At 46.0% G+C, this 144,179-nt stretch overlaps 3 protein-coding genes across 3 annotated transcripts; all 3 read right to left on the bottom strand.

Moving 5' to 3' along the window:
• Positions 1–34,164: 34,164 nt before the first annotated feature.
• LOC141197749 (uncharacterized) lies at positions 34,165–126,810 on the bottom strand. Its single transcript, XM_073662835.1, has 10 exons — positions 126,642–126,810; positions 102,112–102,261; positions 101,803–101,982; positions 101,596–101,719; positions 101,415–101,512; positions 101,161–101,251; positions 87,203–88,429; positions 57,872–58,536; positions 48,115–48,119; positions 34,165–35,644 (listed from the first exon to the last, which is right to left on the bottom strand). Exons 2-10 carry the CDS (start codon positions 102,187–102,189, stop codon positions 34,612–34,614), a joined length of 3,501 nt encoding a protein of 1,166 aa, XP_073518936.1. The 5' UTR covers positions 102,190–102,261; positions 126,642–126,810; the 3' UTR covers positions 34,165–34,611.
• Positions 37,917–40,327, bottom strand: LOC141197681 (gastrula zinc finger protein XlCGF66.1-like). The gene is made up of 7 exons (XM_073662771.1): positions 40,220–40,327; positions 39,898–40,047; positions 39,589–39,768; positions 39,384–39,507; positions 39,203–39,300; positions 38,914–39,004; positions 37,917–37,939 (listed from the first exon to the last, which is right to left on the bottom strand). Exons 2-7 carry the CDS (start codon positions 39,973–39,975, stop codon positions 37,917–37,919), a joined length of 594 nt encoding a protein of 197 aa, XP_073518872.1. The 5' UTR covers positions 39,976–40,047; positions 40,220–40,327.
• Positions 61,592–68,258, bottom strand: LOC141197680 (gastrula zinc finger protein XlCGF66.1-like). Its single transcript, XM_073662769.1, has 5 exons — positions 68,129–68,258; positions 62,313–62,462; positions 62,004–62,183; positions 61,797–61,920; positions 61,592–61,713 (listed from the first exon to the last, which is right to left on the bottom strand). Exons 1-5 carry the CDS (start codon positions 68,144–68,146, stop codon positions 61,592–61,594), a joined length of 594 nt encoding a protein of 197 aa, XP_073518870.1. The 5' UTR covers positions 68,147–68,258.
• Positions 126,811–144,179: the final 17,369 nt, after the last annotated feature.

The following is a 144,179-nucleotide window of genomic DNA, read 5'->3' as shown; positions in this document are numbered from 1 at the left end:
AGAGATGTGCACACAGTCTCAGGACAATGGTATGGATGGGACAAACCTGAGCAGTGCGGTATACAAAGGGGAGGAGTCTGTATCTGATGGAAATCAGCAGTGACACAGAGATGTGCGCACAGTCTCAGGACAATGGTATGGATGGGACTAACCTGAGCAGTGCAGTATACAAAGGGGAGGAGTCTGTATCTGATGGAAATCAGCAGTGACACAGAGATGTGCACACAGTCTCAGGACAATGGTATGGATGGGACAAACCTGAGCAGTGCGGTATACAAAGGGGAGGAGTCTGTATCTGATGGAAATCAGCAGTGACACAGAGATGTGCACACAGTCTCAGGACAATGGTATGGATGGGACAAACCTGAGCAGTGCGGTATACAAAGGGGAGGAGTCTGTATCTGATGGAAATCAGCAGTGACACAGAGATGTGCGCACAGTCTCAGGACAATGGTATGGATGGGACAAACCTGAGCAGTGCGGTATACAAAGGGGAGGAGTCTGTATCTGATGGAAATCAGCAGTGACACAGAGATGTGCGCACAGTCTCAGGACAATGGTATGGATGGGGCTAACCTGAGCAGTGCATTAAACAAAGGGGAGGAGTCTGTATCTGATGGAAATCAGCAGTGACACAGAGATGTGCACACAGTCTCAGGACAATGGTATGGATGGGACAAACCTGAGCAGTGCGGTATACAAAGGGGAGGAGTCTGTATCTGATGGAAATCAGCAGTGACACAGAGATGTGCGCACAGTCTGAGGACAGTGGTATGGATGGGACTAACCTGAGCAGTGCAGTATACAAAGGGGAGGAGTCTGTATCTGATGGAAATCAGCAGTGACACAGAGATGTGCACACAGTCTCAGGACAATGGTATGGATGGGACTAACCTGAGCAGTGCAGTATACAAAGGGGAGGAGTCTGTATCTGATGGAAATCAGCAGTGACACAGAGATGTGCACACAGTCTCAGGACAATGGTATGGATGGGACTAACCTGAACAGTGCAGTATACAAAGGGGAGGAGTCTGTATCTGATGGAAATCAGCAGTGACACAGAGATGTGCGCACAGTCTCAGGACAATGGTATGGATGGGACTAACCTGAGCAGTGCAGTATACAAAGGGGAGGAGTCTGTATCTGATGGAAATCAGCAGCGACACAGAGATGTGCACACAGTCTCAGGACAATGGTATGGATGGGACTAACCTGAGCAGTGCGGTATACAAAGGGGAGGAGTCTGTATCTGATGGAAATCAGCAGTGACACAGAGATGTGCACACAGTCTCAGGACAATGGTATGGATGGAACTAACCTGAACAGTGTAGTATACAAAGGGGAGGAGTCTGTATCTGATGGAAATCAGCAGTGACACAGAGATGTGCGCACAGTCTCAGGACAATGGTATGGATGGGACTAACCTGAGCAGTGCGGTATACAAAGGGGAGGAGTCTGTATCTGATGGAAATCAGCAGTGACACAGAGATGTGCGCACAGTCTCAGGACAATGGTATGGATGGGGCTAACCTGAGCAGTGCAGTATACAAAGGGGAGGAGTCTGTATCTGATGGAAATCAGCAGTGACACAGAGATGTGCGCACAGTCTCAGGACAATGGTATGGATGGGACTAACCTGAGCAGTGCAGTATACAAAGGGGAGGAGTCTGTATCTGATGGAAATCAGCAGTGACACAGAGATGTGTGCACAGTCTCAGGACAATGGTATGGATGGGACTAACCTGAGCAGTGCATTATACAAAGGGGAGGAGTCTGTATCTGATGGAAATCAGCAGCGACACAGAGATGTGCGCACAGTCTCAGGACAATGGTATGGATGGGACTAACCTGAACAGTGCAGTATACAAAGGGGAGGAGTCTGTATCTGATGGAAATCAGCAGTGACACAGAGATGTGCACACAGTCTCAGGACAATGGTATGGATGGGACTAACCTGAGCAGTGCAGTATACAAAGGGGAGGAGTCTGTATCTGATGGAAATCAGCAGTGACACAGAGATGTGCGCACAGTCTCAGGACAATGGTATGGATGGGACTAACCTGAACAGTGCGGTATACAAAGGGGAGGAGTCTGTATCTGTTGGAAATCAGCAGTGACACAGAGATGTGCACAGTCTCAGGACAATGGTATGGATGGGACTAACCTGAGCAGTGCAGTATACAAAGGGGAGGAGTCTGTATCTGATGGAAATCAGCAGTGACACAGAGATGTGCGCACAGTCTCAGGACAATGGTATGGATGGGACTAACCTGAACAGTGCGGTATACAAAGGGGAGGAGTCTGTATCTGATGGAAATCAGCAGTGACACAGAGATGTGCGCACAGTCTCAGGACAATGGTATGGATGGGACTAACCTGAGCAGTGCAGTATACAAAGGGGAGGAGTCTGTATCTGATGGAAATCAGCAGTGACACAGAGATGTGCGCACAGTCTCAGGACAATGGTATGGATGGGACTAACCTGAACAGTGCGGTATACAAAGGGGAGGAGTCTGTATCTGATGGAAATCAGCAGTGACACAGAGATGTGTGCACAGTCTCAGGACAATGGTATGGATGGGACTAACCTGAGCAGTGCGGTATACAAAGGGGAGGAGTCTGTATCTGATGGAAATCAGCAGTGACACAGAGATGTGCGCACAGTCTCAGGACAATGGTATGGATGGGACTAACCTGAGCATTGCATTATTCAAAGGGGAGGAGTCTGTATCTGATGGAAATCAGCAGCGACACAGAGATGTGCGCACAGTCTCAGGACAATGGTATGGATGGGACTAACCTGAACAGTGCAGTATACAAAGGGGAGGAGTCTGTATCTGATGGAAATCAGCAGTGACACAGAGATGTGCACACAGTCTCAGGACAATGGTATGGATGGGACAAACCTGAGCAGTGCGGTATACAAAGGGGAGGAGTCTGTATCTGATGGAAATCAGCAGTGATACAGAGATGTGTGCACAGTCTCAGGACAATGGTATGGATGGGACTAACCTGAGCAGTGCGGTATACAAAGGGGAGGAGTCTGTATCTGATGGAAATCACCAGTGACACAGAGATGTGCGCACAGTCTCAGGACAATGGTATGGATGGGACTAACCTGAGCAGTGCAGTATACAAAGGGGAGGAGTCTATATCTGATGGAAATCAGCAGTGACACAGAGATGTGCACACAGTCTCAGGACAATGGTATGGATGGGACTAACCTGAGCAGTGCAGTATACAAAGGGGAGGAGTCTGTATCTGATGGAAATCAGCAGTGACACAGAGATGTGCACACAGTCTCAGGACAATGGTATGGATGGGACTAACCTGAGCAGTGCGGTATACAAAGGGGAGGAGTCTGTATCTGATGGAAATCAGCAGTGACACAGAGATGTGCACACAGTCTCAGGACAATGGTATGGATGGAACTAACCTGAACAGTGTAGTATACAAAGGGGAGGAGTCTGTATCTGATGGAAATCAGCAGTGACACAGAGATGTGCGCACAGTCTCAGGACAATGGTATGGATGGGACTAACCTGAGCAGTGCAGTATACAAAGGGGAGGAGTCTGTATCTGATGGAAATCAGCAGTGACACAGAGATGTGCGCACAGTCTCAGGACAATGGTATGGATGGGGCTAACCTGAGCAGTGCGGTATACAAAGGGGAGGAGTCTGTATCTGATGGAAATCAGCAGTGACACAGAGATGTGCGCACAGTTTCAGGACAATGGTATGGATGGGGCTAACCTGAGCAGTGCGGTGTACAAAGGGGAGGAGTCTGTATCTGATGGAAATCAGCAGTGACACAGAGATGTGCGCACAGTCTCAGGACAATGGTATGGATGGGACTAACCTGAGCAGTGCAGTATACAAAGGGGAGGAGTCTGTATCTGATGGAAATCAGCAGTGACACAGAGATGTGCACACAGTCTCAGGACAATGGTGTGGATGGGACTAACCTGAGCAGTGCAGTATACAAAGGGGAGGAGTCTGTATCTGATGGAAATCAGCAGTGACACAGAGATGTGCGCACAGTCTCAGGACAATGGTATGGATGGGACTTAGCTGAGCAGTGCGGTATACAAAGGGGAGGAGTCTGTATCTGATGGAAATCAGCAGTGACACAGAGATGTGCACACAGTCTCAGTACAATGGTATGGATGGGACTAACCTGAACACTGCGGTATACAAAGGGGAGGAGTCTGTGTCTGATGGAAATCAGCAGTGACACAGAGATGTGCGCACAGTCTCAGGACAATGGTATGGATGGGACTAACCTGAGCAGTGCGGTATACAAAGGGGAGGAGTCTGTATCTGATGGAAATCAGCAGTGACACAGAGATGTGCGCACAGTCTCAGGACAATGGTATGGATGGGACTAACCTGAACAGTGCAGTATACAAAGGGGAGGAGTCTGTATCTGATGGAAATCAGCAGTGACACAGAGATGTGCACACAGTCTCAGTACAATGGTATGGATGGGACTAACCTGAACAGTGCAGTATACAAAGGGGAGGAGTCTGTATCTGATGGAAATCAGCAGTGACACAGAGATGTGCGCACAGTCTCAGGACAATGGTATGGATTGGACTAACCTGAACAGTGCGGTATACAAAGGGGAGGAGTCTGTATCTGATGGAAATCAGCAGTGACACAGAGATGTGTGCACAGTCTCAGGACAATGGTATGGATGGGACTAACCTGAGCAGTGCGGTATACAAAGGGGAGGAGTCTGTATCTGATGGAAATTAGCAGTGACACAGAGATGTGCGCACAGTCTCAGGACAATGGTATGGATGGGGCTAACCTGAACAGTGCGGTATACAAAGGGGAGGAGTCTGTATCTGATGGAAATCAGCAGTGACACAGAGATGTGTGCACAGTCTCAGGACAATGGTATGGATGGGACTAACCTGAGCAGTGCAGTATACAAAGGGGAGGAGTCTGTATCTGATGGAAATCAGCAGTGACACAGAGATGTGCGCACAGTCTCAGGACAATGGTATGGATGGGGCTAACCTGAACAGTGCAGTATACAAAGGGGAGGAGTCTGTATCTGATGGAAATCAGCAGTGACACAGAGATGTGCACACAGTCTCAGGACAATGGTATGGATGGGACTAACCTGTGCAGTGCGGTATACAAAGGGGAGGAGTCTGTATCTGATGGAAATCAGCAGTGACACAGAGATGTGCGCACAGTCTCAGGACAATGGTATGGACGGGACTAACCTGAGCAGTGCAGTATACAAAGGGGAGGAGTCTGTATCTGATGGAAATCAGCAGTGACACAGAGATGTGCGCACAGTCTCAGGACAATGGTATGGATGGGACTAACCTGTGCAGTGCGGTATACAAAGGGGAGGAGTCTGTATCTGATGGAAATCAGCAGTGACACAGAGATGTGCGCACAGTCTCAGGACAATGGTATGGACGGGACTAACCTGAGCAGTGCAGTATACAAAGGGGAGGAGTCTGTATCTGATGGAAATCAGCAGTGACACAGAGATGTGCACACAGTCTCAGGACAATGGTATGGATGGGACTAACCTGAGCATTGCGGTATACAAAGGGGAGGAGTCTGTATCTGATGGAAATCAGCAGTGACACAGAGATGTGCACACAGTCTCAGGACAATGGTATGGATGGGGCTAACCTGAGCAGTGCAGTATACAAAGGGGAGGAGTCTGTATCTGATGGAAATCAGCAGTGACACAGAGATGTGCACACAGTCTCAGGACAATGGTATGGACGGGACTAACCTGTGCAGTGCGGTATACAAAGGGGAGGAGTCTGTATCTGATGGAAATCAGCAGTGACACAGAGATGTGCGCACAGTCTCAGGACAATGGTATGGATGGGACTAACCTGAGCAGTGCAGTATACAAAGGGGAGGAGTCTGTATCTGATGGAAATCAGCAGTGACACAGAGATGTGCGCACAGTCTCAGGACAATGGTATGGATGGGACTAACCTGAACAGTGCGGTATACAAAGGGGAGGAGTCTGTATCTGATGGAAATCAGCAGTGACACAGAGATGTGCGCACAGTCTCAGGACAATGGTATGGATGGGACTAACCTGAGCAGTGCGGTATACAAAGGGGAGGAGTCTGTATCTGATGGAAATCAGCAGTGACACAGAGATGTGCGCACAGTCTCAGGACAATGGTATGGATGGGACTAACCTGAACAGTGCGGTATACAAAGGGGAGGAGTCTGTATCTGATGGAAATCAGCAGTGACACAGAGATGTGTGCACAGTCTCAGGACAATGGTATGGATGGGACTAACCTGAGCAGTGCGGTATACAAAGGGGAGGAGTCTGTATCTGATGGAAATCAGCAGTGACACAGAGATGTGCGCACAGTCTCAGGACAATGGTATGGATGGGACTAACCTGAGCATTGCATTATACAAAGGGGAGGAGTCTGTATCTGATGGAAATCAGCAGCGACACAGAGATGTGCGCACAGTCTCAGGACAATGGTATGGATGGGACTAACCTGAGCAGTGCAGTATACAAAGGGGAGGAGTCTGTATCTGATGGAAATCAGCAGTGACACAGAGATGTGCGCACAGTTTCAGGACAATGGTATGGATGGGACTAACCTGAACAGTGCGGTATACAAAGGGGAGGAGTCTGTATCTGATGGAAATCAGCAGTGACACAGAGATGTGTGCACAGTCTCAGGACAATGGTATGGATGGGACTAACCTGAGCAGTGCGGTATACAAAGGGGAGGAGTCTGTATCTGATGGAAATCAGCAGTGACACAGAGATGTGCGCACAGTCTCAGGACAATGGTATGGATGGGACTAACCTGAGCATTGCATTATACAAAGGGGAGGAGTCTGTATCTGATGGAAATCAGCAGCGACACAGAGATGTGCGCACAGTCTCAGGACAATGGTATGGATGGGACTAACCTGAACAGTGCAGTATACAAAGGGGAGGAGTCTGTATCTGATGGAAATCAGCAGTGACACAGAGATGTGCACACAGTCTCAGGACAATGGTATGGATGGGACAAACCTGAGCAGTGCGGTATACAAAGGGGAGGAGTCTGTATCTGATGGAAATCAGCAGTGACACAGAGATGTGCGCACAGTCTCAGGACAATGGTATGGATGGGACTAACCTGAGCAGTGCAGTATACAAAGGGGAGGAGTCTGTATCTGATGGAAATCAGCAGTGACACAGAGATGTGCGCACAGTCTCAGGACAATGGTATGGATGGGACTAACCTGAGCAGTGCAGTATACAAAGGGGAGGAGTCTATATCTGATGGAAATCAGCAGTGACACAGAGATGTGCACACAGTCTCAGGACAATGGTATGGATGGGACTAACCTGAGCAGTGCGGTATACAAAGGGGAGGAGTCTGTATCTGATGGAAATCACCAGTGACACAGAGATGTGCGCACAGTCTCAGGACAATGGTATGGATGGGACTAACCTGAGCAGTGCAGTATACAAAGGGGAGGAGTCTATATCTGATGGAAATCAGCAGTGACACAGAGATGTGCACACAGTCTCAGGACAATGGTATGGATGGGACTAACCTGAGCAGTGCAGTATACAAAGGGGAGGAGTCTGTATCTGATGGAAATCAGCAGTGACACAGAGATGTGCACACAGTCTCAGGACAATGGTATGAATGGGACTAACCTGAGCAGTGCGGTATACAAAGGGGAGGAGTCTGTATCTGATGGAAATCAGCAGTGACACAGAGATGTGCACACAGTCTCAGGACAATGGTATGGATGGAACTAACCTGAACAGTGTAGTATACAAAGGGGAGGAGTCTGTATCTGATGGAAATCAGCAGTGACACAGAGATGTGCGCACAGTCTCAGGACAATGGTATGGATGGGACTAACCTGAGCAGTGCAGTATACAAAGGGGAGGAGTCTGTATCTGATGGAAATCAGCAGTGACACAGAGATGTGCGCACAGTCTCAGGACAATGGTATGGATGGGGCTAACCTGAGCAGTGCGGTATACAAAGGGGAGGAGTCTGTATCTGATGGAAATCAGCAGTGACACAGAGATGTGCACACAGTCTCAGGACAATGGTATGGACGGGACTAACCTGAGCAGTGCAGTATACAAAGGGGAGGAGTCTGTATCTGATGGAAATCAGCAGTGACACAGAGATGTGCACACAGTCTCAGGACAATGGTATGGATGGGACTAACCTGAGCAGTGCGGTATACAAAGGGGAGGAGTCTGTATCTGATGGAAATCAGCAGTGACACAGAGATGTGCGCACAGTCTCAGGACAATGGTATGGATGGGACTAACCTGAGCAGTGCAGTATACAAAGGGGAGGAGTCTGTATCTGATGGAAATCAGCAGTGACACAGATGTGCGCACAGTCTCAGGACAATGGTATGGATGGGGCTAACCTGAGCAGTGCAGTATACAAAGGGGAGGAGTCTGTATCTGATGGAAATCAGCAGTGACACAGAGATGTGCGCACAGTCTCAGGACAATGGTATGGATGGGACTAACCTGAGCAGTGCAGTATACAAAGGGGAGGAGTCTGTATCTGATGGAAATCAGCAGTGACACAGAGATGTGCGCACAGTCTCAGGACAGTGGTATGGATGGGACTAACCTGAGCAGTGCGGTATACAAAGGGGAGGAGTCTGTGTCTGATGGAAATCAGCAGTGACACAGAGATGTGCGCACAGTCTCAGGACAATGGTATGGATGGGACTAACCTGAGCAGTGCGGTATACAAAGGGGAGGAGTCTGTATCTGATGGAAATCAGCAGTGACACAGAGATGTGCACACAGTCTCAGTACAATGGTATGGATGGGACTAACCTGAACAGTGCGGTATACAAAGGGGAGGAGTCTGTGTCTGATGGAAATCAGCAGTGACACAGAGATGTGCGCACAGTCTCAGGACAATGGTATGGATGGGACTAACCTGAGCAGTGCGGTATACAAAGGGGAGGAGTCTGTATCTGATGGAAATCAGCAGTGACACAGAGATGTGCACACAGTCTCAGTACAATGGTATGGATGGGACTAACCTGAACAGTGCAGTATACAAAGGGGAGGAGTCTGTATCTGATGGAAATCAGCAGTGACACAGAGATGTGCGCACAGTCTCAGGACAATGGTATGGATGGGACTAACCTGAACAGTGCAGTATACAAAGGGGAGCAGTCTGTATCTGATGGAAATCAGCAGTGACACAGAGATGTGCACACAGTCTCAGGACAATGGTATGGATTGGACTGACCTGAACAGTGCGGTATACAAAGGGGAGGAGTCTGTATCTGATGGAAATCAGCAGTGACACAGAGATGTGCGCACAGTCTCAGGACAATGGTATGGATGGGGCTAACCTGAACAGTGCGGTATACAAAGGGGAGGAGTCTGTATCTGATGGAAATCAGCAGTGACACAGAGATGTGTGCACAGTCTCAGGACAATGGTATGGATGGGACTAACCTGAGCAGTGCAGTATACAAAGGGGAGGAGTCTGTATCTGATGGAAATCAGCAGTGACACAGAGATGTGCGCACAGTCTCAGGACAATGGTATGGATGGGGCTAACCTGAACAGTGCAGTATACAAAGGGGAGGAGTCTGTATCTGATGGAAATCAGCAGTGACACAGAGATGTGCGCACAGTCTCAGGACAATGGTATGGACGGGACTAACCTGAACAGTGCAGTATACAAAGGGGAGGAGTCTGTATCTGATGGAAATCAGCAGTGACACAGAGATGTGCACACAGTCTCAGGACAATGGTATGGATGGGGCTAACCTGAGCAGTGCAGTATACAAAGGGGAGGAGTCTGTATCTGATGGAAATCAGCAGTGACACAGAGATGTGCACACAGTCTCAGGACAATGGTATGGATGGGACTAACCTGAGCAGTGCGGTATACAAAGGGGAGGAGTCTGTATCTGATGGAAATCAGCAGTGACACAGAGATGTGCACACAGTCTCAGGACAATGGTATGGATGGGGCTAACCTGAGCAGTGCAGTATACAAAGGGGAGGAGTCTGTATCTGATGGAAATCAGCAGTGACACAGAGATGTGCACACAGTCTCAGGACAATGGTATGGATGGGACTAACCTGAGCAGTGCGGTATACAAAGGGGAGGAGTCTGTATCTGATGGAAATCAGCAGTGACACAGAGATGTGCGCACAGTCTCAGGACAATGGTATGGATGGGACTAACCTGAGCAGTGCGGTATACAAAGGGGAGGAGTCTGTATCTGATGGAAATCAGCAGTGACACAGAGATGTGCACACAGTCTCAGGACAATGGTATGGATGGGGCTAACCTGAGCAGTGCAGTATACAAAGGGGAGGAGTCTGTATCTGATGGAAATCAGCAGTGACACAGAGATGTGCACACAGTCTCAGGACAATGGTATGGATGGGACTAACCTGAGCAGTGCGGTATACAAAGGGGAGGAGTCTGTATCTGATGGAAATCAGCAGTGACACAGAGATGTGCGCACAGTCTCAGAACAATGGTATGGATGGGACTAACCTGAGCAGTGCAGTATACAAAGGGGAGGAGTCTGTATCTGATGGAAATCAGCAGTGACACAGAGATGTGCACACAGTCTCAGGACAATGGTATGGATGGACTAACCTGAGCAGTGCATTATACAAAGGGGAGGAGTCTGTATCTGATGGAAATCAGCAGTGACACAGGGATGTGCACACAGTCTTAGGACAATGGTATGGATGGGACTAACCTGAGCAGTGCAGTATACAAAGGGGAGGAGTCTGTATCTGATGGAAATCAGCAGTGACACAGAGATGTGCACACAGTCTCAGGACAATGGTATGGATGGGACTAACCTGAGCAGTGCAGTATACAAAGGGGAGGAGTCTGTATCTGATGGAAATCAGCAGTGACACAGAGATGTGCACACAGTCTCAGGACAATGGTATGGATGGGACTAACCTGAGCAGTGCAGTATACAAAGAGGAGGAGTCTGTATCTAATGGAAATCAGCAGTGACACAGAGATGTGCACACAGTCTCAGGACAATGGTATGGATGGGGCTAACCTGAGCAGTGCAGTATACAAAGGGGAGGAGTCTGTATCTGATGGAAATCAGCAGTGACACAGAGATGTGCGCACAGTCTCAGGACAATGGTATGGATGGGGCTAACCTGAGCAGTGCAGTATACAAAGGGGAGGAGTCTGTATCTGATGGAAATCAGCAGTGACACAGAGATGTGCGCACAGTCTCAGGACAATGGTATGGATGGGACTAACCTGAACAGAGCAGTATACAAAGGGGAGGAGTCTGTATCTGATGGAAATCAGCAGTGACACAGAGATGTGCACACAGTCTCAGGACAATGGTATGGATGGGGCTAACCTGAGCAGTGCAGTATACAAAGGGGAGGAGTCTGTATCTGATGGAAATCAGCAGTGACACAGAGATGTGCACACAGACTCAGGACAATGGTATGGATGGGGCTAACCTGAGCAGTGCGGTATACAAAGGGGAGGAGTCTGTATCTGATGGAAATCAGCAGTGACACAGAGATGTGCACACAGTCTCAGGACAATGGTATGGATGGGGCTAACCTGAGCAGTGCGGTATACAAAGGGGAGGAGTCTGTATCTGATGGAAATCAGCAGTGACACAGAGATGTGCACACAGTCTCAGGACAATGGTATGGATGGGGCTAACCTGAGCAGTGCAGTATACAAAGGGGAGGAGTCTGTATCTGATGGAAATCAGCAGTGACACAGAGATGTGCACACAGTCTCAGGACAATGGTATGGATGGGACTAACCTGTGCAGTGCAGTATACAAAGGGGAGGAGTCTGTATCTGATGGAAATCAGCAGTGACACAGAGATGTGCGCACAGTCTCAGGACAATGGTATGGATGGGACTAACCTGAGCAGTGCGGTATACAAAGGGGAGGAGTCTGTATCTGATGGAAATCAGCAGTGACACAGAGATGTGCACACAGTCTCAGGACAATGGTATGGATGAGACTAACCTGAACAGTGCACTATACAAAGGGGAGGAGTCTGTATCTGATGGAAATCAGCAGTGACACAGGGATGTGCACACAGTCTCAATACAATGGTGTGGATGGGACTAACCTGAGCAGTGCAGTATACAAAGGGGAGGAGTCTGTATCTGATGGAAATCAGCAGTGACACAGAGATGTGCGCACAGTCTCAGGACAATGGTATGGATGGGACTAACCTGAGCAGTGCGGTATACAAAGGGGAGGAGTCTGTATCTGATGGAAATCAGCAGTGACACAGAGATGTGCACACAGTCTCAGTACAATGGTATGGATGGGACTAACCTGAACACTGCGGTATACAAAGGGGAGGAGTCTGTGTCTGATGGAAATCAGCAGTGACACAGAGATGTGCGCACAGTCTCAGGACAATGGTATGGATGGGACTAACCTGAGCAGTGCGGTATACAAAGGGGAGGAGTCTGTATCTGATGGAAATCAGCAGTGACACAGAGATGTGCGCACAGTCTCAGGACAATGGTATGGATGGGACTAACCTGAACAGTGCAGTATACAAAGGGGAGGAGTCTGTATCTGATGGAAATCAGCAGTGACACAGAGATGTGCACACAGTCTCAGTACAATGGTATGGATGGGACTAACCTGAACAGTGCAGTATACAAAGGGGAGGAGTCTGTATCTGATGGAAATCAGCAGTGACACAGAGATGTGCGCACAGTCTCAGGACAATGGTATGGATTGGACTAACCTGAACAGTGCGGTATACAAAGGGGAGGAGTCTGTATCTGATGGAAATCAGCAGTGACACAGAGATGTGTGCACAGTCTCAGGACAATGGTATGGATGGGACTAACCTGAGCAGTGCGGTATACAAAGGGGAGGAGTCTGTATCTGATGGAAATTAGCAGTGACACAGAGATGTGCGCACAGTCTCAGGACAATGGTATGGATGGGGCTAACCTGAACAGTGCGGTATACAAAGGGGAGGAGTCTGTATCTGATGGAAATCAGCAGTGACACAGAGATGTGTGCACAGTCTCAGGACAATGGTATGGATGGGACTAACCTGAGCAGTGCAGTATACAAAGGGGAGGAGTCTGTATCTGATGGAAATCAGCAGTGACACAGAGATGTGCGCACAGTCTCAGGACAATGGTATGGATGGGGCTAACCTGAACAGTGCAGTATACAAAGGGGAGGAGTCTGTATCTGATGGAAATCAGCAGTGACACAGAGATGTGCACACAGTCTCAGGACAATGGTATGGATGGGACTAACCTGTGCAGTGCGGTATACAAAGGGGAGGAGTCTGTATCTGATGGAAATCAGCAGTGACACAGATGTGCGCACAGTCTCAGGACAATGGTATGGACGGGACTAACCTGAGCAGTGCAGTATACAAAGGGGAGGAGTCTGTATCTGATGGAAATCAGCAGTGACACAGAGATGTGCGCACAGTCTCAGGACAATGGTATGGATGGGACTAACCTGTGCAGTGCGGTATACAAAGGGGAGGAGTCTGTATCTGATGGAAATCAGCAGTGACACAGAGATGTGCGCACAGTCTCAGGACAATGGTATGGACGGGACTAACCTGAGCAGTGCAGTATACAAAGGGGAGGAGTCTGTATCTGATGGAAATCAGCAGTGACACAGAGATGTGCACACAGTCTCAGGACAATGGTATGGATGGGGCTAACCTGAGCAGTGCAGTATACAAAGGGGAGGAGTCTGTATCTGATGGAAATCAGCAGTGACACAGAGATGTGCGCACAGTCTCAGGACAATGGTATGGATGGGACTAACCTGAGCAGTGCGGTATACAAAGGGGAGGAGTCTGTATCTGATGGAAATCAGCAGTGACACAGAGATGTGCACACAGTCTCAGGACAATGGTATGGATGGGGCTAACCTGAGCAGTGCAGTATACAAAGGGGAGGAGTCTGTATCTGATGGAAATCAGCAGTGACACAGAGATGTGCACACAGTCTCAGGACAATGGTATGGATGGGACTAACCTGTGCAGTGCGGTATACAAAGGGGAGGAGTCTGTATCTGATGGAAATCAGCAGTGACACAGAGATGTGCGCACAGTCTCAGGACAATGGTATGGATGGGACTAACCTGAGCAGTGCAGTATACAAAGGGGAGGAGTCTGTATCTGATGGAAATCAGCAGTGACACAGAGATGTGCGCACAGTCTCAGGACAATCGTATGGATGGGACTAACCTGAACAGTGCGGTATACAAAGGGGAGGAGTCTGTATCTGATGGAAATCAGCAGTGACACAGAGATGTGCGCACAGTCTCAGGACAATGGTATGGATGGGACTAACCTGAGCAGTGCGGTATACAAAGGGGAGGAGTCTGTATCTGATGGAAATCAGCAGTGACACAGAGATGTGCGCACAGTCTCAGGACAATGGTATGGATGGGACTAACCTGAACAGTGCGGTATACAAAGGGGAGGAGTCTGTATCTGATGGAAATCAGCAGTGACACAGAGATGTGTGCACAGTCTCAGGACAATGGTATGGATGGGACTAACCTGAGCAGTGCGGTATACAAAGGGGAGGAGTCTGTATCTGATGGAAATCAGCAGTGACACAGAGATGTGCGCACAGTCTCAGGACAATGGTATGGATGGGACTAACCTGAGCATTGCATTATACAAAGGGGAGGAGTCTGTATCTGATGGAAATCAGCAGCGACACAGAGATGTGCGCACAGTCTCAGGACAATGGTATGGATGGGACTAACCTGAGCAGTGCAGTATACAAAGGGGAGGAGTCTGTATCTGATGGAAATCAGCAGTGACACAGAGATGTGCGCACAGTCTCAGGACAATGGTATGGATGGGACTAACCTGAACAGTGCGGTATACAAAGGGGAGGAGTCTGTATCTGATGGAAATCAGCAGTGACACAGAGATGTGTGCACAGTCTCAGGACAATGGTATGGATGGGACTAACCTGAGCAGTGCGGTATACAAAGGGGAGGAGTCTGTATCTGATGGAAATCAGCAGTGACACAGAGATGTGCGCACAGTCTCAGGACAATGGTATGGATGGGACTAACCTGAGCATTGCATTATACAAAGGGGAGGAGTCTGTATCTGATGCAAATCAGCAGCGACACAGAGATGTGCGCACAGTCTCAGGACAATGGTATGGATGGGACTAACCTGAACAGTGCAGTATACAAAGGGGAGGAGTCTGTATCTGATGGAAATCAGCAGTGACACAGAGATGTGCACACAGTCTCAGGACAATGGTATGGATGGGACTAACCTGAGCAGTGCAGTATACAAAGGGGAGGAGTCTGTATCTGATGGAAATCAGCAGTGACACAGAGATGTGCGCACAGTCTCAGGACAATGGTATGGATGGGACAAACCTGAGCAGTGCGGTATACAAAGGGGAGGAGTCTGTATCTGATGGAAATCAGCAGTGACACAGAGATGTGCGCACAGTCTCAGGACAATGGTATGGATGGGACTAACCTGAGCAGTGCAGTATACAAAGGGGAGGAGTCTGTATCTGATGGAAATCAGCAGTGACACAGAGATGTGCGCACAGTCTCAGGACAATGGTATGGATGGGACTAACCTGAGCAGTGCAGTATACAAAGGGGAGGAGTCTATATCTGATGGAAATCAGCAGTGACACAGAGATGTGCACACAGTCTCAGGACAATGGTATGGATGGGACTAACCTGAGCAGTGCGGTATACAAAGGGGAGGAGTCTGTATCTGATGGAAATCACCAGTGACACAGAGATGTGCGCACAGTCTCAGGACAATGGTATGGATGGGACTAACCTGAGCAGTGCAGTATACAAAGGGGAGGAGTCTATATCTGATGGAAATCAGCAGTGACACAGAGATGTGCACACAGTCTCAGGACAATGGTATGGATGGGACTAACCTGAGCAGTGCAGTATACAAAGGGGAGGAGTCTGTATCTGATGGAAATCAGCAGTGACACAGAGATGTGCACACAGTCTCAGGACAATGGTATGGATGGGACTAACCTGAGCAGTGCGGTATACAAAGGGGAGGAGTCTGTATCTGATGGAAATCAGCAGTGACACAGAGATGTGCACACAGTCTCAGGACAATGGTATGGATGGAACTAACCTGAACAGTGTAGTATACAAAGGGGAGGAGTCTGTATCTGATGGAAATCAGCAGTGACACAGAGATGTGCGCACAGTCTCAGGACAATGGTATGGATGGGACTAACCTGAGCAGTGCAGTATACAAAGGGGAGGAGTCTGTATCTGATGGAAATCAGCAGTGACACAGAGATGTGCGCACAGTCTCAGGACAATGGTATGGATGGGGCTAACCTGAGCAGTGCGGTATACAAAGGGGAGGAGTCTGTATCTGATGGAAATCAGCAGTGACACAGAGATGTGCACACAGTCTCAGGACAATGGTATGGACGGGACTAACCTGAGCAGTGCAGTATACAAAGGGGAGGAGTCTGTATCTGATGGAAATCAGCAGTGACACAGAGATGTGCACACAGTCTCAGGACAATGGTATGGATGGGACTAACCTGAGCAGTGCGGTATACAAAGGGGAGGAGTCTGTATCTGATGGAAATCAGCAGTGACACAGAGATGTGCGCACAGTCTCAGGACAATGGTATGGATGGGACTAACCTGAGCAGTGCAGTATACAAAGGGGAGGAGTCTGTATCTGATGGAAATCAGCAGTGACACAGATGTGCGCACAGTCTCAGGACAATGGTATGGATGGGGCTAACCTGAGCAGTGCAGTATACAAAGGGGAGGAGTCTGTATCTGATGGAAATCAGCAGTGACACAGAGATGTGCGCACAGTCTCAGGACAATGGTATGGATGGGACTAACCTGAGCAGTGCAGTATACAAAGGGGAGGAGTCTGTATCTGATGGAAATCAGCAGTGACACAGAGATGTGCGCACAGTCTCAGGACAGTGGTATGGATGGGACTAACCTGAGCAGTGCGGTATACAAAGGGGAGGAGTCTGTGTCTGATGGAAATCAGCAGTGACACAGAGATGTGCGCACAGTCTCAGGACAATGGTATGGATGGGACTAACCTGAGCAGTGCGGTATACAAAGGGGAGGAGTCTGTATCTGATGGAAATCAGCAGTGACACAGAGATGTGCACACAGTCTCAGTACAATGGTATGGATGGGACTAACCTGAACAGTGCGGTATACAAAGGGGAGGAGTCTGTGTCTGATGGAAATCAGCAGTGACACAGAGATGTGCGCACAGTCTCAGGACAATGGTATGGATGGGACTAACCTGAGCAGTGCGGTATACAAAGGGGAGGAGTCTGTATCTGATGGAAATCAGCAGTGACACAGAGATGTGCACACAGTCTCAGGACAATGGTATGGATGGGACTAACCTGAACAGTGCAGTATACAAAGGGGAGGAGTCTGTATCTGATGGAAATCAGCAGTGACACAGAGATGTGCGCACAGTCTCAGGACAATGGTATGGATTGGACTAACCTGAACAGTGCGGTATACAAAGGGGAGGAGTCTGTATCTGATGGAAATCAGCAGTGACACAGAGATGTGCGCACAGTCTCAGGACAATGGTATGGATGGGGCTAACCAGAACAGTGCGGTATACAAAGGGGAGGAGTCTGTATCTGATGGAAATCAGCAGTGACACAGAGATGTGTGCACAGTCTCAGGACAATGGTATGGATGGGACTAACCTGAGCAGTGCAGTATACAAAGGGGAGGAGTCTGTATCTGATGGAAATCAGCAGTGACACAGAGATGTGCGCACAGTCTCAGGACAATGGTATGGATGGGGCTAACCTGAACAGTGCAGTATACAAAGGGGAGGAGTCTGTATCTGATGGAAATCAGCAGTGACACAGAGATGTGCACACAGTCTCAGGACAATGGTATGGATGGGGCTAACCTGAGCAGTGCAGTATACAAAGGGGAGGAGTCTGTATCTGATGGAAATCAGCAGTGACACAGAGATGTGCACACAGTCTCAGGACAATGGTATGGATGGGACTAACCTGAGCAGTGCGGTATACAAAGGGGAGGAGTCTGTATCTGATGGAAATCAGCAGTGACACAGAGATGTGCGCACAGTCTCAGGACAATGGTATGGATGGGACTAACCTGAGCAGTGCAGTATACAAAGGGGAGGAGTCTGTATCTGATGGAAATCAGCAGTGACACAGAGATGTGCGCACAGTCTCAGGACAATGGTATGGATGGGGCTAACCTGAGCAGTGCAGTATACAAAGGGGAGGAGTCTGTATCTGATGGAAATCAGCAGTGACACAGAGATGTGCACACAGTCTCAGGACAATGGTATGGATGGGACTAACCTGAGCAGTGCGGTATACAAAGGGGAGGAGTCTGTATCTGATGGAAATCAGCAGTGACACAGAGATGTGCGCACAGTCTCAGGACAATGGTATGGATGGGACTAACCTGAGCAGTGCAGTATACAAAGGGGAGGAGTCTGTATCTGATGGAAATCAGCAGTGACACAGAGATGTGCACACAGTCTCAGGACAATGGTATGGATGGACTAACCTGAGCAGTGCATTATACAAAGGGGAGGAGTCTGTATCTGATGGAAATCAGCAGTGACACAGGGATGTGCACACAGTCTTAGGACAATGGTATGGATGGGACTAACCTGAGCAGTGCAGTATACAAAGGGGAGGAGTCTGTATCTGATGGAAATCAGCAGTGACACAGAGATGTGCACACAGTCTCAGGACAATGGTATGGATGGGACTAACCTGAGCAGTGCAGTATACAAAGGGGAGGAGTCTGTATCTGATGGAAATCAGCAGTGACACAGAGATGTGCACACAGTCTCAGGACAATGGTATGGATGGGACTAACCTGAGCAGTGCAGTATAAAAGAGGAGGAGTCTGTATCTAATGGAAATCAGCAGTGACACAGAGATGTGCACACAGTCTCAGGACAATGGTATGGATGGGGCTAACCTGAGCAGTGCAGTATACAAAGGGGAGGAGTCTGTATCTGATGGAAATCAGCAGTGACACAGAGATGTGCGCACAGTCTCAGGACAATGGTATGGATGGGACTAACCTGAGCAGTGCAGTATACAAAGGGGAGGAGTCTGTATCTGATGGAAATCAGCAGTGACACAGAGATGTGCACACAGTCTCAGGACAATGGTATGGATGGGGCTAACCTGAGCAGTGCAGTATACAAAGGGGAGGAGTCTGTATCTGATGGAAATCAGCAGTGACACAGAGATGTGCGCACAGTCTCAGGACAATGGTATGGATGGGACTAACCTGAACAGAGCAGTATACAAAGGGGAGGAGTCTGTATCTGATGGAAATCAGCAGTGACACAGAGATGTGCACACAGTCTCAGGACAATGGTATGGATGGGGCTAACCTGAGCAGTGCAGTATACAAAGGGGAGGAGTCTGTATCTGATGGAAATCAGCAGTGACACAGAGATGTGCACACAGTCTCAGGACAATGGTATGGATGGGGCTAACCTGAACAGTGCGGTATACAAAGGGGAGGAGTCTGTATCTGATGGAAATCAGCAGTGACACAGAGATGTGCACACAGTCTCAGGACAATGGTATGGATGGGGCTAACCTGAGCAGTGCGGTATACAAAGGGGAGGAGTCTGTATCTGATGGAAATCAGCAGTGACACAGAGATGTGCACACAGTCTCAGGACAATGGTATGGATGGGGCTAACCTGAGCAGTGCAGTATACAAAGGGGAGGAGTCTGTATCTGATGGAAATCAGCAGTGACACAGAGATGTGCACACAGTCTCAGGACAATGGTATGGATGGGGCTAACCTGAGCAGTGCGGTATACAAAGGGGAGGAGTCTGTATCTGATGGAAATCAGCAGTGACACAGAGATGTGCACACAGTCTCAGGACAATGGTATGGATGGGGCTAACCTGAGCAGTGCAGTATACAAAGGGGAGGAGTCTGTATCTGATGGAAATCAGCAGTGACACAGAGATGTGCACACAGTCTCAGGACAATGGTATGGATGGGACTAACCTGTGCAGTGCAGTATACAAAGGGGAGGAGTCTGTATCTGATGGAAATCAGCAGTGACACAGAGATGTGCGCACAGTCTCAGGACAATGGTATGGATGGGACTAACCTGAGCAGTGCGGTATACAAAGGGGAGGAGTCTGTATCTGATGGAAATCAGCAGTGACACAGAGATGTGCACACAGTCTCAGGACAATGGTATGGATGGGACTAACCTGAACAGTGCACTATACAAAGGGGAGGAGTCTGTATCTGATGGAAATCAGCAGTGACACAGGGATGTGCACACAGTCTCAATACAATGGTATGGATGGGACTAACCTGAGCAGTGCGGTATACAAAGGGGAGGAGTCTGTATCTGATAGAAATCAGCAGTGACACAGAGATGTGTGCACAGTCTCAGGACAATGGTATGGATGGGACTAACCTGAGCAGTGCGGTATACAAAGGGGAGGAGTCTGTATCTGATGGAAATCAGCAGTGACACAGAGATGTGCACACAGTCTCAGGACAATGGTATGGATGGGACTAACCTGAGCAGTGCAGTATACAAAGGGGAGGAGTCTGTATCTGATGGAAATCAGCAGTGACACAGAGATGTGCACACAGTCTCAGGACAATGGTATGGATGGGACTAACCTGAACAGTGCAGTATACAAAGGGGAGGAGTCTGTATCTGATGGAAATCAGCAGTGACACAGAGATGTGCGCACAGTCTCAGGACAATGGTATGGATGGGACTAACCTGAACAGTGCGGTATACAAAGGGGAGGAGTCTGTATCTGATGGAAATCAGCAGTGACACAGAGATGTGCGCACAGTCTCAGGACAATGGTATGGATGGGACTAACCTGAGCAGTGCAGTATACAAAGGGGAGGAGTCTGTATCTGATGGAAATCAGCAGTGACACAGAGATGTGCGCACAGTCTCAGGACAATGGTATGGATGGGACTAACCTGAGCAGTGCAGTATACAAAGGGGAGGAGTCTGTATCTGATGGAAATCAGCAGTGACACAGAGATGTGCACACAGTCTCAGGACAATGGTGTGGATGGGACTAACCTGAGCAGTGCAGTATACAAAGGGGAGGAGTCTGTATCTGATGGAAATCAGCAGTGACACAGAGATGTGCGCACAGTCTCAGGACAATGGTATGGATGGGACTAACCTGAGCAGTGCAGTATACAAAGGGGAGGAGTCTGTATCTGATGGAAATCCGCAGTGACACAGAGATGTGCGCACAGTCTCAGGACAATGGTATGGATGGGACTAACCTGAGCAGTGCGGTATACAAAGGGGAGGAGTCTGTATCTGATGGAAATCAGCAGTGACACAGAGATGTGCGCACAGTCTCAGGACAATGGTATGGATGGGACTAACCTGAACAGTGCGGTATACAAAGGGGAGGAGTCTGTATCTGATGGAAATCAGCAGTGACACAGAGATGTGCACACAGTCTCAGGACAATGGTATGGATGGGACTAACTTGAACAGTGCGGTATACAAAGGGGAGGAGTCTGTATCTGATGGAAATCAGCAGTGACACAGAGATGTGCGCACAGTCTCAGGACAATGGTATGGATGGGACAAACCTGAACAGTGCGGTATACAAAGGGGAGGAGTCTGTATCTGATGGAAATCAGCAGTGACACAGAGATGTGCGCACAGTCTCAGGACAATGGTATGGATGGGACTAACCTGAGCAGTGCGGTATACAAAGGGGAGGAGTCTGTATCTGATGGAAATCAGCAGTGACACAGAGATGTGCGCACAGTCTCAGGACAATGGTATGGATGGGGCTAACCTGAGCAGTGCAGTATACAAAGGGGAGGAGTCTGTATCTGATGGAAATCAGCAGTGACACAGAGATGTGCACACAGTCTCAGGACAATGGTATGGATGGGACTAACCTGAGCAGTGCAGTATACAAAGGGGAGGAGTCTGTATCTGATGGAAATCAGCAGTGACACAGAGATGTGCACACAGTCTCAGGACAATGGTATGGATGGGGCTAACCTGAACAGGGCAGTATACAAAGGGGAGGAGTCTGTATCTGATGGAAATCAGCAGTGACACAGAGATGTGCACACAGTCTCAGGACAATGCTATGGATGGGACTAACCTGAGCAGTGCAGTATACAAAGGGGAGGAGTCTGTATCTGATGGAAATCGGCAGTGACACAGAGATGTGCACACAGTCTCAGGACAATGGTATGGATGGGACTAACCTGAGCAGTGCAGTATACAAAGGGGAGGAGTCTGTATCTGATGGAAATCAGCAGTGACACAGAGATGTGCACACAGTCTCAGGACAATGGTATGGATGGGACTAACCTGAGCAGTGCGGTATACAAAGGGGAGGAGTCTGTGTCTGATGGAAATCAGCAGTGACACAGAGATGTGCACACAGTCTCAGGACAATGGTATGGATGGGACTAACCTGAGCAGTGCAGTATACAAAGGGGAGGAGTCTGTATCTGATGGAAATCAGCAGTGACACAGAGATGTGCACACAGCCTCAGGACAATGGTATGGATGGGACTAACCTGAACAGTGCGGTATACAAAGGGGAGGAGTCTGTATCTGATGGAAATCAGCAGTGACACAGAGATGTGCACACAGTCTCAGGACAATGGTGTGGATGGGACTAACCTGAGCAGTGCAGTATACAAAGGGGAGGAGTCTGTATCTGATGGAAATCAGCAGTGACACAGAGATGTGCACACAGCCTCAGGACAATGGTATGGATGGGACTAACCTGAACAGTGCGGTATACAAAGGGGAGGAGTCTGTATCTGATGGAAATCAGCAGTGACACAGAGATGTGCGCACAGTCTCAGGACAATGGTATGGATGGGACTAACCTGAACAGTGCGGTATACAAAGGGGAGGAGTCTGTATCTGATGGAAATCAGCAGTGACACAGAGATGTGCGCACAGTCTCAGGACAATGGTATGGATGGGACTAACCTGAGCAGTGCGGTATACAAAGGGGAGGAGTCTGTATCTGATGGAAATCAGCAGTGACACAGAGATGTGCGCACAGTCTCAGGACAATGGTATGGATGGGACTAACCTGAGCAGCGCGGTATACAAAGGGGAGGAGTCTGTATCTGATGGAAATCAGCAGTGACACAGAGATGTGCGCACAGTCTCAGGACAATGGTATGGATGGGGCTAACCTGAGCAGTGCGGTATACAAAGGGGAGGAGTCTGTATCTGATGGAAATCAGCAGTGACACAGAGATGTGCGCACAGTCTCAGGACAATGGTATGGATGGGGCTAACCTGAGCAGTGCAGTATACAAAGGGGAGGAGTCTGTATCTGATGGAAATCAGCAGTGACACAGAGATGTGCACACAGTCTCAGGACAATGGTATGGATGGGACTAACCTGAGCAGTGCAGTATACAAAGGGGAGGAGTCTGTATCTGATGGAAATCAGCAGTGACACAGAGATGTGCGCACAGTCTCAGGACAATGGTATGGATTGGACTAACCTGAACAGTGCGGTATACAAAGGGGAGGAGTCTGTATCTGATGGAAATCAGCAGTGACACAGAGATGTGCACACAGTCTCAGGACAATGGTATGGATGGGACTAACCTGAGCAGTGCATTATACAAAGGGGAGGAGTCTGTATCTGATGGAAATCAGCAGTGACACGCAGATGTGCGCACAGTCTCAGGACAATGGTATGGATGGGACTAACCTGAGCAGTGCAGTATACAAAGGGGAGGAGTCTGTATCTGATGGAAATCAGCAGTGACACAGAGATGTGCGCACAGTCTCAGGACAATGGTATGGATGGGACTCACCTGAGCAGTGCAGTATACAAAGGGGAGGAGTCTGTATCTGATGGAAATCAGCAGTGACACAGAGATGTGCACACAGTCTCAGGACAATGGTATGGATGGGACTAACCTGAGCAGTGCAGTATACAAAGGGGAGGAGTCTGTATCTGATGGAAATCAGCAGTGACACAGAGATGTGCACACAGTCTCAGGACAATGGTATGGATGGGACTAACCTGAGCAGTGCAGTATACAAAGGGGAGGAGTCTGTATCTGATGGAAATCAGCAGTGACATAGAGATGTGTGCACAGTCTCAGGACAATGGTATGGATGGGACTAACCTGAGCAGTGCAGTATACAAAGGGGAGGAGTCTGTATCTGATGGAAATCAGCAGTGACATAGAGATGTGCACACAGTTTCAGGACAATGGTATGGATGGGACTAACCTGAACAGTGCAGTATACAAAGGGGAGGAGTCTGTATCTGATGGAAATCAGCAGTGACACAGAGATGTGCACACAGTCTCAATACAATGGTGTGGATGGCACTAACCTGAGCAGTGCAGTATACAAAGGGGAGGAGTCTGTATCTGATGGAAATCAGCAGTGACATAGAGATGTGTGCACAGTCTCAGGACAATGGTATGGATGGGACTAACCTGAGCAGTGCAGTATACAAAGGGGAGGAGTCTGTATCTGATGGAAATCAGCAGTGACATAGAGATGTGCACACAGTTTCAGGACAATGGTATGGATGGGACTAACCTGAACAGTGCAGTATACAAAGGGGAGGAGTCTGTATCTGATGGAAATCAGCAGTGACACAGAGATGTGCGCACAGTCTCAGGACAATGGTATGGATGGGACTAACCTGAGCAGTGCGGTATACAAAGGGGAGGAGTCTGTATCTGATGGAAATCAGCAGTGACACAGAGATGTGCACACAGTCTCAGGACAATGGTATGGATGGGACTAACCTGAGCAGTGCGGTATACAAAGGGGAGGAGTCTGTATCTGATGGAAATCAGCAGTGACACAGAGATGTGCACACAGTCTCAGGACAATGGTATGGATGGGACTAACCTGAGCAGTGCGGTATTCAAAGGGGAGGAGTCTGTATCTGATGGAATTCAGCAGTGACACAGAGATGTGCGCACAGTCTCAGGACAGTGGTGTGGATGGGACTAACCTGAGCAGTGCGGTATACAAAGGGGAGGAGTCTGTATCTGATGGAAATCAGCAGTGACACAGAGATGTGCGCACAGTCTCAGGACAATGGTATGGATGGGGCTAACCTGAGCAGTGCGGTATACAAAGGGGAGGAGTCTGTATCTGATGGAAATCAGCAGTGACACACAGATGTGCGCACAGTCTCAGGACAATGGTATGGATGGGACTAACCTGAGCAGTGCGGTATACAAAGGGGAGGAGTCTGTATCTGATGGAAATCAGCAGTGACACAGAGATGTGCGCACAGTCTCAGGACAATGGTATGGATGGGACTAACCTGAGCAGTGCGGTATACAAAGGGGAGGAGTCTGTAGCGGATGGAAATCAGCAGTGACACAGAGATGTGCGCACAGTCTCAGGACAATGGTATGGATGGGACTAACCTGAGCAGTGCAGTATACAAAGGGGAGGAGTCTGTATCTGATGGAAATCAGCAGTGACACAGAGATGTGCGCACAGTCTCAGGACAATGGTATGGATGGGACTAACCTGAGCCGTGCAGTATACAAAGGGGAGGAGTCTGTATCTGATGGAAATCAGCAGTGACACAGAGATGTGCACACAGTCTCAGGACAATGGTATGGATGGGACTAACCTGAGCAGTGCAGTATACAAAGGGGAGGAGTCTGTATCTGATGGAAATCAGCAGTGACATAGAGATGTGTGCACAGTCTCAGGACAATGGTATGGATGGGACTAACCTGAGCAGTGCAGTATACAAAGGGGAGGAGTCTGTATCTGATGGAAATCAGCAGTGACATAGAGATGTGCACACAGTTTCAGGACAATGGTATGGATGGGACTAACCTGAACAGTGCAGTATACAAAGGGGAGGAGTCTGTATCTGATGGAAATCAGCAGTGACACAGAGATGTGCACACAGTCTCAATACAATGGTGTGGATGGCACTAACCTGAGCAGTGCAGTATACAAAGGGGAGGAGTCTGTATCTGATGGAAATCAGCAGTGACATAGAGATGTGTGCACAGTCTCAGGACAATGGTATGGATGGGACTAACCTGAGCAGTGCAGTATACAAAGGGGAGGAGTCTGTATCTGATGGAAATCAGCAGTGACATAGAGATGTGCACACAGTTTCAGGACAATGGTATGGATGGGACTAACCTGAACAGTGCAGTATACAAAGGGGAGGAGTCTGTATCTGATGGAAATCAGCAGTGACACAGAGATGTGCGCACAGTCTCAGGACAATGGTATGGATGGGACTAACCTGAGCAGTGCGGTATACAAAGGGGAGGAGTCTGTATCTGATGGAAATCAGCAGTGACACAGAGATGTGCACACAGTCTCAGGACAATGGTATGGATGGGACTAACCTGAGCAGTGCGGTATACAAAGGGGAGGAGTCTGTATCTGATGGAAATCAGCAGTGACACAGAGATGTGCACACAGTCTCAGGACAATGGTATGGATGGGACTAACCTGAGCAGTGCGGTATTCAAAGGGGAGGAGTCTGTATCTGATGGAAATCAGCAGTGACACAGAGATGTGCGCACAGTCTCAGGACAGTGGTGTGGATGGGACTAACCTGAGCAGTGCGGTATACAAAGGGGAGGAGTCTGTATCTGATGGAAATCAGCAGTGACACAGAGATGTGCGCACAGTCTCAGGACAATGGTATGGATGGGGCTAACCTGAGCAGTGCGGTATACAAAGGGGAGGAGTCTGTATCTGATGGAAATCAGCAGTGACACACAGATGTGCGCACAGTCTCAGGACAATGGTATGGATGGGACTAACCTGAGCAGTGCGGTATACAAAGGGGAGGAGTCTGTATCTGATGGAAATCAGCAGTGACACAGAGATGTGCGCACAGTCTCAGGACAATGGTATGGATGGGACTAACCTGAGCAGTGCGGTATACAAAGGGGAGGAGTCTGTAGCGGATGGAAATCAGCAGTGACACAGAGATGTGCGCACAGTCTCAGGACAATGGTATGGATGGGACTAACCTGAGCAGTGCAGTATACAAAGGGGAGGAGTCTGTATCTGATGGAAATCAGCAGTGACACAGAGATGTGCGCACAGTCTCAGGACAATGGTATGGATGGGACTAACCTGAGCCGTGCAGTATACAAAGGGGAGGAGTCTGTATCTGATGGAAATCAGCAGTGACACAGAGATGTGCACACAGTCTCAGGACAATGGTATGGATGGGACTAACCTGAGCAGTGCAGTATACAAAGGGGAGGAGTCTGTATCTGATGGAAATCAGCAGTGACATAGAGATGTGTGCACAGTCTCAGGACAATGGTATGGATGGGACTAACCTGAGCAGTGCAGTATACAAAGGGGAGGAGTCTGTATCTGATGGAAATCAGCAGTGACATAGAGATGTGCACACAGTTTCAGGACAATGGTATGGATGGGACTAACCTGAACAGTGCAGTATACAAAGGGGAGGAGTCTGTATCTGATGGAAATCAGCAGTGACACAGAGATGTGCACACAGTCTCAATACAATGGTGTGGATGGCACTAACCTGAGCAGTGCAGTATACAAAGGGGAGGAGTCTGTATCTGATGGAAATCAGCAGTGACATAGAGATGTGTGCACAGTCTCAGGACAATGGTATGGATGGGACTAACCTGAGCAGTGCAGTATACAAAGGGGAGGAGTCTGTATCTGATGGAAATCAGCAGTGACATAGAGATGTGCACACAGTTTCAGGACAATGGTATGGATGGGACTAACCTGAACAGTGCAGTATACAAAGGGGAGGAGTCTGTATCTGATGGAAATCAGCAGTGACACAGAGATGTGCGCACAGTCTCAGGACAATGGTATGGATGGGACTAACCTGAGCAGTGCGGTATACAAAGGGGAGGAGTCTGTATCTGATGGAAATCAGCAGTGACACAGAGATGTGCACACAGTCTCAGGACAATGGTATGGATGGGACTAACCTGAGCAGTGCGGTATACAAAGGGGAGGAGTCTGTATCTGATGGAAATCAGCAGTGACACAGAGATGTGCACACAGTCTCAGGACAATGGTATGGATGGGACTAACCTGAGCAGTGCGGTATTCAAAGGGGAGGAGTCTGTATCTGATGGAAATCAGCAGTGACACAGAGATGTGCGCACAGTCTCAGGACAGTGGTGTGGATGGGACTAACCTGAGCAGTGCGGTATACAAAGGGGAGGAGTCTGTATCTGATGGAAATCAGCAGTGACACAGAGATGTGCGCACAGTCTCAGGACAATGGTATGGATGGGGCTAACCTGAGCAGTGCGGTATACAAAGGGGAGGAGTCTGTATCTGATGGAAATCAGCAGTGACACACAGATGTGCGCACAGTCTCAGGACAATGGTATGGATGGGACTAACCTGAGCAGTGCGGTATACAAAGGGGAGGAGTCTGTATCTGATGGAAATCAGCAGTGACACAGAGATGTGCGCACAGTCTCAGGACAATGGTATGGATGGGACTAACCTGAGCAGTGCGGTATACAAAGGGGAGGAGTCTGTAGCGGATGGAAATCAGCAGTGACACAGAGATGTGCGCACAGTCTCAGGACAATGGTATGGATGGGACTAACCTGAGCAGTGCAGTATACAAAGGGGAGGAGTCTGTATCTGATGGAAATCAGCAGTGACACAGAGATGTGCGCACAGTCTCAGGACAATGGTATGGATGGGACTAACCTGAGCCGTGCAGTATACAAAGGGGAGGAGTCTGTATCTGATGGAAATCAGCAGTGACACAGAGATGTGCACACAGTCTCAGGACAATGGTATGGATGGGACTAACCTGAACAGTGCAGTATACAAAGGGGAGGAGTCTGTATCTGATGGAAATCAGCAGTGACACAGAGATGTGCACACAGTCTCAGGACAATGGTATGGATGGGACTAACCTGAGCAGTGCAGTATACAAAGGGGAGGAGTCTGTATCTGATGGAAATCAGCAGTGACACAGAGATGTGCGCACAGTCTCAGGACAATGGTATGGATGGGACTAACCTGAGCAGTGCGGTATACAAAGGGGAGGAGTCTGTATCTGATGGAAATCAGCAGTGACACACAGATGTGCACACAGTCTCAGGACAATGGTATGGATGGGACTAACCTGAACAGTGCAGTATACAAAGGGGAGGAGTCTGTATCTGATGGAAATCAGCAGTGACACAGAGATGTGCGCACAGTCTCAGGACAATGGTATGGATGGGGCTATCCTGAGCAGTGCAGTATACAAAGGGGAGGAGTCTGTATCTGATGGAAATCAGCAGTGACACAGAGATGTGCACACAGTCTCAGGACAATGGTATGGATGGGGCTAACCTGAGCAGTGCGGTATACAAAGGGGAGGAGTCTGTATCTGATGGAAATCAGCAGTGACACAGAGATGTGCGCACAGTCTCAGGACAATGGTATGGATGGGACTAACCTGAACAGTGCGGTATACAAAGGGGAGGAGTCTGTATCTGATGGAAATCAGCAGTGACACAGAGATGTGCGCACAGTCTCAGGACAATGGTATGGATGGGACTAACCTGAGCAGTGCGGTATACAAAGGGGAGGAGTCTATATCTGATGGAAATCAGCAGTGACACAGAGTTGTGCACACAGTCTCAGGACAATGGTATGGATGGGACTAACCTGAGCAGTGCGGTATACAAAGGGGAGGAGTCTGTATCTGATGGAAATCAGCAGTGACACAGAGATGTGCGCACAGTCTCAGGACAATGGTATGGATGGGACTAACCTGAGCAGTGCGGTATACAAAGGGGAGGAGTCTGTATCTGATGGAAATCAGCAGTGACACAGAGATGTGCGCACAGTCTCAGGACAATGGTATGGATGGGACTAACCTGAGCAGTGCGGTATACAAAGGGGAGGAGTCTGTATCTGATGGAAATCAGCAGTGACACAGAGATGTGCGCACAGTCTCAGGACAATGGTATGGATGGGACTAACCTGAGCAGTGCGGTATACAAAGGGGAGGAGTCTGTATCTGATGGAAATCAGCAGTGACACAGAGATGTGCGCACAGTCTCAGGACAATGGTATGGATGGGACTAACCTGAACAGTGCGGTAACAAAGGGGAGGAGTCTGTATCTGATGGAAATCAGCAGTGACACAGAGATGTGCGCACAGTCTCAGGACAATGGTATGGATGGGACTAACCTGAGCAGTGCAGTATACAAAGGGGAGGAGTCTGTATCAGATGGAAATCAGCAGCGACACAGAGATTGTTGTCACCATTAATTAAAGATGGAATATAGATTAAACATCAGTTCTTCTGTGTATGAGGAGAATATCTTGGGCTGTGTTGTTTTATTTGATTTGATGTGGTATGCACCGATTTTGACACTTGGACATGTGCTAATTACTATTTATTAATGTTTTATCATACAGATTGTCCACATAAAATCCATTAAATGAATTTAGAAGCCATTGAGATTTCTTGGCGTACAAAGTCCTTAGATCTATTTAAGCAGGAAGCCAATGGCGCCCCCCAGGATATCGTCTCCAATGATAGGGATCTGATACAACAATACAAAGCAGCACTACAGAAGAAAGTCAGAGGAGGGTGGAATAGGACCTCTTTGGAAAATGATATGGATCAAAAGATTATCCCAAGAGGATTATGAGTGCAGGATTTTTCCTCCTTTGAACTTGAGGACTTGGATTTGGTTCAAAGATGGAAATTGGCAGCTACCACCTGCTCATTGGAGTTTATCAAAATAATCGTGGACAAAAATACAGCCACACTTAAGAATATGGATAGAGAAACTGAGGAATTACAGAAGACACTAAAAAAGGATGTTCAACCTGACATCCTAGAAACACACCTGAAAACGATAGAAAAAGATGTGGATAAATGGGAGAACGACACTAGCCAAATTAAATATTACTAATACCAAAGAAATCTTAAGGATGATGAAAATGATTGTATCTTTAAGTGGCAAAATCCAAAAAGGAAATCATTACAGAATGCTACATTCAGCCATCAAGCCACTCCCAGCAATACCCCGGTGTCCGAAAGTAGCACTTCTAGTAGTGAGTCTGAGACCACTTAGGATCACTATCCATACACTAGAGCGGCAACAAGGGAACACAGAGATATCCTGAAATTTTCAACAAAAGAGACAACAAAAAGACTAAGGCTATGTGCACACGGTGCGTTTTTGGTGCATTTTCGTGACGTTTTTTCCTTGCGGAAATGGGCCAAAAATGCTAGGGACTCCGTGTGCCAGCAATGACAATCCTGAAGTGCTTTGCATATGATCAGGAATTTTCCTGTCAGGTTTGTCATTGCGTTTAAATCTGCAGCATGTCAATTCTTTGTGCGTTTCTGCAGTGTTTTTCACCCATTGGCTTCAATTGTGCCAGTCAAATCTGCAGGAGAAACGCTGGTATAAAAATATTTGCGGATTTGCTGCAAAGTTTTGCTGCATATTTGACTGACCCAATTATAGTCAATGAGTCAAAAATGCGGCAAAACGCACAAAGAATTGACAGCGGGTGACAGGTGTCAGTTGATGAGGGACTACTCCTCCCATCAGCCTACGGCCACTCCCTCTGACAATAGTAAGAGCAGATGCGGCTGATGGGAAGAGTAATCTCATCAGCCAGCGTCTGTGCTCATAGTGTAACATTTTTTTAAAAATAAATGTTGAAATAAATGAACACGTTATACTCACCTGTCCGCTCTAAGCCTATGTGACATGGCGATTCGATCACCCGGCAGCCGGTGATACACTGACAGGAGCGCGATCGCTCCCGGCAGTGTATAGCACTGAACTGCCGGGACTGAAGTTACTTGAGTTCATTAGCTAATGATCAGCTGATGAGCCCCAGTGACCTCATTTACAGCATCAGTGCTGTGTGGAAATTTTCTCACGCAGCACCAATGCAGTAAGGGAGGTGACCTAAGTTCATCAGCTGATCATCAGCTCATGAACTCAAGTAACCTCTGTCCTGGCAGCTAAGCGTTATACATTGACACAGGAGTGATTACATTCTTGTGTCAGTGTATACAGTGCTGTCCTCAAGAACAGTCACATCAGTAAGTGCTGATGTGACTGCTCTAGAGGTGACCCAGATCTTCGTGGGACACTCTGGATTATGTCATCACGTCAGACAGGTGAGGGATATGGTTGTTTTTTTTGTTTGTTTTTTTCTTACAGGTGACAATGGCTTCAGCGGATTAGGTGTTAGGTGAGTATTTTTCTTTATTTTATTTTTGTTACAGGAGACGAGGGCTTCAATGCAATGGGCGTTAGGTAAGTATTTTTTTTGTTAAACTAAGAATTATTAATAAAGAATTGTCTTGTTATTTCAAATAAAGGATTTTTTTCTGGCTGTGTCTTTATTTACAATATAACTATAGGATTAGCAATGGATAGGCGTCTTATAGATGCTGCTCCATTATTAACCCGTGTGTTTGATGTCACTGGACAATACAAAGGTGATAGACCGCTACAGGGCAAGTGGAAAGAGCAAGGTGCCAGAATAGGCTAATCTAATAGATGCGCCTTTTCTGAGGCAGCTGCGGGCTATTTTTAGGCCAATATCTATGGCCCCTTACCAGCCTGAGAATACCAGCCCCCAACTGTCTGCTTTAGTTTGGCTGGTTGTCAAAAATGGGGGGGACCCCATGACATTTTTTTTAATTATTTAGTTAAATAATTAAAATAAAAATGTCATGGGACCCCTCTATTCTTGATAACCAGCCTTGCTAAAGCTGACAGCTGGGTTGCAGCCCGAAGCTTTCAGTTTTGTCTGGCTGGTTATCAAAAATACAGGGGAACCCACGCCATTTTTTTATTTATAGCACAGGTGCCGGCAGATGAATACACCCATCAGCGGCACCCACTCTTGCTGTTAACAGTGACAGCAGGCGTGGGCTGGTGGGTGTAGTAATCCCATCTGCTGACCCCTGTGACAGGAGGTTAACATTTTACCTCTGGTCACAGCTGCGGGCTCACACTGTCATCTGACAGTGTGGGAACCGCAGCTCTCTGTCTGGTGGTATTAACCTTACCACTGATCAGAGGTAGTGTTTGCTGCATTGTCATGCACATGATAGCGTGGCAAACACTGGATGTTCGGGCCCCCCATGCATTAGGAGTAATGGCAGGGCTCACTCAGGTCTCATTGTTTGAGCTAATCCCCCTGCTTTTGTAAATAAACTAGCTGGTTTGCTATGCAGTAAGCATAGCAACAAACATCATTGTTCCCAAACACCAAGTCACTGTCCTTCTTGACCAGCCACAGAAATACACATACATTCACAAGTCAACACAAACACAGTAGTGTATTTCTCTTGGCTTCACAAATCTATACGTCTATAAGAAGCTGTTTTGTCACATTGCTCTCCCATCTTAAATCAGCCAGACAAGCTAGGATCCCAATCATCCTTCTCCACTTATTGGAGACAGTCCATCAGCATGTCTTTAAGCACAGCCATGAATGTAAGAGGTCTCACCTTCATGAGAACAAAATTTTGTATCATCCAGTTCCCTCAGAGCATATTCCGTGTCTTCCTTGAGAATAAACTCCTCACGTAATTAACGAGAACACACTTGTATTCATTGCGTCCAGACAAGCCTTCCTCAGCATTCCGTAGTTCCTGAATTAAATTCGATGAGTGTCAGTGGCCTGGTATTCAATCCGTTGAAGCTGGCACAGCTCCTGTAGTTGCCGTTTCTTGTTGCTGCTGTATATCCTCATGGTCCTCCTCCCAAGGCCGGGCTGGTGGGGTTGAACATGGGAGCATCCAAAACCCGCTGTGTATACTTGTGGTCTACTTATATGTCTCCCTGGCTTTGGAGCCCTTTGGACGGTGTGTGCTAACACCAGTACCCTTGCAGCTCCCCCAAATCTGCTGGGCTGAGTAGTATCCCACCATTGACACCAAAATATGAAGACCCGGAGTCTTCAGTGGGCAGAACACTACTCAGACAACACAGGGTGAGGGTAAAACAGTGTGGCAATACTTTATTGAACCACAAAAGAGGCAATAAACAGATAGAACAGTCCCAGCAAATACCCAAGATGCCGTTCCAGTGGTTTCGGTACGTGAGTTCCCGGGGCTCATTTGAGATTTTTAAGTTTTGTGAGCCCAATAAGCGCTAGAATCACTGTCCTCGCCTTCAGAAAAATCGAGCATCACAAGGAAATCTGAGAGCAGCCGCAGCCCTGGCTTCCTGTTGATGTTCAATATGTCCGAAGGCAGGGACAGGCAGGGGCACTGACTGGGCGCAGGGTTCATGTGATGTAACAACCCCAAGTCCCGACACCGCAGGAACAGTGCCGCCACGGGAGCTGAGTATGAATGTTTTTATTTTAACGAGTACAAACTTGAGGAATGACAAGGGGTTGTCCTAGTATTGGACAACCTCTTTAAGAAGATACAATTTTCGATTAAAAAATTTCCAACGTTCTGAACATGAAAAAGGCTTTTCCCCTGTGTGAATTCTCTAAAGTTTATTAAGAGTTGATTTTCAAGGAAAACATTTCCCACATTAAGAATATAAAAAAGGCATCTACCCTGTGTGACTTCTCTGGTGAGTAAGAAGAGATGATCTCTTCACAAAACATTTTCCACATTCTGAACATGAAAAAGGCTTCTCCCCTGTGTGGGTTCTATGGTGGATATTAAGATGAACTTTCTGATTAAAACATTTCCCACATTCTGAACATGAAAAAGGCTTCTCCCCTGTGTGGGTTCTTTGGTGTATAACAACATCTGATTTCCGGTAAAAATGTTTCCCACATTCTGAACATGAAAAAGGCTTCTCCCCTGTGTGGGTTCTCTGGTGTATAACAAAACTTGATATCTGTGTAAAACATTTTCTACATTCTGAACATGAAAAAGGTTTCTCCCCAGTGTGAATTCTCTGGTGCTTAACAAAATGTGATTTCTGGTTAAAACATTTCCCGCATTCTGAACATGAATAAGGCTTCTCCCCTGTGTGGGTTCTCTGGTGGCTATCAAGATAGGATTTCCTGGTAAAACATTTCCCACATTCTGAACATGAAAAAGGCTTCTCCCCTGTGTGGGTTCTCTGGTGTGTAACAAAACTTGATATCTGTGTAAAACATTTCCCACATTCTGAACATGAAAATGGCTTCTCCCCTGTGTGCGTCCTCTGGTGTATAACAAAACTTGATATCTGTGTAAAACATTTCCCACATTCTGAACATGAAAAAGGCTTCTCCCCAGTGTGAATTCTCTGGTGCTTAACAAAATGTGATTTCTGATTAAAACATTTCCCACATTCTGAACATGAAAAAGGCCTCTCCCCTTTGTGAATTCTCTGGTGACTAAGAAAAGATGATTTATTCACAAAACATCTTCCACATTCTGAACATGAAAAAGGCTTCTCTCCTGTGTGGGTTCTCTGGTGGGTATCAAGATAAGCTTTCCTGGTAAAACATTTCCCACATTCTGAACATGAAAAAGGTTTCTCCCCTGTGTGAGTTCTCTGATGTCTGATAAAAGTTGACATCTGTGTAAAACATTTTCTACATTCTGAACATGAAAAAGGCTTCTCCCCTGTGTGAGTTCTCTGATGTCTGATAAAACTTGATATCTGTGTAAAACGCTTCCCACATTCTGAACATGAATAAGGCTTCTCCCCTGTGTGAATTCTCTGGTGACTAACAAAATTTGATTTCTTGTTAAAACATTTCCCACACTTGGAACAAGAAAATCTATTCTCTGCAGTGTGAATTTTTTGATGTTTAGGAAAAGACTTCTGTAGGGGAAAACTATTTCCATATTCTGAACATGAAAATGGCTTCTTTGCTTTAGGAGCAATTTGTTTTTTAATGCTTATGTTGTGACTCTGACTTTCCTTAGTAGTCTGCAATGTATCAGAAGACAGGACCTGCTTCAAAGGATCAGATGACAGATCTTTGCTGTGAAGGGATGATGGTATATCTGGAGTAATGACATTAACTTCAATTGTATCCTGTGGGATCTCAAGATCATCTGATTTAAAAATTGAAGATGTCAGCTGTCCCTCTGATCTCCTGGTGCAGTCATCTGCCAAGAAGAAAATCAATTATTATTTTTCAATAAAAATATCCTTGAATTTTATATTTTTTAACATTTCTACTGTCTATAAAAATGGCAAGTTATTTAAAAAATATTGATTTATTCACCAAGACAATGACAGTTCACTGTTTAATAGAAAACCTCATAGGATGAACCAGTGGAACGTGGTGTTCAACTGTTTGTTCATTCTGCCTCCCAAATATGGAATAAAAAGCCACCAAGCAATGTTATATAGGCGAAAATAATACCAATAAAAACTTCTACTCATCTCACAAAAAAGAAGTCCCCACTCAGGTCCATCATCTGTCAGTGGAAAACCAGAGGTTTCCACATTATTAGTGGCTCAAAAGCTCTTGAAGAGCAACATGGCTTCCATAAACCAATCCAGCAATATCCGCTCTACCAAAGTCAGATCTCCCCCTCACTTCTGAGCCTTGCAGTGCGCCCAAACCACATTTAGCCTCCATGTATTTGGCATTACCATAGTGAGAAGAACCCACTTAATTGATGGTGTGTGTCTCCTGGAGCACAATCTGGGCACTATGTGTTGGGTAATAAAATGGCATATTTGTGATTTCCACTGTTTGCTAATTTCCGGGAAGTGCCTGAGGAGTCAAAATAATCACTACTCCTACAGATTAATTCACTGAGGGTTATAAAATGTATTCACTTTATGGGGATTTCCACTGCTCTGGTTTTCTGACATTTTGTCATATTAGGGCTTCTGCAAATGGTGGGTCCCATCTCCTCTGGGATCTGCTCCTGCGACGTCTGCTTCTCTCAGCAGGAGCCGCCTTATTCATCCTGCAGGCGGCGCTGGTGATGGAAGAGACGTCAGAACCAGAAGCTCTGGGCGGCGCAGGCTCTGTCCAGCCACTAAGATCAGGATTGCTGGGACCAGTAGTACCATCCAGTCTGACAGTATGGTGTGTGTGTGCTGTCCAGCTGGAGTAATCTGCTCCCTGCTTCAGCCAACTGGAAAGCACCGCACCCTACTAAAGCTGGAAGCATATTGCCGGAAGCTGCCAGATCCAGCCTTGTTCTCCTCTGGTTCAGTCCTCTGTGCTCAGCTCCCGGCTTGTGTATTTGTTTCCTGTTGTGACCTCGGCCCGTTTACTGACTACTCTCGTGTCTTCTGATTTTGTATTTTCTCTGTCCTCCTGGTTCTGACCCGGCTACCTGACTATTCTTCTTGTCATCTCACACCACAGAACAGCAGGTAACACCGTGGCCCAAGTCTAGGGGTCTCTGTGTAAGAACAGATCCATGTAGTGGGGTTAAAGGGTGATAAAGTAATCCATGGGATCTGGAAAATGGAGTAGATTGCGCCAAGCCTGTTTGTGGTAGCCATCTTTTGAGCTGCCAGGTGACCATGAACAGTGTCCCCAATACGCTGTGTCTGCAAACTATCCCAGCAAAATCTGCATTCAAATAGCTAAATATTTAACTGCTGTCGTCAAAACTGTGTCTATAGACAATAACACATCTACTGAAATGATCAAACTCAACAGTCTCCATCAGTAATAAATGAGTAACTAGTGGTGAAACCTCTCTGTGGTAATTGGAGTATGGGGCTCGGTGGCTCTTGACAATGTAAACTATCGTAAGGGACAATATTTTCTGTCAGATGAGTTTTAAAAAGAAATATTAGACGATCAAAGAGAACTTTTTATAATACTGCAGAGCTGAGGTGTCTTAAATTTGGACCTCAGGCATTGGGAAGAGGCATTTTTTTAAAGACTACCAAGGAGTTATAGATTCACATAAGTGAGGCCGATCCCACCACAATCAAACTATCATACAGAATGAAGCTGTAAAAAAAGACATAGAATAAAAAATGCTACATCCGCAACAACAAAGTATGTATGAGGTGAGAATTCCAACACACTCATTTATGGTGGACCATTGGAGCTACGGAGTCCTGAGCAGAAGAGTAGAGAAAGTATTAGCGCCCCCATTTCAGGAGAGATTGTGCAGTAATCTGAATTCCTTAGGATCGAAAACATAATGGAATTTATGACGTGGAGTGAATCCATGAAACCAGGGCTGGAGCCAACACATCTCCTGCAGGCGTGAATAAATGTATATTACAGCCATCAGCCACGCACAGCTTAGAGATATATCGTGGCACAGGTGAAATGTTTTCTGTATAGTTTGTCACAATCCTGTTTGAAGTTAGTTGGTTTTAAAAGAAATTGAAAACTCAGGATAAAGGGAAACTCTGTTGTTGTTGTACAGAAATTCACACTTGGCCTCACTGCACATTTAATGTTGTCGATCATAAAAGTGAAGTTTAGCCAGAAAGACTGGACCTGGTCTTGTAGGGACCATATGAGGACATTCAGCAGCACAGAAGGGAGAGAAGGTAGATTCATCCAATAAGATATCAGGGATCTAGGAAGCCAACACCATCATTACCCTCCGCTTTCTCTTACAGGCCCATCATTATATTTTTCTTCAAGGGATTTTCTCACTTGTCAGCACATTCTACGTACGCTGTCATTTGGCTTTGTAGTTTACAGATCTGGGCAGGTAAGGAGGTAAGGGTCAGCGTCTTCTAATCCCAGGGGGAAGGTGGATCCTCCAGATTGTAAATTCTATAGAAAAGGACTTTCAACGCCCAAAGTCATTTGAACATTTTCGGACGGAGGAGAATGTTGTGGTCTAGAGGCAAAATAGTGATCACACGATTGTGATACGGCCGGACTAAACCACCGATAAAGCAGCCACAGCCGGTGACTGAGAAGAATCTGTGACTTCTCTGTATTTAGTGGTCACTACTCACCTGGGTAGTCATATGTAGGAATCTCCTCTTTACACCGCTCATCACCCCTCACATATGTCTCTGTAGTATTAATATGGGTCAGATCTTCACCCTGAAACAAATATTGTAAAAGTCACAAACAGATGGAGAAGTCACATCTATGATCAGCTCTAATCCTGCCATCTCCACCGTTCTCATTACACAAGTATAAACCATATAATACTGGGGGATAAAACAAGACTGAACACAAGACCTTCACAGCCGTCTACACATCATAGGGGAGATCTCATGACACCTTCTCTCCATCTACCTGATGATTTTGAGGAACATTGGGATCTTCTTGTTTACAGTCATGTGGAAGAAGAGGATGGGGACATCTCTCTGGTGTTGTCCTCTTACTGGATAGATCTGGAGGAAACACATACAGGGACTGAATTCATTCTTTACATACAGATAATTATAGGCTGTGTGTATTTCGTCCTGTCTATTACCTGGTGATGTGAGGGGCTGAGGAACCTCCATCATGACGTCCTTGTGCAGATCTTTGTGTCCTTCTAAATACTCCCACTCCTCCATGGAGAAATAGACAGCGACATCCTGACACCTTATAGGAACCTGACACATACAATGATACCGTCATCCCCTGATCCTTCATAGCATTATTGTATAATGTCCCAGCATTCCCAGCAGTGTCACCTCTCCAGTCAGCAGCTCAATCATCTTGTAGGTGAGTTCTAGGATCTTCAGGTCATTGATGTCCTCATGTATCAGGGGGTGAGATGAAGGTCCTGTGATTGGGCTCAGGGGTCTTCTCCATCCCTCAGACACAGGGTCCTGACAGCGCTCACTAGAGGTCTTCTTCACTACTATGTAATCCTGGTTATGGAGAGACACATTAATAAATCTCACTACAGACATTTCCAGAGTCCTCACCTCTCCAGTTCTGTCCATCTGTTATTTCCATAGATAAGAATGATGTAATGTGACATCATCAGAATCTCTCACCTCTCCAGTAACCCGGAAGAGGATCTCTAGGGTGAGGTGCATTATCCTCTCCGCCATCTTGTCTCTGTCCATATCCATCCTTGATGGGTAAATTGGGAAAATTCTCTGATGTAGAAGATCTTCACTGAGAGGATCCGATATTGTAGAGACCTGAATGAGAAGATGAGACGATGTAACATCATAAATATCCTGTGTAATAATACAATTACTGGAGATAATAAGGGAAACATATGATATTTATTATTTTACAGTATTTAGTTTTTTTCCTCGACATCTACTTATAAAACCTTTATATTTTAGGCCACAGACACCAAGTAGTTACTTCTCCGCAGTCTGCAGCTGAAAAAGTTTCTCACAAGATGGTTGTTTGATGGTTTTACGAGATGGTTGGTTGTTCTCAGCCCCGACCCTTTCACAACTCCTGTCTCCTAGTTTAATCGCAAGAGAAACAAATAACGAGAACCTGGAGAAAGGGTAAATAGTTCAGGTGGAGGGGAGATGGCGGAGGGGCATTGCTGAACCGTGAAGCTTCCTGGACACTGAGGCCAAATCCATCGTACCGCAGGGTATAAAGAGGATATGTGGACGGTTATCACTACTATCTACATTACTGTGATAGTACTAGGAGAGGAATAATGGCGTTGTGTGAGGACTTCTCTGGGCTTCTGTCCTTCATCCTGCAGTCGTCTGAATGGATCTAATGTGGACGGGAACCAGCTAAGCCGCATTCTGTCCACAGCTGTTACCTCACTGTTCACACCACACAGAGACCCCAAAAGAGCCTCCGTGCTGAAGGGGTTAATGCCCCCTGCGCCCAGTAATGGGGGATCTCCACATACCTCCACCTGCAGAGCCGCCACCACATATATGGCTGTTCTGTGCGCACAGGACCTGTGATGAGGTCACAGGAGGGGAGGAGTCAGGGGTCACATGATCAGGGGCCTCAGTGGATGCACAGTGTGAACTGTGCGGCTCCTGTACAGTGATATCCAGAGTGAAGACGCTACATGGAGACGTCTCCGCAGTCAGTGACATTTCCGGCATTATTTGCCCCTCACTACTGGCACAATTACCCCGCGCCGCCTTTTCTACAGTTTTATGTGTGAATGTAATGTGGGATTTTCCTGCTTGGAGACAAATAGACGACACATGAGATGATTATCACCAGTTACCGGACGTCTACTATATGGCGGCATATGATTGTACTATCCACTTCATACCAGGAGTGTTTAACTCCTTCCAGGGAGGGCGGCCTTGATAGACTATGTTCAGAGTCCAAAACCTACAAAAGACAAAAATATATCTCATACCCTACCATCATTATATATAAATGTAAAGCAAAGTTGCATAATAAATATAGGGTACTTAGTGAACTAATTTTGATCAAAAAAAGTATACAAGCCGTCCCACCAGCGGCAAGGTGACCCTAAATTGGGACGGTACCTATACTGTCTATATTAAAAACCTTACTGTATATCAAAGTTGAAGTAATGCATATAAAAGGGTAGACAAATAGGACCGGGTCCCAACTCCAGACCACCTAGGCCCGTGGTAAGCTACATATATACTAATCAGCTCAACAAAGGGGATGCCACACCCTTAAATTGCACAGAATGCAAACAAGAGTCCGGCTAATGTTCATCCCGAAGAGTTAGACGAGTGTGCGATGTTTTTCTCTCCTGCATCTGACGCGCCCCTGGGCCTTCTGTGTCGTGCGGCATCGCGCGCACGGGGGCTTACCCGGAGCCGGATCAGATGGGGGTAGTAGTCTCGTGGCGGTGACCCGGTCCGTGCCCAGGGAGTCAAACTAAGTGGCGAGTCTATTAGCAGTAGATGTTGGATGACTACGCCACCCGTTGAATGCAGCTTTGGAGCTGCCGCTGCAGGGCAGACCGCTGAGGCCGGTGGAAGGATGGTGCAGCGGGGATGGTATAACCCCCAACGGGAGGGGTATGGCCTCAGGGCAGCAGGTGTAGATGATGGAGGTTGTGATGGTGCAGCAAGGAGAGTCAGAAACGTATGGTGCAGTTTCAGGGTTTTTACTCACAGATGGTACTTCAGTCACTTCGGCCGGGAGTGACCACCCGAGCCGTACTGCGTTCACCAGGTGCGGGACTCGGCTAACCCCCAGGCAGTTCCGGAGCATGGTCCTGAGCTCCCCTCTCTCTCTTTCTGCTGGCCGTCCCCACCAGGGATCCACCTTTGTCCGGCTCCCTCGGGCCTCTTGGTGGTTAAACCTTCTCTGGCTTTCCTGACCCTACTCGTGGTGTGCCTTCCTGGTGGATATGGTGAGGGTCGTGGCAAAACTTGACCACGACCTCCGGTTCCTGGCTGAGGATCATTAGCCTCCACCAGTTTGGGTTCCGGTACCCGTTTCCGCCAACCCTTCACCCGGTAACTTGTGGGATCTCAGGGTTCCCTCTGGCTCTGCGTCTCTGGGCCTTTCTTCCTCCTCACTCTCCACTGCAGGCTTGGCCCTGGAGCTGGGCCCAGCCGGAGCCACAGCTCCCTGTCAGCCCTCCTGGCTGAGCTCCTCTGCTCTGCTTCTCCTCAGACTGACTGACTGACTGACCCTGTCCTAAGATGGTGCCCACCATATATACTCCCTCTATGTGTGAGCCCAGGTGACTAGCACCCAATGGGCTCCTATCTCTATGCCCAGAGCCCCTCCCCTATCTGCCCCTACACTACTGGGATGTTCCACCCCCCCTCCCACTCCAGCCAGGGACAGACACTGTCGTACCTGCACATTCACCTAGTGGGAGTACCATTGATCTGTCCCCCGGAAATGGGATGAGTGTAGTGCATGCAGCTAGCTGAGCTCAGTCCCACACTCCATCCTTACCCGGGAGTGGAATACCACACCTCTGGCTCGAGGTGCACTACCCCTGTAGCAGCCGAGTCCTCGGGGTGCTACATTCCCCCCTGGTAAACCACAGCACGTCCTCGGGCTGTAAAAGAGCAAAACATACAAACATACAAAAAATTTTTAAAGTGCACTTACATATAAGATATATTAACTTTCACTCATCCCTTTATGGGAGGTACTTTTCTCTTTTAACGTTACAAGTATAAAACATTACGAACACACACATTTATAAAATATCATTAACTCTTTTAGCATAATAAAAACTTTTTCATAAGAAACATTCTTGATCCCTGGCCACCGTGCAACTTGTGACCAGGTAAAGTGCAACAGTCACTTGTAGAAAATCAGTTTTTCTTTAAAACCGGTAGGGGGCGCTTTAGAAAGCACAACTATATACAGGGTATGGCCGCTCTCAGTCCTCGGCCAGGTAAAGGGAAAGAACGACCGCTCTCAGTCCTCGGTCAGTGGGAATAGGGGAATGGCTGCTCACAGTCCTCAGCCTGTTTAAGGATAGGGGACGCAGGTAACAGTTCACACTTGTCCCAACGGGGAACTCACTTTACTCTAGCAGCATGACAAGTACCCTACGGGTAACTATGTACAGTTCCACTTTACCGTACTTCAGTAACGGCGTCCTCCTGCTCCTTCCTGAGGGTAATCTTCAAACCCGTCCGGGTCCTCTTGATTCTCCTCATACCGCAGCTCTTCCTCCGTCAACAGGTGTACATGAAGGGCGTACGGTCCTTTGGCACACTGGTGCCGGGTGAAAGTGACCTCGTCACCCAGGTAAAGGTCACGTCCGCTATGTCCCTCCGGCAGATGAGACTCGACATCCCTGCGGGTGACAAAGACGTCGCCGGGGGTTCGGTGATCCCGGATAAAGCCCCAACCGTGCTCCAGTTGGAACTTGATTACGGTCCCGGTGGCGCGGGGACCGTAGGCCGCACGGCGGTCTCGCCGGGTCCGGCTTTTCTGCTCCGCACTCTGAACTTGCAGCCGCTCCTCGCGGACCCGCCTCTCTCGCCGCTCCCTGTCGAAGACCTCCAGTTGTTGCCGGCAGCACTCCGCACGCTCGGCTGCGGCCGCCCGGGTCTCTTGGGTGAAGCCGATGAGGTTTTCTCCAGTGGGGTCCCATGCGAACTGCGCCTCCTCCAACGGGAGTGGGGTGATCTTGGCGGGTGCCGGAGCCGGGATCAGGGGCTCACACAGGGGCCCTTCCTTCCGGAGTCGGGGATGGTAGTACTCCGGTGGCCACTCAAAGGGCTGCCCATCCGGGCAAGCATGCTGGGCGAACAGGTCTTCACCCAAGGGCAGGACTTTGAGGGTTGAGGGCGCAGTGATGGCAGCGGCGCCCGGATTCACCAGGCCTTGTGACCAGGCCGGTGGCACCTTAAAGGTGAAGGGCACTGTGGAGACGGCGGCGCCCGGGGGTACTCGACCTTGCGACCAGGCCAGTGACTTGGTGGAGATAGAGGGCTCTGTTGGAACTGCGGCGCCCGGGGGTACTCGGCCCTGCGACCAGGCCGGTGGCGTCTCCTGCTTGGCCGCGCTCGAGGTTGAGGCGCATGACGTCACAGGGGGCTTGGCCGCGGCTCCTGCTTGAGGCCTAGTCTGGAGCGGTGGCGGTGCAGCAACGGGCACGGTCGGTGGGATTTCGGGCTCTGCGACGGGGAGCTGGGGCAGGCTTACGGTTGCTGGGCTTGGGGTAGTAACGTCCCCTTTACCTGCCTCCGTCTCTTCAGCTCCTTCCACGGCGTCGTCTCCGGCCTTCATCCCTTCCGCACCGGCTTCAGGGGCAGGCGTGCTCCTCGTTGCGGGTGGTGTCCTTTGCTGGCGGGTTCCAGCCTGCAGGGCCATCTCTCTGCTCCACTCAGCTAGTACTTCTCGCTGTACTCGGGCCATCTTCCGAGCCAGGCCCTCCAGCGCGGTCCGTGCATGCTCCCGATCTTTGGGGAGCTGTGCCAGAATCTCCACCAGGCCTTCTGGGGTGGCGGCCTGCAGCAGGCTCCTGACCACAGGGTCGGTGCTGCCTGACTCTCCCTCCATCTCCGGGTGCGAACTCTCCAGACTCCTCCAGGCTGCACCCATCCTCACTCTTTTGTTCTTGATCCGCCCACACTGAGGGTGGTCCCGGGGCAACTTGGTGATTGTCAGTTCCAGGGGCAGTCCCCCCACGCTGATGGACATCTCTATCATTGCAGTCTCTGCTGGTGGGGGCGGTCTTTGCTTTTGGCGCTCTTCTGGGACCAGGCCCACGATGGGAGGTAGTCTCTTGCCACCCTCTGGCACGCCCATAATGGCGTCCGCTCTGCCAGGGCGGGAAATCTTCTCAGATGGCGGGAACCGTCTCCCAATGGCGGGAAACTCTGTGGATGGCGGGAAAAGACTGCAGATGGCGGGCAAACGGCGGGAAACGATCCGAGATGGCGTCCGATGGCGGGGACCCTCCGGAACCGGCGGGAGACTTCTTCTTACGGTACAGATAAACTTTTCTTCAGGCACGCAGTACCCGGTGGTGGCGGGCACGTGATCCTGCCGACTACGCCAAAGTTGACGCGCCCCTGGGCCTTCTGTGTCGTGCGGCATCGCGCGCACGGGGGCTTACCCGGAGCCGGATCAGATGGGGGTAGTAGTCTCGTGGCGGTGACCCGGTCCGTGCCCAGGGAGTCAAACTAAGTGGCGAGTCTATTAGCAGTAGATGTTGGATGACTACGCCACCCGTTGAATGCAGCTTTGGAGCTGCCGCTGCAGGGCAGACCGCTGAGGCCGGTGGAAGGATGGTGCAGCGGGGATGGTATAACCCCCAACGGGAGGGGTATGGCCTCAGGGCAGCAGGTGTAGATGATGGAGGTTGTGATGGTGCAGCAAGGAGAGTCAGAAACGTATGGTGCAGTTTCAGGGTTTTTACTCACAGATGGTACTTCAGTCACTTCGGCCGGGAGTGACCACCCGAGCCGTACTGCGTTCACCAGGTGCGGGACTCGGCTAACCCCCAGGCAGTTCCGGAGCATGGTCCTGAGCTCCCCTCTCTCTCTTTCTGCTGGCCGTCCCCACCAGGGATCCACCTTTGTCCGGCTCCCTCGGGCCTCTTGGTGGTTAAACCTTCTCTGGCTTTCCTGACCCTACTCGTGGTGTGCCTTCCTGGTGGATATGGTGAGGGTCATGGCAAAACTTGACCACGACCTCCGGTTCCTGGCTGAGGATCATTAGCCTCCACCAGTTTGGGTTCCGGTACCCGTTTCCGCCAACCCTTCACCCGGTAACTTGTGGAATCTCAGGGTTCCCTCTGGCTCTGCGTCTCTGGGCCTTTCTTCCTCCTCACTCTCCACTGCAGGCTTGGCCCTGGAGCTGGGCCCAGCCGGAGCCACAGCTCCCTGTCAGCCCTCCTGGCTGAGCTCCTCTGCTCTGCTTCTCCTCAGACTGACTGACTGACTGACCCTGTCCTAAGATGGTGCCCACCATATATACTCCCTCTATGTGTGAGCCCAGGTGACTAGCACCCAATGGGCTCCTATCTCTATGCCCAGAGCCCCTCCCCTATCTGCCCCTACACTACTGGGATGTTCCACCCCCCCTCCCACTCCAGCCAGGGACAGACACTGTCGTACCTGCACATTCACCTAGTGGGAGTACCATTGATCTGTCCCCCGGAAATGGGATGAGTGTAGTGCATGCAGCTAGCTGAGCTCAGTCCCACACTCCATCCTTACCCGGGAGTGGAATACCACACCTCTGGCTCGAGGTGCACTACCCCTGTAGCAGCCGAGTCCTCGGGGTGCTACACATCCATATACAATACGTTATTAACATCGTCTTTTACTTACTATAATCCTCTATGTAACTTTAATCTGATTACAAAACTAAGAAAACAATCTTATATACAGATATCGATATATGATAGATAATAGATAGATGTCCTGCAGATATAAAATCTCACAACCCCCTATATATCATAAATCTGCAGCCTTTAGAGCCTTTCATGTGGAACTAAAGGGTGTTTAGCCTTGTTTAACCTAATAAATAATTTAAAAAACGGCATGGGGTCCCCCTATTTTTTGTAACCAGCAAAGGGAGAGCAGACAGCTGAGAGCTGATATTATCAGGTTGGGAAGGTCCCTGGAGATTGGGGCCATCCCCAGCCTAAAAATACCAGCCCTTAGCCATACCAGAAGTGGAGCAGCACCAGAAGTGGAGCAGCACATGAGATGCACCAAATATGGCTTTTTGCCTTTGCTCTTCCCAATTGCCCTGATGCGTTGACAATCAGTGTAATGCATCTTGGAGTTGATGACAGCTGTGATTTGTCAAAAATCACAGCTGGCATCAAGCCCTGGTATTAGTAATGCAGAGGTGTCCATCAGACAACCCCATTACTGACCCAGTAACCAAAAATAAAAACACAAAAAAATATTTAATTTGAATAAACACTCACCGACATTTTTCCTGGTTCACTAATTTATTAAAATCCTCCTCCTAATATGTAACACAGACTCAGCTTCACCAGCACACCGCCAGAACAAGTCCGACACAGAGAGGAACATCCTATGTAGCATAGTGGGACAGCGGTATCATGTAGATAGAATCTTTTAGTTTTTCTTCTGAGAACGGCAATAGATAATTTGTGGCAGAGTATGAATGCTTTTTGACAATCCTCCTCTGAAATTTAACTACCCAATTCCTTCTCCCAACCCCTGTAAAGGGTAGAAGGTCATTGCTGGTGTCCATTTGTGTTGTTTTGTGTATATAAGATAGAAGTTTAGTACAAGGACCTACTTGAGTGATTAAGGGTTCAATCGGAGTGAGTTCATCCTTTATACTAGTCAGAAATATGTGAGAATTTCTAAATGACCTGAGCTGGAAATAAGCCAAACAGGATAGACCCCTACCTGGTCAGGATAGACCCCTACCTGGTCAGGAGCCACCAAGTTTTGTAAAGGATGGAAAAGAGCCTGATCCCATAAGAACGTGTCTCAATCTAACCCCATCAAATTTGGCCCAGATTAGAAATGAGGCCACACCTGAAGCAGGTGGGAAATCTGGGTTGTCAAACAAGGGTGTTAATGGACCCAACCTATGTGATATAGATGATGAGATTAGGACTTGCTCCCATGTATGCAAAAAGTGAGTGTTATTAATAGTTTAGTTTCTCCATGTATTTTACCAATCCAAGGTTGAGATGGGAGTGTCCAGAGAGAGAGGTCCTCTTCCAGTTTCATCCACTGCTTATTTTCCATAGACCTAAATCAGTCCATTGTTCTCATAAGAATCGAAGATTGATGGGATTTTTTTTTAGATCTGGCAGATTAGTACCCCATTTTATTCTTTGGGACGACAAAATATTGTAACACACATTCTAAGCCTCGATGTTCCCCATGCAAACTTGCTGTTAGATGGGAGAAAAAGGTCTGAGGAACGCAGACAGGAACGGTCTGGAATATATAAAGAAGATTTGGTAAAATGCCAATTTTGATCACATTAAAACGACCAAACCAGGACAAGGGTTTTAAGTTCTAATTAATTTGATTTTGAATCGTTTGTTCAAGGATGGAGGATATAATTTAAATGATACAGATCATCCAAGTTCCCCAGAATTTGTATATCCAGGTACTTAATAGCATCTTTCTGCCACTTTAAGGGGAAGTTAGAAATTAGTTATTGTGTCGGTTCAGCGTTAAAAGTTATGTTTATGGCTTCTGATTTAGAGTAGTTGGCTTTAAAATTGCTTTCATGGCCGAATTCTTTTAAATCCTTTAGTATAGAAGAAATGAGATAATTGGATTTGAAACATAGAGCAACAAGTCGTCTGCATGTAGAGCTAGTTTATAGTGATGTGAGCCTATAGTAACTTCACTAATATCTGGATTTGTGTGTAATGCTACCGCTAAATGTTCCATCACCAATGTGTATAGCAGAGGTGATAAGGGACACCCTTGCTTTGTCTCTTTTTTAATAGAAAATGTGTCAGATAGAAGGCCGTTTACCCTATCGCTTTAGGGTCAGCGTATAAGGATCGAATTTTAGATAACAAGAAAGAGCCTAACCCAATTTGTGGTAGGGTGCTCTTCAAGAAAGTCCAATGCACTGTGTCGAACACTTTTTTAGCATTGACAGAAACAAGGCACATTGGGATCCCCTGTTTTTTTGCATGTGAAATCAACAACGTTTTCTCTGTATTATCACGAGCTTCTCTACCCTAACAAAGCCAACCTGATCGTTGCTAACAATTGAATGTATATAGTGGGAGAACCATGTTGTAATTATTTTAGAAAATATTTTGACGTCTATATTAATGAATGATATTGGATGAATATTAGGGCAGGTATTTGGTCCTTTTCCAGGCTTTGATAAAACCGTTACATGAGCCTTAAGTGATTGGGGCAAAAGGGGGAGTCTTCTGAGATATTATTGAACACTTTGCCTAAAAATTGTAATAACAGAGGTGCAAACATGTTATAAAATCTATTATTGAATCCATCTGGCCCAGGGCTCTTCCCGATAGGGAATGATTTAATGTCCTCTCCTATCTCTTGTTCAGTGAAAGTTTTGTCTAGTACCTCCTGCTCAGGGGTCTGTAAGGAAGGAACGGCAGTGTCCTTAATATATTTGTCAATTTTTGTTTCAAGAATATTAGGTGGCATGTCGTGGTATTGTCCATGAATACTATATAGTGAGCTATAACAGCAACGAAATGCTTTAGCTCTGTCAGTGGGGTTATGAATTTCTGGCCCGGGTGCCCCTTTTATGTTGGATACGTATGTCCATTAGACAAGTGGGTGTAACCTCCTTGCCAATGAGCGACCACATTTATCTTCGAATTCGTACGAGAACCTTCACATGTGATCTTGGCATTTTGTATACGTTTGATCTAGTAAAGACCTTCGCTCCTTTCTTTTTTTTCAATCAGATCATTTTTATTTAACAAAACAAAGAATCACCAACATTTCTTTTTTCTTATACAAACATTGTGATAAAAACAATAAAAAGAAAGAAAAACCAGTAAACAATACAAGAACCGGTTTACAATGATATAAATCCCAATATCGCTCTATAGTACAATATTTTGGAATAGTAATTTTACATTTGTACATAAATATCTGAAATATTCCTGACTGTTTATTTTTTCCCCTATTGAGACATCAAAAGAAAAAGCATATATCTAAGAAGGGGCAATTGTGTGGACGGAGACAATTATTATTTGCTGACACCTTGGGTATAAGGATATAAATTCCTGGTTTACTGTAAGGAAATGGACAAACGATCCAGTATAGTATTTCTGAGAAGGTTTTCTGAAGCAATATCTGGGGTAATTAACCATTGTTCCCATATGTGTATAGATTTCTTGAGAGCTTTCCTTTAATATAAGATCCACTTTCCAAGCATAGAGTGTTATTTATCCTGGATTTTAGTTCTGTTATCGTTGGGGGAGAATTTTCTATCCAATGTAGTGCCAACAACTTTCTGGCTTGGAATAATATTCCTGAGCTATCTACTGCCATATGGGAGTCTGGATCTACGTCCTCTCCCAGGAGTCCTAGGATACAGATTTTAGGTTCCAACTGAAGTTGTATCCCAAATACAGATAGTACAAGAGCGATCACCCCCTTCCAGTAGTCGCCAATATTTACACATTCCCACATCATATGTATCATATGTATCAGGTGGGCGTCATTTTGACCATATCTAGGACATGTGTCATTCGTTTGTATTTCAATTTTAAATAAAATACTTGGGGATCTATATACCCTATGAATCAGAAGAATTCGGGACAATCTTGTGACTCCGACAATGAAAATTTCGGTGTCAAATCCAGTATTTCCCCTATTGCTCCTCAGATAAGGGGCCCACATCCTCTTCTCATTTTGTCTTAACTATTAAAGAATATTTATCCAAATGTAGGGCCAGTAACAGCCTATAAATAAGGGATATTAGACCTTTTGTATCCAACGATGTAGTAATGGTATCTATTGGGTGATGTCAATCAGTATGGTGTTTATTCTAGTTGTGTACTATACTCATGACGTATCTGCAGATGTTGATAAAACACCCTATGCGGAAGGTTAAAATCTACCTTTATTTGTTCAAAGTTCTTGAATAATCCATCCCTCAAGAGTTGTGACACCAAACATATACCCATATCCTCCCACTTACTAACATCTTTTAGTTTCTGTAGCTCTGGTAAGTTAGAGTTGTGCCATAAAGGAGTATAGTCTGTGTACTTTCCAATCCCTAGACTATTTTTATCCCTATCCCACACCTTATATATTAACTTTAGTGTAGGACATTTTAAGTCATTTTCTCGAGGAGGCCCCATATCTAGTACTGAGAATGGAAGCTTTCACTTGGTTCCTTCCATAAGTAGGTGCCCTGAAATTACACAATATTTACAAATACCTCATCCATGAAACCACTTTAGCTCCATTCTAGTGTTAAGCAAATCTGCGTATACCTGGAGGGAAGCAGATCGTTTATGTTGTTTGTCAAGGAGATCAATCCACTCAAGCAAATGGGAGACTTTAGCTGCTTTCTCTTTTTAGCCTGGATCCATGTTTTATTATTATCCCTTTGAGGACGCATTTGAGTGCTTCCAATTGAAATGGTAAGGCGTTTTCATCATGCTCATATATTTGAAGGAGTCTATAGTCTCAAGAAGGTCTGAGACACAGTCAGTCTTTGAGCAGATTATCATTTAAGTTCCAACAGCTGAAGCCTTGGTGGAGTCAGGTATAGTCAGATTACAATATACAGGACCATGATCTGACCATATAGCAGTCCCTATCAGAGATATAGGCTGCCATGTAAGCAAGTGATGGCTAATTAAAGGGGATGTCCACTACTTTCACATTGATGCCCTATCTGTATCGCAGCACCCCCGCCGATCAGCTGTTATCGGTGCCGGCGGCCGCTGGCGGGAAGTCCTTATCTGCGGAGCTTGGCCGTCAAGTTGTAGTGGCCGGCGCTGGTTACTGCACATCCACCTCCCATTCAATTGAATGGGAGGTGGATGTACAGTACCCCGCGGTGGCTACTACAGATGGATTGCCAAGCGCCGCAGGTAAGCACTTCCGGCCGACGCCGGCACACATAACAACTGATTGGTGGGGGTGCCGTGTACAGGACCCCGGCCGATCATACATTGATGCCCTACCCTGTGGAGAGGACATCAATGTGAAAGTAGTAGGCAACTTCTTTAAGGAAAAGTCTCTACGGCTGTGCATATTGTGTAAAGAAGAATAAGGCTGTGTTCACACGATGCGTATTTCATGCGTTTCCGCGGCGTTTTTGCAGTTGCGTAAACGCCGCGGAAACGCATGAAAAACGCATGGTAGAAGGGCAGCAATGTTCCCCAATGGAAATCCGCATGTGCTGTGCCCATGATGCGGATTTTTCCGCAGCGTTAACGCTGCGGTCAAAAATCCGCAGCATGTCAATTAATTTTGCGGAAACGCGGCGATTTCGCCGCCATTGACTTGCATTAGAACGCGCCAATTCCGCAAGACAGCATTTGTACTTGCGTAATTGGTGCGTTCTAATGTGCGGATGGTACCCGGGTGTGGAGGAGAGGAGAGTCTCATCCACACCCAGGTACCATTAAAAAAGCTGTAAAAAGAAGAATAAAATAAAAAATATATATATACTTACCATCTGTCGGCCCGCGCAGCGCTCCCGCTTGGTTCCCGGCACTTGCAGTGAGTTGTAGGACCTGCGGTGACGTCAGAGTCATGTGACGGGTCACGTGACGCTGACGTCGGCAGGTCTTTCAATTCAAAGTTGCCGGCAGCCGGGAGAACGGAGTGAGCAGGACAGCGCGGGCCATCGGAGGTAAGTATATACACTCTCTCGGTTCACACTGTATAAATCCATGCTGTTTGCATGGATTTATATAGTGTGACCTAGTTGTCAAGCACTTTTCAGGTGATGCTAACATCGCCTGGAAAGCGCTTGTCAATCTGCATGCGGAAACGCATGTGAATCTGCATGTGGATCCGCATGTATTCTGCAGGAAAAACGCATGCACAATCTGCATGCGTTTTTTCTGCCAGGGAGATGCAGAAATGATGCAGAAATTTTCTGCTTCATTTCTGCATCGTGTGCACATACCCAAATACATATAATCCTTTAAGTCTGGATGTAGTATACTTCATACATCGACCAGTTGGAGAGAACGGAGCACATTTAGCAAAGCTTTTTATTGTGATTTAGATTGGTGACTCCAGCCCAAGAAAGCGTCTAAAGAAGGATCCAAGAAAAAATTAGTCACCTCCAATGATGATAAGGTCCTCCGCAAAATGTTGTAGTTTGTTTAAGTAATGACGACATGTCTTAATTAGGTCACAATTAGGCAGCTAGAAGTTTGCCAAAGTCAAAATTTTGGAATAGATCGAAATCTTAACAAACACATACAGTACCCTCCGTGTCAGACAGTGTTTCTACAATAGTACGCGGCAGTGATCTGTGGCGGCCTATACTCAGCACCTTAGACTTCAAAACTGCATTTGTACTGTGACGCCAAAATGAATAATATCTGTTAGTAAACTGAAGTGTATGATCGCATCTAAAGTGGTGCTCTTGAAGAAAAAGAAAATGTACGTGCTGTTTATGCCTATGATAAAACACTTGAGCTCTTTTCTCTGGAACATTAAGTCCTCTGACATTTAATAAATAAGTTTTGCGTTGTGCCATATTATATGAAAAGAAGTGGTGGTGGTGGGGGAAACAAGGATAGAAAGATTAAGAGCAAGGAGGAAGTATAGACGGTAGATAGTAACGTCTACCTCTCAGTGTCTAAGAAGTATAGATAATGAATATATCAAAACAGTAGGAAATTGCAAAACAAGCAGATCCCAATGCAAGTCCCTAACTGGGGGATGTCTTTACAGGCGTAAGTCAAACTTTCAGTCCTAGGATTCCTATTAGGTGGAACCATGGAATATATAGCGAGTAAAGTAATACAGCCTGATATTACAGTAGTATCATGTGAACTCAACTTATATGCCGGTCTAAGATCTTATATGAACTTAGACATTCTATATAGTGGAAGAGTGGCACCTAATGCTCTATTTAGATATATCTAATTATATGCTTAAAGAAATAACTAAGCATCTGCAAACTGTCTCTCATCAGGGAAGACAAGATTCATTTCAGGAGCTCATATGATTGGCAGGTTCCTTTCCCGTCTGGCTGCATCACCATCAAGTTCCTGATCCATTGAACGCCTTCTGTGACGTGCTGGACCTCTCTGTGGCAATGGTGGAGCAGGTGGCCAGTCAGATATATGGAATGTCCAGGGCATCACAGAAAGGTCTCGTCACTTTGATCTTTCAAAGTATTCAATGTTCCATTTTTTTGGACCTGTAGCTGGAAAGGGTACTACAGGAGTATATCAGGCCATTTTACAATAGAGCATCAAGTAGTGGTTTCAATACCCTTCTTTTAGCAAGTGTCATTCAGGATAGGTCTATGAGCAATTGTATACGTTTTCCATTGAAATCACCAGGATCCAACTCCTCTGCTTTCATCACAATGGCCTCTTTTACATTGAAAAAGATGTAAATGACAGATCTGAGCCATGATTGCCTAATATGGTGCACCCTGTCGATCTTCAGCTCCTTATCAATAGGGTCACCAAGGACATTATTGAATAATATCCATAATGTTGGCATGATCGCTTGTGCATTGATGCTTTCAGGTACACCCTTTATCCAGATATTATTGTGATTTTCTTGATCATCAACCATATTAAACAGATGGTTTATTTACTGGCTGTGAAGATCCAGTGTTATCTGAGCATTATGATGGCCTCTAACTTGGACGACATTATCCTCTAATCTCTGTACCTTGTCAGTAAGCTGTGACAGGACAGAAGTGAGGGGACGTATTTCAGTATTGTATGTAGTCTCCAGCCTCTGAATATATTGCTCCATATCTTCTTTAGTAGGGATAGACGTAATCTGACATACAAATAAGTTATGTTGTTCCCCATATCAGAATAACCTGTGGCTGGGGGGTAAATGTCCCTGTGAAGCAAGCGCTGCTCAGCATGGGGGCTTTGGTGAGAGTACAGGGAGATTTGTGGAGATGTTTTCTTGTGAAGTCTACATTAAGGGTATGTGCACACGATGCAGAAATGCTCAGGATTTTTTCCTGAGCGTTTCTGCATCTCTCTGGCAGGAAAAAACGCATGCGGATTGTACATGCAGTTTCCTGCCAGGGACATGCGGAAATGAAGCGGTCTTCACTTTCATTTCCGCATGCGGGTTGACAAGCGCTTCCCAAGCGATTTTAGCATCACTTGGAAAGTGCTTGTCAACTTCACACTATATAAATCCATGCAACCGGCATGGATTTATATAGTGTGTGATGTCAAAAAATAAAAAATAAATCTATACGTTACCATCTGATGGCCCCCGGTGTCCTGCTTCATCGGTCCCGGCTGCCGGCAGTGAAGACTGTAGGACCTTCCGACGTCAGCGTCACGTGACCCGTCACATGACTCTGACGTCAGCGAAGGTCCTTCATTCAACCGCGAAGTGCGCGGGAAGCCGGCAGGACGCAGCGCGGGCCGTCAGAAGGTGAGAATATATATATTTTTTATTTTCTTCTTTTTTTTTTTAATGGTACCTGGGTCTGGATGAGAGTCCTCTCATCCACACCCGGGTACCATCCGCACATTAGACCGCATGAAAAGCGCATCAACATATACAGTGATGCGGATTCCATGCGGTCTAATGCAAGTCAATGGCGGCAAAAGAGCAGCGTTTCCGCAAAATTAATTGACATGCTGCGGATTTTTGAGCAACGAGCCCAATATAAGTCTATGGGAAACTCGAGCATTTTTCTGGCAGTTCCCCCTGCGGTCTGCAGAAGGTAAAAAATTGCCAAAATTGATGGGAACAGTGCTCAATGAAACATGTCAGGCAGGCAGGCAGAATATATAGGCAGACAGGCAGGCAGGGTATATAGGAGGGTGCATGAAAAACATAGCAGGGCACTCGGAACACACTAGCGCCCTCCAATTTTCACGCACCCTTCTCTTTAAAAAAGCCGGCAATTCAGCAGCTGCATACAGTTATAACATCGGTACCTGACAATTTAGAACAGAAAGAATAGAGCATCACACATAGATTAGATAGAAAGAAACATGTCAGTCATATATATATAATGAGTACAGTGATAGTGTTGGTTACTGTACTTGTCATTTAGTTTTAAAATAAAGGATTTATAAAAAAAAATTAGCGTGGGGTCCCCCGTAATTCTAGTCTCTAGCGGAGGTTAAGCAGATGACTGGGGCAGATGTTTGAAGCCTGGAAAGGGGGTAATACCCACGGAGCTTCCCAGGCTACTAATATCAGCCCCCAGCTGAATACCTAGCCTTTACTGGCTATTAAAATGGGGGACCCCCCAAAAAAATGACATGGGGTCCCCCTATTTTAATAGCTAGCAAAGGCTAGGCAGACAGCTGGGGGCTGATATTAATAGCCCAGGAAGGGTGCCATAAATATTGGCCCCCTCCCAGGCTAGAAACACCAGCCCTCAGCCGCCCCAGAAATGGCGCATCCATAGGATGATGTCATTTGCTGGCACCGCATGTGCAGGAGAATTCTCCCACGCTGTCAGTGACGTGCATGAGGTGAGCCGAGTTCATTGGACATGAACTCAGCTCATCTGGATGCCGTCGCAGCGAGACACTGTGGAGCGCAAGCATGCCTCCGCTCTGCAGTGTCTCTGAAGGATGACAAGCTGGATAGCAGCGTTCGGCTGCGATCCAGCCTGTCATGTGAATGTAGCAGAGCTGGAGCCGTCGTGGGAACCATGGAAAGGTAAGGATGAGGTTGGTTTATTATTTTACTTTTATTGCAGGAGACATGGGATTCAGCTGGAATGTGTGCGATGGTAAGTAGAGTTTAATTTAGAATATTAAAGTATTGTGTGTTTATTTCAATTAAAAGATTTTATTCTGGGTGTTGGTGTTTTTATTTTACATTTGCCTTACATTTGCCTTATAGACGCCTCCCCATTACTAACCTGGGCTTGATGTCAGCTAACATTATAAGCTGACATCAACCCCAGCCCTATTACCCCACTGCCACCACTACAGGGCAGTGGGAAGAGCGAGGCTAAGTGCCAGAATTGGCACATCCTATGGATGCGCCATTTCTGGGGCGGCTGAGGGCTGGTGTTTCTAGGCTGGGAGGGGGCCAATATTTATGGCACCGTTCCTGGGCTATTAATATCAGCCCCAGCTGTCTGCCTAGCCTTTGCTAACTATTAAAATAGGGGGACCCCACGTCATTTTTTTTTCGGTCCCCCATTTTAATAGCCAGTAAAGGCTAAGTATTCAGCTGGGAGCTGATATTAGTAGCCTGGGAAGCTCCGTGGGTATTACCCCCTTCCCAGGCTTCAAACATCTGCCCCAGCCATCTGCTTAACCTCCGCTAGAGACTAGAATTACGGGGGACCCCACAACAATTTTTTTTTTATAAATCCTTTATTTTAAAACTAAATGACAAATACAGTAACCAACACTGTCACTGTACTTCATATATATGTGACTGACATGTTTCTATCTATCTAATCAATGAGTGATGCTTTATTCTTTCTGTTCTAAATTGTCGGGTACCGATATCTGCCGCTGATGAATTGCCGGCTTTTCATGTTTCACTGTGAGCACTGTTCCTATCGATTTGGGCAATCACTGTAATGCCCAAACCAACATGGCTGCGGCATTACAGTTAGTGGCAGGCATTCCCTGCATGTTGTTTGGCACTCTAAATAGCGCCAAACATGCAGGACGGGGACCCGAGCATCCGTCCGAGCATCGTGCAAGTACTCGGCGAGCTCCGAGCATCTCGTTACTGAGATGCTCGGGCGAGTACCGAGCAGTGGAAAGCATGCTCGCTCATCACTACTTCTCACTTGTGTGAGTACTTTGGTGACGAAGAAGTGAGAATTTGTTCACAAAACATTTTCCACATTCTGAACAGGAAAAAGGCTTCAACCCTGTGTGAGTTCTCTGGTGCTTAACCAGATCTGATTTCTGATTAAAACATTTTCCACATTCTGAACAGGAAAAGGTTTCTTCCCTGTGTGAGTTCTCTGGTGATTGACCAAATTTGATTTCTGGTTAAAACATTTCCCACATTTTGAACATGAAAAAGGCTTCTCCCCTGTGTGGATTCTCTGGTGGCCATCAAGAATCGCTTTACGGGTAAAACATTTCCCACATTCTGAACAAAAAAAAGGCTTCTCCCCTGTGTGGGTTCTCTGGTGTATAACAACATCTGATTTACGGGTAAAACATTTCCCACATTCTGAACAAGAAAAAGGCTTCAACCCTGTGTGAGCTCTCTGGTGCTTAACCAGATCTGATTTCTGGTTAAAACATTTTCCACATTCTGAACAGGAAAAAGGCTTCTCCCCTGTGTGAGTTCTCTGGTGATTGACCAAATTTGATTTCTGGTTAAAACATTTCCCACATTTTGAACAGGAAAAAGGCTTCTCCCCTGTGTGGGTTCTCTGATGGCTATCAAGAATCGCTTTACGGGTAAAACATTTCCCACATTCTGAACAAGAAAAAGGCTTCTCCCTTGTGTGAGTTCTCTGGTGATTGACCAAAACTGATGTCTGGTTAAAACATTTCCCACATTCAGAACAGGAAAAAGGCTTCTCCCCTGTGTGAGTTCTCTGGTGATTGATCAAAACTGATGTCTGGTTAAAACATTTCCCACATTCAGAACAGGAAAAAGGCTTCTCCCCTGTGTGAATTCTCTGATGTCTGATAAAACTTGATTTAAATGTAAAACATTTTCCACATTTTGAACAAGAAAATGGCTTCTCGCCTGTGTGGGTTGTCTGGTGGTTATCAAGATGCACTTTCTGTTGAAAACATTTCCCACATTCTGAGCATGGAAAAGGCTTCTCCCCTGAGTGAGTTCTCTGGTGTGCGATAAAACCTGATTTCTCTGTAAAGCATCTTCCACATTCTGAACAAGAAAATGGCTTCTCCCCTGTGTGACTTCTCTGGTGATTAACAAGATTTGATTTCTGGTTAAAACATTTCCCACACTTGAAACAAAAAAATCTATTCTCTGATGTGTGAACGTTTTGATGTTTAAGAAAAGACTTTTCGAGGGGAAAACCATTTCCATATTCTGAATGTGAAAATGGCTTCTTTGAATTAGGAGTAGTTTGTTTTTTAATGCTTATTTTGTGACTATGATTTTCCTTAGTAGTCTGCAATGTATCAGAAGACAGGACGTGTTTCAAAGGATCAGATGACAGATCTTTGCTGTGAAGGGATGACGGTATATCTGGAGTAATGGCATTCACTTCAATTGTATTCTGTGGGATCTCAAGATCATTAGATTTAGAAATTGAAGATGTCAGCTGTCCCTTTGATCTCCTGGTACAGTCATCTGCCAAGAAGAAAATCAATTATTATTTTTGAATAAAATATCCTCGAATTATATATTTTTTAACATTTCTACTCAAAATGTAAAAATAGCAATTTATGTAAAATATTGAATTATTCACCAACAAAATGACCGTTCACAGTCTAATAGAAAACCTCATAGGATGAACCAGTGGAGCATGGTGTCCAACTGATTGTTCATTCTCCCTCCCAAATATGGAATAAAAAGCCACCAATGTTATGTAGGCAAAACTAATACCAATAAAAACTTCTACTCATCTCACAAAAAACAAGTCCCCACTCAGGTCCATCATCTGTCAGTGGAAAAACAGAGGTTTCCACATTATTAGTGGCTGAAAGGCTCTTGAAAGGTAACATGGCTTCCATAAACCAATCCAGCAGTATCCACTCTCCCAAAGTCAAATCTCCCCTTCGCTTCTGAGCCTTGCAGTGCGCCCAAACCACATTTAGCAGCCATGTATTTGGCATTTCTATAGTGAGAAGAACCCATTTAATTTACGGTGTGGGTCTCCTGGAGCACAATCTGGGCACTATGTGTTGGGTAATAAAATGGCATATTTGTAATTTTCACTTTGCGCGGTGCAGGCGCTGTCCTGACACTAAGATAAGGGTGCCTGGGACCTGTAGTACCATCCAGTCTGGCAGTATGGGTGTGTGTGCTGTCCAGCTGGAGTAATCTGCTCCCTGCTTCAGCCATTTGGAAAGCACCGCACCCTACTAAAGCTGGAAGCATATTGCCGGAAGCTGCCAGATACAGCCTTGTTCTCCTCTGGGTCAGTCCTCTGTGCTCAGCTCCCGGCTTGTGTATTTGTTTCTGTTGTTACCTCGGCCGTTTACTGACTACTCTTGTGTCTTCTGATTTTGTATTTTCTCTGCCCTCCTGGTTCTGACCCGGCTACCTGACTATCTCACTCCACAGAACAGCAGGTAACACCGTGGCCCAAGCCTAGGGGTCTCTGTGTAAGTCCAGATCCATTAGGAGGGGTTAAAGGGTAATGGGCAAAACTGTGACTATAGATAATAACACCGACTGAAATGATCAAGCTGAACAGTATTCTTCCATAAAAAAAAAAACTTCAGTCTGTAACTACCAGGTAGTTACAGACTCACATAATTTAGGCAGGACGATCCCACCACAAATGAACGATCATACAGAATGAACATGTAAATAAAATACAAGAATAAAAATATATGTTTCATCCCAAACACCAACGTATGTACAACACTAAACCGGAGTTGTACTCATTTGTGGTGGACCAGTGGAGCTATGATGAGTGCTGACCAGAAGAATAGAGAAAGTATTAGCGCCCCCATTTCAGGAGAGATTGTGCAGTAATCTGAATTCCTTAGGATGAAAACATAATGGAATTTATGATGTGGAGTGAATCCATGAAACCAGGGCTGGAGCCAACACATCTCCTGCAGGCGTGAATAAATGTATATTACAGCCATCAGCCACGCACAGCTTAGAGATATATCATGGCTCAGGTGTAATGTTTTTTGTTTAGTTTATCACAATCCTGTTTGAAGTTAGTCGGTTTTTAAGAGAAATTGAAAAGTCAGAAAAAAAGGAGACTGTTCTTATTGTACAGAAATTAACACTTGGCCCTCACTGCACATTGAATATTGTCGATCCTAAATGCAAAATTTGGCCAGAAAGACTGGACCTGGTCTTGTAGGGACCATATGAGCACATTCAGCAGCACAGAAGTGACAGAAGGTAGATTAATCCAATAAGATAGCAGAGTCCTAGGAAGCCAACAGCATCATTACCCTCCGCTTTCTCTAAGACGTCCAATAATATTTTTCTTCAAGTAATTTTCTACTTTTTTCTAACTTGTCAGCACATTCTACGTACGCTGTCATTTAGCTTTGTAATTTACAGATATGGGCAAGTAAGAGTCAGCAGGTAAGAGACTAATCCCAGGGGGTAGGTGGATCCTCCAGGTTTTAAAGGTCTCTAGAAAAGGGTTTTCAATGTCCAAATTCATTTGAACAGTTTTGGGTGGAGAATGTTGTGGTCTAGAGGCAAAAGATTGTGATACAGCCGGACTACACTACCGAAAAAACAGCCACAGCCGGTGACAGAGAAAAATCTGTGACTTCTCTGTATTTAGTGGTTACTACTCACCTGGGTAGTCATATGTAGGAATCTCCTCTTTACACCGCTCATCACCCCTTACATATGTCTCTGTAGTATTAATATGGGTCAGATCTTCACCCTGAAACAAATATTGTGAAAGTCACAGACAGATGGAGAAGTCCCATCTATGATCAAATCTAATCCAGCCATCTCCACCGTTCTCATTACACAAATAGAAAACATATAATACTGGTGGATAAAACAAGACTGAACACAAGACCTTCACAGCCATCTACACATCATAGGGGAGATCTCATGACACCTTATCTCCATGTACCTGATGATCCTGAGGAACATTGGGATCTTCTTGTTTACAGTCCTGTGGAAGAAGAGGACGGGGACATCTCTCTGGTGTTGTCCTCTTACTGGATATATCTGGAGGAAACACATACAGGGACTGAATTCATTCTTTATATACAGATAATTATAGGCCGTGTGTATTTAGTCCTGTCTATTACCTGGTGATGTGAGGGGCTGGGGAACCTCCATCATGACGTCCTTGTACAGATCTTTGTGTCCTTCTAAATACTCCCACTCCTCCATGGAGAAATAGACGGCGACATCCTGACACCTTATAGGAACCTAACACATACAATGATACAGTCATCCCCCTGATCCCTTCATAGCGATACTGTTTAATGTCCCAGCATTCCCAGCAGTGTCACCTCTCCAGTCAGCAGCTCAATCATCTTGTAGGTGAGTTCTAGGATCTTCCAGTCATTGATGTCTTCATGCATCAGGGAAAGAGGTGGAGGCCCTGTGATTGGGCTCAGGGGTCTTCTCCATCCCTCAGACACAGGGTCCTGACAGCGCTCACTAGAGGTCTCCTTCACTACTGTGTAATCCTGGTTATGGAGAGACATATTAATAAATCTCCCTCCAGACATTTCCAGAGTCCTCACCTCTCCAGTTCTGTCCATCTGTTATTCCCATAGATAAGAATGATGTAATGTGACGTCATCAGAATCTCTCACCTCTCCAGTAAGCCGGAAGAGGATCTCTAGGGTGAGGTGTAATATCCTCTCCGCCATCTTGTCTCTGTCCATATCCATCTTTGATGGATCAATAAGGAAAATTCTCTTGTATTGAAGATCTTCACTGAGAGAATATGATATTGTAGAGATCTGAATGAGAAGATGATGAGCCAATGTAACATAATAAAAATCCTGTGTAATAATACAATTACTGGAGATAATAAGGGAAAAAATATGAGATTTATTATTTTGCAGTGCTTAGTTTTATTCTTTACATCTAGTAATAAAATCTACATATTTTAGACCACAGACAACAAGTAGTTTCTTCCTCAGAGTCTGCAGCTGAATATGTTTTCTCATAGACTCATCTTTGGTGACGCTAATTCTTGTCTCATTTACCGACACTGGAATCGGCATTGGTAATACTGCAGGAGATATTCATTACACGTGACATGAGAAATAACTACTTCATGAGGAGGACGACTTCTTCATCTTCTACTATGGCTCTAGAAACATATTTGGCCAGAGAGTGACTGACTACATCACCACCGGCCGTCTATATAAATGTTTCCCGTCTTCCCCGGACTGTAATCTTCTATCACGTTAGATCTCATGTCTGATTAAGACACAGATGTTTGAGGCTTTTATAAAAGCTTTTTTGTTTGCACAAACACCGCAGACAGTTCTTATTTGATACCAAGGTCTCCATGTGCAGTGTTTTATGGGGTTTATTTCTGGCATTAGGCTTTCCAATAGTACAAGAAAAAAGCAGATATTAAAATGTTTCAAAAGAAAATTGGCACCAACAATTCTGGTAAAAAGAAGCCATACAAAAAGCGTAAGACACATTGCTATTTTTTAACACTTTAATTTGTTTAAAAAACAAACAAACAACTTTTAGGCACCAGAACATAGATGTTCACCGCAGAGATGGCACAGGTTCGGCTGCAACAAAATCCTGGCAGTTTAACCACTTGCTGCTGACAAAAGCAAATATGGCATCTAAGAAGGTGTGACAGAGTCCGGCTCAGTGCCCCTCCTCCCCCAAGTACTTGATATTATGTGGCTGCCTAGTTACTACGATACTTAAATGACTAATAATGGTGTCTGGGCCTGCAATGTATGAAAGTCTATTAGGCCGGAGTCAGCACCCAATAAGTTACATTTTAACGCCCACATACCCAGACTAAAGTTGCATGAAAGCACTGATTTCGGGGGGCTTGGTCGACTATATGAAGTATTTTGGGGCCGATCGACAGATGATGTCAGGGCAGAGAAGGATCTGGTATCCTGAATTTCAGAAACGAATCCTTTTGTTCTTCCTGTAGATAATCCTGGCGACTCGCTCATCCAGACCACAGGGAAGCTGGAATATTTGTGTGTATGGGGGAGTCGGGAGAGATAACCGTCTGCCAAATGACTGATCAGTCAACAATTATCTCATGTGTATGGGGCCGTTAGTATTATACTGACAGGCAGTGATGATGCACTGTTCTTCTGTACGGAGGTGTATCAACTGAGCAATCAGAGGCTTGTAAGTTGTGTGATCGCACGAAGGAGAGTTGTTTAAAAAAAGATTTAAAGTGAAAAAATATCACAGATTTTGCAACAAGAAATATCTGTCACTATACGGAGACCAGACTCACTGCACAATGTTAGTTAAGTCACGTCCATAACAACTTTCTTATACTCAGTTATCCTATACACATCATATACACTGTGACGTAGATAGAAATCACAGATCCAACAGCAATAGCTGAAATTGAGCCCCTCGAAAAAATATACACTGCTCAAAAACATAAAGGGAACACTTAAACAAGAGAATATAACTCCAAGTAAATCAGACTTCTGTGAAATCAAACTGTCCACTTAGGAAGCAACACTGATTGACAATCAATTTCACATGCTGTTGTGCAAATGGAATAGACAATAGATGGAAATTATTGGCAATTATAAGGACACCCTCAATAAAGGAGTGGTTCTGGAGGTGGGGACCACAGACCACATCTCAGTACCAATGCTTTCTGGCTGATGTTTTGGTCACTTTTGAATGTTGGTTGTGCTTTCACACTCGTGGTAGCATGAGACGGACTCTACAACCCACAGAAGTTGCTCAGGTAGTGCAGCTCATCCGGGATGGCACATCAATGCGAGGTGTGGCAAGAAGGTTTGCTGTGTCTGTCAGCGTAGTGTCCAAAGGCTGGAGGCGCTACCAGGAGACAGGCCAGTACACCAGGAGACATGGAGGGGGCCGTAGGAGGGCAACAACCCAGCAGCAGGACCGCTACCTCTGCCTTTGTTCAAGGAGGAACAGGAGGAGCACTGCCAGAGCCCTGCAAAATGACCTCCAGCAGGCCACAAATGTGCATGTGTCCGCACAAACGGTTAGAAACCGACTCCATGAGGGTGGTATGAGGGCCCGACGTCCACAGATGGGGGTTGTGCTCACAGCCCAACACCATGCAAGACGCTTTGCATTTGCCACAGAACACCAGGATTGGCAAAGTCGCCACTCGCGCCCTGTGCTCTTCACAGATGAAAGCAGGTTCACTGAGCACATGTGACAGACGTGACAGAGTCTGGAGACGCCGTGGAGAGCGATCTGCTGCCTGCAACATCCTTCAGCATGACCCGTTTGGCAGTGGGTCAGTAACGGTGTGGGGTGGCATTTCTTTGGAGGGCCGCACAGCCCTCCATGTGCTCGCCAGAGGTAGCCCGACTGCCATTAGGTACCGAAATGAGATCCTCAGACCCCTTGTGAGACCTGATGCTGGTGCGGTTGGCCCTGGGTTCCTCCTAATGCAGGACAATGCCAGACCTCATGTGGCTGGAGTGTGTCAGCAGTTGCTGCAAGATGAAGGCATTGAAGCTATGGACTGGCCCGCCCGTTCCCCAGACCTGAATCCGATTGAGCACATCTGGGACATCATGTCTCGCTCCATCCACAAACGTCACGTTGCACCACAGACTGTCCAGGAGATGGCGGATGCTTTAGTCCAGGTCTGGGAGGTGATCCCACAGGAGACCATCCGCAACCTCATCAGGAACATGCCCAGGCGTTGTAGGGAGGCCATACAGGCACGTGGAGGCCACACACAATACTGAGCCTCATTTTGACTTGTTTTAAGGACATTACATCAAAGTTGGATCAGCCTGTAGTGTGTTTTTTTAGTGAGTCACCCCCAAAATTAAAGTGGAAAAACACACTACAGGCTGATCAAACTTTGATGTAAAGTCCTTAAAACAAGTCAAAATGAGGATCAGCATTGTGTGTTGCCTCCCCGTGCCTGTATGAACTCCCTAGAACGCCTGGGCATGCTCCTGATGAGGTTGCGGATGGTGTCCTGTGGGATATATATCAATCAATATATATATAATTTTCCTCCCCATCCACGATAGATAAGAGTCTCTCCACTGCTTAATGAGATTTACTGTGGAGTCAAGCAGAGGGGGAAAGTTCAATTTAAATAAATCTCCCTTCTGCCTATCTTCACCCCAAGGTATGTGATATGGGTCTTAGGCCAAGTGAATGGGTATAAGTTTTCCAGTTTTGCTAGGGAGTGTGTGGGGACATGAAAGTCCAGAGCTTCCGATTTGGAGAGGTTTATTTTGAAATTAGAGAGACTGCCATATTGCTCCACCAGCGCCATCAAGGCAGGGAGACCCTTTAGAGGATTGGTTAAGAGGACCAGAAGGTCATCAGCAAAAGCTGCTGTTTTAAAATGTGAGTTGTGTATTCTGATGCCCTCTATCCCCTGATTTTCTTGTATTGAGATCAATAAAGGTTCCATTGCCAAGACAAACAACAGTGGAGACAACGGGCAGCCTTGTCTGGTCCCATTGCGTATGGTGAATGTGTTTGACAAGGAATCGTTGATTTTGATGCGTGCAGTCGGGTTATGATACATAGCCATAATGGCAGTAACCAGTGCAGGTGGTAAGCTGAAGCGTAGAAGTGTCTCCTCCAAGTAGATCCAGTTCATCGTGTGGAAGGCTTTCTCAGCATCTGTACCCAGTAGTACCAAAGGGATCTTGTGGGCTTTGGCATATTGAAGAAGGTGCAAAATTTTGTGAGTATTGTCCTTTCCCTCTCTCCTGTCCACAAATCCAGTTTGATTCAATGAATTAAGATTTGGCAAGAACTCGGCAATTCTACGTGCAAACATACTGGCCAGCAGTTTCAGGTCAACATTCAATAGGGATATAGGTCAGTAGCTGCCACATAGGGTCGGGTCCTTGCCATCTTTATGTATTAATGATATTTTGGCTTCGAGCATTTCTTGTGGAAAGGGTTGACCCTCTAATGTTTCATTAAAAATCTTCAGAAGATGGGGCAAGAGGAGAGGGGCGAAAGTTTTGTAGTATTGCGCAGAGAACCCATCTGGACCAGGGGCTTTGCCTTTCGGGCACCTCGACAGGGTGGACTGAAGTTCCTCTAGTGTGAAGGGTTTAGATAGTTTGTTTTGTTTAGATGTTGTTAATACAGGGAGATTCAGTGTTCGCAGAAAGTGAGCAGTATCTGACTTTCTCTGTATCTCATGAGCTTCTGTGTCATTTGGGCGAAGATTATATAGCTGTGAATAGTATTCCAGAAAGGCCGTCTCAATGTGAGTGGGGTTCTGTGCTGTAACACCGCTGGAGTTCACAATGGAGTGGATGTGGGTGCGGGCTTGTCTTTTGCGGAGCCGGGATAAAATAAATTTGGAGGCCTTATCTCCATGTACAAACGTCCTGTTTTTCCACAACGCATACATTTTCACCGAACTGACATTAAGAATATCTTTCAATTTTTGTCTCTTACTAGTGATGGTGGCCAAAGTTATATTGTCATTGGTTTTTTTGTGGTTCAGCTCCAGCTATGCTATATCGTCGTATAAGTTTTGGACTTCTTGATGTCTCCTTTTGTTATAATAAGATGCAATGGAGATAAGTTCGCCTCTTAGCACAGTTGTATGTGCTTCCCAAAGGGTCTGGGGGGAGGTCCCCTCTATTTCGTTTTGTTGGAAGTATTGGTGAAGTTTATTACTCAGTCGCGCCTGGATAGCAGGTAAGCCCAGTAGTGCTTCATTTATCTGCCAAGATCTGGGACCTGAGCGCATTCCGGCTGTAATTATTGAAAGTAATACAGTGGCGTGGTCTGAATAAACGTTCGGGGTTATATTTGAAGTAGAAAGTCTAGGCAGGAGCGATCTTGGTACAAAAATGTAATCTATACGGTGGTAGGATTTATGAGGATTGGAATAGAAAGTGTAATCTCGTACGGAGGGATTTAAGTATCTCCATGAGTCAATTAGCTGCATAGAATTAAGAGTGGTACGCAGTCTCACTAGATCTCTAGAAGAGATGGCGCTTTTTTGTTTGGAAGTGTCCAGCATAGGTTCCAGAGCAATGTTGAGGTCTCCTCCAATCAAGAGAACACCCTCTCTAAAGCTCTCTATCTTTTTTAGAATCGATATTAACCATTTAACCAATTTTTTGTTGGGTGTGTACAGGCTACATAGGGTTACCAATGACCCACTGAGTAACCCCTTAACACATATGTAGCGCCCTTGAGGATCTACGAGGGATTCTCTGAACTGGAATGGGACTCCCCGCAGCATAGCAATGGAGACTCCTCTCGAGCCAGATTGAGTTGATGTGGCATGGTACCATGTGTCATAGAGTGAACGCTCAAAGTTTGGCAATCTGTTGGGTTTAAAATGGGTCTCTTGGATGAATAGCACATCCGCGTTTTGTTTTTTAAGTCTATGCAGTGTTGGGTGTCTGGAGCTCGGCGAGTTTAGACCATGGGCGTTTAAGGATGCAAAAGTAATTACCTTATCGGCGTCTGTCATGGTGGTATAGGTCTTTCTCAGGTGGCGCTTCCCGTGGAAAGAAGCTATTTGTGCCTATAGGGATTAGGAGATGGAAGGGAATAGGAAGAGGGGAAGGAGGGGAGGAAAGACTAGAGATCAAAGAGAAATGGAAAAAGGTAAGTATTAGTTTAGTTGATTGAAAACAATATATAACAATTCCAGATTCAAATTCAAACCACATATATAATGATTGGCATTAGTAGCCAGTTTAGGGGAGCATGCCCAACTTACAAATTTATATTCAACGAAAACATCCTTGTAGAGCATGGCATAACAAGAGTTACGTGGAGTAACAAATAGCGAGGCCAAGACCTGAAGGGGGGAATGGTATGATGAGTCAAACCACATACTTAGGAATTCAAAAAAGGGGAGAGGTCGAAGCCTGTTTCCGAATTCCTTGACCGAGACCAACAGAGTCCAGGAGAAAGAAACAAAACAGTTTACTCTTTCTCAATTGTCCCGAAAAGGACCGACGAAGAGATGGGACAGCAGCGAGTGTCAAAACCGCTCAGGTGATATCATCAGGCCTTTTAGGAGTCGGAGATTTAGCTGACTTTCTCCTCGCGCGTTGTGTTTTCGGGGTCGCTTGTTGCCAAGGGATTGGGCTCGGAAAGGGTTGAATCAGCGTCGCAGAATGAAATGTCTCCAGATCACGGTAGGATGCAAGAGCTATGTCAAGGGTTTTGCAGGCAGCTTTAACATCGGCAGATGATCTGGCGACGATCTTCATGTCTCTTGCTGTCACGTGGACTCCGAAGGGGAATAACCAACGGAAACGGTGACCCCTCTGCAGTATAGCATCCGTGAAAGGTTTCAACAACCTTCGTTTTTTCAAAGTGATAGTCGACAGATCTTGAAAGAGCTGGATCCGTGTGTCTTCATAGGAGATCTCCTGTTGTTCCCTTGCTCTGCGGAGGATCAGATCTTTAACTCGGTAATCCAAAAAGCGACATAATACATTTTGGGGTGCCTCTCCTTGGGGCGGTTTGGGTCAGAGGGCCCTATGGACCCGGATTAGTTCGATTTCTCGGGGGTCATCATCAGCAAGTATGCCCCTGAAGATCTCTACTGCAGCTTTGCCCAGAGCTTCAAATGCCACAGATTCGGGAAGGCCTTTAATTCTAATATTGCTGCGTCGCTCCTGATTCTCGTGATCTTCCAGGGTATTATGGATCAGATGTAGTTGTCGTTCATGAGCATTTAAGTTGTCAAGCAGCGCATTGGCTTGTTGTGAGAGTGCAGTTTGGGATTGTTCAAGCGTCTCCATCCTGTGGCCCTGTTGGGTAAGGTCATTTTTTATCTCTGCCAATTCTCGACTAATTGGTTCAAGGGTTTTAGCCAATATTCGCTTTATGAAAGAGCGAGTAACCGTGGAATCCTTATCTGAGCATTCTCCATCCGAGTCACTTTCCACCTCAGAGTCAGAATTGTCTATGTTTGTCATAACTAAGAACTTGGCGGTCTTTGTTGATTCTGTTGTAGTGCCCTGTTTCCTTAAGAATTGGTCAACATCAGCTTGGGTGACGGATTTCACAGCTTTAGATGCATTTTTAGGGGGCTTAACACTGGACTTCCCCATAGTGTTACTGGAAAGCTCTGTAGAGGAGAATATTGTCAAGTTATGGTGCGATGGCTCCACCTGCTGGCTTAGGGGTGTTTAATACGACATATCTTATCAGGCAGTGTTATATGGTCAGAATCCGAATATATTACTGGTAGATCCTACTGGTGGGAGTTGTAGTACACCAGAAATAGAGAATAAAAAGCTGTACAATCCACTAGGGTGAGAGATTATATTAGTGTGCAATAAAGCTCTATGCACAGCCTCTCTATTGCCTCTAAGATGCACAAGACATCAGTCCCAGGACATAGCTTGCAGGCTCAATTGGGGCTAGAACAGTGGGCTGGTGATAGAATATCAGTGGGTGTCCAGGTGACACTGGGGCCTGCTGTATTGTTTTATATATAAAAGTAGTAGCCTCAGCCTCTGTGTCCTTAATTATTCTTCAGCCCTGCTCAGATTTGGCCAGAGTCTGTAGTGCTAATTTTAATAGAAGAGCTGCAGCCTCAGTCGCAGGAGTCTCCACTTCTCCCCAGCACTGCTTAAGTCCCACGCCCCCAGTCTGGTTCCCTTTGCTCTGGCGACGGGGCTGAAGGGAATCTCAGGCCTCCGTGATCTCCGGAGCTCTCACCGCTCTTCAATGGCGTCGCCCCTCCCGTCTCTCCGTCACTCCCGCCGAGCAAGCCGCGCGATCAGCCGGTTGTTGGAGCCGGAGGCAGATGCGGATGTGTCGTCCAGGCCGCGCTCCTCTCAGGGAGCAAGACTGCGTGCACGCCAGGTCAAGATGGCGAGGGGCGGTGGGGGGGGGTCACAATGCAAACCCACCTGGGGCGAGCGGTAAGGCTTCTGCAGCTTTCTTTGTCGGGCTCCTCGGGTCCCAGAAGCTGTGGGCAGCAGGCAACAAAGGTCTAGGGGGTGGATGGCATCTTTGCGAGGCCAGATGTGGCCGCGGCTTGCCAATCGGTGGAAATTATTCGATCGGGTGAGTCACAGCCTGTGATCGTGGGGATTTTGTCATGTGACCCAGCCGTGTCATGTGATTGCGAGACTCCGCGCTGCAGGAAATTACATGTTTTGAAAGAGTGGGAATACATATAAGGTGGACAAAATGGAATGAGTCTGATGAGAGCACTATTATGGGATAATGTATTTGAAAAAGCACTGGGTTTTATATAGAAAAACCCTGGAATTATAGCAACCAAAATATAAAAGAGATATAAGCCCGCCCAGGAAGTGACATAGGACTCCCTGGAAAGGAGGGAAAGTAAACCTATTTACATACAGGAAGTGAGTGTGTGGGATTATCTCCCCATACATTTTTTGGAACAATAGTGGTGGCAGCACTCTGCACCACTGTAATGAACACTCACCATTGTGAGGCTCATTGAATTTTTTGTTTTACTCACTTTGACACTTTATTGGCACAGAATCACCTTCTCTCTTTGCATTATTTGTGCCTTCCCCAAAATTCTAAACATACTCCTCTGATGAACTCTCTGTAAGAAAAAAGAAATGTGTCGGGAGGGATTTTTGTGGGATATGTTAGAAGGTGCACTTGGGTACTGCCCTTGTTAGGGCGTGAGCTAACACCACGGGCACGACGGGACAGCATCAGTCCTCAGAAAAAGATCAACTGAGACAGATAGAAAATCCCGGATGGAGTCTACATGCAAAATGGGTGAGATCCACACATTTTCTTTCTATATTGCACAATAGCATTTTAGATTATGATTAATGTTATTTAACAGTCAGGACTGGATATATTCATCAGGAGACTGTATCCTGTAAATATCTGTAACAAGTCTTTTTGTGTCCCGAGTTTAAAAGGGATTATGTTGAGTCAGTAATGACTATATAGGATATAAAGTTTTATAAGTAAAGGTTATGTTTTAAGAGAATCCTCTCTGCTGTGAGATGTCCTTTTGTTTAGGAATTGAAGGACAGGTCCCAATAAAATGTCCCTTTTTCCCACAAAAAAAAGAAGGTGGTCTCACCCATCTATCCCGAAGGCATCTATCAAGAAGTATGGCCAATGACATGGTAGCCTCCAAGGACTGAGGGGTTTCATATACTGCCAAGGCATCTTTCAATCTTTCAGTAAGACCTTCACAAAATTGGCTTCTAAGGGCTGAGTCATTCCATTTAGAATCCGTTGCCCATCTACGGAATTCAGAACTAAACATCTCCACTGACCGATTGCCCTGCTAAAGGCGACGTAGCCTAGACTCAGCAAAGGCGACTCAGTCAGGGTCATCACAGATGAGGGCCAGGGCCCCAAAAAAAACCTCCACAGACTGGAGACAAACCGAAACCTGCGGTAAAGAAAAAGCCCAGGATCGTGGACCTGCAACAGTGAGATCACAATTCCTACTCGTTGCTCCTCACTTCCGGAGGAGTAAGGACGAAGTATAAAATACAGTTTCCAGGCCTCCTTGAATACAAAAAAACTTGTCCCTACCTCTTGAAAACCTGTCCAAGAGGGCAACCTTGGGTTCAGGCTGGACAGGCCTACCTGAAGAGACCCCCACATTAGCGACCTGTAGCCGCTGATGCTGTTGCTGAACCTCACAACGGAGGTCATTCACCTCCAGAGACAGACCGTGCAGCCACTCTGTGAGCTCTGCAACAGAACCCATACTAAGGAGAAAGGAAAAAAACCCACACACGAAAAAAAACAACACACAATTAAACCCAAATGTCAGTTGTTATTTTTTGTCTCTAAATGTGCACAGCCAGTGATAATATCACGCAAGGTGAGGGAAAGACTAAATACAACACGAAGGGATTAGGGGAAGGGGGGAGTGGAGACCTCCTAGACTGATCTGACATCACCCTGTCTCCCCTACTGTCCCTATATTGGTTGTTCGCCAATCGCCGCACAGGAATCTACCCCTGTATTTACCTAGCGCTTGGCCCTGGCTAGGGAATGGGGGGGGGGGGTGAGCACTAGTCAGTCCCCACTAAACACTAAAGACAACAAGGTAGACAGATATGGGGGAAAATAACTTGGCTTGAGCCGACTTCAGAGAGATAACACACATGTCCTCTTTGCTCCAGAGAGGAAGTAAGCAGACTGCACCTGCTCCAAGCTTTCACAAGGAAACATGTGAATATCACCGGCGCCTCCCTATTGCAGACTGAAAGTATTTAAACACCCAGGCCAGGGTGTTAATTAGCAAGAGGGAGGTAGCCGCTGGGTCCTAGAGTGAGACAGATCTAAGAAGGTGTATGTAATGCTAAATTAATATATCTCCTGCAACCACCTGCAGGGTGACTGTCACATCTGACACACCCATGACACCATCCCAGCCTTGTGCAGGTCTACAATTTTGTCCCTGATGTCCTTACACAGCTCTTTGGACTTGGCCATGGTGGAGAGGTTGGAGTGTGATTGATTGAGTGTGTGGACAGATGTCTTCTATACATGTAACAAGATGCAATTAATACAGACAATGAGTGCAGAGTAGGAGGGCTTCCTAAAGAAAAACTAACAGGTCTGTGAGAGGCAGAATTCTTGCGGGTTGGTAGGTGATCAATTACTTATTTCATGCAATAAAATGTCATTTAATTGACGCTGAGAAGGTGTTTGACCAACTCAATTGGTCGTTTGTCTTCTCGATGTTAAATAGGTTTGGGTTTCTGGGTCCAATTATTCACTTCATTAGAGCCCTTTATACAATACCCTCAGCCAAGGTGTCTGTTAATGGAACCATGTCTGATGAATTGTCTGTTTGTTAGGAAATCCCTGCATGTGTCACAGCTGTCTAACAACCCTGACACATGCAGCCTCAGCGGCACTAACATAGATGCCGAGCACCCGAGCGTGCTCACCGAAGGGTTAACAATACACGCTCGCTCATCACTAATGAGAACAATACGTAATGGGGTCTCCACATACCTCCACCTGCAGAGCCGCCACCACATATATGGCTGCTCTGTGCGCACAGGAGCTGTGATGAGGTCACAGGAGGGGAGGAGTCAGGGGTCACATGATCAGGGGCCTCAGTGGATGCAGGACTCTGCTGTGCTGGTTGTCATGGTGCTGGATGAGCTGACGTTTATGTGTGGGGTCAGGAGGGGTTTACAGTGTGGATGTAGCAGAGCCGCGTGTGTACGAGGTGTACGGAGCAGAGCCGCGTGTGTACGAGGTGTACGGAGCAGAGCCGCGTGTGTACGAGGTGTACGGAGCAGAGCTGCGTGTGTGCGAGGTGTACAGAGCAGAGCCGCGTGTGTACGAGGTGTACGGAGCAGAGCCGCGTGTGTACGAGGCGTACGGAGCGGAGCCGAGCGTGTAGGAGGCGTACGGAGCGGAGCCGCGTGTGTACGAGGTGTATGGAGCAGAGCCGCGTGTGTACGAGGTGTACGGAGCAGAGCCGCGTGTGTACGAGGTGTACGGAGCAGAGCCGCGTGTGTACGAGGTGTACGGAGCAGAGCCGCGTGTGTACGAGGTGTACGGAGCTGAGCCGCGTGTGTACGAGGTGTACGGAGCCGAGCCGCGTGTGTACGAGGTGTACGGAGCGGAGCCGCGTGTGTACGAGGTGTACGGGGCAGAGCCGCGTGTGTACGAGGTGTACGGAGCGGAGCCGCGTGTGTACGAGGTGTACGGAGCAGAGCCGCGTGTGTATGAGGCGTACGGAGCGGAGCCGTGCGTGTACAGAGCGGAGCCGCGCGTGTACGAGGTGTACAGAGCGGAGCCACGTGTACGAGGTGTACGGAGCGGAGCCGTGTGTGTACGAGGTGTACGGAGCGGAGCCGTGTGTGTACGAGGTGTACGGAGCGGAGCCGCGTGTACGAGGTGTACGGAGCGGAGCCGTGTGTGTACGAGGTGTATGGAGCGGAGCCGCGTGTGTACGAGGTGTACGGAGCGGAGCCGCGTATGTACGAGGTGTACGGAGCGGAGCCGCGTGTGTACGAGGCGTACGGAGCGGAGCCACGTATGTACGAGGTGTACGGAGCGGAGCCGCGTGTGTACGAGGCGTACGGAGCAGAGCCGCGTGTGTACGAGGTGTACGAAGCAGAGCCGGGTGTGTGCGAGGTGTACAGAGCAGAGCCGTGTGTGTACGGAGCGGAGCCGCACGTGTACGAGGTGTACGGAGCGGAGCCGTGTGTGTACGAGGTGTACAGAGCGGAGCCGCGTGTGTATGAAGCGGAGCCGTGTGTGTACGAGCTGTAGGGAGCAAAGCCGTGTGTGTCTGAGGCGTACGGAGCAGAGCCGTGTGTGTACGAGGTGTACGCAGCGGAGCCGTGTGTGTACGAGGTGTACGGAGCAGAGCCGCGCGTGTACGAGGTGTACGGAGCAGAGCAGCGCGTGTACGAGGTGTACGGAGCAGAGCCGCGCGTGTACGAGGTGTACGGAGCAGAGCCGGGTGTGTACGAGGTGTACGGAGCGGAGCCGTGCGTGTATGGAGCGAAGCCGTGTGTGTACGAGGTGTACGGAGCGGAGCCATGTGTGTACGAGGTGTACGGAGCAGAATGCCTTCAAGTGGTGTTATAAGTGAAGTTAAATGGGAAAGGTTTATAGAGAATAATAGTGGTTGGTTGAAAGATCACGGTTTGGAGGGCACCGCCAAGAATTAGTTGATAGTTTCAAAGGATGTGCTGATTGGTGGTTGCAAAGAAGTTAAGACAGGCAATAAGTATTGTTATCATGTGTATGACCCCCAAACAATTCAGCCGACTACCACTCTGAGTAGTCTTGTTGCCAGAGCTACTCCTCAGGTGCCTCCTTCGTTCAATGGACCTGTAGGATGGACATGTTGGAACTGTGGACAACAGAAACCAGACTGTAGAGACACTTGCTTTGCCTGTGGTGCTCCTCGACATAAGACAGCAAAAGGTGAATACCCGACAAATATTGGACGTACTGTCCACATGTACCCACTGTACACCCAGACCCGTGTCATAAAAACAGATTCCCCACAGCGTGGACTAGACGCTTCCTCCACCACTGCTGCAAAAATTACTACCCTGGATCAGACAGGACATACAGGAGACGATGTAGGGCGAGACCTCGACATCTTTTGAGACACTGAAACTGGTGTGGGATAGGGGTGACACAAGGGAGGTTAGGGTGACTGAATACCGTACATGGAGCCCAGGGGTCCAGCTTTCCATGCTAAAACAGCTCACAAACCCTGAAAAGAGTCTGGCAGCATTTGTCAGATCCCTACAGGAGATACGAGTGACCTATAACTGTACCTGGAGAGATTTAGAAGCTTTGACTAAAGCAAAGGCTGGAGATGTGAGAGGGACACATCATGTAAAGTAACAGTATGTGACTGCCAACACCCGAACACTATGCTACATCGAGCATGATCTGACCAGAGAAAGTGGGGAAGACTTTTGAGAACGAATGAAGAAGGGGGCGGATTTAAAGGTTTTGCCACCGGATGCTATTGGGGCTTTTGAAAAATTGAAAGAGTGTTTTATGTCTGCTCCTGTTCTAATCCAACCCCATCTCCAAGAACTATTCATTCTGGAGGTGGATGATTCGGAGGTCGGGGCTGTTTTATCTCAGGTGTTGCCAAACTCTGACTAATTTGCGGCCATGTGCTTTTTTCTCGAGAACATTTTCGTATGCTGTTGGGAATTGTGAGTTACTCTCTGTTAAATTAGCCTTTAAGGAATGGAGACATTTTCTCGAGGGGGCAGTTCATAAAGTCACTGTGGTCACTGACCAGAAGAATTTAACATTTATTGATCGTATATTCAGCTAAACAGCTAACTCCTAGACAGGCCAGAGGGTCCTTATTTTTCACTAGATTCAACTTCTCTATCACTTTTAGGCCAGGATCTAAGAATGTGAAGGCTGACATACTATATCGCAGTTTTAGTTCAGTTTCTCTTTCATCCTCCATTATTCCTAAGGATATTGTGGTTTCTGCTGTATCCTCGGATTTGGAAGCTGAGATCCTTAAAGTCCAATCGTTGGCTCCTTCCACCACTTCTGGGTCCAAATTATTTGTAGCTGTGTACCTAATATTGGATCTGTTTCAGGAGTTGCATTATTGCATCTTGAGTGGTCATCCTGAGGTCACAGCTATGTGGAATGCTATTACTAGGTTTTTTGGTGGCTATTTATGAATAATGATCTTGAAGATTTTGTATCCGCCTGTGAAGTTTGTGCACACGCTAAAGTCTATCATAATCGGCCGGCCGGGAAATTGGCTCCATTGCCAATTCCAGAAAGACAGTGGACTCATCTGTCCTTGAATTTCATCACGGATTTGCCTCTTTCTGGTGGGAACATGGTTATTTGGATGGTGGTTGGCTGATTCAGTAAACAGGCTCATTTTGTTCCCTTGTCAGGGTTACCTAATGCCGAGACACTCAGGTTGTTTGGCATGTTGTGAGATTGCATGGAATTGCTCCTAACATATTGTCTGATAGTAGAGTGCAATTTGTTTCCAAATTCTGGAGAGCTTTTTGTAAAAAACTGGAGATTGACTTGTCATTTTCCTGTGCCTACCACCCTGAAACCGGTCAGACAGAAAGGACAAGTCAATCTTTGGAACAAACTTTAAGGTGTTTTGTTGCGGCTCAGCAGGAGGACTGGTCTTCATTCTTACTTCTTACTGAGTTCGCCTCTAAGGCCACGTGCACATGTTGAGTACTTGGTGAGTTTTTTACCTCGGTATTTGTAAGCCAAGCCAAGGAGTGGAACAGTCAGAAGAAAAGTATAATAGAAACACGTGCACTACTTCAGAATTTTTCACCCACTCCTGACTTTCTTATGGGGCTTTCTTTTATCCAGAAAAAAATTATTTTACTTTCCTAGAAAAAACATATAATCAGATTCATGGTACAGTGATGGGCTCATAAGTAGCACCAACTTAAGCTAATTTATTTATGGGGATTTTTGAGAATATTTTTAATTATACTAATTTTAATAATAATATTTTCTATAAACGCTATATCAATGACCTGTTCATCATCTGGGATAACTCTAGTACTGATGTACATAACTTTATTACCTGGATCAATTCCAGCAGTTTGGGTCTAAAATGGCAAATGGTTCCTAGAGGCGCTCCCGTTGGAGGGCGAGTTCCCAAATCACTGGTAAAAGTTCAGATGTTTCGTGCGATCAGGGGTTGAGTGAAACACAATAGGTTAAAACTTGTGGATTTATTTGGAGTAAATCATAAAAATCACTCATGTATGATTTCTCACGCTAGTGATCTCTGATGACCGGGGGAATTATTTTTCCCACCATAGCCTCCATTATATCTCACCTCCTCTACACGAGCATCTCTCTGCTGTTAATCATCCTCTAGTAGCCGGGGTTCCTGTACTCCACTGACTTGTGCGTCCCATCAATTGTCATTTTACAAATATACACTGCTCAAAAACATAAAGGGAACACTTAAACAACAGAATATAACTCACAGCCCAACACCGTGCAGGACGCTTGGCATTTGCCACAGAACACCAGAATTGGCAAAGTCGCCACTGGCGCCCTGTGCTCGTCACAGATGAAAGCAGGTTCACACTGAGCACATGTGACAGACGTGACAGAGTCTGGAGACGCCGTGGAGAGCGATATGCTGCCTGCAACATCCTTCAGCATGACCGGTTTGGCAGTTGGTCAGTAATGGTGTGGGGTGGCTTTTCTTTGAAGGGCCGCACAGCCCTCCATGTAGTTCCTGCAAGATGGAGGCATTGAAGCTATGGACTGGCCCGCCAGTTCACCAAACCTGAATCCGATTGAGCACATCTGGGACATCATGTCTCACTCCATCCACCAACGTCACGTTGCACCACAGACTGTCCAGGAGTTGGCGGATGCTTTAGTCCAGGTCTGGGAGGAGATCCCACAGGAGACCATCCGCAATCTCATCAGTAGTATGCTCAGGCGTTGTAGGGAGGTCATACAGGCACGTGGAGGCCACACACAATACTCAGCCTCATTTTGACTTGTTTTAAGGACATTACATCAAAGTTGGATCAGCCTGTAGTGTGTTTTTCCACTTTAATTTTGGGGGTGACTCCAAATCCAGGCCTCCATTGGTTAATAAATTTGATTTCCATTGATGATTTTTGTGTGATTTTGTTGTCAGCACATTCCACTTTGTACAGAACAAAGTATTCAATGAGAATATTTCATTCATTCAGATCTAGGATGTGCTATTTGAGTGTTCCCTTTATTTTTTTGAGCAGTGTATTTATACTGAACTAATGGTACAGAACATACAGCTAGGAGTGTTACCACATGCTTTTGTGTGTGAATATCCTAGTTCGTCGCTTCTCCATAGACTATATTTATTTATACTATGATTATAGGCGCGTTCTCTCCAGTTTTTCATGTGTATTCATATATACCTAATTTATAACTATAATTATCATGCTCATTATATAAATACATTTCTATATGTTCTTTTATTGTTTTTTGTACGAATAGAAATTCCAAACACTTGCGTGGCTTCACATGACCATTCATATATCTCCTCATTGTCAAAGAAAGCTCCAAGACAAGTTCAATTCCATTTATTTTATTTTTATTATATATTTCTTTCTTCACTTCATTAGTTGTTTGTCTCATATTTACTACCATCTGTAACAATGTGTTTTGTCATCATTTTTACAATATTATATAAACATGTAAATGGCAACTCTTGACCTGCAGGATAAATGTGACGTCGTGGTCATATGATCTTGTTGGCCCCATTTTTAGCGCCTTTATTTGACGTCTTGTCTATATATTCCTGCTTCTGCTGATTGTGACTATATCGTGGTTTGTCCTGATGAAAAAGTTGTAAAACGTTGAAACGCGTTGACGAATAAACCGCTCACATTGGATTCTACATCTCTTCACTTTTCTTCAACGGCAGAGCAGATTAACCCCTTTGTTTCCAGTTTTTATCTTCTGAATCTCGTGGGTCTGCAGCAGCCTTCAGCTCTATCAGTGGTTGTGTGCACACAACAAACCAGGTGAGCTCCGCTGCGCATGTTCTCTCTACAATTTTAACCAGATAAGACCCTATTTGCGATTTTTATCCTTTCCAGTTTTCTTCACTTCACTATATTGATCCCATATTTAAATCTATTTATCTCAGACGTTTTACTAATTACTGTCACAAGAGGTTCAATTACTATTACAAACAATAAGGGAGACAGGGGGCCCCTTGTCTTGTACCTCTGTGAAATAAAAATTGATTAGACAGCCATTAGCTCTTATTTTGGCCTTTGGCATCGAATAAAGCAATTGCAACCATTTTATAAATTTGTCACCAAAGCCCATCTGCTGTAACATAGACCACAAATATTGTCATTCTACACTGTCAAAGGCCTTAGCGGCGTCCAAAGACAGGATCACTCAATGACCAATATTATCAGCCCTAGCTTGCATATTAAATAAAGCTTTCGGAGATTGATCGTGGTGGACTTAATGGACATAAACCCAGACTAATCTGGGTGTATTATTGAGATTACTTTTGAAAGTCTGTTAGCAAGAAGTTTGACGTCTACTGTTAAAAGTGAGATGGGTCTATAGGATGCCAGCAAGCTGGGGTCTTTGCCTTGTTTAGGCAACACAATAATTATGGCTTTCCTGCATGGACGTGGGCAATGATCCTCCTCCAAAACAGGAATTGTATACCTCCAATAACACTGGTAGTAATTCTTCCTTATATCTTTCATATACTTCCACTGGAAGACCGTCCATTCCCGGTGCTTTATCGTTGGCTATTGATCTCAGTGCCCATTCTAGTTCTTGTACATCAAGCAGTTCATCTAATAAATTCCGAGAGTTTAAGGAAAGGACCGGGAGCTCAGTTTTATCTAGGAAGGTCTGGGTCTGTTCTTCTGAGGGTTGAACCTGAGAAGTATACAGCTTTGCATAGTATTCCTCCAACACTTTCAGTATGTCCACTGTGGACTGTACCACATTATCCTCCTAGTCTGCAGACTGTATATAAAGGCGGAGTCCCTCTGGGCAGCAGCTATCACAGATAAGTGACCTGTTTTATCCCCCTCTTCACAATATTGCATCTTGGGAAACATCTTCTTCCTTCCTGCAGCTGCAATGTTCCCTGATTCAGCAGGTCCTGAGCTGCTTTCAGCCTGTTTTGCGCAGCCGGCGTTGGATCTGTAATCATCGCACTCTCTGCATCTCCCAATTCCTGAAACATGGATCCTGCTGCTTAGTTCGGGATTTAGCTGCTGAAATTTATTTAATAAAAATACCTCTAAAGGTTCACCTTCATGGCTTCCCATACATATAAAGATAGAAGTTGTATTTTTATTAATCACAAGATACTCCTTTAGTTTTCCATCAATTTTCTCAAGGTCTATAACTTGCAACCAAAAGGGGTTTAATTTCCCTGTGGGTCTGTACTGCATTGGGAGATTAAGCTTAGGGAGACACAGAGGAGAATGATGGGATAGGACTCTGGGCAGGAGCTGATGTCAGATATAAGACCCTGCATCAGTTCATTTCCAAGAGACAAATCCATTCTCCACAAAGAGGAGAACGTGGATGAGAAGCAGGAGTATTGGTATACATTAGGAGGACGGGCTCTCCAAAGAGCAATTATGACTGTCTCCTTAAGTAAGTGACCAAAAGGGGTACAATTGCTTTCTACCCTCTTAGCTTCATGCCTCCCTCTATCCCATTGAGAGTCCAGTATATTATTAAAGTCCCCTATTATAATATAGGGGGGTTTGCGAGAAGCCGGAAATAATAGTGAGAATTTTATGTATGATTATCCTGGAATATAGTGGTGGTATGTAGATAGAGATTATTAATAGAGATTTAGTAAGTAACTTACAGAACAAACATATCTAGTGACATATCTAGTAGAGTGCGTGGAGTGATAGTCGGCTGTAACCACTTCTTGTTTAGCAGATGAAGTTTCTCAGAGGTAAGATGTGTTTTTTGCAGACAAATCAGAGCAGGTTTTGCTGTTTAAAGATACTGAAAGATTGCCGTTTTTAACACTAGAAGAAAGACCCCTCACATTCTAACTAATTCATTTCACCAACCCCGCCATATTTAATGTAGTACATATGTTGTTTCCAATATCCTATTAGCAGAGCATTTACGTTTTACATAGCTAGTGTCAACAATATAAAACATACCCAAAAAAAAAAAAAAAAAAAGAGACCCCCCACCCCCATAAAACCCCAACCCCAAAAGGCAGATATAAAACACCTTTTTTCCAGGTGAGAGACTGGGCAAAGTATTTCCATAGCGGTCTCTTTTAAAGTAGAAAAAATGGTGGCTCGGTCACTTTTGAACGTATGGGAGAATCCCGCCTAGAATGTAAGGCTCCTCGGGGATAATTCAACCCCAATTAGGCATAAAAACTGCGATATAATCATAATAGAACCTGAGGAAAAAAACATTTGTAAAGAACTGTCCAACAAGCAGCAACACACTTCTTCCCATATACTCACGAATCATCGTGTTTTTAAAGAATTAGGGTTTGTACCAAAGGATCTTCAACTTGTAGCATCCCAAATTTGATCCCGGTGTATTTGCCTCTCATTCAAATCCAGCTAGCGAAGGACTTCTTTTGAATCTTGAAAAAAAGTGTGCAGTACCTCCGGCTACCACCCTTAACTTGGCAGGGTATATCATTGAATATAGAACGTGCAGATCTCTCAGATGTTTTTGATATCAAGGAATCTGCCTCTTTGTTTCGGCCCTTCTATAGAATAATCTGGAAAGATCTAGATTTTGGATCTATTAATCGTTAGAGCTGGGTGATCCCTTGCCTGCCGCAGGATAATATATTTGTCCCGGTAGTGTACAATTTTAGCCAGCACAAGTCTTGGTGGAAGCCCAGGAGGAAGAGGACGGGTCGGTATGACTCGCCCCCTGGGCCGTGGGGTACCCGGAACCGGGCCTTCTGGTGTACGGTGCTGATGGGGGTAGTAGTGGCAACCCGATCCCGTGGCTCAGGGTGGTCAGACCAAATTGTGGCAGTCTATTTATCAGTGTTTTGAATGTCCGACTACGCCACCCGTGGATTGCAGTCAGAGATAACCGCCGCTGCAAGGCAGACCGCTGAGGCTGGTGTTGGTGTGCAGCACAGGGGTGCTTCCCCACGGGAAGAGTGTAGCCTCAGGGCAGTATAGGTGGATGCTGGGGGTGATGGTGCAGGCGCAGCAAAGATCACACTAAGTCCAATGGAGCAGTCCAGGGTTTTTACTCACAGTTGTTATCCATGTCACTTCTGTCAGCAATGACTGCCCAAGCCGTGCTGCGTCCACCAGGTGAGGAGCTGGGTCAACCCCCAGGCAATTCAGGAGTATGGCACAGGACCCCCATCTGTCCTTTCTCTGGCCTCTCGTGCCCCACCAGTGACCAAACTTCTGTCCAACTACCGTGGACCGTGTCGGGTAAGCGTTAGCCTCCGCTTCCCGCTATCCTATATGGTGCCTTTCTAGCAGGTTTGGCGGGGGGTCGCACCAATAAATGATCACGATCTCCGGTTCTTGGCTGAGGGATGATTTACCTCCACCAACTTGGGAATCCGGTACCCTTCCACAGCCTGACCCTTCACCCGATATAACGCGGGTTTGCAACGGTTGCTGTCCGTTCTGCTCTCTTAGGGTCCCTTCTGCTCTCTTAGGGTCCCTTCTGCCTTCTTGTTTCTGGAGCCTTTCTACTCCTCTGTCTCTTCTCCTCTCTGGCCCCGGCCTTCTCTCTAGGCCTGCTTCGTGGAGCTGAGCTCAGGCTGAGCCGACTCGACTTCTTATTTCCTGACTAAGATGGCTCCCACCTTTTATCTGCTTCTCTGTGTCTGAGCTCAGGTGACCTGCACCCAATGAGCTCCTTACTATGCTCCAGAAACCGTCCCCTTCTGCTCCTACATCACTGGGTTCTCTCCCCCCTCCCCACTCCAGCCAGGGACATGGTCAGTTGTGCCTGCATAAATGGGAGCACCGTCGAGCTGTCCCCCGGAAATGGGGTGAGTGTGTGTATGCAGCTAACTGAGCCCTGGTCCACACTCCATCCTTACCTGGGAGTGGAATATCACACCTCTGGTTGAGGGGCAATACCCCTGTAGCAACCGAACCCTCGGGGTGCTACAGGTACACTATGAACTCATTCTACAGCCTATAGGGGTGGGTTAAGGTTTCAAGCCCTATTATTAATTTCAGCAAGTTGTCAAAGAATTCAGTAGGAGAAGAGCCTTCTAGTTTTTTAGGCACACCAATAAGTGGTATATTACTGAGCCTGGATCTATTTCAAGGTCATCTGTTTTCGCCAGAAGTGCTGATATTTGCTGTGCTGCAAAGCTGCTCTCATTGCTTCTATAGGCAATCTGATCTTCAATGGCGCTGACGCTGCCCCTGCTCTATTTTCTGCAGTTTGTGTTGTATACCTGCTATCTCATCTTTAAAGCGCACTTGTCAGCAGGATTGTGCTTAGTAAACCACATACACTGTCAGGTGGGTGCCGTTATACTGAGTACAGTTGATGAAATCCGTCCAGCGGTTCTTTTATAATCTTTACTTTCATTTCTGACATAATGATATGCATGTGCTCTCATTACCTATTAATGTATGCCTATCTCTGCCTTGTGACAGGTCACTGTACTTTCAGTGATCTGCCTACTATTTTACGTACTGACTGTGCAAATTGTCTCTTCAGAGAGGAAGAGGACCAGAACTCGAGTGCCACCTGCAGGAAGTAGCAATTCTAAAAGTCAATAGTGACCCTTTAACGAGCCTTATCACATAACTTAGGATATAAGCCAGAACCAAAAACTCAATTTGCAGACAGTACCCGAAAACATTTTGCTAGAGGAAAAATAAATTTTCCTGCAGCAATATGGCCCCCGCTCTTCCGCAGTAGCATTTCTCGGTTGCCGAGAGATGCTACTGCGCATGTGCGGTGCCATATTGCTGCACCCAAATTATTTTTCCAAAAGCAAAATGGCGCCCTGGCATGCACAGTAGCATTTCTTGGCAAACAAGAGATGCTACTGCGCATGCGCTGGCCGCCGCGGCCATTTTGGGGAATGTAAATTTCACTTTGTGACACAAATTACACAGTCAGTATGTAAAATAGTAGGCAGGTCACTGAAAGCACAGTGACCTGTCACAAGGCAGAGATAGGCATACATGAATACATAATGAGAGCACATGCATATCATTATGTCATAAATGAAAGTAAAGATTATAAAAAAAAAATGCTGGATGGATTTAATTAACAAAGGTATCATTTTACTTACTATAACAGCGCCCACCTTACAGTGTATGTGGTTTACTAAGCACAATCCTGTTGACAGGTGCGCTTTAAGACCACCAAAATGTACATTCAAAGTAGATTGTAAATCCTCTCCATGTACCTCTGCCATGAAAACATCTTTTAAAGTAGGTTCCTCAGGTACCTGTATGTCCCAATGGCACAAATTAGACCGTGGGGCAGCGAGTACTCTGTCACATGCAGTTTTCGACCCTCCATCAATCTGGATCCCTCTCCCATCTCCCCCTCATCCAACTTCTCTGCTCTGGAGGCCATGCACAGGTGCGGGGTAGCTGCTATAAGGTCACTGTCATCTGCTGAGACCTGTATTTGTGTGCGGGCAAATTGCTCCAGCCTGGCCACCACTTCCCTCCTCCATCTGTCTCCAGCATGTCAAGCGTGGTGTCATTTTGGAGCTGAAAGCCTGCTTCTCCCGCTGTCTTTCTGTGGCTTTTCCTGGTTATTTTGTTTTTCCCTGGAGCAAAGTTATCCGGTAGATAGATAGCTATTTTCAGGATGATCGTCGGGTCCTATATTTGATAAATAGCTAGATGCTCGACAGGAGCTTCTCCATCTGCTTGTTCTCACATGCCGTTAAGGTGGTTGCCCACCTACTTAGTCTTCATGGCGGATACACAAAAGTATTGCTGCTTTCTGTGTAAGTGGGATAGTCGCGCAAAAAATATCACTACAATAAAAGAGACCGGCCTCTCTGACATTCACTTCAGCAAGGGAGTAAAACTGTCCTGCATCCAGAAGTTGTTGATCCACCTAGGTAATGGTGGTAACAAAATCTTATTAAGTTGGGCCTGTTGAAGCACTTTCTAAAGGCAATGGATAAAAATGTAAAAGCATTCATGCATCTCATCGATAAATTTCCAATTTTAAGTGAAGCAAAGATAAAAGGAGTCGTCTTTATTGGACCTCAGATTCGTAAGCTTCTTCAAGATGAGGAGTTTCTTCATTTGTTGTAGGACAAGGAGGAGAAGTGAACGACGAGCACAGTGAGAGATTTAACCAAGATATTGTGGCTATGGAGAAAAGATATCAAGGAAAAATGAATGCATCAATCCTTGCAGATTACTGCTGCACAATTGTAAGAGATGATCCGATGCAGGAGTACAAGAAACAAGCAAAAAAGAGCTGTCATTGAATGAGGACTAATTTTTGTAGAGCAATTTCTGCAACTGTTTATAATTCGCAATAGTGTTTAGACATGTTTTAGTTATCCAAATTGTTGCTAAGTTTCCTCTAAATAAATATCAGAAAACTGTCATAAAATATTCAGCATCTGTATATTTACAAAAAATAATATTTCAAAGTACTGATAGTTTTATGCATTAATAATATATAACGCATAAAAGTAAAAATAAATAAGCAGCAACAAAAGGAAAACTCTTTGATATAGAAACAAGAGACAACTAAAATTTTTTATCATGCAATTTGAATTCAGGAAGTGAAAATCATTAAGAAAGGGCTCATTTCATAACTGAACCTGACAATTTTGAAAATATGTAAAACAGTGTTACATGATCTCAAAGGTCTTTAAGCTAGTCAGGTGGAAGGTTCTTCAGCTGCTCACTAAGGATGTGCAGCCTCTGTGCAAGTCCCGGTACCTTACTTTCCTGCTCTGCACCAATCAGTTAGATAACTGTGGGGCCGGACGAGAGAGCAGTTCTCTCACTGATCAGAAAGGACATTGTCTCATTGTTCTCAGTCATAGGAAGCTACCTCCAGTCTATAGGACGCACTCATTTATTAGCAAGTTTTTTTCTTGCTAAAAGTGTGTCTTTCCAAGTAAAACTTTTTCCACATTAAGAATATAAAAAAGGCTTCTCTCCTGTGTGACTTCTCTGATGTCTATCAAGATGCGCTTTCTGGTTAAAACATTTCCCACATACTGAACATGAAAAAGGCTTCTCCCCTGTGTGAATTCTCTGATGTTTGATAAGACTTGACTTCTCTGTAAAACATTTCCCACATTCTGAACATGAAAAAGGCTTATCCCCTGTGTGAGTTCTCTGGTGACTAAAAAGATTTGATGTAGTCGCAAAACATTTCCCACATTCTGAACATGAGAAAGGTTTCTCTCCTGTGTGAGTTCTTTGATGTGTAACAAGAATTGATTTCTGGTTAAAAGATTTCCCACATTCTGAACAGGATAAAGGCATTTTCCCTGTGTGAGTTCTCTGGTGTATAACAAGTCTCCACTTCCGGCTAAAACATTTTTCACATTCTGAACATGAAAAAGGCTTCTCCCCTTTGTGAGTTCTCTGATGTATAACAAGAGTTGATTTCTGTGTAAAACATTTTCCACATTCTGAACAGGAAAAAGGCTTTTCGCCTGTGTGAGTTCGCTGGTGCTTAACCACATCTGATTTCTGGTTAAAACATTTCCCACATTCTGAACATGAAAAAGGCTTTTCCCCCGTGTGAGTTCTCTGGTGCTTAACAAAATTTGATCTCTGGTTAAAACATTTCCCACATTCTGAACATGAAAAAGGCATCTTCCCTGTGTGAGTTCTCTGGTGTAGAACAAGACTCCATTTCCAGTTAAAACATTTCGCACATTTTGAACATGAAAAAGGCTTCTCCCCTGTGTGAGTTCCCTGGTGACTAACAAGATTTGATTTCTGGTTAAAACATTTCCCACATTCTGAACATGAAAAAAGCTTCTCCCCTGTGTGAGTTCTTTGGTGTGTAACAAGTCTCCATTTCCGGTTAAAACATTTCCCACATTCTGAACATGAAAAAGGCTTCTCCCCTGTGTGAGTTCTCTGGTGTATAACAAGTCTCCATTTCCGGTTAAAACATTTCCCACATTCTGAACATGAAAAAGGCTTCTCCCCTGTGTGAGTTCTCTGATGTATAACAAGATGTGATTTCTGTGTAAAACATTTTCCACATTCTGAACAGGAAAAAGGCTTTTCCCCTGTGTGAGTTCTCTGGTGCTTAACAAAATTTGATTTCTGGTTAAAACATTTCCCACATTCTGAACATGAAAAAGGCATCTTCCCTGTGTGAGTTCTCTGGTGTAGAACAAGACTCCATTTCCAGTTAAAACATTTCGCACATTTTGAACATGAAAAAGGCTTCTCCCCTGTGTGAGTTCTCTGGTGACTAACAAGATTTGATTTCTGGTTAAAACATTTCCTACACTTGAAACAAGAAAACATTTTCTCTGCTGTGTGAATTTTTTGATGTTTAAGAAAAGATTTTTCGAGGAGAAAGCTATTTCCATATTCTGATAGTGAAAATGGCTTCTTAGCTTTAGGAGTAGTTCGTTTTTTAATGCTTATTTTGTGACTTTGATTTTCCTTAGTAGTCTGTAATGAATCAAAAGTTAGGACCTGTTTCAAAGGATGAGACAGATCTTTGCTGTGAAGGGATGATGGTATATCTGGAGTAATGGGATTCACTTCAATTATATCCTGTGGGATATCAAGATCATCTGATTTGAAAATTGAGGATGTCAGCTGTCCCTCTGATCTCCTGGCACAGTCATCTGCTAAGTAAAAAAAATATATTATTTTTGAATAAAATATTCTTGAAATTTATATTTTTGAACATTTTTACTTAAAGTATCGGTAGAAATGGCAAGTTATATAAAAATAATGAATATTCACCAAGACAATGACAGTGCACAGTCTAATAGAAAACCTCATAGCATGAACCAGTAGAGCGTGGTTTTCAACTGTTTGTTCATTCTGCCTCCCAAATATGGAATAAAAATCCAAACAATGATATGTAGACAAAAATGATACCAATAAAACCTTCTATTCATCTCACAAAAAGCAAGCCCTCACTCAGGTCCATCATCTTTCAATGGAAAAACAAAGGTTTCCACATCATTAGTGGCTCTTAGGCTCTTGAAAAGCAACATGGCTTCCATGAACCAACCCAGAAAAATCTGCTCTTCCAAAGTCAAATAAGCTCCTTACTTAACCCAAACAGAAAGCACCACACCCTACTAAATCTCAAAGCATATTACCGGAAGCTCTTAGATACAGCCTTGTTCTCCTCTGGTTCAGTCCTCTGTACTCAGCTTTTGGCTTGTGTATTTTGTTTTTTCTTGTGATCCCAGACCGTTTACCGACTACTCTTGTGTCTTCTGATTTTGTATCTTCTCTACCCTCCTGGTTCTGACTCAGCTACCTGACAATTCTTCTTGTCATCAAACTCCACAGAACAGCAGGCAACACCGTAGTCCAAGCCTAGGGGCCTCGGTGTAAGTCCTGATCCAAGTAGAGGGATTAAAGGATGATGGGCAAAACTTTGACTATAGGTGTCAGGAATATTATAAAATATTAATATCAGGAAAATGTCCCTCCATCTGCGTGACACACATGTTCAACCCCCTCCCTTATTCCCTTTCCGCTCAGCACAAAAGCCCCAATTAATGCACGACTGATAAATAGTTATTCACACACGGCCAGGGAAGAAGTGTGAAAACTTCGTTAGGAAGCAGGCCTCTTGTCCCTGAAAGACTCAGGAGGTACTTAAAATGCAGATTTCCCTAATTTGTGTGTAACTGTGAAGGGTCTTCCCCGAGCTTCAAAAGGGAATTTGCTGACTCACTGACTCCGATATTAGTTATGAAATAATATGAGTTCCATAGGTCCGACAATAATGAGACCCAAATGGGTAGTGACCAAAACAGCCCCAGAATATGCAGGTATTTTTCCACGGCTGTAATCACAATCAGGGAGCTGCAGCGCAAAAACACCCGAATAGTAGACTGCAGCTCTGGGATACGGGATATCAAAAGAAAGATAAAATCATGAGGGAAAATATGGCGTATGTTGCGAGCTTCTGCGATTAACGGGTGATGAGTTATCGCAAAAGTCAGCATTTCTAATAAAAATCTACAGGCTGAAGACCGGCCCACATGATGTCACCGCAAGGGGCGTGTGGCCAGGTCTCTCCTTAGGTATAAAGTAATCTAGGGGGAAGACAGAAGCACTCATTGCTGGGGGGAATACGAATTATACGCAAAGGGTCCTGTTCAATAACAGCAATCTGGAGAACCCCCCCTCCCACTATACTGAATCGTCTCCGTGATCGTGTAGTGTAAGTAATTTTCACTCTTTATCTTGTTTTATTTTATGTATCTGCTTATGTATTTTAATGCCCCCTTTGTAACATCCTTATGTATATATTTTTCCTAAACACTGCCTCCCTTTTGGATCAAATATAAAATTTAATAGTTCTGTTTCTTTTGTTCTGTAATCGTTCTCCTCCCCGAAGCCATAAACGCTACCGGGTTGGTTCCTGACCCGATACAAGTCCATTGACACCGGGCTGTATCAAACCAGAACTGGTGGCAGCATACCATCTGGGGGATTTGAGGAAGGCTGGCAGTGACGGTCGGAGGTGTGGATATATATTACTGGCGCAGCCAGCGAAATATATATATACCGCCCTCACTGCAGAGGGCTTCAAATACCCAGTGGGCTACAGGACAGCTTCTCCGGCGACCACTCGCTCTAGGTGCAGTACCTTGACTGACCTGAGAGGCGAGGGGGCGCCAGAGAGTTGTGCCTGTATTGTGGCGTCACGGATTGGTGACGTGTAAGGGATAACACCCCACAGTGTCTTCCCCCGCTGGTGGCGGCTTCCTGGCACTACTTACTCTAGGTGCAGTACCTTGACTGACCTGAGAGGTAAGAGGGCGCCAGAGAGCGGCACCCACCGGCCGGCAAGTTTTCCTGACAATAGGCAATAACACATCTATTGAAAAAAAAAAAAGAGTAACTAGTGGTGAAACCTCTCTCGGGTAATTGGAGTATGTGTCTCACTAATTACTTATCGGTAATGTGATTTTCCTGAGCCCATGACAGCCCCACAACGAGAGAGGGAATCCACCCTTCAAGGACAGGAAACCTACAGAATAAAAGGGCGGCATGTCTCCACCATCTCAGTTGTTTACAGAGTATGAGAGGACACTACTTAATAGTTATATACCCCATGATTTTTCCTCCTACACACCGCGTGAATCAAACACCACGAAGGAAATGAAGTGATCATCCTCTACCAGTGACGAAAGGGAATATAAGGATGCTGTCATAGGCTCAGGAAAAACAAATTACCAGTAAGTAATTTAGTGTTATCCTATCACCCATGACAGCACCACAACGAGAGATTTACAGAGAAACTTTAACGTTAGGGTGGGACCACAGCCTGTAGAACCCTTTTCCTAAAGGAAAGGACAGCAGAAGATTCCAGATCAAGCCTATAGTGTCTTTAGAAGGTGCAAGGTGAAGACTGAATCACAACCTTACATATTGCTTGATGGGGACATCCGGTGCACAATTTCCTGATTTCTTTGGAAATTGGAAGCCATCTTGGGAAGATAGGCTGGTTCCAGAACCAGCCTATATTCTAGGATCTGTATAAATAGAGGATTAACCGACAAAAGCTTGAATGTCACTAACTTACCATGCTCAAGTCAGAGCCACCGGGATAATAGTCTTTAATGTGAAGACCTTGAATCCATGTGTTCAAGCGAAGGCTTGTTAGAGCCGTAAGCACCGGATTCAGATCCCAGAGTGCCATCTTTGGACTGGAAATGGGCCTAGATCCAAAGCTCACTTTCAAATTCCATACTTCATTGAAGGTTGGACACGGTTTCAGCTGTATACAGCTCAAAATGTCCACTTTTAATTCTCTTCCCCTTTATATGAGGTGCTGTTAAAGATAAAAGGTGAAACTTCGCCATCCGAACTGATTAGACAGTGTCATTAGAGATCTTGGCCGAGTTCCTCTATACTGGTTTATGTAAGCTAAAGCTCCTCTGTTGTATGACAAGATCTTTACATGGTGACGATGTATAGATGAATGGAGCTTTCTTATATACTGCCTAAAGCTTCTTTAGGTTAGAGGAACCGGATCTTTAGAGGCAACACACGGGTATATACCTGTGACCATGCTACATATGGAATGTAGGAGATTAGAGTTATTAACAGCAATATTGCCTTGTTTAGAGTTGTGGTCAGACTGCTTATTAATTTTGACATTTAGCAGGACTCCTTATTCTCCCTTGGGAGACCACAACTCTGGCTCACTGCCCAGTGAGTTCTGCAGCACTCAATGGATCTGCCCATAATCCCAAAATAGTTGAGGTAACCTATTGCCAATGCCTCTTCCTTCAATATGAGAGTTGTCCTAACTACTATAAGTCTCGATAAAGCCTTAAGGCTCATTGACATCTGAAGGGAAGGACACAAACTGAAAGCCTAAATCCTCATTTTATGCCAGGATCCTCAGGAAATTTGATGTTTCATGTGAATTGGAACCTGATTGTATACCTTCTTTAACTGCTAGACTACTATATAGCAATCTGGCACTACAGATTTAATAGCAGATCTTATAGAGCCAATTTCAAATGATCTAACTCTCAAGAATCTGTACAGCCCTTTCCGGTTGTAGTAAACCCAGGTAGAGCTGGGTTAAATAATAGCTTTACAGGTCTTGATTAGGGCGCCTGAAGAGCTAAGCACCAGAGCAGGCTAGGCATTCATCTTAGTCAGACTGCTGAAAAGCAGAGCAGACTATATGTGTCTTGGAACTAAACAGAGATACAGGCCAGGCTCCACCTGAGCGGAGTATGCAAGCATCAGTGGTTGCCCTGGATAAATGCTGTTTTGTTTGATCAAGCTGGGCTAGCTGAGCTGTATATGAGTAGTCAGGGTCTGTCCTATTTAGTCAGCGCTTGTACAAGGCCAGAAATATTATATTTATGACTTCCGTGCAACCTGTAAGGGTATGTGCACACGATGCAGAAATGCTCAGGATTTTTTCCTGAGCGTTTCTGCATCTCTCTGGCAGGAAAAAACGCATGCGGATTGTACATGCGGTTTCCTGCCAGGGACATGCGGAAATGAAGCGGTCTTCACTTTCATTTCCGCATGCGGGTTGACAAGCGCTTCCCAAGCGATTTTAGCATCACTTGGAAAGTGCTTGTCAACTTCACACTATATAAATCCATGCAACCGGCATGGATTTATATAGTGTGTGATGTCAAAAAATGACGTCAGCGAAGGTCCTTCATTCAACCACGAAGTGCGCGGGAAGCCGGCAGGACGCAGCGCGGGCCGTCAGAAGGTGAGAATATATATATTTTTTATTTTATTCTTTTTTTTTAATGGTACCTGGGTCTGGATGAGAGTCCTCTCCTCCACACCTGGGTACCATCCGCACATTAGACCGCATGAAAAGCGCATCAACATATACAGTGATGCGGATTCCATGCGGTCTAATGCAAGTCAATGGCGGCAAAAGAGCAGCGTTTCCGCAAAATTAATTGACATGCTGCGGATTTTTGACCGCAGCGTTTACGCTGCGGAAAAATCCGCATCATGAGCACAGCACATGCGGATTTCCATTGGGGAACATTGCTGCCCTTCTACCATGCGTTTTTCATGCGTTTCCGCGGCGTTTACGCAACTGCAAAAACGCCGCGGAAACGCATGAAAAACGCATCGTGTGAACTCAGCCTAAAAGAAATAAAACTGCACTTGTTTGGACCAAACCCAGAATGGCTGTATGAGCACTATGCGATGCCTCCTACCTTTGAGAGTGAAACCCTACAAGGTTTATTATTGACCTGCAAAACTAAGGAAGCGCTCTTATTGTCACCTGCCTTTCCCAAGACATCATCCAACCAGCATTCCACTGAGTCAGCTGAGCATCAGCCAGGAATACTGCCACCCTCTGTCTCAAATAGAGGCTAGAATATTTTTCCCCTTGAATTCTATAAGCTTGCCATGCACAGTTAACAGTGGCTGAACTTGGTTTTGTCAGACATAAACTTAGTTGTGCAACCAGTACCTTTACAATGAGGGACTATGAGCTATGAGGCAACGAGGCACTACAAGGCACAGGGGCACTATGAAGCACCGTGAGGTACTAACAGGCACTGTGAAGCGCTATGAGGCACTATGAGGTACTAACAGGTGCTATGAGGCACTATGAATGCACTATTAGGCACCATGAGGCACTATGATGTGTCTTGAGGCACTATTATATGCTATGAGGCACTATATGTTATGATATGCTATGCGGCGCTATGATATGCCATGAGGCGCTATGAAGAGCCATGAGGCGCTATGAAAAGCCATGAGGCGCTATGAATAGCCATGAGGCACTATAAAGCACTATGAAGTGCCATGAGGCACTATGAAGAGCCATGAAACACTATGATACACTATGCTATGATGTGCCACGAGGCACTATGAAGCACTATGAGGCGCTATGCAGCACTATGATGCGCTATGAGGCACTGTGAAGCGCAAATGAAGTGCTATGCTATGATGTGCCATGAGGCACTATGATGTGCTATGAAGCGCTATGCGGCATTGTGAAGTGCTATGAGACACTATGAAGCGCTATTAGGCGCTCAGATTTTCATTAAAAGAGTAATCCATCTGAATGAAGGATAAACCTTTACTTTGGGTGATAATTCTCAATTGTCAGACTAGCCCCACCCGAAGGAGCCAACTGATGAGACGCAGCTGGACAACAGACCTTCACAGAAACCATGTCCTGTATTAACACAATGTGCCGTCCTATGGATGGAGTAAACAGACTGGAGGACAACAGTCCAAACCTCTGAGTGTTACTTTAACATTTACTGAGCAAATTGATCCTCATTTTTGTGGTAAACTCTGAAGCCCGATCATGAGACTCTGTGCAGCCCAGACATGTCGCTAACTTTAGCCTAGAGGTCCAGCTTCCGTCCTGAAGTCAAATTTAAGCACCAGATGAGGTCTTACAGAGCGCACACTCACCCATTTTTGAGTTTTGCGCTAACTTCCTTAAGCCTTTCCTAGTAACCATAACAAAGAAAGGGCCCCATAAACAAGGTGAACATTCACGAAGATCACTCACCGCCAGCTGTACAAAATTCGGAGGCTGGACCAAGTCACAAGACTGTTCCTTTCTGGAGGCTCAAGCGACTGCCCGCTGCTGTTCCACACTCATACTGCGGTCAGACCCCATTTCAAATGGGGGACGAGCTACAGCTCAGGGACACCTCCTCCGCTCCTCTGGCAAGCTAGTCATCAGGGCACAGCTTTCTAGCGCGCCCTGCATATGTGCAGCTTGGTACAAGACGGTAGCCGGAAACATGCTAGAAGACATTGGTCTCCGCTACTTCTTTTTCCTTTTTACCAGTGTGCGTCTTAGGGCGCGATTTCCTGGGTAGTGTACTGCGCCTGCGCAAACGGGATGCGTGGCCGCCAGGCCATCAAAGCTAATGGTGCGGCTGCTGCTCACGCCCGTCTGACAGAACAGGCCCCCTTGGACCCACCGCGGCGCTTCCATTTCCCTGATGCAGGCCACAGCAGAGACTGTGCCCTGTTACAAACCGACTGGCCCAGGTGTGGGAATAATCCTCTCTTCTTTCTTCTGCCGTCATTTTAACAAAATTCCCCCTCAAGGACAGGGAACCAACTGAGGTGGTGGAGAGGCGCCACCCTTTTATTCTGTAGGTTTCCTGTTCTTGAAGGGCAGATCCCCTCTCTTGTTGTGGTGCTGTCATGGGTGATAGGAAAATAAAAAAAAAAACACGTTATATCCCCAACAAGAATGTATGTTTTGGGGGAGAACTCTAACACTAAACCAGAGTTGCACTCATTTATGGTGGACCGTTGGAGCTACTATGAGTCCTGACCAGAAGAGTAAAGAAAGTATTAGTGCTTCCCATTTCAGGAGAGATTGTATCTGAATTCCTTAGGATCGATAATATAATATAATTTATGACGTGGATTGAATCCATGAATTCAGGGCTAGAGCAATTCCAATACATCTCCTGCAGGCGTGAATAAATGTACAGTACGGACCAAAAGTTTGGACACACCTTCTCATTTAAAGATTTTTCTGTATTTTCATGACTATGAAAATTGTACATTCACACTGAAGGCATCAAAACTATGAAATAACACATGTGGAATTATCTACTTAACAAAAAAGTGTGAAACAACTGAAAATATGTCTTATATTCTAGGTTCTTCAAAGTAGCCACCTTTTGCTTTGATGACTGCTTTGCACACTCTTGGCATTCTCTTGATGAGCTTCAAGAGGTAGTCACCGGAAATGGTTTTCACTTCACAGGTGTGCCCTGTCAGGTTTAATAAGTGGGATTTCTTGCCTTATAAATGGGGTTGGGACCATCAGTTGTGTTGTGCAGAAGTCAGGTGGATACACAGCTGATAGTCCTACTGAATAGACTGTTAGAATTTGTATTATGGCAAGAAAAAAGCAGCTAAGTAAAGAAAAACGAGTGGCCATCATTACTTTAAGAAATGAAGGTAAGTCAGTGCGAAAAATTGGGAAAACTTTGAAAGTGTCCCCAAGTGCAGTTGCAAACACCATCAAGCGCTACAAAGAAACTGGCTCACATGAGGACCGCTCCAGGAAAGGAAGACCAAGAGTCACCTCTGCTTCTGAGGATAAGTTTATCCAAGTCACCAGCCTCAGAAATCGCAGGTTAACAGCAGCTCAGATTAGAGACCAGGTCAATGCCACACAGAGTTCTAGCAGCAGACACATTTCTACAACAACTGTTAAGAGGAGACTTTGTGCAGCAGGCCTTCATGGTAAAATAGCTGCTAGGAAACCACTGCTAAGGACAGGCAACGAGCAGAAGAGACTTGTTTGAGCTAAAGAACGCAAGGAATGGACATTAGACCAGTGGAAATCTGTGCTTTGGTCTGATGAGTCCAAATTTGAGATCTTTGGTTCCAACCACCGTGTCTTTGTGCAGCGCAGAAAAGGTGAACGGATGGACTCTACATGCTTGGTTCCCACCTTGAAGCATGGAGGAGGAGGTGTGATGGTGTGGGGGTGCTTTGCTGGTGACACTGTTGGGGATTTATTCAAAATTGAAAGCATACTGAACCAGCATGGCTACCACAGCATCTTGCAGCGGCATGCTATTCCATCCCGTTTGCGTTTAGTTGGACCATCATTTATTTTTCAACAGGACAATGACCCCAAACACACCTCCAGGCTGTGTAAGGGCTTTTTGGCCAAGAAGGAGAGTGATGGGGTGCTACACCAGATGACCTGGCCTCCACAGTCACCAGACCTGAACCCAATCGAGATGGTTTGGGATGAGCTGGAACGCAGAGTGAAGGCAAAAGGGCCGACAAGCTCATCAAGAGAATGCCAAGAGTGTGCAAAGCAGTCATCAAAGCAAAAGGTGGCTACTTTGAAGAACCTAGAATATAAGACATATTTTCAGTTGTTTCACACTTTTTTGTTAAGTATATAATTCCACATGTGTTAATTCATAGTTTTGATGCCTTCAGTGTGAATGTACAATTTTCATAGTCATGAAAATATAGAAAAATCTTTAAATGAGAAGGTGTGTCCAAACTTTTGGTCTGTACTGTATATTACAGCCATCAGCCAGGCACAGCTTAGAGATATATCATGGCACAGGTGTAATGTTTTTTGTATACTTTATCACGATTCTGTTTGAAGTTATTTGGTTTAACCCTTAACAACAGCTTTAACACATTTTTACGGCAGAAGTTAAGGGTACTTATGACTCAGTGCCGCTCTTTCACTGCACTGAGACATAAGTTTATAGCGGTGCAGGTCTACGACAGCTGACATCCTGTAGTATCAGCCCCGGCCAGTTTAGATGCCGATTAACCCTTTAAATACCGCTGTCAATCGTGACAGCGATATTTAAGTGGTTACAAGGGGGTCGCAAGATCCCCTTAGTAACCATCGGACCCCCGCGATGTGAATCATTGGTCTCGATGGTTACCAGGGTACCCTGAGATTATGTGATGATCCCAGCGTACGGTGGCCTGTGAGATCCAGCAGTAAGCGGGATCTCACAGGTGCAGTCAATGACTCACTGATAGGTCTCATACACAGCAGTACAGGAGTACTGCAGTGTATGAGACCAGTGATCAAAGTAAAAATTACACATGTCCCACAGTGGGACTTAGTGAAAAAGTAAAAAAAAAGTGAAATAAAATATGTAAAAAAAAAAAACACAAAAAAATGCACACAAATCACTAAAATCCATTTCGCCACTCAAAATGCAGCGTTTGCAATTAAACAAAAAACGTACACATAATTGGTATCGCCACATCCGGAACGACCCGCTCTATAAAACGGTCACGTTATTTATTCCATTTGGCGAACACCGTCAAAAAGGCACACCAGGGGCTCTCCAAACGCAAAATGACTTATGCTCTCGATTACAGCCATTTTTGCATTCAAAAAGTCAAACAGTGCTCCTTCCCTTCCGAACCCTGCTGTGCGCCCAAACCGTAGTTTTACCCCACATATGGGGTATCAGCATACTCAAGGGTCCATTTTCTCCTGGTACCCTCGTGAAAATAAAAAAATTGGAGCTAAAAGTAAATTTTTGTAGGAAAAAAATTTGATTCATTTTCACGGCTCTACGTTATAAACTTCTGTGAAGCACCTGGCGGTTCAAGGTGCTCACCCCACATATAGATAGATTCTTTGAGGGGTCTAGTTTCCAAAAGGAGGTCACTTGTGGTTTGTGGGGTGTTTCCAGTGTTTAGGCACATCAGGGACTCTCCAAACGGAACATGGCGTCCGCTCTCGATTCCAGCCAATTTTGCACCAAAGAAAATTGTACGCCTTACCTTCTGAGCTCTGAAGTGCACCCAAACAGTAGTTTTCCCCACATATGGAGTATCGGCATGCTTAGGATAAATTGCACAACAAATTTTGTGGTCCATTTTTTCTTGTTACCCTTGTGAAAATAAAAAAATTGCGTCCGAAGTAAGCATTTTATCAAGAAAAGTTAAATGTTCATTTTTTCCTTCCACATTGCTTCAGTTCCTGTGAAGCATGTGAAGGGTTAATAAACTTCTTGTATGTGGTTTTGAGCACCTTGAGGGGTGCAGTTTTTAGAATGGTGTCACTTTTGGGTATTTCCTTTCATATAGACCCCTCAAAGTGACTTCAAATGTGATGTGGTCCCTAAAAAATGGTTTTGTAAATTTTGGTGGAAAAATTAGAACTTGGTTAACTTTTAACCCTTATAGCTCCCTAACAGAAAAAAAGATTTAGCTTCAAAAATCGAGCTGATGTAAATTAGACATGTGGAAAATGTTATTTATTAACTATTTTGTGATTTTAACTCTCCGATTTAAGGGCACAAGGATTCAAAGCTTGAAAATTGCTACATTTTCAAAATTTTGGACAAATGTTGTCGGTCATAATAGCGAGGTTTGGTCATAAAGACTGGACCTGGTCTTGCAGGGACCATATGAGCAGATTTATCTAAACTGTGTGCAGAATTATTAGGCAAGTTGTATTTTAGAGGATTATTTTTATTATTGATCAACAACTATGTTCTCAATCAACCCAAAAGACTCATAAATATCCAAGCTTAATATTTTTGGAAGTTGGAGTGGTTTTTTTTTTTAGATTTGGCTATTTTAGGAGGATATCTGTTTGTGCAGGTAACTATTACTGTACAGAATTATTAGGCAACTTAATAAAAACCAAATATAATCCCATCTCACTTGTTTATTTTCACCAGGTAAACCAATATCAGTGCACAAAATTTAGAAATAAACATTTCTGACATGCAAAAACAAAAATAATTAGTGATGAATATAGCCACCTTTCTTTATGATGACACTCAGCAGCCTCCATCCATAGATTCTGTCAGTTACTTGATCTGTTTTCGATCAACATTGCGTGCAGCAGCCACCACAGCCTCCCAGACACTGTTCCGAGAGGTGTACTGTTTTCCCTCGATGTAGATCTCACATTTTATGATGGACCACAGGTTCTCTATGGGGTTCAGATCAGGTGAACAAGGGGGCCATGTCATTATTTTTTCTTCTTTTAGACCTTTACTGGCCAGCCACGCTGTGGAGTAGTTGGATGCATGTGATGGAGCATTGTCCTGCATGAAAATCATCTTTTTCTTTAACGATATCGACTTCTTCCTGTTCCACTGCTTGAAGAAGTGGTCTTCCAGAAACTGGCAGTAGGTCTGGGAGTTGAGCTTCACTCCATCCTCAACCCGAAAAGGTCCCACAAGTTCATCTTTGATCATACCAGCCTATACCAGTACCCCACCTCCACCTTGCTGGCGTCTGAGTCGGAGTGGAGCTCTCTGCCCTTTACTGATCACGCCTCTGACCCATCCATCTGGCCCATCAAGAGTCACTCTCATTTCATCAGTCCATAAAACCTTTGAAAAATCAGTCTTAAGATATTTCTTGGCCCATTCTTGACGTTTTATTTTATGTTTCTTGTTCAAAGGTGGTCGTTTTTCAGCCTTCCTTTCCTCGGCCATGTCCCTGAGTATCGCACACCTTGTGCTTTTTGATACTCCAGTAACGTTGCAGCTCTGAAATATGGCAAAACTTGTGGCGAATGGCATCTTGGCAGCTTCACGCTTGATTTTCCTCAATTCATGGGCAGTTATTTTGCACCTTTTTTTTTTTGCTTCTTGTGACCCTGTTGGCTATTTGCCATGAAACTTTGATTGTTCTGTGATCACGCTTCAAAAGTTTGGAAATTTCAAGACTGCTGCATCCCTCTGCAAGACATCTCACAGTTTTGGACTTTTCAGAGCCAATCAAATCTCTCTTCTGACCCATTTTGCCAAAGGAAAGGAAGTTGCCTAATAATTAAGCACACCTTATATAGGGTGTTGATGTCATTAGTCAACACCCCTCCTCATTACAGAGATGCACATCACCAGATTTACTTAATTGGTAGTTGGCTCTCAAGCCTATGCAGCTTGGAGTAGGACAACATGTATAAAAAGTATCATGTGAGCAAAGTACGCATTTGCCTAATAATTCTGCACACAGTGTAATAAGTTATCAGGGTTCTAGGAAGCCAACAGCATCATTACCCTCCGCTTTCTCTTACAGTCCCATCATAATATTTTTCTGTGAGTGATTTTCTAACTTGTCAGCACTTTCTACGTACACTGCCTTTTGGCTTTGTAGTTTACAGATCTGGACAGGTAACGGTCAGCATCATCTAATCCCAGGGGGTAGGTGGATCTTCCAAGTTGCAAGTTCTATAGAAAAGGGGTTTCAATGCCCAAAGTCATTTAAAAAGTTTTTCGTGGAGGAGAATGTTTTGGTCTAGATACAAAATGGTGATCACACGTTTGTGACATGGCCGGACTACATGATTGGTAAACCAGCCACAGCCGGTGACTGAGAAGAATCTGTGACTTCTCTGCATTTAGTGGTTACTACTCACCTGGGTAGTCATATGTAGGAATCTCCTTTTTACACCGCTCATCACCTCTCACATATGTCCCTGTAGTATTAATATGGGTCAGATCTTCACCCTGAAACAAATATTTATATAAATATAATCCTGCCATCTCCACCGTTCTCGTTACACAAGTATAAAACATATAATACTGGTGGATAAAACAAGACTGAGCACAAGACCTTCACAGCCGTCTACACATCATAGGGGAGATCTCATGACACCTTCTCTCCATCTACCTGATGATCCTCAGGAACATTGGGATCTTCTTGTTTACAGTCCTGAGGAAGAAGAGGACGGGGACATCTCTCTGGTGTTGTCATCTTACTGGATAGATCTGGAGGAAACACATACAGGGATTGAATTCACTCTTTACATACAGATAATTATAGGCTGTGTGTATTTAGTCCTGTCTATTACCTGGTGATGTGAGGGGCTGGGGAACCTCCACCATGATGTCCTTGTACAGATCTATGTGTCTTTCTAAATACTTCCACTCCTCCATGGAGAAATAGACGGCGACATCCTGACATCTTATAGGAACCTGACACATACAATGATACCGTCACCCCCCCGATCCCTCCATAGCATTACTGTATAATGTCCCAGCATTCCCAGCAGTGTCACCTCTCCAGTCAGCAGCTCAATCATCTTGTAGGTGAGTTCTAGGATCTTCTGGTTATTGATGTCCTCATGTATCAGGGGGTGAGATGGAGGTCCTGTGATTGGGCTCAGGGGTCTTCCCCATCCCTCAGACACAGGGTCCTGACAGCGCTCACTAGAGGTCTTCTTCACTACTGTGTAATCCTGGTTATGGAGAGACACATTAATAAATCTCACTACAGACATTTCCAGAGTCCTCACCTCTCCAGTTCTGTCCATCTGTTATTCCCATAGATAAGAATGATGTAATGTGACATCATCAGAATCTCTCACCTCTCCAGTAAGACGGAAGAGGATCTCTAGGGTGAGGTGTAATATTTTCTCAGCCATCTTGTCTCTGTTCATATCCATGTTTGATGGGTAAATCAGGAAAATTCTCTTATGTAGAAGATATTCACTGAGAGGATCTGATATTGTAGAGACCTGAATGAGAAGATGATGAGCCAATGTAAAGTCATAAAAATCCTGTGTAATAATACAATTACTGGAGAAAATAAAGGGAAACATTTGAGATTTTTTTTTTTACAGTATTTAGTTTTCTTCTTTACATCTAGTAATAAAAACTATATATTTTAGGCCACAGACAACAAGCAGTTTCTTCCTCGGAGTCGGCAGCTGAATACCTTTCTCAAAGACTCATCTTCCTTATTGCTAATTCTCTTCTCATTTACCGAATTAGCATTAGTAATACTGCAGGAGATATTCATTACACGACATGAGAAATAACTACTTCATGATGAGGACGACATATTCATCTTCTACTAAGGCTCTATAAACGTATTTGGCCAGAGTCCGTCACTGACTACATCACCTCCGGCCGTCTATATGTTTCTTGTCTTCCCCGGACTGTAATCTTCTATCTCGTTAGATCTCAGGTCTGATTCACACTCAGAAGTTTGAGGCATTTATAAAAGCTTGTTTGTAAGAACACCAAGACAGGAGTTATTTGATACCAAAGTCTCCATGTACAGTGTTTTATGGGGTTTATTTCTGGGCTTAGGCTTTCTTATATTACAAAAAAAATACATAAAAAAGAATATATTAAAAAAAAAAAAAATTGGCACCAACAATTCTTGTAAAAAGAAAAAAAAACCATGCAAAAAGTTACTTTTTAACACTGTGTAAAGTGCTGGAGGGTAGATATGTTTCCCTGAGGCTATTGGCATCAGTGAATTAAAACCATTAAGTTTCCTCCAGCACGCTATGTGCAAGGAGGGGTTAAATCTCCATTTCCAAAGGGCATGTTTTTATGAGAACCACAATAGAGCGGCAGGGGGTTGTTCTCCATATCTCCTCCCCAGGGTGTGGTCTGGGGGAGGTTTAAACACTTGGCCAGCTGAGGCATTCAGAGTTCAATGTCTGGAGAAGTAAGCTTGTGTTTGAACCATGCAAAGTTGCTGAACTCTCAGCAGACGAATCCCTGTTACTCCAAGGACAATGTCCTATGTGTTACCATTTTTGCTTTGTTTTCCTGTTTTGCTCAGCCAGCTATGTTTATTTTTATGGACTAAAGTTTGGTTTATGCAGAATTATAATAAATCAACCAAAGATTTAAAGAGACGGCGTATCTGTGTCTACCTCCGTGTGCAGCCAAGTAAGTAATCTACCACAGGTGGCGGTAGAAGTGCGGGCAAGATCCCCAGGAGGCACGTGTAACGGATGAGGACAAACCACATGTCCTGGGTAAAGGCGGCCATAAATCAGGAAATGAAGACCGACAGTATGGAGGACCTGGTCAAGCATCTTGTGATAGCACAGCAGGAGACAAGCAAGCTACTATTGCAGCAGATCCACCAACAGCAGAAGCAGCACCAACAGGACCAGCTCTGACAGCAGCAGATGGAATTGCTCGCAGAGGTGGTTCGTGGAAGGCCGACAGCCCCTCCCCCAACTCCAGGTGATGACTCGAGCATCCGGAAAGTGGTAAGGCGCGCCATGCAAAAAAAATCACCCCGGGCGATGATGTGGAGGCATTTTTGACTGTGTTTGAGCGGGTGGAAGAGCGGGAGAAGCTACCACCGGGGCAGTGGTCGGAGGTGTTGGCCCCCTATCTGAATGGTGAGCCCCAAAAGGCTTATTACGACCTGGCCTTGCAGGATGCCCAGGAGTATATTAAACTCAAAAAAAGGGTCTACCACTGGACGTATTGCGGTGATAAACCCCCTTACTCCCAAATGTTCGATCTCCTCCATCTCGTGCAGAAGTGGTTGCAGCCGGAGTCCTCCACTCCAGCCCAGATAGTCGAGCGGGTTGTCATGGACAGATTTGTGCACTCCCTACCTAGGCCCATGCAGACCTGGGTTGCCCAGGGAGACCCCCGGAATGCGGATGACCTGGTCAGTCTTGTAGATAGATACCAGGTGGTCGAGAGGACCCCAAGGAAGCCGGGTGGTGCTGCATCCCCATACTGGGGTACTCAGGGGGAGCCAGAGTCCCAAAAGAGGAGGGGGGGTTAGAGCCACGAGTGGTGGGAGTCCAATGTCCCAAGGGGTTGCTGAGGGGCTGCCAAAGGCCGCTGGGAAAGACATGATCTGCTGGAGGTGTCGAACTCCTGGACACATAACTGCCAGTTGTCCTCTGAGCAGATGGACTGCAGCATAGGAAGACGCTGCTCATACAATGCCTACCCCACCTGCAGTGTGGACTATCAGCCCTGTGAGGGGCCCCAGTCGTGTATTGTAACAATAAATGGTGTGTTAGTGTCGGGACTCCTGGACTCAGGAAGTTTGGTGACCCTGGTAAAGGCTACACTTCCCCACCAGTTGATCCCAGGGAAGTACGTGCGCGTCCGCTGTATCTACGGGGATGCCAAGGACTACCCCGTTGCCCGAGTGACAATAAAAACTAACTGTGAGGTTGGGGTGGTTGAGGGCTTGTTACACCCGGTTATAATCGGGTGGGATTCTGGCTGTTCTGGGACTTGTGGGGAAAGGTAGGGGTGCCCACTAGCTCAGACCGGATCCGGTTCGTCCACGAAGAATCACCATTACAGCCAGAGTAAGATGAGTTCCCCCTGTGTGAATTTTGGTACAGCACAAATGCAGGATCTTACGTTAAAAGGTGCATTTGACAATGTGACTGTAATAAATGGGGTTGCCCAAGACCCGGGGGCTGACACCAGGTTCCCGTATTTCACCTTAAATGACGAGCTGCTTTATCGGGTCACTAAACCAAGATGGGAAGTGATAGAGCAGTTGTTGGTGCCGGGTCCCTATAGACATAGGATATTAGATTTGTCCAATTCGAATGTCTTAGGGGGGCATCTGGGAGTAGGCAAAACCCAAGAGCGGGTCTTGCAGAGGTTCTACTGGCCTGGGTGTCACCGAGACATTGTTAATTTCTGCCGGTCTTACCCTGATTGTCAGCTAACTGCTCCCGTGTCTGACTTCTGGAGTCCCCTGGTTCCGTTACCCATTATAGAGATCCCGTTTGACCGAATTGCCATGGACCTTGTAAGGCCCTTAGTTAAGTCTGCCAGGGGTCACCAATACATATTGGTTGTGCTGGACTATGCAACACTGTACCCAAAGACGGTACCATTGGGAAACTCTTCTGCTAGGAGCATAGCCCGAGAGCTGGTACACATCTTCTCCAGGAGGGCCTGCCAAAGGAGATCCTGACATGCCAGGGAACCCATTTCATGTTGAAGGTGATGAGGGAGTTGTGTAAGGCTCTACAGATTACGCAATGCACCATCCGCAGACGGACGGCCTGGTGGAGAGGTTTAACAAGACCTTAAAGTCCATGCTTAAAAAGGTCATGGAGAAAGATGGATGAGCCTGGGATTGCCTACTCCCCTACCTTCTATTCTCCATTAGGGAAGTTCCCCAGGCCTCTACTGGGTTCTCAACCTTCGAGCTGATTTATGGACGACACCCTCGGGGACTACTGGACATTGCGAAAGAGACCTGGAAAGCAGAGGTAACACCCCATTGGAGCATCATCGAGCATGTGGCCCACATGCAAGACCGGATCGTGAGGGTGATGCCAATTGTAAGAGAAAGCCTCCTTTAAGCCCTAGAGGCCCAGGCAAGGGTCTATAATCGGTCGGCGAGACTGAGGCAAGTTAGCCCTGGAGACCGGGTGTTGGCGTTGATCCCTACGGTGGAAAGTAAATTCCTGGCAAGTGGCAAGGGCCATATGAGGTGGTGGAAAAATTGAGTGACATCAACTACAAGGTCCACCAACCAGGAAGAAGGAAGTCATATCCAGTATATCCCCGTTAACCTGCTTAAACCTTGGCGAGACAGGGAGCCAGTGGAAGCTACGTGCCTGGGGGCCCATCCTGAAGCCCAAGTTGACGATGTCACAGTGGCAGAGACACTATCACCGGCCCAGAAGCAATAGTGCCGAGAGCTACTTCAGCGGAACCAGAACCTGTTTTCATAGCTGCCAGGTTGTACACAGGTGGACGAACATGAAATCCTGACAGAGCTTAATGTAAGGGTGAATCAAATGTCGTATCGCATTCATTAAGAGGTGAGGAGAATGTTGAGCCTGGGCGTCATTCAAGGAGTCAAAGAGCGGTTGGTCCAGCCCCATTGTCCTGGTGCCGAAGCCAGATGAAAAATTACGGCTCTGTAATGATTACAGGAAGCTGTATGAGGTGTCAAAGTTCAACGCGTATCCGATGCCCTGCGTCGATGATCTTATATCTGGCTGTCCCTAGCCTCTCAATATCACTACCCTGGACCTAACGAAAGGGTGCTGGCAGATTCTCTTTTCCCCAAGTGCCAAGGAGAAAACGGCCTTCTCTACTCATTAAGGGTGCTTTCAGTACACCAGGATGCCGTTCGGTCTGCAGGGAGCCCCAGCTACCTTACAGAGGGCCATGGACCGGATCCTAGTCTCTCATAAGAAGTATGCTGCAGCTTACCTGGATGACATCGTAATCTTCAGCCAGGATTGAGGAAGTCATTTACAGAAGGTCCAGGCTGGTACGGGATGTGCTTAGGAAAGCAGGGTTTACGATAAACCCAAAGAAGTGCACAATTGGGAAGAAAGAGGCAAAATACTTGGGCTACGTTGTCGGAAGGGGCGAAATAAAGCTGCAAGTAAAGAAGATGGAGGCTATCCATAACTGCCCGCAAGCAAGTTCATTCGTTTCTGGGAATTGTGGGGTATTATCGGCAATTAATCCCAAATTTCCCCATGATAATCGTCCCCCTGACTGATCTTCTTAAAGGCACGAAAATATCGATGGCCAAGTGTTCCCCTGAAGCGGAGATTAGTGTTGAGCAAACTTTTTCAGCATTCCAATTTCGGGTTTCTTGTTCGCGCCAAAAAATAGGCTCCGCCCATGAACATCCCTGATTTGCCACGCTGTCATGCAGATGTTATTGGCGTGACAGCGTGGCAAATCAGGGATGTTAATGGGCGGAGCCGAATTTTTGGCGCGAACAAGCCGGAACACGAACCCGAAACTGAAATGCCGAACAAATTTGCTCAACACTAGCGGAGATGGCATTCCAGGAGTTGAAGCTCGCCCTATGTAAGCAGCCAGCCTTAGTAGCACCTGACTTCACTAAGGAGTTCGTGGTTCAGACTGATGCCTCCGAGGTCGGTTTGGGAGCCGTGTTGTCCCAGGAAATAGATGGGGACGAACATCCAGTCCTATTCCTGGAGTAGGAAACTCTCCTCCTGTGAAAAGAACTATGCCATCGTAGACAAGGTGTGCCTGGCCATCAAATGGGCCATTGAGACCCTAAGATATTATATGTTAGGCCGAAAATTCGGGCTAGTTACAGGCCATGCACCCCTGAGATGGATGAGGGAAAGAAAGGGGATCAATGCCCAGGTAACTAGGTGGTTCCTAACACTCCAAGACTTTAATTTTCATGTAGAGCACAGGCCCAGGAATCTACATGGAAATGCAGATGCCCTGTCCAGATTTCCCTGTTTAGCAAGTGAAGGTGCCAAAAACCCCGGCTTTGTGCAGGGGAGGGGGATATGTGACAAAGTCACTGGTAAAGTGCTGGACGGGAGATATGTTTCCCTGAGGCTATTGGCGTCAGTGAATTAAAACCATTAAGTTTCCTCTAGCACGCTATGTGCAAGGAGGGGTTAAAGCAAACATGGCATCTAAGGTGTGACAGAGTTCAGCTGAATGCCCCTCCTCCCCCAAGTACTCGATAGTATGGGGCTGTCTAGTTACTAAGATACTTAAATGACCAATAATGGTGTCTGGGCCGGCAATGTACAAAAGTCAATTAGGCCGGGCCAGAGGCAGCGTCCAATAAGTTATTTTTTAACATCCACATACACATTAGACTAAAGTTGCATGAAAGCACTGATTTCGGGGGTTTGATTGACTATATGTTGTATTTGGGGGCCTCCCGACAGATGATGTCAGGGCAGAGAAGGATCTGGCATCCTGAATTTCAGAGGCTAATCCGTTTGTTCTTCCTGTAGATAATCTTCCAATAGAGGAGTACAGAGGCGACTCTCTCATACAGACCTCAGGAAAGTTGGAATATTTGTGTGTATGGAGAAGATGGAAGAGATACCTGTCTGCCAAATGACCATTCAGCCAACACTTATCTCATGTGTATGGGGCCGTTAGTATTACATTGATGAGCAGGGATAATATACGGCACTACAGAAGTACAGCGCATCATCTGAGCAATCAGAGGCTTGTATGTTGTATGATCGCACTAAGGAGAGTTGTTTAACCCCTTAATGACGGAGCCAATTTTTACCTTAATGATCAAGCCAAATTTTACAATTCTGACCAGTGTCACCTTATGAGGCAATATCTCTGGAACGCTTAAATGGATCCCACTGATTCTGAGATTGTTTTTAGTGACATATTGTACTTCACGATAGTGAAAATTTATTCGATATGATCTGCATTTATTTGTAAAAAAAAAAAAATGAAAACTTGGCGAAAATTTAGCAATTTTCAAACTTTGAATTCTTATGCCCTTAAATCAGAGCATTATGTCACATGCTTCAAATGAACTGAAGCAACATGGAAGGAAAAAGTAAACATTTAACTTTTTTCACAAAAATTTTACTTCAGACCCACATTTTTTTATTTTCACAAGGGTAACAATAGAAAATGGACCACAAAATTTGTTGTGCAATTTCTGCTGAGCATGCCGATATCCCATATGTGGGGGAAAACCACTGTCTAGGTGCACGGCAGGGCTCGGAAGGGAAGGAACATTGTTTGACTTTTTGAAAGCAAAAATGTCTGGAAATAAGAGCGGACACCATGTCGCGTTTGGAAAGCCCTTGATGTGCCTAAATTATGGAAACCCCCCACAAGTGCCCCCATTTTGGAAACTACACCCCTCAAGGACTGTATCTAGATATGTGGGGATCACATTTAACCCCCAGGTACTTCACAGAAGTTTAGAGCGTAGAGCAGTGAAAATAAAAAATTCTATTTTTTCCACAAAAATGTAATTGTAGTCCCAAATTTTTTGTTTTCACAAGGGTAACAGGAGAAATTGGAGCCCAAAATTTGTTGTTCAATCTCATATGAGTACGCGGATACCCCATATATAGAGGAAAACTATTGTTTGGGCGCTCAGCAGGGCTCAGAAGGAAGGAGTGACGTTTTGGAATGCAGACTTTGATGGAATGGTCTGCGGGTGTCATGTCGCGTTTGGAGAGCCCTAAACAGTGGAAACCCCCAACAAGTGATCCCATTTTGAAAACTAGACCCCTCAAGGATTTTATCCAGGGGTGTAGTGAGCATTTTGAACCCACAGGTACTACACAGAATTTTATAACATTAGGTCATCATATGGAAAATTTTAATTTTTTTTTCACCAAAATATTGTTTTAGCTTCAAATTTGTAATTTTCACAATGGATAATAGGTGAAAATGGACACCATAATTTCTTACGCTACTTCTCCCGAACACGATGATACTGCATATGTGGTCAAAAATTTCTGTCTGGGCACATGGCAGGGCTAGGAAAGGAAAGAACTATTTGTCTGGAATAAATTGTGAATGCCATGTCGCATTTGGAAAGCACCCGACATGCGAAAACAGCAGAAACCCCCCACCCCCCAGGTGAACCCATATTTGAAGCTTCACTGCCTAAGGAATTCATCTAGGGGTGTAGTGAGTATTTTGAACTCATAGGTGCCTCACAGAATTTTATAACACTGAAACATGGAAATATGACATTTTAATTGTAAAAATATAATAATTGTATTTGTTGCAAATTTTCAGGTACACAAGGGTTAATAGGTGAAACTGGACCCCATAATTTATTGCACAATTTCTTCCGAACGCGGTGATGCCCCCTATGTCGTCAGAAATTACTTTTAGGCCACACGTCAGGGTTGAGAAGGAAGGAGCGCTATTTGGCTTTTGGAGCACAGATTTTGCTAGAATAGTTTGCGGGCGACATTTTCAGACCTCTGAAGGTGTTAGAACAACAGAAAAAAAACCAAAAGTAACCCCATTGTAGAAATTGCACCTCTCAATGAATTCATCTACGGCTACAGTGACTATTTTGTAACATCCATGCCAGGCTTTTTTTTTTTTTGGAGAATTGCAAAACTGCCAGATTAGTGCCCACACAATGTGCCGCCATACAGTGTAGCGCCCCCATATATTGTAGCGCCCCCATACATTGTGCCCAGCTTGTGCTTCTGGCGATACGCGGCATGTAAACTGTCAAGTGCTCTCTTCCCACTATAACAATGCCAAACATGTGGCTGCTTATTGGGGTTTAGGCACAGTGGGGCTCAGAAGGAGGGGCATTTTGATTTGGGAGAGCAGAATCTGGCCACTGGATTTAATTTGAGGGGGAAGAGAGCCATGTCGCTTTTCAGTTTGTTCTACCAGTAACGTGGGAACCCCATATAGTTTCAGTGACAGATGACGGACTTGAGCCTGGTTTTGTGTGGATAAATTAGGGGTTTTTATTGGTAACATTTTGGGACGCATAAAATCTTTTGATCGCTTCCAGAATAAGGCTGGGATCACATTCGTGTTCAACGCTGAGCACTTACCGTGGGGTTTCCGTGTAAATTCCACAAAAATGAGATACAGACGAAACCCCCAATAGACCCACCCACCATAACGACGCAGATGGAGACACTTTGGGCTCTGTTTGGCATCTGCTCCGGTGGTCTCCATCTTTTTAGGCGTGCAAAGATCTGTGGTTGCCCACACTTGTGTGCTAAAAAGACGTCCTAAATAATGGGACACCCTGGATCAGAGACCAGTCCAAAGTGACTCCATCAGCCTCATAAGTAAGTGGGTCCGTCTGGGGTTTGGTCTGAATCGTGGTATTGGGGAATTAACACAGAAACCTAGACGTAAGCTCTCAGTGGAGAGCGCAGGAGAAATGTGAGTTGAGCCTTATTCCGATTTTTGTAATGTAGAATGAACAAATAGACAGCAGTACAAGAATAGTTCTTATTTTAATTTTTTCGCCGTTTTCTGTGTGGTAAAAGTGATAGGGCAGATCATTCTTCGGGTCGGTGCGATTACAGCAATACCAGATTTATATATACTGTATATATATTTTTTAAGCTTTTGCCCCCATCACACAGTAAAAATGTTTTTGTTTTTTTTTATAAAATACTAGTTTTTTTGTCGCTATATTCTGAGAGCTGTAACTTTTATTTTTTTGCCGAATTAGCTATTCTAGGGCTTGTTTTTTGCAGTTTGGCGTTTTCACTTTTACCATTTTTTTTACATAACTTTTTGATTGCTTTTAATTCAATTTTTTGTGAGTCAGTATGGTGTTTGCCATAAGGAATAAATAATGTGCCAGTTTTATAGAGCGGGCCGTTCCGGACGCGGCGATACCAATTTTATGTGTACTTTTTTGTTTATTTTTGTTTTATCATAAACGCTGTGTTTTGAATGGCGAAACAGCTTTTTGTGACGTGTGCGGTTTTTTCTTTTTTCACTGTGGGACATGTATAATTTTTATTTTTATCACTGGTCTCATACACTGCAGTACTCGTGTAGTGTAGTCAGCTTATAGCTGGATCTCAAAGGCCACCGTACCCTGGGGTCATCACATGACCTCAGGGTACCATGGTAACCATCGTGACCGGCAATTTTCATCGCGGGGGTCTCAAGGTTACAAAGGGGGCCTTGTGACCCCCTTGTAACAACTTAAATACTGCTGTCGCAATTGACAGCTGTATTTAAGGGTTTACTCGGCCCTGATCGGTTGCAAAACCGTCCGGGGCCGATACTGCAGGGTGCCAGCTGTCACATACAGCTGACACCCACGCGAATTGCCACCGCCGGGTGGCAATATTCCTTTATTCCCAATTGCAGTTTTAAAACGGCAATGAGGGAATAAAGCCCCTTAACGACAGCAGTTTTAATGCGCATCGGCGTTCATTAAGGGGTTAAAACAAAAGTTCTAAAAGAGGTGCCTAAACAGTGGAAACATACCACAAGTGACACCATTGTGGAAACTAGACCCCTCAAGGAATATTTAGATGTGTGGTGAACACCTTGAACCCCCAGGTGCTTCACAGAAGTTTATAACGTAGAGCTGTGAAAATGAAATGTCTATTTTTTTCTACAAAAATGATCTTTTAGTCCCAAATTTTTTACTATCACAAGGGTAACATGAAAAAATGGACCTCAAAAGTTGTTATGCAATTTCTCCTGAGTTCACCAATATACAATGTGTGGTCGAAAACTACCTTTGAGGCACAGTGCAAAACTCAGAAGGGAAGAAGCGCCATTTTGGAGTTCAAATTTTGCTGGAATGGTTTGAGTATGCCATGTCACATTGGCAGAGCCCCTGAGGTGCCAAAACAGCAGAATCCCCCATAAGTGACCCCATTTTACAAACTACACCTCTCAATGAATTCGTCTAAGGGTGCAGTTATCATATTGACACCACAGGTATATCACAGAATTTTATACCATTGGGCAGTGAAGGAAAAAATAATTACATTTTTACCACAAATATTTTGTTTTAGCCCCAGATTTTACATTTTCGCATGGGGAAATTGGTAAAAAAAAAAATGGCACCAAAATGTGTCACACAATTTCTGCTCAACGTGGCAATACCTCATATGTGGCTGTACAGTACTGCTTAGCCACACAGTGAGACTCGGGAGGGACAGAGAGCTATTTGCCTGCTGGAGGGCAGATTGTCCTAAAATAGTTTGCGGACTCCATATACAGAGCCCCTAAGTGCTAAAAGGACAGAATCCCCCCTCAAGTGACCCCATTTTGGAAATCATACCCCTGCCAAACACGTGGACGCTAAATGAGGTTAAGACACACTGTGGTGCTCAGAAGGGAGGGGGGATTTGGGAGCGCAGAATTTGCTGAATTTCTTTTGGCGAGGGGAGGGGGGCGAGAAGCCATTTCGCTTCTCCAGAGCCTTTGTACTACCAGTAACGTGGAAGCCCCCTATAATTCCATTAATACATGACGTACCTGAGTGGGGGCTTTTTAGGTGAAGCTTTAATTGGGAATATTTTACATAACATTTTGGATAACATTTATCCAGCACTCTACGCTGAGCACTTACTTTGGTGTTTCCATCTAAATCTCAGAATGATGTTATTCAGATGAAATCCCCGAGAGATCCATTCACTATAATGAGATGAGGCAGCAGAGTTACTCTGGACTCCGTCTGGTGAATTACTGTATTTTTTTTCTATTCAGCGTTGTCCTTCTTTTCAGAGGTGCACAAAACTGTGGCTGACCGCGCTTTTATCTACGGCTAAAAAGAAGGACACCGCCAAATCATAGGTCAGACGACGTCCACAGTGCCTCCATTTGCCTCATTACAGGGAATCTTCCACCGGGGGTTCAGTCTGAATCATTTATTTCAGAGATTTACACGGAAACCCCGGTGTAAGCGCTCAGCGCAGAGTGCCGGATAAATGAATGACTGAGCCTTAATGAGATCTTTGGGAGGCAGAATGAACAAATCAACAGCAGGTGAATAATTGGTTTTATTTACGCTGTTCCTTGTGCAGTGTAAGTAATTAGGCAACTTTATTCTTTGGTCGGTGTGATTACAGTGATACCAGACTTATATTGGGTTTTATGATTGGCTGCTGTCACACACTAAAAAATGTTTTTTTTTTGCAAAAACTAGTCTTTGCATTGCCATATTTTGAGAGCTATAATTTTTCCATATTTCTGCCGACAGAGTCATGTAGGGGCTTGTTTTTTGCGGGACAAGTTAATGTTTTTATTGGTAAAATTTTCGGGAAAATTACATTTTTTTATTGCTTTCTATTCAGATTTTTGGGGAGGCAGAATGAACTAAAACCAACAATTCAGGAATTGTTTTTTTTTTCGTTACTTGTGTGGTAAAACTGATAAGGCAGCTTTATTCTTCGGGTCAGTACGATTATAGAGATACCTCATTTATGTAATTTTTTTTATGTTTTTGCGCTTTTACATAATTATTTTTTCTATAAAAGTTTTTATCTTGACATCGCTGTATGCTGAGAGCTGTAACTTTTTAATCTTTCGGCTGATGGAGCTGTATGGCAGCTTGAATTTTACGGGACAAGATGACGTTTTTAGCGGTGCCATTTTTATTTACATCTGTCTTTTTGATCGTGTTTTATTCCAGCAGTATGATGAAAAGGCTTTTACGCTATTCACTGAAGGGGTTAACTAGTGTGACACTGGTCATTCTGGACACAGCGATACCAAATATGTTTACTTTTTTTGTTTGTTTTTTTTACATAAAAATGTGTATTTATTAGTGTAATATATTTTGCTATTATTTTTTAACATTTTTTTTACTTAGTCCCGATAAGGTAAATTCACTTTTTTCACAGGTATAATGTATTGCAATGCACTAGCATTGCAGTACATTATACCTTTGTAGAATACTTGTGAGACCATGCTGTGAGGGGATAACCCATCCTGGTGCGCGAACTAGCACCCGGCCATGATGGGCTATCCCCGTCACTGAACGTAATGGGGTTAATCTCCTTTAATTAGACCTACTGTTCACTCAGGGCAAAGTTCTGTACCATCTAAGCAGGCATCCTGGCCTGAGATAAGGACCTTATCCTGCTCTTTGTCTCCACTATGCTTCCTGCCTGGAATCCAGATTCACACTGCCATTATATCTTTGCTTTCCTTCAGAACATACTATTTGATGTCTCCACTCCTGGCACACAACACCATCAATTCAAGTCTGCAACCAGATGGACTGAATGTCTGTATTTCTCACTTATCCTTATCTGACTCATCACCAGGAAATTGTTCTCATGTGTGCCCATCTAGCCCAGAATGAGGGCTCCCACACAGTATGATGCCCCCACAATTACTGATATATAAAAAAAAAAACACACACACTATTCAACCAACCCCTTTCCTGAGGTGCGCTGCTCCGGTCTGTGCAGTGTGAGTACTGAGGCGCCGTACTACAGGTGTGATGTAGTGACGTCATTGCGCCTGCACTGCACGGAGCCTCAGTACTCACAGGTGAAGGATGAATGGTGCATCTTGGAGCTTTCAACTCCCTGATTTACTATTCTATTCACTGGTATCATTGTCATAGGAACGTGGATATGACTGAAATTGTGATGATGGATAAGGAGAGTGTGCTCAGTGCTGAGCCGTGTCAATTCATGGGCACCATACAGGCCGCAAGGGCTTCCGTTATGAATGATACGCCCCTGCCAACTATTGTGTGGTAAATAATATCTCATAGATCCTGGGTTCATTAGTATCTGCACCAAGAATGGGGCTCAGTGAGTATTCATTCATTAGTTGTGGGGTAGTTGGTGGGGTGGATGGTACCATGTTGTGTGTGTAGGGGGCCATACTGTGGGAAAACCCCCCTAAAATAAAATATTAAACCCTTTTTAAATATATGCATTGAAAACTGAACTAATATATATATATATATATATATATATATATATATATATATACTTAAAGCTAGCAAAATTACAAGCTCAATGGCTTTCTGTGGATGTATATAAACAGATGTAAACAATGATGCTGCTGAATAATTGATACAGTCACTACCTTACCCTACCCCATACCTAAACAAAGCTGATACTGCCTAGCTGCGGAGGTTAGCACCCTCAACAATGGTGCCCCCGGTCACTGGTGGCTGTACCTCAGAAGCTCTAGTTAATGCTGATATACATATAAAAAATACACTGATAAATTAAATAGGATCAGATATGTCTCCAGGTATATATAAAGGAAAGGGTATGATAGTCATCAGAGAACGGTTCAATAATCCGCCTCGATGCGTTTCCCCAACAGGTTCATCAGGAGGCTTGATACAGGGATGATAATTCATGATATTCAGCATAGTGTGTCTAATAGCCAGGTGTCCATGTATAAATATCCCACTTCATCCAAAACCCCTTCCCAGACTAGGAGACCCATTCCCATTCCTAGAGGTGAATTGTCATAAGATATATGGAATGCAGTCTGTCTACAATAATATCCACCCCCTAGTGTGAATGTCCGGAAGTGACGCGCTTTACACTGAAACACCAAATAAACTGATTGCCGCCGCGCCACTCGTACCCGTGACTGCTCATGACCGTAGTTATGTGTTCCACGCCGGAGACCATAATGGCCTATATGTGTCCGGACCAACATCCTTGTCAGTAAAGTAACATACAATTAAAGGGTTTCTGTTTACCTGTGTGTTGTATCCTGTCACCTGATTACAGGGGCATAATGGGGGCATTACTCTGTGTGGGGGCATCATACATCCTGCATAAGGGGCATAATGGGGGCATTACACTGTGTGGGGACATCATACACACTGCATAAGGGGCATTACACTGTGTGGGGGCATCATACATCCTGCATAAAGGGCATAATGGGGGCATTACACTGTGTGGGGGGCATCATACATACTACATAAGAGCCATAATGGGGGCATTACACTGTGTAGGGGCATCATACATACTGCATAAGGGGCATAATGGGGGCATTACACTGTGTGGGGGCATCATACATACTGCATAAGGGGCATAATGGGGGCATTACACTGTGTGGGGGCATCATACATACTGCATAAGGGGCATAATGGTGGCATTACACTGTGTGGGGGCATCATACATACTGCATAAGGGGCATAAGGGGGGCATTACACTGTGGGGGGCATCATACATTTTGCATAAGGAGCATAATGGGGGCATTACACATACTGCATAAAGGGCATAATGGGGGCATCATACAAACTGCATAAGGGGCATAATGGGGGCATTACACTTTGTGGGGGCATCATACATCCTGCATAAGGGGCATAATGGGGGCATTACACTGTGGGGGGGGCATCATACATACTGCATAAGGGGCATAATGGGGGCATTATACATACTGCATAAGGGGTATAATGGGGGGATTACACTGTGTGGGGGCATCATACATCCTGCATAAGGGGCATAAAGGGGGCATTACACTGTGTGGGGGCATCATACATACTGCATAAGGGGCATAATGGGGGCATTACATTGTGGGGGCATCATACATACTGCATAAGGGGTATGATGGGGGGGATTACACTGTGGGGGGCATCATACATTCTGCATAAGGAGCATAATGGGGGCATTACACATACTGCATAAGGGGCATAATGGGGGCATCATACATCCTGCATAAGGGGCATTACACTGTGGGGGGCATCATACATCCTGCATAAGGGGCATAATGGGGGCATTACACTGTGTGGGGGCATCATACATCCTGCATAAGGGGCATAATGGGGGCATTACACTGTGTGGGGGCATCATACATCCTGCAGAAGGGGCATAATGGGGGCATTACACTGTGTGGGGGCATCATACATCCTGCATAAGGGGCATAATGGGGGCATTACACTGTGTGAGGGCATCATACATACTGCATAAGGGGTATGATGGGGGGATTACACTGTGTGGGGAATCATACATCCTGCATAAGGGGCATTACACTGTGTGGGGGCATCATACATACTGTGTAAGGGGCATAATGGGGGCATTACACTGTGGGGGGCATCATACATCCTGCATAAGGGGCATAATGGGGGCATTACACTGTGGGGGGCATCATACATCCGGCATAAGGGGCATAATGGGGGCATTACACTGTGGGGGCGCATCATACATCCTGCATAAGGGGCATAATGGGGGCATCACACTGTGTGGGGGCATCATACATCCTGCATAAGGGGCATAATGGGGGCATTACACTGTGTGGGGGCATCATACATCCTGCATAAGGGGCATAATGGGGGCATTACACTGTGTGGGGACATCATACATCCTGCATAAGGGGCATAATGGGGGCATTACACTGTGTGGGGGCATCATACATCCTGCATAAGGGGCATAATGGGGGCATTACACTGTGTGAGGGCATCATACATCCTGCATAAGGGGCATAATGGGGGCATTACACTGTGTGGGGGCATCATACATCCTGCATAAGGGGCATAATGGGGGCATTACACTGTGTGGGGGCATCATACATCCTGCATAAGGGGCATAACGGGGGCATTACACTGTGTGGGGGCATCATACATCCTGCATAAGGGGCATAATGGGGGCATTACACTGTGTGAGGGCATCATACATCCTGCATAAGGGGCATAATGGGGGCATTACACTGTGTGGGGGCATCATACATACTTCATAAGGGGCATAATGGGGGCATTACACTGTGGGGGCATCATACATCCTGCATAAGGGGCATAATGGGGGCATTACACTGTGTGGGGGCATCATACATCCTGCATAAGGGGTATAATGGGGGCATTACACTGTGTGGGGGCATCATACATCCTGAATAAGGGGCATAATGGGGGCATTACACTGTGGGGCCAGTAAAGGGGTCCTGTACTATGAGAACAATACGTTTCCTCCCTCTTCCTGTCTCCATAGTTGGGTCGTATGTATCTATTACAGGAAACAGAACAAAAACCTCATGATTCTTATAAAGGGGCAACACAAGACCCCAAAAGAGTCTCGGTGCTGAAGGGGTTAATGCCCCCTGCGCCCAGTAATGGGGGTCTCCACATACCTCCACCTGCAGAGCCGCCACCACATATATGGCTGCTCTGTGCGCACAGGAGCTGTGATGAGGTCACAGGAGGGGAGGAGTCAGGGGTCACATGATCAGGGGCCTCAGTGGATGCAGGACTCTGCTGTGCTGGTTGTCATGGTGCTGGATGAGCTGAAGTTTATGTGTGGGGTCAGGAGGGGTTTACAGTGTGGATGTAGCAGAGCCGCGTGTGTACGAGGTGTACGGAGCAGAGCCGCGTGTGTACGAGGTGTATGGAGCAGAGCCGCGTGTGTACGAGGTGTACGGAGCGGAGCCACGTGTGTACGAGGTGTACGGAGCAGAGCCGCGTGTGTACGAGGAGTACGGAGCAGAGCCGCGTGTGTACGAGGTGTACGGAGCAGAGCTGTGTGTGTACGAGGTGTACGGAGCAGAGCCGTGTGTGTACGAGGTGTACGGAGCAGAGCCGTGTGTGTATGAGGTGTACGGAGCAGAGCCGTGTGTGTACGAGGTGTACGGAGCAGAGCCGTGTGTGTACGAGGTGTACGGAGCAGAGCCGCGTGTGTACGAGGTGTACGGAGCAGAGCCGCGTGTGTATGAGGTGTACGGAGCAGAGCCGCGTGTGTATGAGGTGTACGGAGCAGAGCCGCGTGTGTATGAGGTGTACGGAGCAGAGCCGCGTGTGTATGAGGTGTACGGAGCAGAGCCGCGTGTGTATGAGGTGTACGGAGCAGAGCCGCGTGTGTATGAGGTGTACGGAGCAGAGCCGCGTGTGTATGAGGTGTACGGAGCAGAGCCGCGTGTGTATGAGGTGTACGGAGCGGAGCCGCGTGTGTATGAGGTGTACGGAGCGGAGCCGTGTGTGTATGAGGTGTACGGAGTGGAGCCGCGTATGTACGGAGCAGAGCCGCGTGTGTATGAGGTGTACGGAGCAGAGCCGTGTGTGTACGGGGTGTACGGAGCAGAGCCGCGTGTGTACGAGGTGTACGGAGTGGAGCCGCGTATGTACGGAGCAGAGCCGCGTGTGTACGGGGTGTACGGAGCAGAGCCGTGTGTGTACGGGGTGTACGGAGCAGAGCCGTGTGTGTACGAGGTGTACGGAGCAGAGCCGCGCGTGTACGAGGAGTACGTAGCGGAGCCGCGCGTGTACGAGGCGTACGGAGCGGAGCCGCGCGTGTACGAGGCGTACGGAGCGGAGCCGCGCGTGTACGAGGCGTACGGAGCGGAGCCGCGCGTGTACGAGGCGTACGGAGCGGAGCCGCGCGTGTACGAGGCGTACGGAGCGGAGCCGCGCGTGTACGAGGCGTACGGAGCGGAGCCGGGCGTGTACGAGGCCTACGGAGCGGAGCCGCGCGTGTACGAGGTGTACGGAGCGGAGCCGGGCGTGTACGAGGCGTGCGGAGCCGGGCGTGTACGAGGTGTACGGAGCAGAGCCACGCGTGTAAGAGGTGTGCGGAGCGGAGCCGGGTGTGTACGAGGCGTGCGGAGCGGAGCCAGGCGTGTACGAGGTGTACGGAGCGGAGCCGGTCGTGTACGAGGCGTACGGAGCGGATGCTGCCCCTCTCCAGGAGCGATCACAGCAGCGTGCACGGCATGAGACATTCTTGTACTACACGGACTGTCCTGACAGAACACAGCTCGTCAGGACATAGCCCCGACCTCCAGCGACAGCCGGACAGTCCCATTGGATCGGGGACGGTTGGGAGGTTTCTGTATATAAGTTGTGTGTGATAATTGTAGAATTATTAATGTCTCAGCATAAAAGGATGTACCGGAGTGTTTGTGCCGGGGTCCACATGCATGGAGGGGGTTGAGGCGCTGCTGGCTGTATTATGCAGACGGCATCTGCCTGTAACAGTAGTAACCAGAAACTACTAGAAACTCTGCACCAAAATGAAGCAAATCCTTATTCTGGGAACTTCGCCTTGTACGTAACACCCCCGGATCCGGTACAAGCCGGGCAGATGTTCTTATTCATGTCATTTTCTGCTTAAGGTTCTGCGGTTTTCTGGCCAACTATAAAAAAGAAAAAGCGTAAAACAATATTTGTTTCCTCTGCATTGACATAAGTACAATCTTTCATTATATATAAATCTATTACACGTCGGGTCAATGCTGTAAAGGACAGTAAAGCGCCATGGTTGTGGTTGTGGTTTTTGGGTCTCTCTACTTCCCTCCCAAAAATGCAATCAGAAACTTGTAACTACTGATCGCTCCACAAGAAAAAGCCGACAACTCCATCAATGGGATCATTTTATAAAATTAGGTCTTCGCAAGATGAAAATGGTCTCACAAACCACTTTTTTTTTTTTAAATGTTCATAAAAAAAATAATAATAACCTTACTTTGATTTTTTCCCCCATTTTTCAATACTTCATGTGCTAAATTGAATGTTGTCATTCCAAACAACAACTAGTCCCACAAAACACAAGCCCTCCGTCTATGTTAATGAAAAAACAAAGTTATATTTTTTGGGAAAAAGGGGAGGAAAAAAACAAAAAATTGGTCTTGTCAGAATAATGTAATTGCTATATATATATATATATATATATATTTTTTTTTAAATTGAATAATTTTACCCCAAAATTGTGATCTGTTATAATATTATCATTCTTCATGCGAGATTAATCATTAGTCTGTAATAAATCCAAACATCTGGAAGATGTAGAACAATATATCTGTGATTCTCTTCTGCCGGGATAAGCGCCTCCTTTCTGTGATTGAGAAAACGCTTGAAAGATTCAGAAAGTCCGATGAGTTTTTGGAGCTTATTGTAAAGGGCCTTAATGACGACCTGGGAAAGAAACCACCAGAAGCAAAGGATCCAACCAGGTAAGTTCTAATGATCCCATCTGATAAAATGATCAGCTTTATTTCCATGGGATTGTTCTGTAGAAGAGATGGGACCTGCAGCATTTTGACCCTGAACTTCACTATGTATAGATGTAGCAAAGCTTAATGTGACAATTCACACACCGCATTGATAAACTGTTTCAGAAGGTTAGCTCTCATAACAGAATTAACATCACTTATAGTGGAACTAAACTTACAATTTTTTTCCAGAATTGTGAAAATTATGGCACTTTGCAAAGCACTTAATTAGTTTCTTTGGTGTCATATCCATAAAATAATGATATTAAAGTGGCCTCCAGACCCTGCTTTTCCCCAATGCAGGAGCGTTGCTGGGGTCCTAAGAGATCAGGGACCCCAACCCCAAAGTACATCTTTCCCCATATAACCTCCCTGCCACTTAAAAGAGGATTTATACATATATAATTACAGTATACCACTGTTACTAATCTAAAATACACTATACAAAGACCAATATTACCAAAATTACTACTATACAAGGCCAAAATGATCCTGCTACATAATGTCCTCTACCATCACCACCACACAGTGAGTCCATATATGAGAGAAAACCCCGTAGGGTAAAAGACCATCAAAGGAGGCCAGTGAGTATAAAATCTATAATATTTATTCAGCAATAGGATGATGGGGGAAGGGACACAACACATATGTGATTGTTAGACATGTAAGCAAAAAAAAGCAAGGCACGCAAGGAAGGGGCCATTCCAGGTATAATGGTTGTCTATAGTATCATCATGGGTATACTAAAATATCCCAAAATAGACACCGCATATATTACACTGGGGGCAACAGTCATCATATGCAGGTGCATCTCACTAAATTACAATATCATCAAAAAGTTAATTTATTTCAGTTCTTCAAAACAAAAAGTGAAACTCATATATTATATAGAGTCATTACACACAGAGAGGTCTATTTCAAGTGTTTATTTCTGTTAATGTTGACGATTATGGCTTACAGCCTATGAAAACACTAAAGTCATTATCTCAGTAAATTGGAATAATTAACAAAAAACACCTGCAACGGCTTTCTAAGTGTTTAAAACTGTCCCATAGTCTGTTTCAGTAGGTTCCACAATTATGGGGAAGACTGCTGACTTGACAAATGCCAAGAAGGCAGTCATTGACACCATCCGCAAGGTCCCAGAGTTCCAATTTTCCTTTGGAAATCAAGGTCCCAGAGTCTGGAGGAAGAGTGGAAAGGCCACAATCCAAGCTGCTTGAGGTCTAGTGTGAAGTCTCCACAATCAGTGATGGTTTGGGGAGCCATGTCATCTGCTGGTGTAGGTCCACTGTGTTTTATCAACACTAAAGTCAGCGCAGCCGTCTACCAGGAAATTTTACAGCACTTCATGCTTCCCTCTGCCACAAGCTCTTTGGAAATGGAAATTTCATTCTCCAGCAGGACTTGGCACCTGTCCACACTGCCAAAAGTACCAATACCTGGTTTAAAAACAACAGTATCACTCTGCTTAATTGGTCAGCAAACTCACATGACCTTAACCCCATAGAGAATCTATTATAGAGAATCTATGGGGTATTGTCAAGAGGAAGATGAGAGACACCAAACCCAACAAAGAAGACGAGCTGAAGGCTGCTATCAAAGCAACCTGGGCTTCCATAACACCTCAGCAGTGCCACAGGCTGATCGCCTCCATGCCACGCCGCACTATGCAGTAATTGATGCAAAAGGAGCCCTGACCAAGTATTGAGTGCATTTACTGAACATACATTTCAGTAGGCCAACATTTCGGATTTTAAAAACATTTTTCAAGCTGATGTTATGAAGTATTTTAATTTACTGAGATAATGACTTTTGTGATTTCATTGTCTGTAAGCCATAATCAGTGGCGTACCGCCAATGGTGGCAGGCCACACCACTGCTATGGGGCCCGTGAGCCTCGGGGGAGCGAGGAGGATAGGTGAGTATTGGGGGGGTGGGAGGTTGCGGTGGCGGAGGAGCGGGCACACGCAGTAGCGGCTGCTGTAGCTACCACGTGTGCCTGCTGCTAAAGGGACATGAATATTCCCTCTTCTCCACTTCCATGGGCGTGGAGAAGAGGGAATATTCATTCTCTTTAGTAGCGGGCACGGAGGAGCGCTGAGCCGTGGCTCCTGCTTACAGTGCCCGCTACCAAAGAGAATGCATATTCACGCTTGTCAACGCTCATAGTCCCGGCGTGGAGAGGAGTGAATATGCTGTCAGCAGCAGCAGCTCACCTAGGCAACTGAGAGCGCGCGCTGCTCAGATACCAACATGAGCTGCTGGCAGACAGAACACAGCAGCTCTGGAGCAGAGGTGAGGAAGGAAGGTGAGTATAAGTGTTTATTTTTTGTGTGTGCAGTGATGGGGCCACACATACCAGGATTGGGGGGTGAGGAGGACATACATACCAAGATTGGGGGATGAGGGGGCTATGCATACCAGGATTGGGGGATGAGGGGGCCATGCATACCAGGATTGGGGGGATGAGGAGGCCACACATACCATTCCTGACCCCATTTCTGGCGATTGGATATTTCCCTGGATCTCGTGTATCCTGCTGCATATTGCTGTATATAACATAGGTTTACTTTATGTGAACAATGGCCAAATAGCTGTTGGTTGAGAACTCGTCCTATATGATAAAATCTGCGATGGAGGTTCCTAATACGGCTTCTAACGAAGATGTGAAATCATCTAAATGTGTATAAGAACTAGCGAGTGATAAAGGAGACAATGGCTGGTAGGTAATAAGTCATTACCTGTCTGCCAATATCTTCTTCTGGAAGACTTCAAGATATCATGTATTACATATTACATATTATTTTGAAAGAGCACCATGTAATACCACATGTGTCCTGGAGAGGCCACTACGTCCAGCAAAACACAGCTGATTGCTGAGGGTGTTCACTGCCTGACCCCCGACTATCAACTGATCGCTGTGGGAGAGGGAAACGGTCCTGAACACACCAGCACATGATGATGTTATCCTCTGGTCAAGATACATTGATGATGTGCTTTTCATCTGGCAGGGCTCCACGTCACAGTTGGAGAACTTCTTGGCATGTCTAAATATGAATGAGCTTAACATCAAGCTGACATGGAAATATAGTCAGGTGAAGATTGACTTTCTGGATTTACTCATTTCCAGAAACTCAGACGGTACTATCGACACAGATATTTTCCGTAAGGAAACATCGACCAATTCATTACTCCACTTTACTTCATCCCACCCCCCTAAATTAAAAAGCTCTATACCCATAGGACATTTCCTGAGGGCACGAAGGATCTGTTCCAATGAGGAGAAATTTAAGGATCAAATAAAAGATCTTACTACGAGATTTCGCAATAGAGGATATAGACAACATGACATCAATAAGGGGCTAACCAGGGCCAAGAATACTTCCAGACAGATATTGCTCAGTACATCACCTAGGCCACATAATAGATCAAGGGATAGGCAATCAGACATGACGCCTAGATTTATCTCTACATTTAATGCAAATTGGCGCTCAATCAGAGACATCCTTTCGAAACATTGGCCAATCCTCCTCACTGATAAGGATCTGCGCAGTAACTTGGCAGGTTGCCCACTGATCACCTGGCGGAAATCGCAAACACTGGGAGACTTACTTTGCAACAGTCATTACATACCCCCAGGAAATCGGTTTATCTTCGGCAGCAGAGGCCCACCATGGGGTAGCTTCTCTTGCGGCAGATGTTCAGTCTGTAAATATATTCCCAAAACTATGGAATTCCAGAATTCCAGTAGTGATAAAACCTACAAGATTGTACATCATATATCCTGTGATACTGAAGCAGTAGTATACCACTTCACCTGCCCTTGTGGATTGATCTATGTGGGGATGACCACAAGATCGTTAAAAATTCGCATTCAGGAACATATCCGAGATATTAAAAATGCAAGTACATGCTCGGATTCGTTCCTATTGAAAACCATCCCGAAACATTATTATGAAGTTCATCAAAGCAATCCCAAGGGCACGGTGGTATGCGGTATCGATCACATATCTCTCGGAATTAGAGAAGGTAATCTATAGCAAAAGCTACTGCAGAGGGAAACACGATGAATAATAATATTGGATACAATAGCCCATAGAGGACTTAACGAAAGCGTGAGTTTCAAGCCCTTCTTAGTCTAAAGAGTTCAAATATTTTTATTTTAACAGTGGGTTTTGGTATAAAACTGTACATACTAGTCTATGTTTTTTAACTGCATTGTCTTCTTCATCATAGACCTTATGATTCATCTGATGTTATCCGGCCTCAAAGACGATGGGAATATGCCGATCTACAACATCTAATACTAATATCGTTATACAAGAATCTACTGTACTGCTATTGGCTCCTGGCATGTATCAGACAACTCCACCTACTGTGCAGAACCTGTGAATGTACATGTTATTATATGTATATTTAATGATTATATAAGAGACCACCGTATGTATATGCACAGAGTATAAGCACTTTACAGGCTATAACTATTATGACTGGCAGCTATGTTGATATCAATGTGACCTGCACATGCTGCATGGTATAAATACCTTACAGATCATGACTATCATAGCTGGCAGCTGTGCTGGTATTACTGTGATCTGCACATACTGTATGGTGTGAGTACCTCACAGATCGTAACTATTATGGCTGGCAGCTGTGCTGGTATTACTGGCATCTGCACATGCTGTATTGTGTAAGCACCTCACAGATCATGACTATTATAACTGGCAGCTATATTGATACTACCATGATCTGCACATACTGCATGGTGTAAGTACTTTACAAGTTACAACTTCTATAGCCAGCAGCTGCACTGTTATTACTATAATCTGTACGTATTAGTATTACTGCTACCTTAGGATATTTTTTATAAATCTAGGCAGCAGTATTAGATCTGCCAATTACCCTGTGGCTCTATTTGAACCATTAGAATAGATCAGTATGCCATACTATTCTTGTACACATCTTTTTAGATAGTTGGAAGCTTACTTACCCTTATGGATTTATCTTTCTGACTAGCCTGACAGAGGGGAGACCAGGGATGTCCCCAATACCACCGGACTGGCCACCCATCTGCTGTTGGGATGTATGTCCCTGATCTCCGCTTCTGTCAGACTTGCTTCATCTAATCGGCAGTTCCTCTAAGCATTCTACACCTGCATACCTCTAGCGTCTGGGACGGGCCTGGGTTGCCAGGGCAGCAGGATGAGTCATTCACTCTCTGCTATGCACGGCTTGCCCAGAACACGCCCGGCTGCAGGAAAGGGCAGAGCATTTGTAATGCAGGACGCTGATTGGCTGGACTGGATAGTTGGATCATATTTATACTCCCACCCACACACTCATAGCCACGCCTCCTGACGAAGCCACGCAGGCGAAACGCGCGTCGAGGCGCGCTATCAGCCCCCTCCTGGCAGAGCGTGCGTAGCACATAGAACATGTCACAAGGTAAAAATTATCACTATATCTATGTATTATATTAGAGTCATATGGTTCTAGTGCATGCATCTAAACGTGTATTGCATAACGATTGCCTCATGACTGTCTATCCCTGATAGTTCTTCCACTTCCTCTATATAGGAACTTAACACATTTGCTTGCTTATTTGCAGACTGCATTTCAAATACTGATATACTCTGCATTAATGAGATCAGCGCTTGACTATATTATACTCCATGGTCGAATAGATCAGGATTTGACAGTATCTTACTACTAGATTATCATTCTGTTGGCAATCTGTCATTGGGTATATATAGATACCTCTATATATAATTATTTACTGATTTCTGTGACACTCTTCTATGGGGGGGATGGTCTCCTTTTATTGGCTTCTTTCATCTGCCTATCTGGTTCTGCTTCTTTTACCAGTCACCACTAATATTATGTAAACTCTTTTATGGTTGTCTATTTATAAAATAATAAATAGAAATTTTCATTAAGAGCTCTTTCTCTGGCTCCCTTCTTTGGAAATTCGTGTCAATATAGATGTTGCTGACATTTTGGATATAGATTCTCCTGCTTCCCCTTTTTTGGATGCTATGTTTTAGTTAAGAGATAATTTAATAGGTGTCATACTTATTGTGATTGCAGAAACCTCAACAGGGTATATGGATTATAGGAAACGTGACAAAGCCGGGTTAATCAACTCGGGGTGGTTTTTGGAGAGAGGCTGACTAGTGAAAAGGAGACCTGTGATATTAAGGACTTGAAACTTAAAATTCGTGAATTACTTAAAAAACGTATTAAAATATGGTGGAATAAGGCCGCATTAGAAAACTACCTGCAGAAGGATATCCTACCGAGAGGATTACGTATTCAACTGTTCCCCACTCTGGAAACTGACGACCCAACGTTTATCACCAAATGGGAGGATACACTTTCAAATTGTTCCAAAACACTTCTGGAGCTCCTTATTGGCCTAGATAAAAAGGCCCTTGAACCGCTAGAGAAGGAGATAGATGGTATCCGTGAAAAATTGCAAACAGCACTAATGTAGCACCCTGAGGATTCGGCTGCTACAGGGGTATTGCACCTCAACCCAGAGGTGTGGTATTCCACTCCCGGGTAAGGATGGAGTGTGGACCTGAGCTAGGTAGGCTGCATGCACTACACACATCCCATTTCCGAGGAGCAGACCGACGGTACTCCCACTTAGAAATGTGCAGGTACGACCGAGTCTGTTCCTGGCTGGAGTGGGAGGGGGGTGGAACATCCCAAGTAGTGTAGGGGCAGATAGGGGGAGCAGCCTGGGTAAAGATAGGAGCTCATTGGGTGCTGGTCACCTGAGCTCACACATAGAGGGTGTATATAAGGTGGGCACCAACTAAGAACAGGGTCAGTTGCAGAGAGAAAGTCAGCGAGCGGAGGAGAAGAGAGACCCAGAGTGAGAGAGGAGAAAGAGAGACCCAGAGGGGGAAACAGAAGAAAAGGACTCCAAGAACCCAACTTAAATCCCCGGGTGAAGAGTCGGCACAGGGTACCGGAACCCAAGCTGGTGGGGGCAAAAACACACCCCAGCCAGAGACCGGAGGCCGTGGGCAGCGTTTGCCACGGCCACCCACCACATCCACCACGAAGGCACACCACGTGGAGGGTCAGGGAACCCAAGGCCAAGGGTCTCCCAACAGAAGGCCCGAGGGAGCTGGACCTGGGTGGATCTCTAGTGGGGACGGCCAGAGGAAAGGACAGAAGGAGAGCTCAGGGTCACGCTCCGGACTTATTTGGGGGTTGGCTGGATCCAGAACCTGGTGGACGCAGCACGGCTCGGGAGGTCACTCGAAGCTGGAGTGACCGGAACATCAGCAGTGAGTAAACATCCTAAACTGCATAACCCGACTCTGTCTCTGATTGCCGTCTACACTGCATCACCACAACCCCCATCCTCTGCACCTGATCCCCCTGAGGCTATACCCCACCCGTTGGGGGTTATATCATCACAAGCTGCACCTGCACCATCAGCCTCAGCGGACCCTGCTGCAGCGGCGGCCATAGTGACCGCAACACAACGGGTGGCGTAGTCGACATTAAGAACTTAGTAACATCTGTAGGACTGCCACATACAACTCAGTTTGACACCCTGGGCACGGACCGGGTCACAGCCACTCGGAAGACTACAACCCCCATCTGATCCGGCTCCGGATATTCCCCCTAAAAGAATATGGCCCAGGGGGCGCGTCACTAACACCAGACGAATGTAAAAAATTTTAATCAAGCACTCGAGGAAGAGCTTGACAAGTGGGAGACTGAGATTCAAAATGCCAAAACGAAAAAATACACTCGAGACCTGAGTGACTACCAATCCAATAATATTTACCGCTGGAAATCTAAAAGTAAAATTAGATCTCGCACTTACTCCATTTCCAGTACTTCTAATATATCTGAAGAAGAATGTGGCGGTGGTGCAGGACGTTTTTTAGACAAACGTCCTCTAACAAATATAGAGGATACTTCCATCCCAACTCATCCATATATAAGAACTCCAGCCACAAAAATGAAAAATCGTCCGTACAACTTCAGAGAAAAAAGAACCAAGAAATTCTGAAGGTAATAAACCTTTCTAAAATTTCTCTATCTAGTGCACAATCGGAGGTACTATCAAAAGGACTCTCATTTTCACCTGTGAGTAGATATGACTACTTTACGACAATTAAAGACCTGGAATTATTTGCCAGAAAACTAATTTTCAAAAAACACTTCAATTCGGCACCAGTGGGTCTTTCACCTACAGAGGCACAGGCCCTGAGAGATTTAGAGTCACTGGAGGTGGAACAAACTATGCAGACATCTTTACCTACTCCCGTGCACCTCCACCGGCGCTCCAGCGCCTTCCCGCCCTTGTCCGCCTGCTCACAAATTGAAATTTTTGTGAAACTAGTACGAGAAGACCTTTCAAAATTAGACAATAAGATCTATTATGATAATCTGTCGCCGCACCTACGTCGTGCAATAAAGGAATTACAGAAAATGAAAAATATTGTTATCAAGAGAGCAGACAAGGGCGGCAATGTTGTTGTCTGGCCGGTGGAGATGTACGAGGCAGAGGCCTTCAAACAACTTCACTGCACTGAGAAATATAGAAAATTGGCAAACATTCCAGTGAATATCTTTCGTAGAGAACTTAAAGATTTGATTGACGACGGGATGGAATCATCCATTATTACACCAAAAATGGGTGAGGCATTAGTACCCGACTTTCCGGTAAATCCCACTTTTTATTTGCTGCCTAAGGTCCACAAGGACCCCCTCTGCCCCCCTGGTAGACCCATAGTCTCAGGCATGGGGGGTCTTTGTGGACCTATTTGTAGTTTCGTAGATTTCTATTTGCAACAATGCGTTGAGACCCTTCCCTCATTTTTTAAGGACACTACTGATGTCCTTAGAAGACTAGATGGGGTTATACTTGAGGAGGATATGTGGTTGGTGACCTGTGACGTGGAGTCCCTATATACGTCTATACAGCATGATCAGGGGATAGCAGCTGCAGAATTCTTTTTAAGCATGACTAATTTGGATCCAGAATTGATTAAATTCATAGTGAGGTTATTAAAATTTATTCTCACTCACAATTATTTTGTGTTCAAGGACCGCCCCTTCCTACAGCTCCAGGGCACCGCAATGGGAGCGGCCTGTGCGCCCTCATATGCGAATTTGTTCCTGGGGCTGTGGGAGAGGGAAACGGTCCTGAACACACCAGCACATGATGATGTTATCCTCTGGTCAAGATACATTGATGATGTGCTTTTCATCTGGCAGGGCTCCACGTCACAGTTGGAGAACTTCTTGGCATGTCTAAATATGAATGAGTTTAACATCAAGCTGACATGGAAATATAGTCAGGTGAAGACTGACTTTCTGGATTTACTCATTTCCAGAAACTCAGACGGTACTATCGACACAGATATTTTCCGTAAGGAAACATCGACCAATTCATTACTCCACTTTACTTCATCCCACCCCCCTAAATTAAAAAGCTCTATACCCATAGGACAATTCCTGAGGGCACGAAGGATCTGTTCCAATGAGGAGAAATTTAAGGATCAAATAAAAGATCTTACTACGAGATTTCGCAATAGAGGATATAGACAACATGACATCAATAAGGGGCTAACCAGGGCCAAGAATACTTCCAGACAGATATTGCTCAGTACATCACCTAGGCCACATAATAGATCAAGGGATAGCCAATCAGACATGACGCCTAGATTTATCTCTACATTTAATGCAAATTGGCGCTCAATCAGAGACATCCTTTCGAAACATTGGCCAATCCTCCTCACTGATAAGGATCTGCGCAGTAACTTGGCAGGTTGCCCACTGATCACCTGGCGGAAATCGCAAACACTGGGAGACTTACTTTGCAACAGTCATTACATACCCCCAGGAAATCGGTTTATCTTCGGCAGCAGAGGCCCACCATGGGGTAGCTTCTCTTGCGGCAGATGTTCAGTCTGTAAATATATTCCCAAAACTATGGAATTCCAGAATTCCAGTAGTGATAAAACCTACAAGATTGTACATCATATATCCTGTGATACTGAAGCAGTAGTATACCACTTCACCTGCCCTTGTGGATTGATCTATGTGGGGATGACCACAAGATCGTTAAAAATTCGCATTCAGGAACATATCCGAGATATTAAAAATGCAAGTACATGCTCGGATTCGTTCCTATTGAAAACCATCCCGAAACATTATTATGAAGTTCATCAAAGCAATCCCAAGGGCACGGTGGTATGCGGTATCGATCACATATCTCTCGGAATTAGAGGAGGTAATCTAAAGCAAAAGCTACTGCAGAGGGAAACACGATGGATAATAATATTGGATACAATAGCCCATAGAGGACTTAACGAAAGCGTGAGTTTCAAGCCCTTCTTAGTCTAAAGAGTTCAAATATTTTTATTTTAACAGTGGGTTTTGGTATAAAACTGTACATACTAGTCTATGTTTTTTAACTGCATTGTCTTCTTCATCATAGACCTTATGATTCATCTGATGTTATCCGGCCTCAAAGACGATGGGAATATGCCGATCTACAACATCTAATACTAATATCGTTATACAAGAATCTACTGTACTGCTATTGGCTCCTGGCATGTATCAGACAACTCCACCTACTGTGCAGAACCTGTGAATGTACATGTTATTATATGTATATTTAATGATTATATAAGAGACCACCGTATGTATATGCACAGAGTATAAGCACTTTACAGGCTATAACTATTATGACTGGCAGCTATGTTGATATCAATGTGACCTGCACATGCTGCATGGTATAAATACCTTACAGATCATGACTATCATAGCTGGCAGCTGTGCTGGTATTACTGTGATCTGCACATACTGTATGGTGTGAGTACCTCACAGATCGTAACTATTATGGCTGGCAGCTGTGCTGGTATTACTGGCATCTGCACATGCTGTATTGTGTAAGCACCTCACAGATCATGACTATTATAACTGGCAGCTATATTGATACTACCATGATCTGCACATACTGCATGGTGTAAGTACTTTACAAGTTACAACTTCTATAGCCAGCAGCTGCACTGTTATTACTATGATCTGTACGTATTAGTATTACTGCTACCTTAGGATATTTTTTATAAATCTAGGCAGCAGTATTAGATCTGCCAATTACCCTGTGGCTCTATTTGAACCATTAGAATAGATCAGTATGCCATACTATTCTTGTACACATCTTTTTAGATAGTTGGAAGCTTACTTACCCTTATGGATTTATCTTTCTGACTAGCCTGACAGAGGGGAGACCAGGGATGTCCCCAATACCACCGGACTGGCCACCCATCTGCTGTTGGGATGTATGTCCCTGATCTCCGCTTCTGTCAGACTTGCTTCCTCTAATCGGCAGTTCCTCTAAGCATTCTACACCTGCATACCTCTAGCGTCTGGGACGGGCCTGGGTTGCCAGGGCAGCAGGATGAGTCATTCACTCTCTGCTATGCATGGCTTGCCCAGAACACGCCCGGCTGCAGGAAAGGGCAGAGCATTTGTAATGCAGGACGCTGATTGGCTGGACTGGATAGTTGGATCATATTTATACTCCCACCCACACACTCATAGCCACGCCTCCTGACGAAGCCACGCAGGCGAAACGCGCGTCGAGGCGCGCTATAAGCCCCCTCCTGGCAGAGCGTGCATAGCACATAGAACATGTCACAAGGTAAAAATTATCACTATATCTATGTATTATATTAGAGTCATATGGTTCTAGTGCATGCATCTAAACGTGAATTGCATAACGATTGCCTCATGACTGTCTATCCCTGATAGTTCTTCCACTTCCTCTATATAGGAACTTAACACATTTGCTTGCTTATTTGCAGACTGCATTTCAAATACTGATATACTCTGCATTAATGAGATCAGCGCTTGACTATATTATACTCCATGGTCGAATAGATCAGGATTTGACAGTATCTTACTACTAGATTATCATTCTGTTGGCAATCTGTCATTGGGTATATATAGATACCTCTATATATAATTATTTACTGATTTCTGTGACACTCTTCTATGGGGGGGATGGTCTCCTTTTATTGGCTTCTTTCATCTGCCTATCTGGTTCTGCTTCTTTCACCAGTCACCACTAATATTATGTAAACTCTTTTATGGTTGTCTATTTATAAAATAATAAATATAAATTTTCATTAAGAGCTCTTTCTCTGGCTCCCTTCTTTGGAAATTCGTGTCAATATAGATGTGGCTGACATTTTGGATATAGATTCTCCTGCTCCCCCTTTTTTGGATGCTACATTCTGACCAGGGGGCCTGCTTCCAAGGGCGAGTGATGGATGAGTTGTACCGCATCTATGGAATCGACCGTTCCCGAACAACGCCCTACCACCCGCAAGGGAACGGCGCATGCGAGCGCTTTAACCGAACCCTGTTGCAAATGTTGCGAACGCTGGAAGTGGACAAAAAGATGAAGTGGCCCGAATATGTGTCCGAGCTGGTGTGGGTGTATAATAATCGAGTTCATGCGACCACCGGCTACACCCCTTACATGTTGCTGTTTGGAAGAAGTGGCCGAGAAATCACTGAACTGGAGCTAGACTCAGTAGACCCCGGCCCGGGCGGTAGACCAAGTACCTGGATTCGAGAACACCGGCGTCGGCTCCATACAGTGAGAAGACTGGTTGCTCAGAAGTTTCAGGAAGTAGAGCATGCAGTTCGGCCCCCAACGACAGGTGGATCACTTCAGCCAGGAGACCGAGTGCTGGTGAGGGCTAAATGATTTGGAAGTAAACTGGACCATCGTTGGGAGGCGATACCATATCGGGTGGTGGAGAAAGTTCACCCAGACAACCCAGTCTACGAGGTTAGGCCCGAAGGGGATGACGCCGCGACACCCAGGGTGTTGCACCATAATATGCTGCGATCTTGCTCCTCTGAAGCAGAAGTCTGTAACGGAGTTGGGCCCCCAGACGTATTGGCTGAAGTGCCACATGCAGGAACCTTAGGGGATGAAGAAGGATGGGCCACAATCCAGTTGGGTCCGTCAGAACCGTTGATGCCAACCCCGAGTGGAATTCCAAATGAGTCGGGAAATGATTTGCAATCCCCAGTGGTTGATTCCTCGGATCTCCCGGAGTCAACTCCGCAAGAAGAGCTCCGCAGAACTGAGCGGGCTAATGCCGGAATCCCTCCTAACCGGTATGCTCAGGAAGAGTTCATCTGGTCTCAAATCCAACAGAAAACGCAGGAGTGTGCCCAACTCCTGTCTGAGCTTGCACTGCCTGGAAGGAGGCATCAGTTCTGCGAGAAGCCCACTCGCCCGAGGACTGGCAAGCAAAAAGGAGGTTGGAATGTAGCCCAGTCAAGAGAGCTTGTAAAAGAACTTCTACATGATGTTTCAAGGATGGAAAGAGACTGCCATCTACTGGCCAGACGCAGTCAAGCGGAACCAAGATATGCAAGGGAAGTTGCAGGGAGAGCAAGTTCAGACGCTGGACCTGATCAGGTGACTTCCAGGAAGGAGTTCCGGAAAATAAGAGGCCAGCGCGCAAAACCTGCGGGGTCTTTGGCGCCAAGCAGCAGAAAGGAGCAGACGTGTTCCCTGCATCCTGAGAAACCCTGCATGACAGGCCTAAGCCAGATGCCTGTGAGGTGCCACAGCCGGGCACCGGTAAAAGAGCTCCGGATATCTCGCGGATGTTACCTGAGTGCTGTGCCTGCTGAGGAGACTAGGAACCTGATTGCTGTGCTGAGTGAGTTCGCGGAACCCGACGTTGCCCGCCGACAGACGAGGCCTGGACCCCCCTATCCAAGGCTCGAGAGACTGCCTCCAACAGCCAAGCAGAGATGAGTTGAGAGATGGTTGCCCCAGGAAAGTCACGCCAGCGGAAGCGGAGGAGCTGCATACGTGAACAGGGCCGTCACTTCCACTGTTCACTGTTGGGAGGGGAACGGTTGGGACTAAAGGAGCACAACATGATCTAATTGAATTTATGCGGAAGAGACTCACGGCCTAGCGGGAATAACCGGTGACCCCCGCTAGGGCCAAATGTACAGTTAAAGAACTTACGTGGTGTCTCCCATGACTGAGGGCATCACCCTACTTAAGAGACTTCGCCTTACTTAAGAGACTTCACCGTACTAAAGAGACTGCACCTTACTTAAGAGACTTCACCTTACTTTGAGAGGCTTCACCTTACTTTGAGAGACTGCGTCTTATTTTGAGAGATTTTCCCTTTTGCTGATATATTGAATTACTGTTCATTACCCTTGTTACTAATCCCTTGTTCAGAATACCTGTTGCATAAAATTGTTTATTTTCATCTCAGACTGTTCTCGCCTTGTGTCTCTGTGCGTTGTATTCCCGCACCTGCATTACATGATTGTATATGGGGGATAAAGGAAAGTTTTGTGTCAAATATGACTCCAAGACATCGAGCTTGCTGCTTGGGGGTTATGGTGGCGCAACCCAAGAAAATTAAAAAGTCAGGTATAGGTAGGTTAGTAGAGAGAGAAAAAACAAGGAGTTCAGTTTTGGAGAGATTCAGTTTCAGATAGAGGGAAGACATGATGTTAGAGACAGCAGACAGACAATCACTGGTATTTTGTATTAGAGTGGGGGTGATGTCAGGTGAAGAGGTGTATAGTTGGGTGTCATCAGCATTGAGATGGTACTGGAAATCAAATCTGCTGATGGTTTGTCCAATAGGAGCTGTATACAAGGAGAAGAGGAGCGGACCTAGGACTGATCCTTGTGGAACCCCGATAGTAAGAGGAAGATTAGAGGAAGAAGAGCCGGCAAAAGATACCGTGAAGGAGTGGTCAGAGGTAGGAGAAGAACCAGGAGGGAGCGGTGTCCTTGAGGCCTATACAGCGGAGCATAGTGAGGAGGAGCTGATGATCTACAGTGTCAAAATCGGCAGAGAGATCCAGGAGAAACAGCAGGGAGTAGTGACCATTAGATTTAGCTGTTAGTAGATCATTAGAGACTTTAGTGAGGGCAGTTTCAGTAGAGTGTGAGGAGCGGAAACCGGATTGTAAAGGGTCGAGAAGAGAGTTATCTGAGAGATAGCGGATTAGGCGGGAATGGACCAGGCGTTCCTGGAGTTTAGAGATGAAGGGAAGATTAGAGACCGGTCTGTAGTTAGCAGTGCAGTTCTGGTCCAGGGATGGCTTTTTCAGTAAAAGGGTTATGATGGCATGTTTAAGTGAGGAGGGAAAGATACCTGAAGAAAGAGAGAGGTCAAATATTTTAGTTAGGTGGGTAGTGATGTCAAGGTAAAATATATATATTATAGAAAATCAATTTGTTTATTTTAATAGATTACCTAATCAGTGTGAATTAATATAGAGATGATGGAATAATCTATGTGTATGTATGTATGCAAATGTGTATATGCACATTGATTATGTTAATAGTTAATGATATATAACAGTTTCTGTTCTCAGGCTATGTGCCCACGATGCAGAAATGCTCCGGATTTTTCCTGAGCGTTTCTGCATCTCCCTGGCAGAAAAAATGTATGCGGATTGTACATGCGGATTTTACATGTGGATTGTACATGCGGATTTTACATGTGGATTGTATGTGCGGATTGTACATGCGGATTTTACATGTGGATTGTACATGCGGATTTTACATGCGTTTTTCCTGCCAGAGACAAGCGGATGTGAAGCTTTCTTCACATGCATTTCCGCATGCGCATTGAAAAGCGCTTTCCAAGCGATTTTAACATCACTTGGAAAGTGCTTGACAACTTGGTCACACTATATAAATCCATGCAAACGGCATGGATTTATATAGTGTGTCAGAAAGAATGTTAAAAAATAAAAAATAAATGTCATACTTACCTTCTGATGGCCCCCGGTGTCTTTATCCGATGCGTCTCAGCTTGCCGGCAATTCGCGGTACACTGAAGGACCTGCCGTCACATGACTAAATGACGTCAGCGCAGGTCCTTGAGTCCACCGCGATCTGCCGGCAAGCCAAGACAAGCACACCGGGGGCCATCAGAAGTTAAGTATAATATTTATGTTTTATTTTATTCTTTTTTTACAGGTACTATGGTACCTGGGTCCGGAGGAGAGTCTCCTCTTCTCCAGACCCGGGTACCATCCGCACATTGAAACGCATGGAATGCGCATGTACAGATCCAGTGATGCGGATTCCTTGCGTTCCAATGCAAGTCAATGGCGGCGAAAACGCAGCGCTTCCGCAAAATAATTGATCGTGCTGCTGAGACACGACTTCACCCCTCCCATCAGAATTCCTAAGGTGTTACTGAGGCCAGGAGATACATGGATGAGCAAATTGCAGTGTGCCAAGTTATCAGAAGGAGCAATGAATTTTACTAATCCCACCTAGAAGTAGAATACTATATAACCCCATGTCTACATAATAAAGTATGTCATTTTGCGTGGTTTAGTCTCTGAGTGAAGTTTTTCAACCATATTAGCAAATTTGGTTGATTTGCATTCACTCGGACATCTTTAATTAGGAGGAGAGCAGTTACCTAGTGTATCTTAAATTGGTGAAACCTCCACAGTGACAGCTGGGGAAAGGAACTGAATGAGCTGTGAGGGAATAGGGTCACTGTTGCAGGTTGTAGGGCAGGAAGAAGTGAGGAGTCTGGTCACTACTTCTTCTGTGACCAGCTCGAAGATGGAAAGTGAACTTGAGGTGCGGGAGGGAAGGGAATCCAGAATCTGAGGGGATTGTGTAAAAATGTCTTGACAGATATGATTGATTTTTGCAGGAAATAAGTGGCCAGATCATCAGTGCTAAGGTTGGTGACGGGGGTCTGTACTTTAGAGCTCAGGAGGGAGTTTGGAGCGTCGGCGTCCCTGCCTCCTGCGTGGCAGGGACGCCGTTCCCCTCACCTCTCCGCTCCGTGTCCGGCGTCCTCCTCCCGCTCTGATGGCAGCGCGCGCTGCTTCCCGGTCACTGTGCTTAGGGCACGCGCGCGCTCCCTCTCTCTTAAAGGGGCCGCGCGCGCCGTCCTAAGAAGTCCCCGGCCATTGGAGGATCTCACCATATATAAGGCACCTCCTCCAAAATGGAGGTGCCCGAGCAATGTTGTTGCAAAGCCTTTCAACTCTGCTTCAGCCCTCAGGTCCCGTTGCCAGCTTGTTTTCCAGTGCTGTCTACCTGCTTGCAATCCTGTGGTCCGACAGTCTGCCTACCAGCATGTAAAATAATACTCTTCTCTGTATTATTTTTTCTACTGAGGACTTCTCAAAGTATCAATATCACGATATTCTTATAAAAAAATGTATCTATTTATTCTTGGATTGTCCATTAAAAAGAATCAGATTGCAGCAGGTACATATAATAATTAGTTATAAAGTAATTGTCCATAATTAGCTTAATTGTTGAGATTCACCCATCTTTCCTTGGATCCTGGCTGGTAAATCATGTCTTTGTCCAGCACGTGTCCAGGCCTACATGTCATCTGCTTCTCAGCATGAAGATTCTTCTTGTGGGGTGGGAAGAGCAAGAGAGCCCCCCCTTTCTGTACCATGGGCTTTTATAGCCAGTCGTATGGACACCTGTTCTACATATGGTAGTGAACCAAAAATACACACACAAATAGCGCATGTCAACTAGACACGATGGCTGAGGCATAGAACTCAGAAAAATGATTATCGATTAACATTCCAAATGAATTTCCATAATTAACCATTTAACACAGCATCTGCCAGTCTGTCTATGGATCAGTCCACCTGCGGACCAGGAAGCACCTGCCAGATACCTGCCTAATACCTGTCTACCTGCTTGCAATCCTGCGGTCCAACAGTCTGCCTACCAGCACCTGCCAGTCTGTCTATAGATCAGTCCGCCCGCGGACCAGAAAGCACCTGCCAGATACCTGCCTGATACCTGCCTGCCTGCCAGCCTGTCCAGAGACTCTTACCCGCTCACCTGGGAGCGCTCACCTGCTACCCGCCTGCTAGCCTACCTGGAGGCTTAGCCGTCACTTGCTGTGACCACCTGCCTGTCCAGAGACTCTTACCCTGCTGTCACTTGCCGTGACCACCTGCCTGTCCAGAGACTCTTATCCTGCTGTCACTTGCCGTGACCACCTGCCTGTCGAGAGACTCTTACCCTGCTGTCACTTGCCGTGACCACCCGCCTGTCTAGAGACTCTTATCCTGCTGTCACTTGCCGTGACCACCCGCCTGTCAAGAGACTGTCCCCGTCACTCGCCGTGACCTCCTGCCCTTCTACCCAGAGACTGTCCATGTCACTTGACGTGACTGCCTGCCCGCTTTCCCTGGGAGCCACCCGCTTCCTTACAAGGACTGCCACTTTGTATAGTAGCTCAGAGGTTCCACCTCCCAGACCCGTTACAGTTTGCTCGGGCCATGGAACCCGGTGGCACCCAAGCTCCCTCGCTCTCGGACCTATGTCATGAACTATCCCGTCAGCGGTCCCAACAGGACTCCATCGTGGGCCACCTGCGTAGTGTTAACTCCCGCATGGACACACTGACCGCCTCATCGGGAGCTGCTTCCACCCGCACAACTACTACTCCGGCAGCGCCGCTGCCCATCAACACCATGGCATCCCTTCCCGATCCACGCCTTTCCGCCCCGCCTCATTTTGGTGGAGATCCCGGCCTGGCACGGGGCTTCATTAACCAGTGCACCCTGCACTTTGAACTTTTGGCATACCAGTTCACCACTGACCGAGCCAAGGTGGCCTTCATCATGTCCCATCTCACTGGGGAGGCACTGGCTTGGCTAAATCCTCTATGGGAGAGAGGAGACCCCCTGGTATCCAACCTGCCAGCCTTTCTCACGGCCTTCCGGAAAGTCTTAGACGAACCAGGACGAAAGACCTCATCCGCCTCATCTCTGCTACACCTCCGTCAAGGGAGTCTCACCGTGGGCCAATATGCCATATGGTTCCGTACCCTTGCTTCCGAGCTTGCCTGGGATAATGAGGCACTGGTTTCCGTCTTCTGGGAGGGCCTGTCCGGCCGGATTAAAGATGAACTTGCCGGTCGGGACATTCCTACCACTCTCGATGACTTAGTGACACTTGCCACCCGGATTGACATTCGGTTCCAGGAGTGCACCAAAGAGGTCACCCGTGAGAGGAGGTTTCCATGCCTTGCTCCTACTTTTCTGAATCCCGTCTCTTCCTCTGTAACTCCCCGGGCGAACTCGCCAGAGCCCATGCAGGTCGACCAAACCAAGATGGTCAAAACCCGTCAAGAGTCTCGCCGTGCCGAGGGGAGCTGTTTCTACTGTGGTAGTTAGGAGCACCGGATCCGTTCCTGTCCGGAGAGGTCGGGAAACGCCTGTGTCTAGGATCGCTCAGAGAGGTCGTCCTAGACAAGAATAAATCCTCTCCTTCTCTGATGCTGTCGGTCTCTATCATCTGCGGGGAGAACCGTTACTTTGAACTTGCTCAACTTGATTCTGGAGCTACCGGAAATCTCATTTCTCAGTCCCTGGTAGAGAAATACCGCATTCCCACCAAACCTCTGGCTGTACCCTTATCTGTCGCCTCCGTGGATGGGGGTCTCTTACCGCATCCCATCCGATTCATCACAGAATCCATAACTCTGCAGGTGGGAATGCTGCACTCTGAGAGCATATTCTTCCATGTTCTGCCTGGACTCTCTCACGCCCTCTTGCTAGGCCTACCTTGGCTCCAGAGACATGCACCCGTGCTTGATTGGCAGACCGGAGAAGTCCTTCGCTGGGGGCAGGACTGCCATAAGACTTGTTTAGTTCCCGTTCGTCCTGCCCGTCCTTCTCCTACCCCAGCCAATCTACCCGGCCTACCGGTTCCCTATTGGTCTTATGCGGACGTCTTTAACAAAAGAGAAGCAGAGACATTACCCCCTCATAGACCATACGATTGCCCAATCGACCTGATACCCGGCGCTACTCCTCCCCGTGGGCGTATTTACCCTTTGTCCGCTGCTGAAACCCGGTCCATGTCTGAATATATCGAGGAGAATCTGGCCCGGGGATTTATCCGGAAATCTACCTCCCCGGCGGGAGCAGGCTTCTTCTTCGTCAAAAAGAAAGACGGCTCACTCTGTCCCTGTATAGACTATAGAGGCCTTAACCAGATCACTGTGAAAAATAAATACCCCCTTCCGCTCATTCCTGAATTATATGACCGTCTGAGGGGTGCTAGAATCTTCACCAAGCTGGATCTCCGTGGGGCGTATAACCTGGTCCGTATCCGTCAGGGGGATGAATGGAAGACGGCATTCAACACCCGGGACGGCCACTATGAATACCTCGTAATGCCCTTCGGTCTCTGTAATGCTCCCGTCGTCTTTCAAGAGTTGGTCAATGACATCTTCAGTGACCTTCTCTACTCCTGCGTGGTGGTGTACCTGGACGACATCTTGGTCTTCTCTCCGGATCTTCCCACACACCGGAGGGACGTTCGTCAGGTCCTGCTCAGGCTCAGGCAGAACCACCTCTATGCAAAATATGAGAAGTGCCTCTTTGAGCAGACCTCGCTTCCGTTTCTGGGCTACATAATCTCTCAGACCGGCCTACGAATGAATCCAGAGAAACTGTCTGCCATCCAGAAGTGGCCCCGACCGGAGGGGTTGAAGGCTATTCAGCGGTTCCTGGGCTTCGCCAACTACTACCGCCTCTTCATTCCGCACTTCTCTTCCCGGACTGCCCCTATCTCTGCGCTCACCCGTAAGGGCGCTAATCCCAAAGAATGGCCGCCCGAAGCATTGGAGGCCTTCCTTTCCTTGAAACAAGCTTTCTCCTCTGCCCCTGTGCTGCATCGTCCGGACGGCAACAAACAATTCTTCCTAGAAGTAGACGCTTCCTCCTCCGGAGCCGGAGCGGTACTCACCCAAAAGTCGTCTTCCGGAAGAATGGTAACCTGCGGCTTCTTCTCCAAACTCTTCTCCTCTTCTGAGCGCAATTATTCTATAGAAGACCGAGAATTATTAGCCATTAAGCTGGCACTGGAGGAGTGGCGTTACCTGCTCGAGGGGGCTCTTCACCCGGTAATAATTTACACGGACCACAAGAACTTGGCTTACCTCCAGAGTGCCCAGAGACTTAACCCGCGCCAAGCCCGGTGGTCCTTGTTCTTCGCCCGCTTTGATTTCATTCTTTATTTTCACCCGGCAGACAAAAACATCAAAGCTGATGCCTTGTCCCGATCCTTTTTGGTCTCTGATCTAGAGGAGGAGCCTAAGCACATCATTGACCCCGCCAAAGTAATGCAGGTGGCCCCCGTGAATCTAAATCGTCTTCCACCCGGTAAGACGTTCGTAACAGTACCTGATCGTGAGAAAGTCCTACACTGGGGACATTCGTCTAAGCTAGCTGGCCATGCTGGTCAGAAAAAGACCCTCCAGCTTATTACCCGGCATTACTGGTGGCCTACCCTGCACAAGGACGTAATAGACTTTGTTTCAGCCTGTGCGTCCTGCGCCCACAACAAGGTTCCTAGACACCTGCCAGCCGGCCACCTCCTGCCTCTTCCTGTACCTGCTGCCCCGTGGCAGCATATAGCCATGGACTTTATAACGGACCTCCCTGTCTCTGCCGGTTGTACGGTCATTTGGGTGGTCGCTGACCGCTTTTGTAAGATGGCTCACTTCATTCCCCTGCCGGGCCTCCCGTCTGCATCTGAGTTGGCTAAAGACTTTATCCATCATATTTTCCGTCTTCATGGTCTTCCTCTCCACATCGTATCCGATCGAGGAGTTCAGTTCACCTCTCGCTTCTGGCGAGCCATGTGTAAATTGCTGAGGGTCACCTTGGACTTCTCTTATGCTTATCACCCACAGTCCAATGGTCAAGTAGAGCGGATCAACCAAATTTTAACCAGTTACCTCCGGCACTTTGTTAATGCTCACCATTCCGACTGGGTGGATCTTTTACCGTGGGCTGAATTATCCTACAATAATCACGAGAGCGAATCTTCCTCCAAATCCCCGTTTTTTATAGTCTACGGTCAGCATCCTCAGATCCCGTTTCCCGTCTCCACCTCGGTGGACAATCCGGCTGTGGAATCTCTTGTTAGCGAATTTTCCTCCATTTGGGAAAGTACCAGATCCGCACTTCTTCAGTCATCCGAGCGGATGAAAAAACAGGCTGACAAAAGACGTCTGGATCCGCCACAATTCCGTCCTGGAGATAAAGTCTGGCTCTCGTCCAAATATGTCCGGCTCAAGATTCCTTCCTACAAGTTAGGGCCTCGGTTCATCGGCCCACTGGAAGTTATCAAACAAATCAACCCGGTGGCCTATAAATTGAAACTCCCGGCCAACTTGCGGATCCCTAACTCCTTCCATGTATTTCTACTCAAACCCGTTGTACTTAACTCTTTTTCCAAGTCTACAGGTACGCCTCCTGCTCCGCTGAAAACGAGTTTGAGGTAGAGAACATTCTGGCCACCAAAAGGGTAAGAGGAAAGACCTTTTTTCTAGTGGATTGGAAGGGGTTTGGTCCTGAGGAGAGAACGTGGGAGCCCCGGGAGAACATCCATGCCTCTCTCATCCTTGATAAATTTCTCTCTGGCCTAAAAAAGGGGGGGCCTAAAGGG

This window comes from Phyllobates terribilis, unplaced genomic scaffold (genome assembly GCF_046119375.1).
Source record: "Phyllobates terribilis strain yellow unplaced genomic scaffold, ASM4611937v1 Scaffold_86__1_contigs__length_6382490, whole genome shotgun sequence".
Classification (NCBI taxonomy): domain Eukaryota; kingdom Metazoa; phylum Chordata; class Amphibia; order Anura; family Dendrobatidae; genus Phyllobates; species Phyllobates terribilis.
Note: the sequence above shows the minus strand (reverse complement) of the source record. Positions and strands in the feature narration are given on the sequence as shown.

Coding starts and splice junctions, on each gene's coding strand:
- LOC141197681 (XM_073662771.1), bottom strand. CDS start 39,975: ATGGATATGGACAGAGACAAGATGGCGGAGAGGATAATGCACCTCACC. Junction 39,769..39,897: donor TCTTCCGGGTTACTGGAGAG/GTGAGAGATTCT, acceptor CTCCATAACCAG/GATTACATAGTAGTGAAGAA. Junction 39,508..39,588: donor TTGAGCTGCTGACTGGAGAG/GTGACACTGCTG, acceptor TGTATGTGTCAG/GTTCCTATAAGGTGTCAGGA.
- LOC141197680 (XM_073662769.1), bottom strand. Junction 61,921..62,003: donor TTGAGCTGCTGACTGGAGAG/GTGACACTGCTG, acceptor TGTATGTGTTAG/GTTCCTATAAGGTGTCAGGA. Junction 61,714..61,796: donor CCAGCCCCTCACATCACCAG/GTAATAGACAGG, acceptor TGTTTCCTCCAG/ATATATCCAGTAAGAGGACA.
- LOC141197749 (XM_073662835.1), bottom strand. CDS start 102,189: ATGGATATGAACAGAGACAAGATGGCTGAGAAAATATTACACCTCACC. Junction 101,983..102,111: donor TCTTCCGTCTTACTGGAGAG/GTGAGAGATTCT, acceptor CTCCATAACCAG/GATTACACAGTAGTGAAGAA. Junction 88,430..101,160: donor TCCTACATATGACTACCCAG/GTGAGTAGTAAC, acceptor TTTACTTAGCAG/ATGACTGTGCCAGGAGATCA.